This window comes from Anolis sagrei, chromosome 1 (genome assembly GCF_037176765.1).
Source record: "Anolis sagrei isolate rAnoSag1 chromosome 1, rAnoSag1.mat, whole genome shotgun sequence".
NCBI lineage: Eukaryota > Metazoa > Chordata > Lepidosauria > Squamata > Dactyloidae > Anolis > Anolis sagrei.
Window position 1 is genome coordinate 333,229,071 of NC_090021.1, and position 121,896 is coordinate 333,350,966.

A 121,896-nucleotide genomic window follows, 5' to 3' on the forward strand; every position below is an offset into this window, starting at 1 on the left:
TAATCAATGTGGTCAGTTGAAACATTCACATCTGGCTCCAACAGACAAGAGTTCTTTGTCCCACCCTGGACATTCCACGGATATATAAACCCATTGTCCTAGTTCCAACAGACCTCACTACCTCTGAGGATGCTTGCCATAGATGCAGGCGAAACGTCAGGCGAAAATGCCTCTAGAACATGGCCATATAGCCCGAAAAAACCTACAACAACCCAGTTACCTGGAAGCATAAAATCTTCATGGCAGTAGTTAATACTCCCAGCTACTCCAATATTTTGAAGCAATATAAGCTATAGGTCCTGTCTTGGTCCACTAAATAGAGCTTCGGCGGGAGAAAATCTTTAACTCCCAACACTCATCATCCCAAGTCAAGTATATTAGTAGTAGTAACAGTAATAGTAATAGTAATAATAATAATAATAATCTTTATTTATACCCTGCCATCATCTCCCCAAAGGGGACTCGGGGCGGCTAACATGAGGCCAAACCCAAAGATACAATACAGCAAAATAAAATACAGAATGCAGACAACGTAATATTACATCAAAATAAAATACGTACAGTAGCAAAATAAGATAAATAAAACAAATTAACACAATATAAAATCAAACAGAATGGGCAGGCCAAATGGAGGAGGTAAAACGATAAAACCCTGGATGAGGTAGGAAAGAAAATATGTAATTGAGGGGAACCCAAAAAGAATAAACAGTGGGGTAGGCATTCAATTTAGGATGGGGGAAAGAGCATCATAGGGGCAACACTATAGATGGAACAAGCAGAAATGGGAAAAATTGTCACTCTCCATTTTATGGGAACTATATTACAAATATGGTATTCCCTGTAGTCACCTACGGATGTGAGAGCTGGACCTTAGGGAAGGCTGAGCGAAGGGAGAGAGATGCTTTTGAGCTGTGGTGTTGGAAGAAAGTTCTGAGAGTGCCTTGGACTGCGAGAAGATCCAACCAGTCCATCCTCCAGGAAAGAAAGCCCGACTTCTCACTGGAGGGAAGGAGACTAGAGACAAAGTTGAAGTACTTTGGCCACATCATGAGGAGACAGCAAAGCCTAGAGAAGACAATGATGCTGGGGAAAGTGGAAGGTAAAAGGAAGAGGTGCCGACCAAGGGCAAGATGGATGGATGGCATCCTTGAAGTGACTGGCTGGACCTTGAAGGAGCTGGGGGTGGTGACGGCCGACAGAGAGCTCTGGCGTGGGCTGGTCCATGAGGTCACGAAGAGTCGGAGACGACTGAACGAATGAACAACAACAAATATTTATGGGAACTATAATACAAAAATGTAATTTCCCCCAGTTTCTCTTGTAACTGGGGTGTGGCTGTCCTATTAGCAGCAATGAAATACGATTGAGCCAATGAAATACGGAATTATCTTGCAATCAGATGAAGGGAGTTCTGCTTTGTCCTTTGCCTCAGGTGGCAAATTTCTTGGGTCAGCAAAGCCTCAGGCAAAGCCTCAGAGGGAATGACTGGATAAGTCTTTAATGAAGCCCTTCGTTAGACAGCATTCCATTATGTGGCTTTTAAATAATGGCTCACCATATGTTCCCAACTACCTAGACACAAAGAACGGGTTACCTTAATCCAGCTACTGCACTCCAATTTTGCTCGCTGGCGTATTTCCTACATTTCCCATCTCAAACTGTAAGAATATACAAGATATGGCAAGAAAACCTAGAAAAAATGATGTTTTTAAAAGAAATCATCAATCATTCATATGTTTTATTTGTTTTAAATAAAAGCTCAAAGGTAGTAACAGAACAAAAATGGGAAGAATGACGGAGAGTGATGTCTTAACAGTCCAATTATGGGCCACATCACAGCTCAGAGCCGTCCGACGGAATTATCTTGCAATCAGGTTGCCCGCAAAGACCCCCAAGAAGATGAGAGGTTTTATTTTATTTTATTCTCCCCTTAAATCTCCTTAGATTTAAGAAGGGTCTTTGGGCAACCAAATTAATTGTTTTGGGGGAAATCCTTCTTTACGGATCACGGAGGGGATCACGGAGGAGAAAACAGGCCTTCGGCAGACGTGAGTCAGATGTTCTTTTGGAGTTACGACGATCTTCGCTTTTAATTCCTCGTCTTGACGACATCCACGTTAAAAGAATAATGAGCTCCACGTCCCTCTTGTGTTCTCCCCTCCCTCCTTGTGTTGTTTATGGAATTTGTGCATTAAGCCCATTGAAAAGGGCTCATTCCTTATGTCAGGTGGGCTTTGAGAAAACGAAAACAGAGTGTAAGCAAGCGGAAGGGAGCCCAGACTCAGCCCATTATCCACCACACAAATGGAAACAATGGTCAAGATGTATTGTCGAAGGCTTTCATGGCTGGAATCACTAGGTTCTTGTGGGTTTTTTCGGGCTATAGAGCCATGTTCTAGAGGCATTTCTCCTGACGTTTCGCCTGCATCTATGGCAAGCTTCCTCAGAGGTTGTGAGGTCACCTCACAACCTCTGAGGAAGCTTGCCATAGATGCAGGCGAAACGTCAGGAGAAATGCCTCTAGAACATGGCTCTATAGCCCGAAAAAACCCACAAGAACCTAATGGTCAAGATGTTCTATAGGAGGTTTAATAATAATAATTTATTTATTCATTTACTTTGCTTGTATACTGCAGTTTCTCAGCCCATAGGCGGTTCACAACAAGAGCAAAAAGACAGTCATAACAATATAACAATAAACAATTTAAAAACCATTAAGAGCATAATATACAAAGTAATGGCACATCAATAACAACACATTAACGTCTCGTAACTAGAATCGTGATCCAATTCATCGTCTATAATTCCGTTCCTATATTCATCGTATTCATTGCACTGTTTATCCGAATGCCTGTTCAAACAGCCAGGTTTTTAGTTTTCTTCGAAGCACCATTAACATAGGAGCTGATCTACTGTCCATGGGAAGGACGTTCCACAGTTGAGGGGCCACCACAGAGAAGGCCCTGTCCCTTGTACCCGCCAGCCGTGCTTGTGATGCAGGCGGGATCGAGAGCAGGGCCTCCCCAGAGTCCTGGTGGGTTCATAGGCAGAGATACGTTCGGGTAGGTAGCTTGGGCCCAAACCGTTTAGGGCTTTATGGGCCAATGCCAGGACTTTGAATTGAGCCCGGTAGCAAATCGGCAGCCAGTGGAGCTGGTGCAGCAGAGGAGTTGTATGCTCCCTGCGCTCCGCTCCTGTTAGTATCATGGCTGCCGAGCGTTGGACTAGCTGGAGCTTCCGAGCCGTCTTCAAAGGCAACCCCACGTAGAGAGCGTTACAGTAGTCTAGACGGGATATAACCAGAGCGTGGACTACCGTGGCCAAGTCAGACTTCCCAAGGTACTTCCCAAGGTATAATAATAACAACAATAATAATAACAATAAAACTTTATTTATATTTATTTATTATTATTTCGCGCATTTCTATCCCGCCCTTCTCAACCCCCGAGGGCGGCTTACAAAAGGCACAATTCGATGCCAACATAAACATAACAATGGATAAAACATGTAAACAGCAATTATAACAATTAAGACACTCAGTCCCTACATTAAAATCAATAAAAACAATCTAATGCTCAGCGTTCGCCATCTCATAGTCCGTAAATTCATTCCACATTGTCAAGTACTCTCGATTCTGGTCATCATCGTCCTTATCTAACCGCCAGATTGCCCGAAAGCCTGGTCCCATAACCATGTTTTTAACTTCCTTCTGAAAGAGAGGAGGGATGTCGATGACCTAATTTTCCCGGGGAGTGAATTCCACAGGTGAGGGGCCACCACCAAGAAGGCCCTGCTCCTCGTCCCCACCAATCTCGCTTGTGATAGAGGTGGGATCGAGAGCAGGGCCTCCTCAAAAGAACTCAAACTCCGAGGTGGGACGTAGAGGGAGATGCGTTCAGACAGGTACGCTGGGCTGGAGCCGTATAGGGTTTTGTAGGTCAAAACCAGCACTTTGAATTGTGCTCAGAACTGGATCGGCAGCCAGTGGAGCTGACATAACAGAGGGGTGGTACGCTCCCTGTATGACGCTCCGGTGACTAATCTGGCTGCCGCCTGCTGGACTAATGGAAGTTTCCATACAGTCTTCAAAGGCAACCCCACGTAGAGTGTGTTGCAGTAATCTATTCGGGATGTAAGAAGAGCATGGACCACTGTGGCCAGATCTGACTTCCCAAGGTACGGGCGCAGAGGCGGCCCTAGGTAATTTTCAATGGTAAGCAAAGAGTATTTTGGCGGCCCCCCCAAACCAATCATTGATATATATTTTCTGTTTGTCGTGTGAGTTCTGTGTGCCATATTTGGTTCAATTCCATCATTGGTGGAGTTCAGAATGCTCTTTGATTGTAGGTGAACTATACATCCCAGTAACTACACTTGCCGCACTTGCTCCCTTGCCTGGCCCACTTTGGGTCCGGAGGCGTGCCTGAAGACCCCGGCGTGTGCACCAAAAGTCACCTCTTCTCCTGACTTTCTCCTCAGCCATTGGGACCAAGAGAGAGAGAGAGAGAGAGGTGAAGATGCCCACCTTTCCTGAAGGTAGGCGCAAAAACAAAGGAGGGAGCGGAGGTGGGAGATACCTCCAGCCGGAGGGTCTCTCTCTCTCTCTCTCTCTCTCTTGGTCCCAATGGCTGAAGAGAAAGTCAGGAGAAGATGCGACTTTTGGTGTGCACTCTGGGGTCTTCAGACATGCCTCCTGACCCAAAGCGGGCCAGGCGCGGTGGCTCCGCCCCTGGGTCCACCCGCAGATTGGGGAGAGGAGAGGAGGCGGGTGGAGCGCCGGGGGATCGGGAAAGGGAGCCGGTCATGGGGAAGGGATCGAACGCGGAGAACGATTGAGCGCCGGCTCTGCTTGCACACCTGGTGGCCGGGTGGAGCAGGAACGAGAGGGGCTAGGTGAGGCTCAAGGGCCCGGCCCCTTTGGGAAGAGGATCGCCCGGCAGTGAGGCAAGAAAGCCGAGGCTCCCCAACGGACTGCTAGGGCTGCTGTGAGCTGAGGGGGCGCTCCTCAAGTGGCGGTTGAGGGGCATTTACAGAGGTGAACTATACATCCCAGTAACTACACTTGCCACATTTGCTCCCTTGCCTGGCCTGCTTTGAGTCTGGAGGCATGTGCACCAAAAGTCACCTAGCAGTCCGTGGGGAGCCTCGGCGTCCTTTTTTTCCCGAGGGGGCGCTCCTCAAGTGGCAGTCGAGGGGCATTTACAGAGGCGCCTCTGCGCCCCTAGCAAAAGAAAAGTGTTCTGCGACCGCTTACTTCGCATAATGGATGAGCCGCCCCTGTACGGGCGCAACTGGTGCACAAGTTTTAATTGTGCAAAAGCTCTCCTGGCCACTGCTACCATCTCCCCAAGGGACTCGGTACGGCTTACATGAGGCTGAGCCCAAAGTACATCAACAGTAAAAGCAATAAGAAAACAATCAATACAACAGTTAAAATAAATCTCATAAACAAAAGTAAACAATAGACAGTAACAATAACAACGAGCATTTAAAACCTATGGCTGGGCCAAATGTAATAATTTAAAATTTAAAAAATAATGCTGGACATGGACAAGTTAGGATATAACTTTCAGGTAGAGATGGGGCGCGCAGACAGTCCTAAATCAGTGGTTTAGTTTGCATTTATTTATTGTTTTTATCCCCTCGTTAGCTAGGTCACTAGTGATCAGAAATTTCTCTTTAGTTGAGGCTTTGTTATTGTTTTCTGTCAAAGCCTGGCAGAGCACCGAAGCCATTGCTCAGCTGTTTTAACTTATCTGTTCTCATCTATCTCTTGGCTCGGTATCTACTTGCTCATTCATTTTTGCAGCTGGGCCAGGTGCCGAGCTGTTTTCATGTTCTCTCTCATGAGAACTCTCTGGTAACCATTCAGAAAGCACACCATCATCCCCACACTCCTCAGGGACTTTCTTATGGGAAACTACAGGGATCTCCTGGTCATTCTCTGCATCAGTATCATTGCATCTTGAAACTCATCTTGAACCTCATTAAAATCATTCCCCATATCCAAAGCACCCTGATCCTGAAACACAACCACAGGCTGAACTCCAACACAGCTAGCTTCCCAGGTGTGGTCCAGCCAATCAACTTTGTGCTTTGCATTGTCAGTTAACACACTCACCAACTGATTTTTACATGCCCTAACATGACTTACCTAACGTCTCTCAGTGGGTTTCCATGCCCGGTGGCCAAGTGAACCCTGGTGGGATCTGGAGCCGGAGTCTAACGCTCAAACCAATGCACCGGGACTGTGGCGCAGCTGTCTGAGTGTCAGCTGCATTAAGATCACTTCTGACCAAAAGGTCATGAGTTCAAAACCATCCCGGGTCGGAGTGAGCTTCCAACCAATTGTGTAGCTCGTTGTCGACCTTTGCAACCCGAAAGACAGTTGCATCTGTCAAGTAGGAGAATTAGGTACCACCTATGTGTGGGGAGGCTAATTTAACCAATTTACGAGGCCAAAAAAAAAAAAAAAAAAGACTCCAGCAAAGCACTCCAGCAAAAGCACGTGGGGAATGTGGATGTACTTCATCAGTGTCGCAGATGGACGGCGAAAGCGACAGCTCCCCTGGCGGCCAGAAAAAGTTAAATAGCCTCTGACTGTCTGTCTATATCTGTTGTGTGTCTTTGGCTTTGAATGTTTGCCATGTATATGTACATTGTAATCTGCCCTGAGTCCCTTGCAGGGTGAGAAGGGCGGAATATAAATACTGCAAATAAATAAATAAATATTGTATTCTCGAAGGCTTTCATGGCCGGAATCACTGGGTTGTTGTAGGTTTTTTTTCGGGCTATATGGACATGTTCTAGAGACATTTTTCTCCTGACGTTTCGCCTGCATCTATGGCAAGCATCCTCAGAAGTAGTGAGGTTTGTTGGAACTAGGAAAATGGATTTATATATCTCTGGAATGACCAGGGTGGGAAAAAGAACTCTTGTCTGTTGGAGCTAGGTGTGAATGTAGCAACTGACTAGCTTGATTAGCATTTGTTTATTTATTTATTTATTTATTTATTTATTTATTATTCAAACTTATATGCCACCACTCCCCTAGGGCTCGGAGTGGCTTATAAGAAAAGACTAAAATCTAAAACAATTTAAAAAAACAGCAATATCAATGATCAAAAGCCTGTCGAAACAAATATGTCTTACATGCCCTGCAGAACGCTGATAAGTCCCGCAAGGCACGGACTTCAGGTGGCAGAGTGTTCCAGAGTAATGGTGCCACTGCTGTAAAGGCTCTGTGTCTGGTTTGATGGCCTGGCAGTTGTTTCGGTGTGGCTTGTTGGTGCCTGGGGCAATCTTTTGTTGAGAGGTGATTAGCTGTGCCTGATTGTTTCCTCTCTGTTGTTTTGCTGTTGTAATTTTAGAGTTTTTCTAATACTGGTAGCCAGATTTTGTTCATTTTCATGGTTTCCTCCTTTTTGTTGAAATTGTCCACACACTTGTGGATTTCGATGGCTTCTCTGTGTAATCGGATGTGCCGTCATGCCTGGGGGCTATAGCTCTTAGTGAAAGAGGCATGGACGTGACATCTTTCCCCAGGGGATTGCTTCTTGCCTTGGAAGAGTTGGAAGAGACCTCATGGGCCATCCAGTCCAACCCCCTGCCAAGAAGCAGGAATATTGCATTCAAATCACCCCTGACAGATGGCCATCCAGCCTCTGTTTAAAAGCTTCCAAAGAAGGGGCCTCCATCACACTCCAGGGCAGAGAGTTCCACTGCTGAATGGCTCTCACAGTCAGGAAGTTCTTCCTCATGTTCAGATGGAATCTCCCTTCTTGTAGTTTGAAGCCATTGCTCCGCATCCTAGTCTCCAGGGAAGCAGAAAACAAGCTTGCTCCTTCCTTCCTGTGGCGTCCTCTCACATATTTATACATGGCTATCATATCTCCTCTCATCCTTCTCTTCTTCAGGCTAAGCATGCCCAGCTCCTTAAGCCGCTCCTCATAGGGCTTGTTCTCCAGACCCTTGATCATTTTAGTCGCCCTCCTCTGGACACATTCCAGCTTGTCAATATCTCTCTTAAATTGTGGTGCCCAGAATTGCACACAATATTCCAGGTGTGGTCTAACCAAAGCACAATAGAGGGGTAGCATGACTTCCTTAGATCTAGACACTATGCTCCTACTGATGCAGGCCAAAATCCCATTGGCTTTTTTTGCCGCCACATCACATTGTTGGCTCATGTTTAACTTGTTGTCTACAAGGACTCCAAGATCTTTTTCACACGTCCTGCTCTCGAGCCAGGCATCATCCCCCTTTCTGTATCTTTGCATTTCGTTTTTTCTGCCTAAGTGGAGTATCTTGCATTTGTCACTGTTGAACTTCATTTTGTTAGTTTTGGCCAATCATCTCTCTAATCTGTCAAGATCGTTTTGAATTCTGCTCCTGTCCTCTGGAGTATTAGCTATCCCTCCCAATTTGGTGTTGTCTGCATACTTGATGATCATGCCTTCTAGCCCTTCATCTAAGTCAGTGGTTCTCAACCCTACCTAATGTTGCGACCCCTTAATACAGTTCCTCATGTTGTGGGACCCCCAACCATAACATTGTTTTTGTTGCTACTACATAACTGTAATTTCGCTACTGTTATGAATCGTAATGTAAATATTTGATATGCAGGATGTATTTTCATTCACTGGACCAAATTTGGAACAAATACCCGATACACCCAAATCTGAATACTAGTGGGGTTGGAGTAGATTAATGTTGTCATTTGGGAGTTGTTGGGATTTATAGTTCGCCTACCATCAAAGAGCTTTCAGAACTCCACCAACGATGGAATTGAATAAGACCTGGCCACACAGAAATCCCATGACCAACAGAAAATGCTTGAACAGCTTGGTGGGCATTGACCTTGAATTTGGGAGTTGTAGTTCACCTACATCCAGAGAGCACAGTGGACTCAAACAATGATCAATCTGGACCAAACTTGGCCCGAACACTCAATATGTCCACATGTGGACTCTGGTGGAGTTTGGGGAAAATAGACCTTGACATTTGGGAGTTGTAGTTGCTGGGATTTATAGTTCACCTACAATCAAAGAGCATTCTGAACCCCCATGACCAACAGAAAATATTGTATATTCTGATGGTCTTCGGGGACCCCTCTGATACCCCCTCGTGACCCCCCCAGGGGTCCTGACCCCCAGGTTTAGATTAATAAAGATGTTGAACAGGACCAATTCTGGGCACCACAATTCAAGAGAGATATTGACAAGCTGGAATGTGTCCAGAGGAGGGCGACTAAAATGATCAAGGGTCTGGAGAACAAGCCCTATGAGGAGCGGCTTAAGGAGCTGGGCATGTTTAGCCTGAAGAAGAGAAGGCTGAGAGGAGATAGGATAGCCATGTATAAATATGTGAGAGGAAGCCACAGGGAGGAGGGAGCAAGCTTGTTTTCTGCTTCCTTGGAGACTAGGACGCGGAACAATGGCTTCAAACTACAAGAGAGGAGATTCCATCTGAACACGAGGAAGAACTTCCTGACTGTGAGAGCCGTTCAGCAGTGGAACTCTCTGCCCCAGAGTGTGGTGGAGGCTCCTTCTTTGGAAGCTTTTAAGCAGAGGCTGGATGGCCATTTGTCAGGGGTGATTTGAATGCAATATTCCTGCTTCTTGGCAGAATGGGGTTGGACTGGATGGCCCATGAGGTCTCTTCCAACTCTTTGATTCTATGATTCTATGACTGGGCCCAGGATGGAACCGTGCTGATGGCACTCCACTCGTCACTTCTTTCCAGGATGAAGAGGAAGCCTTGGGGAGAATCACCCTCTGGCTTCGTCCATTTAAATAGCTCCAAACTAGTTCCATCTTTTTCCTGCCCCAGTGGGTCACTCTCTTTCACAAACCATACGCAATCCAACGTGAGCTTGTATTGGAGCCCTTCTTGCCAGATCCTCTCCTTTCACCCCTTTCATACTCAACGTCATTATCAATTCCAAATACACGTCCTCATCCAAAAAGATTGCAGAAGAAGAAAGAGGAGGAAGAGGAGGAGGAAGAAGGAGAGCACAACATTGCCTAATAATTCTGGGGTTTTCAAAGCGCCCCAGGAGGAAATGGGAGCATTAAAAATTGGGTGATTTATTCCCCCGAAGGGATAAAGGGAGCCATTCCAAATAATGCCTGAGCATCCTTTTTTTGGAGGGGAGCGGGCCAAAGGAGACAATGCCTTCCGAGGCGCATTAAATGGCAAAATATGCCAATTTTGATTTCTAGCCCAGTCAACTACCCGGCATTCATTTGCTTCCCGCTTGAAGGCCTTTCCATTCTGGTGTTCTTAAAGCGCTTTTGTAGACGCCGGGCTTCCTTTTCACCTTCCTCCGCACAGTTTAACACAGATGTCTAGGCCCGGACTATTGTTCCAATTGTCTGTAGTTGAAAAAGCCTCTGCAGTGTTTTACTCCTGCCATTGTATCCCAGCTTTCCTGAGTGCTCCCTTTGCGGCATATTGCTTGCCTTGGCTCCCTTTTCTAAACCCATTTATGTACTACGTGGCTCTCCTCCTCCATCCATCCATCCATCCACATTGCCGCCTCGCTCCCCCTCTTTTTCCCCCCTTCCTTTCTTTCTTTCTGCAGACACTTGTTCATCAGGGAGCGCAAATTGACTTCTCTCCCATTCTGTTTCCTTAACTAAAAATGCACCATTAAGGTTGATTGAAGTCTTTTGAAAACAGTTCATGAAAAATGAAAGGACACAAGAAATGAGGCGACCCATGTTTGCAAATACCTGGCTTGTTTTTTTCTTCCTCTTCTAGACAAATTGGTGGGAAGGAATCGGAAAGAACCGGGGAACTTAACAACACAATTGATAGGTGTTTATATGTTTCCCTATTTTTTTTTTTCAAAAACCCACAAATTGGAAAAGTGCACATAAAAAAAAACATGGGAGCATTTGACATGTTGATTTAGATGGAAATGCACGAGCCAAGAAAAGCTAAACAAATACTTCTATTGCTTCTAAACACATTGGTCTTTGATTTGTTCTTTCTCTTGCTTTTCAAAACATGCTTTCGCTTTGGATTTTTGATGCTGATTTTTCCCCCTTTTTCATGTTTCTATCTCTTTTTATCTTTACATGGTTCCATTTCCTCTCTTTTTGTCTCTTTTTATCTTTATATGTTTCCATTTCCTCTCTTTTTGTCTCTTTTTGTCTTTATATGTTTCCATTTCCTCTCTTTTTGTCTCTTTTTGTCTTTATATGTTTCCATTTCCTCTCTTTTTGTCTCTTTTTATCTTTACATGTTTCCATTTCCTACTTTTCCTTAATTACATTGTTCTCCAACTCGCCTTGTTCACTTTCATTGTATATCTTTTTTATTATTTTAGATGTAAAACAATAAAAATTATCCCCCCAAAAAACAACAACAGGCTTTCTTTAATTATATTGTTCTCCAACTCGCCTTGTACACTTTCATTATATGTCTTTTTATTATTTTAGATGTAAAACAATAAAAAATACCCACCCCCCAAAAAACCCCAACAACATGTTTTCGCTTTGGATTTTTGATGCTGATTTTCCCCCCTCTTCATGTTTGTATCTCTTTTTAACTTTACATGTTTCCATTTCCTACTTTTCCTTAATTACATTGTTCTCCAACTCTCCTTGTACACTTTCATTGTATATCTTTATTATTATTTTAGATGTGAAACAATAAAAATTACCCCCCCCCAAAAAAAACCAACTACATGCTTTCCTTAATTATATTGTTCTCCAAATCTCCTTGTACACTTTCATTATATTTTTTATTATTTTAGGTGTAAAACAATAAAAAATTATCCCCCCAAAAAACCCAACAACATGCTTTCGCTTTGGATTTTTGATGCTGATTTTTCCCCTCTTCATGTTTGTATCTCTTTTTAACTTTACATGCTTCCATTTCCTACTTTTCCTTAATTACATTGTTCTCCAACTCTCCTTGTACACTTTAATTATATGTCTTTTTATTATTTTAGATGTAAAACAATAAAAATTACCCCCCCCCCAACAACAACATGCTTTCCTTAATTATATTGTTCTCCAACTCTCCTCGTACACTTCAATTATATATCTTTTTTTATTATTTTAGATGTAAAACAATAAAAAAATTACCCACCCACGCCCAAAAAACCCCCAACAACATGCTTTCGCTTTGGATTTTTGATGCTGATCTTTTCCTCTTTTCATGTTTCTATCTCCTTTTATCTTTATATGTTTCCATTTCCTACTTTTCCTTAATTATATTGTTGTCCAACTCTCCTTGTACACTTTCATTGTATATCTTTTTTATTATTTTAGATGTAAAACAATAAAAAATTAACCCCCCTCCCCCAAGTCAACAACATGCTTTTGCTTTGGATTTTTGATGCTGATTTTCCCCTCTTTTCATGTTTCTATCTCTTAATCTTACATGTTTCCATTTCCTTAATTACATTGTTCTCCAACTTTCCTTGTACACTTTCATTGTATATGATTTTTATTATTTTAGATGTATTTTATTTATTTATTTATTTATTTATTTAACTTGTATACCGCTACTCCCAATTTGGCTTGGAGTGATTTACAGCAGTAGATTAAAACAATACAATTCACTTTGAAATACAATAAAAACAAGAACAGACATAGTCCTGAGTTATTCACCCATCGAAAGCTTGTCGGAAGAGAAAGGTTTTTCAGCCTTTCCGAAAAGCCAGTAGGTCTCAGATAGAAAATAGAAAATAAAAAATCACACACACACCCCCCAAAAAAACACCCCAACAATATGCTTTCGCTGTTCGAAATGATGCTCGCTTCACTTTATCTTCAAGACTAGAGTTTGGGGGAAAAGGAATTTGGAGCACATTTTTAGTTAATTTAGTCTCCCTCAAAAAGAAAGGAAGAAAGAAAGAAAGAAAGAAAAGAAAAGAAAAGAAAAGAAAAGAAAAGAAAAGAAAAGAAAAGAAAAGAACAACTCCAGAATAGTTCATTCCATTTTTTTTTTTTTTTGCAATCTGGGTAAATTAACACAAAATGTGTGTGTTAAGGTATTATAATTTTAGCTTATGTTTGTATGGAGTTTTATGCACCCAGGCTGTATTCTATAGACACTAATTTATATTTATATTATGGTAAATGTCAGAAATATGGAGGACACTGATTTTTTTTCAGCTTACGCTGTTTGAAATGCTGCTAGCATCACTTTATCTGAGTTTGGAAAACAGTAAAATGTTTTACAAAGCAGATTTTGAAGCTCAGTTTTGGTTAATTTAATACCTCAAAAACAAAATAGTCCATTCCAATATTTTGTTGCTATCTGGGTAAATTAACACAAAATGTGTGCGTTAAGGTATTATAATTTTAGCTTATGTTTGTATAGAGTTTGATGCACTCAGGCTGTATTCTATAGACACTAATTTATATTTATATTATGGTAAATATCAGAAATATGGAGAACACTGATTTTTTTTCAACTTACACTGTTTGAAATGCTGCTAGCGTCACTTTATCGGAATCTGGAAAACATTGAAATGTTTTACAAAGCTGATTTTGAAGCTCAGTTTTGGTTAATTTAATATCTCAAAACCAAAATAGTCCATTCCAATTTTAGTTAATTCAATCTCTCTCTCAAAAAATAGTCTGTTCCATCTTTTTTTTACTATCTGGATAAATTAACACAAAATGTGTATGTTAAGGTATTATAATTCCAGCTTATGTTTGTATGGAGTTTGATGCACTCAGGCTGTATTCTATAGACACTAATTTATATTTATATTATGGTAAATGCCAGACATATGGAGAACACTGATTTTTCGGCTTCCGCTGTTTGAAATGCTGCTAGTTTCATTTTATCTGAGTTTGGAAAACAGTAAAATGTTTTACAAAGCAGATTTCGAAGCACGTTTTTAGTTAATTTAATCTCTCAAAAAAACAAAATAGTCTGTTTCATTTTGCGTGTGTGTGTGTGTTAAGGTATTATAGTTTTAGCTTAAGTTTGTATGCAGTTTGATAGACCCAGGCAGTATTCTATAGACACTAATTTATATTTATATTATGGTAAATGCCAGAAATATGGAGGACACTGATTTTTTTTCAGCTTACGCTGTTTGAAATGCTGCTAGCATCACTTTATCTGAGTTTGGAAAACAGTAAAATGTTTTACAAAGCAGATTTTGAAGCTCAGTTTTGGTTAATTTAATACCTCAAAAACAAAATAGTCCATTCCAATATTTTGTTGCTATCTAGTTGGTGGAGTTCAGAATGCTCTTTGATTGTAGGTAAACTATAAATCCCCCCAACCCCACCAGTATTCAAATTTGGGCATATTGGGTATTTGTGCCAAATTGGTCCAGTGAATGAAAATACATCCTGCATATCAGATATGTACATTGTGATTCATAACAGTAGCAAAATTACAATTAGGAGTAGCAATGGAAATAATGTTATTGTTGGGGGTCACTACAACATGAGGAACTGTATTAAGGGGTCGTGGCATTAGGGAGGTTCTAAAAGCATTCTCTCCTGACGTTTCGCCTGCATCTATGGCAGGCATCCTCAGAAACTATGAGGTCTGTTGGAAACTAGGAAAAGTGGGTTTATATATTTTCCTAGTTTCCAACAGACCTCACAACCTCTGAGGATGCCTGCCATAGATGCAGGCGAAACATCAGGAGAGAATGCTTCTCGAACATGGCCATACAGCCTGGAATACTCACAACAACCCAGTGATTCTGGCCGTGAAAGCCTTCGACAATACATTGACAGACCTCATTGGAATATACTTTCAAGCAGGCAGGCAGATAGGCAGACATCCAATTAGGCTGGAATTGCATTTTCCGCTTTCAATAAAGCAAGATCTTCCCACAGACTTACTACAAGAAAATACTATATTTGAAAGAGATTTTGGAACTATACATTACTTTTTAAAAATATATAGATTTTTGGAACTATACATTACTTTAAAAATATAAAGATTTTGGAACTATACATTACTTTTAAAAATATATAGATAGATTTGGGAATTATACATTACTATTTAAAAATATATAGATTTTTGGAACTATACATTACTTTTTTACAATATATAGATTTTGGAACTATACATTACTTTTTAAAAATATGTACATTTTTGAAACTATACATTACTTTTAAAAATATATAGATTTTTGGAACTATACATTACTTTTTTAAAATATATAGATTTTTGGAACTGTACATTACTTTTTTAAAATATATACATTTTTGGAACTATACATTACTTTTTTAAAATATATACATTTTTGAAACTATACATTACTTTTAAAAATATATAGATTTTTGGAACTATACATTACTTTTTTAAAATATATAGATTTTGGAACTATACATTGCTTTTTTAAAATATATAGATTTTGGAACTATACATTACTTTTTTTAAATATATAGATTTTTGAAACTATCCATTACTTTTTTAAAATATGGATTTTGAAACTATACATTATTTTTTAAAAATATATAGATTTTGGAACTATACATTACTTTTAAATATATATATGTTTTTGGAATTATACATTACTTTTTATATATAGATTTTTGGAACTATACATTACTTTTTAAAATATATAGATTTTGGAACTTGATTATCATTTAATGGCCCAGCAGTTTAAAGGTCTGGCTTCTTACTGCCTAGGAGAATCCTTTGTTGGGAGGTGATGCAGGCCCCTAGGGGAATCCTTTGTTGGGAGGTGATGCTGGCGAAACGTCAGGAGAGAATGCTTCTGGAGCATGGCCTTTAAAATATATATATATAGATTTTTGGAACTATACATTACTTTTTTAAAATATATAGATTTTGGAACTATACATTACTTTTCAAAAATATATAGATTCTGGAACTATACATTACTTTTTAAAAATATATAGATTTTGGAATGATACATTACTTTTTTAAAATATATAGATTTTTGGATCTATACATTACTTTTCAAAAATATATAGATTTTTGGAACTATACATTGCTTTTTAAAAATATATAGATTTTTGGAACAATACATTACCTTTTAAAAATATATAGATTTTTGGAACTATACATTACTTTTTAAAAATATATAGATTTTTGGAACAATACATTACCTTTTAAAAATATATAGATTTTTGGAACAATACATTACCTTTTAAAAATATATAGATTTTTGGAACTATACATTGCTTTTTAAAAATATATAGATTTTTGGAACAATACATTACCTTTTAAAAATATATAGATTTTTGGAACTATACATTACTTTTTAAAAATATATACATTTTGGAACTATACATTACTTTTTTGGAACTATATGTTACTTTATTAAGATATATAGATTTTGGAACTATACATTACTTTTTAAAAATATATAGATTTTGGAACTATACATTACTTTTTAAAAATATACAGATTTTGGAACTATACATTACCTTTTAAAAATATATACATTTTGGAACTATACATTACTTTTTTAAAATACATAGATTTTGGAACTATACATTACTTTTTAAAAATATATAGATTTTAAAAAATATATAGATTTGGAACTATACATTATTTTTTTAAAATATGGATTTTGAAACTATACATTATTTTTTTAAAATATATAGATTTTGGAACTATACATTACTTTTTAAAATATATAGATTTTTCAACTATACATTACTTTTAAAAATATATAGTTTTTGGAACTATTCATTACTTTTCAAAAATATATAGATTTTGACAGACACGACGGAGTTAGTGGAAGAAACTAGCAGAAGAGAGGAGATAAAATGCTAAGATCTTAAGAGCTTTTTTCTCCCTTTGTTAATATTTATGGCAAGAGAAATCTTCTCTCTTTTTTCGGTGCTCACTTTGGAAACACAGTCCTACAAAGAAGAAGAAGAAATTCCTTTGTAAACCTTCCGACATGCGAGCGGCGGCCGTGGCTAATTCTGACCGGTAAAGAGATTTGTAAAGAAAATCTGTACCAACATATGGAAAATGCCTCTTGTTGTAAAAGGAGGAAAATATCACCAGGGATTACACAGAGATTTAAAAGCAGGCAAAGTACTTCCAAAGGAGGAGTGATGATTAAATGGGGAATGGCAGCCAGCTCACAAAGAAAGCCAACACACACACACACACACACACGACTCCTTCTGCAAAAACAACAACAAGGGAGCTACCACGTTCTCTGGAGGACTCTGTATTTTAAGCATTATATGTGCGATGAGTAAATGTTTGCAACACAATTATGATGAACTACGGCCCTGCCCAGGAATTAAGATCTGTATCTCTGAGGTTAAAGGAATGAGAATATTTTCTGTGAATTGCTTTTGGGCAAAGGAGGTACTTTTACAGATGGAAAACAAGCCAAAAAATTCCCTTATTATCTCGGGACACTGAATTATTCTCAGATTATTGAGAAATGCTACTGCTATGTAGATAATATCCATCTTCTCAATTTAGATTTTCCCAACTCCTTTATTTTAGGGTAAACCTATTCTAGGTTCTTGTAGGTTTTTTTGGGCTATAGGGCCATGTTCCAGAGGCATTTCTCCTGACGTTTCGCCTGCGTCTATGGCAAGCATCCTCAGAGGTAGTGAGGTCTGTTGGAAATAGGAAAATGGGTTTATGTATCTGTGGAATGACTGGGGTGGGGCAAAGAGCTCTCTGCTGAAGCTAGGAGTCCTCGTGGACAACAAGTTAAACATGAGGCAACAATGTGATGTGGCGGCAAAAAAAGCCAATGGGATTTTGGCCTGCATCAATAGGAGCATAGTGTCTAGATCTAGGGAAGTCATGCTACCCATGCTCTATTCTGCTTTGGTTAGACCACATCTGGCATATTGTGTCCAATTCTGGACACCACAATTCAAGAGAGATATTGACAAGCTGGAATGTGTCCAGAGGAGGGCGACTAAAATGATCAAGGGTCTGGAGAACAAGCCCTATGAGGAGCGGCTTAGGGAACTGGGCATGTTTAGCCTGAAGAAGAGAAGGCTGAGAGGAGATATGATAGCCATGTATAAATATGTGAGAGGAAGCCACAGGGAGGAGGGAGCAAGCTTGTTTTCTGTTTCCTTGGAGACTAGGACACGGAACAATGGCTTCAAACTACAAGATAGGAGATTCCATCTGAACATTAGGAAGAACTTCCTGACTGTGAGAGCCGTTCAGCAGTGGAACTCTCTGCCCCGGAGTGCGGTGGAGGCTCCTTCTTTGGAAGCTTTTAAACAGAGGCTGGATGGCCATCTGTCAGGGGTGATTTGAATGCAATATTCCTGCTCCTTGGCAGGGGGTTGGACTGGATGGCCCATGAGGTCTCTTCCAACTCTTTGATTCTATGATTCTATGATTCTAGGTGTGAATGTTTCAGCTGACCACCTTCATTAGCATTTGAAGGCCTGGCTGAGCCTGGGAAATGTTCTGTTGAGAGGTGTTAAGATGTGCCTGGTTGTTTCCTCTCTGCTGTTTTGCTGTTGTAATTTTACAGTTTTTTAATACTGGTAGCCAGATTTTGTTCATTTTCATGGTCTCCTCCTTTCTGTTGAAATTGTCCACATGCTTGTGGATTTCAATGGCTTCTCTGTATAGTCTGACATGGTGGTTGTTGGAGTGGTCCAGCATTTCTGTGTTCTCAAATAATATGCTGTGTCCAGGCTGGTTCATCAGGTGCTCTGCTATGGCTGACTTCTCTGGTTGAAGTAGTCTGCAGTGCCTTTCATGTTCCTTGATTCATGTTTGGGCGCTGCGTTTCGTGGTCAACACCAAGGGGTGGTTCTGATCTCCACTGGGAGAGAGTTCCAGAGCCAAGGGGCCACCACCGAGAAGGCCCTGTCCCTCGTCCCCACCAGACACGCTTGCGAGGCCGGTGGGACCGAGAGCAGGTCCTCTCCTGACGATCTTAATAATCTTGATGGTTCATAGGGGAGAATACATTCGGAGAGGTAAACAGGGCCAGAGTCGTTTAGGGCTTTATAGGTTAACACCAGCACTTTGAATTGTGCTCGAAAGCTAATTGGCAGCCAGTGAAGCTGGTGTAACAGCGGAGTGGTGTGCTCCCTGTACCCAGCACCCGTTAGTAGTCTGGCTGCCGAGCGTTGGACTAACTGCAGCTTCCGGGCAGTCTTCAGAGGCAACCCCACGTAGAGAGCGTTGCAGTAGTCTAAACGGGATGTAACCAAAGCGTGGACCACTGTGGCCAAGTCAGACTTCCCAAGGTACGGGCGCAGCTGGCGTATAAGTTTTAATTGTACAAAAGTTCCCCTGACCACCGCCGAGACCTGGGGCTCCAGGCTCAGCGATGAATCTAGGAGAACTCCCAAACTGCGAACCTGCGCCTTCAGGGGGAGTGTGACCCCGTCCAGCACAGGCTGTAACCCTATACCCTATTCAGCGTGTGAATGTTTCCGTTGGCCACCTTGATTTATATTTAATGGCCTAGCAGTTTCAAGGTCTGGCTTCTTACTGCCTGGGGGAATCCTTAGTTGAAAGGTGGTTAGCTGTCCCTGATTGTTTCTTGTCTGTAGTTCCCCTGTTTTTGAAAGTTGTTTTTTTATTTACTGTTATGATGGCCTAGCAGTTTCAAGGTCTGGCTTCTTACTGCCTAGGGGAATCCTTTGTTAGGAGGTGATGCAGGCAAAACGTCAGGAGAGAATGCTTTTGGAACATGGCCATATAGCCTGGAAAACTCACAACAACTCAGTGATTTTGGCCATGAAAGCCTTCAACAATACATCTTGCAGATCTATTGTTTTATCCATTACTTGATTTTGTTGTGTATTTACTTCTATTTGCTAAAATATTTATATCAAATTATGTCAGGGGCCTTGATTATCATTTAATAACCCAGCAGTTTCAAGGTCTGGCTTCTTACTGCCTAGGGGAATCCTTTGTTGGGAAGTGATGCAGGCCCCTAGGGGAATCCTTTGTTGGGAGGTGATGCAGGCAAAACGTCAGGAGAGAATGCTTCTGGAACATGGCCATACAGCTTGGAAAACTCACAACAACCCAGGGATTCTGGCCACGAATGCCTTCAAAAATACATCTTGTTTTATCCATTACTTGATTTTGTTGTGTATTTACTTCTATTTGCTAAAATATTTATATCAAATTATGTCAGGGGCTGTTGACAACAAAACAATATTTTAAGCCCATTGAAAATGATTTCAAACAGTGCAGATAATCGCACAGCCAAGGTTTTATTATTTTCATGCAAGCCGCTACATGTATAGTTTCATCATAAAATTAAGCATGAAATGTTTTACATCATAAAATTTAATTACCTGCTGATCCAGAAGTCATATTGGTACAATGCTTATGAAAGCCACCTTGGCTATATGACACCAACACCTTTGAAAGAGACTTAATAATTAGGAATCCTTAGATTATTTATTTATTTACTTACTTCATTTCTACCCTGCCTTTCTCGATCCCGGAGGGGACTCAAGGCAGCCTACAAATCCGGCAAACATTTAATGCCGCACAGAAACGCAATAAAAGACATCTCATCAGAATATAAAACAATCTAAACATATATGCAGTTAAGATACATATCAATCAATCAAACAGATAAAATCCCATGGGGTTTTGGCCTGCATAAATAGGAGCATAGTGTCTAGATCCAGGGAAGTCATGCTACCTCTCTATGCTGCTTTGGTCTGCCAGAGATGCTTTGAATGCAATTTTCCTGCTTCTTGGCACAGGGTTGGACTAGATGGCCCAGGTGGTCTCTAGGAGTTTATTATTCTATTCCAGTAATCTTGTGTGCCAGTTGCGCCCGTACATTGGGAAGTCAGACTTGGCCACGGTGGCCAATGCTCTTTTTACATTTCATCTGAGGATTACCTGGGAAGGAATCCCACTGGAGCATTGCAGCACACCCAAATACCTGGGAGTCACTCTGGACCGTGCTCAGACCTACAAGAAGCACTGCCTGAACATCAAGCAAAAAGTGGGTGCTAGAAATAATATCATATGAAAGCTGACTGGCACAACCTGGGGATCACAACCAGACACAATGAAGACATCTGCCCTTGTGCTATGCTACTCTGCTGCTGAGTATGCATGCCCAGTGTGGAACGCATCTCACCATGCTAAAGAACGGCCTGCCTCAGGGGAGCGTGCTTGTCCATCCATGTTCAACATCTACACAAAGGACCAGCCACTGCCAGAAAGGACAGAGAGTTTCATCTATGCTGATGATTGTGCCATTACTGCTCAAGCAGGGAGCTTTGAGATGGTAGAACAGAAGCTTTCCGAAGCTCTAGGTGCTCTCACTGCCTATTACAGGGAAAACCAGCTGATCCCTAATCCATCTAAAACACAGACATGTGCCTTTCATCTCAAGAACAGACAAGCATCCCGAGCTCTGAAGATCACCTGGGAAGGAATCCCACAGGAGCAGTGGTTCTCAACCTGGGGTCCCCAGATGTTTTTGGCCTACAACTCCCAGAACTCCTAACAGCTGGTAAACTAGCTGGGATTTCTGGGAGTTGTAGACCAAAAACATCTGGGGACCCCAGGTTGAGAACCACTGCACTGGAGCATTGCAGCGCACCCAAATACCTGGGAGTCACTCTGGACCATGCTCTTACCTACAAGAAGCACTGCCTGAACATCAAGCAAAAAGTGGGCGCTAGAAACAATATCATACGAACTGGCACAACCTGGGGATCACAACCAGGTACAGTGAAGACATCTGCCCTTGCGCTGTGCTATTCTGCTGCTGAGTATGCATGACCAGTGTGGAACACATCTCACCACACTAAAACAGTGGATGTGGCTCTTAATGAGACATGCCACATTATCACAGGGTGCCTGCGCCCTACACCAGTGGAGAAATTACACTGCTTAGCCGGTATTGCACCACCTGACATCCGCCGGGAAGTAGCAGCCAATAGTGAAAGGACCAAGGCGGTGACATCTCCAGCTCATCCCTTGTTGGGTATCAGGCAGCACGTCAACGACTTAAATCAAGAAATAGTTTTCTAAGATCTACAGTGACACTGGAACACCCCAGCAAGCGAGAATCCAAAAGTGGCAGGCCCAAACCCAGAACCTCAATCAATGGCTGATACCAAAAAACCTACAACAACCCAAGATGATTTATCTTTTTTTTTTTGGCACACACTGTATTTTACATTCTGCAAATTTCCCAATTTGAATAAGCATCAACAGCTCTACTGCAGACCCATTGATTCAAACAGAACTTGTATGGATTTACCTTTGTGAGAAATGTTCTTTAAGGAATTTTGTTTTCTTTTTCCCATAGCTATCTGAAAAAGCAACTTGGTCAATAGGATTGCAAAGCTGAAATATGCCTTTCATATTTTTAGTGTCTGAAAAGGAAGAGAAAAACCGCCCTATAGAGCACGATTAGGGGAAACTCTATATATGTACAAAACAAAAAGCCAGTCCTTGGATTTTGCAAACAGAAGCATTCCAACTCTAATATAAAGCACATTTATTCTTACTGCAAAAAAAAAAAATGTATTCCAAGCTCTAAAATGCCCATTATTAGATGGCATGGAGAGAAGTGCCTGTTTTCCTTTAGGAAGCCTCCAGTTAATGGAAGGAAAAGAGCAGCGAGATCAACAAGAAAAGTAGCTAAGTACACGGAGGTCATTTGAAAGCGATGAGTTCTATAGCAGCCGAACAAGAAAAACCTGTCAGCTTCCATCCCATTAAACAAGCCGTGAGCCGTGTGCGAGACGCGGCGTGATTATGGGCAAATCTCAACCCGGCTACATGCAAGTGCCAGCTTCGCCATCCATTATTCATTTCCTTTTATGCAAATCGTGTTTCAAGAAAGCAATGGGGATCCATAACTGGGGGAGAAGAACATCCATTTAGAAGGATTAAAGGCCAGGTGGAAATGTACGACGTTTCCAGGCACAAAGCCTCTGGAAAGTGCACAGAATTGGTACGTAGTGTACCTTCAAAAGGCCTTCCATTTCTCATATGGACACATAGCATCACGTTTTAGGTCTCATTGCCGTTTCCCCCCTTGGTCATATTCTAAACAAAGAACTGACGTAAGAAGAGAGTTTTTTGTATTCCAAAAAGTGCACTGTGTTGTTGTTCATTCGTTCAGTCGTCTCCGACTCTTCGTGACCTCATGGACCAGCCCACGCCAGAGCTCCCTGTCGGCCGTCACCACCCCCAGCTCCTTCAAGGTCAGTCCAGACACTTCAAGGATGCCATCCATCCATCTTGCCCTTGGTCGGCCCCTCTTCCTTTTGCCTTCCACTTTCCCCAGCATCATTGTCTTCTCTAGGCTTTGCTGTCTCCTCATGATGTGGCCAAAGTACTTCAGCTTTGTCTCTAGTATCTTTCCCTCCAATGAGCAGCCGGGCTTTATTTCCTGGAGGATGGACTGGTTGGATCTTCTCGCAGTCCAAGGCACTCTCAGCACTTTCCTCCAACACCACAGCTCAAAAGCATCTCTCTTCCTTCGCTCAGCCTTCCCTAAGGTCCAGCTCTCACATCCGTAGGTGACTACAGGGAATCCCATGGCTTTGACTAGGCGGATCTTCGTTGCCAGTCTGATGTCTCTACTCTTTACTATTTTATCGAGACTGGACATTGCTCTCTTCCCAAGAAGGAAGCGTCTTCTGATTTCCTGGCCACAGTCTGCATCTGCAGTAATCTTTGCGCCTAGAAATACAAAGTCTGTCACGGCCTCCACATTTTCTCCCTCTATTTTCCAGTTGTCAATCATTCTTGTTGCCATAATCTTGGTTTTTTTGACGTTTAGCTGCAACCCGGCTTTTGCGCTTTCTTCTTTCACCTTGATTAGAAGGCTCCTCAGCTCCTCCTTGCTTTCGGCCATCAGAGTGGTGTCATCTGCATATCTGAGGTTGTTAATGTTTCTTCCAGCAATTTTCACCCCAGCCTTGCATTCATCCAGCCCCGCACATCCTCGCACGATGTGTTCTGCATACAAGTTAAAAAGGTTGGGTGAGAGTATGCAGCCTTGCCGTACGCCTTTCCCAATCTTGAACCAGTCTGTTGTTCCGTGGTCAGTTCTGACTGTTGCTCCTTGGTCCTTGTACAGATTCCTCAGGAGAGAGACAAGGTGGCTTGGGATGCCCATCCCACCAAGAACTTGCCACAATTTATTATGATCCACACAGTCAAAGGCTTTAGAATAGTCAATGAAGCAGAAATAGATGTTTTTTTGAAATGAGAGTTTTTTGTATTCCAAAAAGTGCACAGTATATCTGTATCTGTATATATAATAAAAGAGAGTGTTTGTAGTGGAAGGGCAGAAGTGTGGAGGGCAGACGTGTTTGTGGCAGCTTTCCGATTGGCTAGCCTGAAAGTTCCAAGATTCTGATTGGCTGCCGCTGTGGAGCTATTTGCATATGGTCTCTGATTGGCCAGCTTCAATAGGAGCCCCTGGTGGAGAAGAGGGCTCATGGCAGAAAAGGGGCATGACAGAAGGAAATTTGCATATGGTCTCTGATTGGCCAGCCTCAAATCCAAGATTCCGAGATGAGAAAGAGAGGAAAGGAAAGGCCAAAGGGGGCTGGGTCAGAACACTCCCAATACAGACCGAAATAGGCACACAGAGCCCCCATCACCCACTCTACATCCTACTGCAGTTTGGAGGACTATGAACCATGGATGATGGGACTTGCAGTACCATCACTCACATTCTGAGACAGCTGCTAACCTCATCCAATGACTGATCAGGACCAAACTTGGCACATAGACCTCTCATGACCCACTTTACGTCCTGGTGTGGTTTGGTCGGGGATGGACCATGGATTATGGGACTTGCAGTACCATTGCTCAATTCTTGAGACCACTGCAACCCTCATCCAATTACCGATAAAGACCAAACTTGGCACACTGAGTCTCCATGACCCACTCTACATCCTGGTGCGGCTTGGAGGAGGATGCACCATGGACGATGGGACTTGCAATACCTGCACTCCCTTCCTAAAACCATTATAACTACCAACAATGATGGATCAGGACCACAATTTACACAGAGAGCCCGCATAATCCACTCTACATCCTGGTGCGGTTTGGAAGAATTTGAAAATGGATGATGGGACTTGCAGTCACTTCACTCACTTCCTGAGACCACTGAGATCCTTGCCAATGACTGATCAAGACCAAACTTGACACACAGAGTCCCCATGACCCACTCTACATCCTGGTGCACTTTTGAGGAGGACAGACCATGGATGATGGGACTTGAAGTACCACCACTCCCTTCCCAAGACAGCTGCAACCCTCATCTAATGTCTGATCAAGATCAAACTTGGCACACAGAGCCCCCATGACCCACTCTGCATCCTGCTGCAGTTTGAAGGAGGATCGACTTTGGATGATGGGACTTACAGTACCATCACTCACATTCTGAGACCGCTGTTAACCTCATCCAATGTCTGATCAGGACCAAACTTGCCACATAGACCTCTCATGACCCACTTTACCTCCTGGTGTGTGTTTGGCTGGGGATAGACCATGGATTATGGGACTTGCACTACTTTTGCGCAATTCCTGAGACCACTGCAACGCTCATCCAATTACCGATAAAGACCAAACTTGGCACACTGAGTCTCCATGACGCACTCTACATCCAGGTGAAGTTTGAAGGAGGGTGCACCATGGACGATGGGACTTGCAATACCTGCACTCCCTTCCTAAGACCATTACAACTGCCAACAATGATAGATCAGGACCACAATTTACACAGAGACCCAGCATGACCCACTCTACATCCTGGTGCGGTTTGGAAGAATTTGACAATGGATGATGGGACTTGCAGTACCTTCACTCACTTACTGACACCACTGCCACCCTCATCTAATGACTGATAAACACAAAACTTGGCACACAGAGTCCCCGTGACCCACTCTATATCCTGCTGCTGTTTGGAGGAGGATGGGCCATGGATGATGGGACTTCAAGTACCTTCACTCACTTCCTGAAAATAATGCAGCCATTATCCAAAGACCAATAAAGACCAAACTTGGCATACAGAACCGCCATTACCCACTTTCTCTAATAACCCGGGCAACGCCGGGTCCCCAAGCTAGTAAATAAATAAATAAACTTTTAAAATTTAATTAGTGCAATGATTGGTTAATGAACATGGAATGGAACAATGGATGACTAATCTGGAACATGTTTTTGATGACGAGACGACAGTGAATGGGTATTGTAGTAACTGTTTATTAATTGTGTAATGTGTTAGGTTGTTAACTGTTTCTATACTGTAGCACTGAATTTTTGCTGTTCGTATTTGTTGTGAACCGCTGTGAGTCACCTTCGGGCTGAGAACAGCGGTATATAAGTAAGGTAAATAAATATTTCTTCAAATTTTTGGCCAGTTGCTTGAGTTCTGGAAAGATGGAAAAAATAAAATCACAAAGCTGTTTTTATTTTTATTTTTTTATCATATCATAGTGAACTAAGAGTATATTTGTATTGTATTTTTAAAAAACAAAAAACACAAAGTTTGAAAACTTGGCATTATATTAAATGTTCTTTGACCAGTAGCTGGCCACTTGGAGTGCCTCTGGCATTGCTGTGAGAAGGTTCCCCATTGTGCATGTGGCAGGGCTCAAACTGCATTGTAATAGGTGGTCTGTGGTTTGGTCTTCTCACATGTTGTGAACTCCACTTTGTGGCCTCCTTTCTTAAGATTGGCTCTGCATCTCATGGTGCCAGAGCACAGCCTGTTCAGCTCCTTCCAGGTCGCCCAGGCTTCTGTGTGCCCAGGGAGAGTCTCTCATTATGTATCAGCCATAGCTTGATGTTCCGGGTTTTAGCCTGCCACTTTTGAACTCTTGCTTGCTGAGGTGTTCCTGCGAGTATCTCTGTAGATCTTAGAAAACTATTTATTGATTTAAGGCAATAGTGTGCTGGCTGATATCCAAACAAGAGGATTGGCCGGAGATGTCACTGCCTTGGTCCTGTCATTATTGGTTTCTACTTCTCGGCGGATGTCAGGTGGTACAATACCGGCTAAACAGTATAATTTTGCCAGTGGTGTAGGGCATAGGCATTCTGTGATAATATCTACACTGGGCATGTATGCATTCAGCAGCAGAGTTGTTCTGTCATGTGCTGGGCCTGTAAAGAATTTCCTTTAGGACAGGACATGCAACCTTTGCCCAGTGGGAAGCCAGGGGGCCCAAGGAGAAGTTCTCAGAGGTTTTCCACCACAAATAGTCTTTAGATGGCTTGTGAAGTATAACAAAGTCTTTTATTAATGAACAATCAAACAGAAACTTCTCTTGTCTTCAGAAAGTTAAACAAATGAATCCAGGCTTTTATGCAACTGGTAGCTTCCTAAACTTGCCCAGGAAGGACAGGCAACTGTCTTCAATAACTTCTTCTTTATTTTAAATGGAAAATCCCCCTTTTAACTTCTTCCAGGCTGACTGTAATCTAACCCTTACTGACGTGGGCTCCGCTAGCGGGTCGAACTGCTTCTCGAACGCCGAGTGGACCTACCAGTAAAGACTTAGATGTTCTCCAGCTGGAGCTCTTTGGTCTTTAGGACTGTTTCCCTGGAAAGTCTTTGGAGACTCTTAAAACTGTTTCCCCCCAGAAATTCTTAAGGGTTGAAGCTTTTGTACAGGGGAAGCTTGCACACATCCTGTACATTAGCTTTCTTTGCTGAGACTAACTAAAAAATGCCTCCCTTCCCTTCCCAATTGCCCTGAGCAAGGAGCAGAACCAAACTTAACGATGATGGACAGGTGACTAGCCCTATCACTGCAACCAAAGGAAGCCACCTATCTGCAGAATCCCAGGAACCTTGGACTGCAAGCAAACATTTAATACAAAGAAAATAAATTTGGAGCTCCTGGTACAGCCGTACCAGCACAAAAGCAGTAAAGCACAAGGACAGATGGTTTCACTGTGTCTAGTTGCAAATATTTTAAAAGACAGATACTGTTGCACTCCAGGACAGGAAAAAACCCTCTGACTGTAAACACCACACCGTTGATTGGAAAACAATCCTTTTATTGAAGGTAATTAAAAAGCAACAAGTAAAAAGCACTTTAAAGAAATAGGTAAATCCAATCAGGTAAGAAGATAAGCAGGAGCAAAAATAGTCCAGGGTAAAGTTAAGACAAAGTCCACACTTCTCTAATGTAATTCAAGAAAACAGGAAACATTAATCCAAGGCATGAGTAGGCATTCATACAATCCAAGAATTCAAACAACAAGTTAAACATGAGCCAACAATGTGATGTGGTGGCAAAAAAAAAGCCAATGGGATTTTGGCCTGCATCAATAGGAGCATAGTGTCTAGATCTAGGGAAGTAATGCTACCCATGCTCTGTTCTGCTCTGGTTAGACCACACCTGGAATATTGTGTCCAATTCTGGGCACCACAATTCAAGAGAGATATTAACAAACTGGAATATGTCCAGAGGAGGGCGACTAAAATGATCAAGGGTCTGGAGAACAAGCCCTATGAGGAGCGGCTTAAGGAGCTGGGCATGTTTAGCCTGAAGAAGAGAAGACTGAGAGGAGATATGATAGCCATGTATAAATATGTGAGAGGAAGCCACAGGGAGGAGGGAGCAAGCTTGTTTTCTGCTTCCTTGGAGACTAGGACGCGGAACAATGGCTTCAAACTACAAGAGAGGAGACTCCATCTGAACATGAGGAAGAACTTCCTGACTGTGAGAGCCATTCAGCAGTGGAACTCTCTGCTCCTGAGTATGGTGGAGGCTCCTTCTTTGGAAGCTTTTAAACAGGGGCTGGATGGCCATCTGTCAGGGGTGATTTGAATGCAATATTCCTGCTTCTTGGCAGGGGGTTGGATTGGATGGCCCATGAGGTCTCTTCCAACTCTTTGATTCTATGATTCTATGATAATCCAAGAATCCAAACCATGAAACAAGAAATACTTAGACAAGAATCTTTCAAGCTAGGCTTCCATGAAAACAAGGATGAGAACTACACTTGATTCCAATGATGCTTCATCTGACTACATTTCCCACACTTGGAACTTGTATCCCCTCGTTAAACTATTCCATGCACTCAGGAATTCGTTTCGCTTTACTTGAGATCCCCTTATCTTTTTCTGTTGGAGCCTGGCAGAACGCTGAAGGCACTGTTCAGCCTGTCTGTTTAGACTAATTTCCTCTCGTCTATCTATTTGCTTGTTAAGTTTTGCAGCTGTGCCAGGTGCCCAGTTGTTTTCAAGCCCCAAATGCTGGGAACTCTCTGGTAGCAATTCAGGGAGTACACTATCATCCCCACACCCTTCAGGGACATTCTTATGGGAAACTACTCTTTGCACAGGGGTCTCCTGGTCCTTCTCTGCATCAGTATCATTGACCAAACCATTGCCATCTTGAAATTCATTGGCATCACTTCCCACATCTAAAGCACCCTGATCCTGAAACACAATCACAGGCTGAACAACAGATATCATACATACATTGGCATTTGTTTCCGCAAACACTGGTGGAATAAGTCATTTTTGAATCTGCTTTGAACCACAGCATATGTTGCCCGTACTCTTTACTGAAATGAAATGTAATTTAAATTATTGTTCCTGTAGCAGGAGCAATATGTTTCTGTTGTTAGAAAACAGGATCATAGAATTGGAAGCTAGAACTCCCAAAGGCCACCTAGGATACATCTACTTTGTAGATCTAATGCACAGCTGATAAATCACCAGCAACTAGATCTGTCAACCGAAAGGTTGCAAGTTCGAAACCCCGAGTCAACATGAGCGGTCGACTGTCAGCCCTGCTCACTGTTTACCTAAGCAGTTTGAAAAACAGCTTTAGCTGTAATTAGAGAAATTAGGTACCGCTAAAAGCGGAGGAGGTCTTTTACGATGCCATAAAGAAAGAAGATCAGAAAATGCTGGGCGACCAAAAAGGAAGGAGGAAATCCTGATGGCTCTTTGTCATAGAGAATGGAGCAACAGTACCCCGTGGCTGGACTCACCTTCCTTGGCACCAAAAAAACTGGTAGACACTGAGTCAATAACATCTCCTTTCTGTTCTGTCTGTGTATTGTCTATACAAAAGTGGCATTGAATGTTTGTTGTGTATATGTGCTGTGATCCGCCCTGAATGTTATTATTATTACTATCAACAACACCACATAACTGCCATGGCTCAATGCTATAGAGTCCTGGGAGCTGCAGTTTAGTAAAACACTAGGATTCCTTGGTAGAAAAGGCTAAAGACCTTGTGAAACTATAACTCCCAAAATTGCATAGTAGTGAGCCATGGCAGCTCAAGTGGTATCAAGTTGCATTCATTCTACAGTGTAGACCACTTATTCTCAAACTTCCTAATGCCGTGACCCCTTAATGCAGTTCATGTTGTGGTGACCCCCAACCATAAAATTATTTTCGTTGCTACTTCATTACTGTAATTTTAATAGTTATGAATTATAATATAAATATCTGATATGCAGGATGTGTTTTCATTCAATACATGACCAGATTTGGCACAAATACCCAATACGCCCAAAATTGAAGACTGGTGGGGTTGGAGGCGGGATTGATTTTGTCATTTGGGTGTTGTAGTTGCTGGGATTTATGGTACACATATAAACAAAGAGCATTCTGAACTTCACCAACAATGGAATTGAAGCAAACTTGGCACACAGAATTCCCATCACCAACAGAAAATACTGGAAGGGTTTGCTGGGCATTGACCTTGAGTTTTGGAATTGTAGTTCACCTTCCCCCAGAGAGCACTGTGGACTTCTTGAGCAATGATGGATTTGGACCAAACTTGGCATGGATACTCAATATGCTCAAATGTGAACACTGGTGGAGTTTGGGGAAAATAGACCTTGATATTTGGGAGTTGTAGTTGCTGGGATTTATAGCATTCTGAACCCTACCAACGATTGAATTGGGCCAAACTTCCCACACAGAACCTCCATGACCAACAAAAAATACTGTGTTTTCTGATGGTGTTTGACTTATTTTGACTTGTGGGGTCATATCACAACCACATCTATGGCCCCATTTTGCTTCCATGCTCTGTTCTTCTCTATGGCTTCATCCATCTTCTTTCACCTTCACTAACACAAATACAAGTCCATTAACAGTTGGATGACAATGGCATCCATTCCCAATTTCTGTACTTTGGCTCATGTCCACATTTGAGGATGCAAAACCTGGAAAAGAAGACAGCGATGCTCCCACTTGCATTACAAATTCCCAACAAGACATTTACTCAGAATGGATGACAACATCTTTTTATTCCTTGTAGTCCTCATTGTTCAAAAGCTCCCCATATCAAATAAAAACCAACTAATTGTTATATGATTAACCCCTTAACTGGCCTAAAATGTTACATCTCGAAGTCAATGAACACAATGTAAAATTCTCCCAAATCCATTTTTTGACTTGTCTACTCCAATGTAGGATTCCACAACACTCCACCTTTAATTCTCTGAATTCAAGAAAAGTAACACAATTGTGAGGCAGCCTCCTTGAACCTGGGACCCCTCAGATATGTAGGACTGACATTGCCATCAGTCATAAATGGCATGATCAATAACCAGGAATAATGGGACTTGTGGTCCAAAACATACAAAGGACACCAGGCTGAGGAAGGCTGGCATAAGGCAACACGGTGTACAATGTGTTGTCGAAGGCTTTCATGGCTGAAATTACTGGGTTGTTGGGAGTTTTCTGGAAGCATTCTCTCCTGACGTTTCACCCATATCTATGGCAGGCATCCTCAGAGGTTGAGGGGTCTGTTGGAAACCAAGCAAGAGATGTTTTTCTATCTGTAGAATATCCAGGGAGAAAGAACTCTTGTCCGTTGGAGGCAAATGTGAATGTTCCAATTGGCCACCTTGATTAGCATTGAATGCCCTTGCAGCTTCAAAACCTGGCTGGTTGCTGCTGGGGAATCCTTTGTTTGGAGGTGTTAGTTGGCCCTGGTTGATTCTTGTCTGGAATTCCCGTTATTTGAAAGTTGATTTTTATTTACTGTCTTGATTTTTGAGTTTTTTCAAACTGGCAGCCATATTTTGTTCATTTTCTTGATTTCCTCCTTTCTGTTTGAATTGTCCACATGACAGACCTACTAAGGAAGTCCAACAAATGCTACGTTCAGCAAAAGACAAGAGGGATCCTCTCACCTCTGCAGGAGTCTACCGTATACCATGCAGCTGTGGACAAGTCTACATAGGGACCACCAAATGCAGCAATGCCCAAACACAAATCAAGGAACATGAAAGACACTGCAAACTAATTCAAGCAGAGAAGTCAGCCATAGCAGAGCACCTGATGAACCAGCCTGGACACAGCATATTATTTGAGAACACAGAAATGCTGGACCACACCAACAACCACCACATCAGACTACACAGAGAAACCATTGAAATCCACAAGCATGTAGACAATTTCAACAGAAAGGAATAAACCATGAAAATGAACAAAATCTGGCTACTAGTATTAAAAAAACCCTAAAATCAGTACAGTACATAAAGAAAAACACTCAAAAGACAATGGAATTCCAGACAAAAATTAATCAGGGTCAGCTAACACCTCCCAACAAAGGATTCCCCACGCAGCAATCAGCCAGGCTTTGAAGCTGCAAGGCCGTTAAATGCTAATCAAGGTGGCCAATTGCAACATTCAAACTTGCCTCCAACAAACAAGAGTTCTTTCTCCCTCCCTGGAAAATAGGCAACCCCACTTACCTAGTTTCCAACAGACCCCTCAACCACTGAGGATGCCTGCCATAGATGTGGGCGAAACATCAGGAGAGAATGCTTCTAGAACATGGTCATACAGCCCGGAAAATTCACAGCAACCCAGCATTGCATGCATTTGGGACAAGGGGATGCTAAGTATAATGACAATTGAATATCCTATCAACAGCTTTACATTTCAAGCACAATTGGAATTTCGTGGAATCTTTTTTCTATTGATGAGGAAACCCCTGGCCAATTAATAGACAGTGCAAGGCGCAAAGCATCAATGAGGATCAGGTATGTATATGTAATTCTTTTCATTTCCACCAGCTTTCCCAAATCCTCTGACCTCCGAATGTGTTGGACTACAACAACTCTAGTGAAGTGTGTGCCTGTGTGTTGTATTCCACAAACATGGAAGACAGGAGGTTCAAGCAAGGCTACTTGAGGACAATTCCCAAAATAGGCAGCCATATCTGTCTGTTCCAGCAGAAAGAACTGAGTGTCCTGTGGATCTTTTCGGACAACGCATAATCGCAAGATGCAGGAGCACTGAACAGGAAGGTCAGAGGGGGAAAAAAGGAACCAGAACCTGCAGACTGAGCTCCACATTTCCTTTCTCTGTGATCTCCACTTGCAACTGGACACTGCCATATAATCCATTTTAAAGCAGATAATCTGGATTTTATTTGGCAGTGTGGAAGGGACCTCTAGAGTCAACTTCCAGCAAAAAAGTTACACACTGGAGGATATAAAGCAGTGGTTCTCAACCTGTGGGTCCCCAGATGTTTTGGCCTTCAACTCCCAAAAATCCTAACAGCTGGTAAACTGGCTGGGATTTCTGGGAGTTGTAGGCCAAAATACCTGGGGACCCAAAGGTTAAGAACCACTGATCTAAAGATTCCTTGAGAGACTATGGCCCTTTTACACTGCCATATAAAATCCAGATTATCTGCTTTGAACTGTGTTATACTGCAGTGTAGACTCATATAATCCAGTTCAAAACAGATAATGTGGATTATCGACTTTGATAATCTGGATTATAGGAGCCGCAGTGGCTCAATGGGTTAAACCCTTGTGCTGACTGAACTGCTGAGTTGAAAACCTGAAGGTCAGCAGTTCGAATCCCCAAGATGGGGTGAGCTGCTATCTGCCAGCCCCAGCTTCCCATGAGAGAAGCCTCCCACAGGAGCCTCCCACATCCTTGCAGGCAGCCAATTCTCTCACACCCCAAACGACTTGCAGTATATTCTCAGTTTGTGGGTTGTTGTAGGTTTTTTCGGGCTTTACGGCCATGTTCTAGAGGCATTCTCTCTTGACGTTTCACCTGCATCTGTGGCAAGCATCCTCAGAGGTAGTGAGATGAGGTATTCTCAGTTTGCTTCTGACAGAATAAAAAAAAATCTGGATTATATGGTAATGTAGAAGGGGCATTTCTTAACCAAATCCCTAAATAATAAAATTCAAAAAACTTAAACTCACAAATCTGAAAGGCCAACTGTCTAATCATAGTTACATCATTATGAGTGGAAGGTTAATCAATACTTTTTTATGTGTGTGTCAGGAATAATTTGAGAAACTGCAAGTCACTTCTGTTGTGAGAGAATTGGCCATCTGCAAGGATGTTTCCCAGGGGACGTCTAGATTGTTGTAGGTTTTTTCGGGCTATATGGCCATGTTCTAGAGGCATTCTCTCCTGACGTTTCGCCTGCATCTATGGCAAGCATCCTCAGAGGCAGTGAGGATGTCTGGATGTTTTGATGTTTTACCATCCTTTTGAGAGGCTTCTCCTATGTCCCCATATGGGGAGTTGGAGCTGACAGAGGGAGCTCAACCCGCTCTCCCCGGATTTGAACCGCTGACCTATCAGTCAGCAGTCCTGCCAGCACAATTATACTTCCATCACATCACATTATACTTCCATCAAGACTGTAATGAGGTGACTTTGCAAAAGTAATGTGCTGAATGAGAACAACATAATAAATGAGGAGCACCTTGGTGGAGAGCGACTAATTAAGAGATAAAGTGATGATGATGATGATGATGATGGTCACTCCCCCTTGTTACTCTCAGAGGCCAGTTTTTAGACATTGTGAGTGGATTTATTTTATGTATTGTCGAAGGCTTTTATGGCTGGAATCACTGGGTTGTTGTAGGTTTTTTCGGGCTATATGGCCATGGTCTAGAGGCATTCTCTCCTAGAGAGAATGCCTCTAGACCATGGCCATATAGCCCGAAAAAACCTACAACAACCCAGTGATTCCAGCCATAAAAGCCTTCGACAATAGGAGAGAATGCCTCTAGACCATGGCCATATAGCCCGAAAAAACCTACAACAACCCACAGATTCATTTTATGTTTTTTCCTTGGATATTCCTTGTCAATCCTAAAATGGAAAAGTGGCAAGTAAGAAAGAAGTAATTTCTGTTGCCACTGCCATTAATTACTTTTCTAAAGAAGTAATGGGAACTAATTGCTGTTTAGAAATAAAATCCAAATTGTTGTCGCCCCAAGATGTCCTCCTCTGGATGGATGGGAAGGCAGACTGGGAAATGAAGCATTTTTGAAGCCCTCAAATGACATCTTTTCTGCTCTCCACAGCTTCCTCCAAGAGTATTGTGCATTTTTTAAAAACTGGGAACAGGAATCATCCTACAGATGCTAATACATAGACTAGTTTTCCATTCAAAATACTTTGTTCAGTTGTAGATCGACAGGGAAGAAAACATATTTCATCAACTTAATGATCTTTTTAGTTTGTTAATTTAAGCATGAGATCTAAAATATGAATATATACACATGTCAAATTACAGAATTAATTCTTCTCTGGTTTAGGTCAAGCTGGCAGAGTCAAAGCCTGCACAAGCATTTAGATCAGGGTTAAAACTAGCGTCCGTTTGCTCTTTCCAGTTCTTTGCACTTCATTCTTTTAGCAGATGCTACTGTTTTCTGAAAGAAAGGAAGAAAAAGGAAGAAAGTCCAATGAGAAAAGTAAAATTCAGAAAGGTTAATGCTGATTTTTTATTGTATACATGTTGAACAGAAGATGAATTTATTTTTGCACATTTTTAACCGCAAGGATCTTTCTTCCATCACGCAACTCAAGGTGGAATATAAGAAGGATACTGTTATGTACAATTTTATTTTATTTTTTAAATATCATCTTTATTGCTTTTTGTAAAGAGTTAAAAAAAACATCAATATACAAACATACTAAGACGAACTTAGACATCACAATACTTACATACTAAACATCTAACATCCAACAGATACTATACATCTAACATCCAACAGATTTAAAAAAGACTTCCATTTTGTATTCCGTCGGGTATACTATTTGTTCCCTATCAGTATGACCCATCTACTTTTTGTTGTTAGATGGGGTCATAGCGACTTTTTGACCTTAATTTTGTTACCATTTCTTTTTGTCTACTCCTTTATAATCCTTAGGCAGTTCTTTCTTCCATTTTGCTTTTCACATACTCCTCCACCAATTTCCAGTCTGTTTGTCTCATTGAGATCCCATTGCTTTTCTTCAAGTAAAAGGTAAGCTTATCCATATCCTTAATGTCCAGTAACTTTTCGAGCCATTGCTCGATTGTGGGCGTCTGGTCTTCTTTCCACCGTTTTGCAAACGTGATTCTCGCCGCTGTGGTTATGTATGTTACTATAATATCCTCGTCTCTCTCCAATTGTAACTCTTCTTCTGTTAAACCTAGCAGAAAGATTTCTGGTTTAAGGGGGACCTTTTTTTAAAGAATCTTTTGGGTTTCTTCTTTTATTTCTTTCCAAAATTTAGCTGAAATGGGACAGGTCCACCACATGTGGAAATAGCTGCCCACTTGCTCTTTACATTTCCAGCATGTATTTTTGTAACACTTGTACATCCGGCTTAGCTTCTGCGGGGTCATATACCACCGATGGAAGTTCTTGAGCCAATTTTCTTTAAGTGAGGTTGAATATGTATATTTTAGCTTTTTCTGCCATATGTGTTGCCATTCTCTAAGTTTTATCTCCCTGCCGATATTTTTGGCCCATAATACCATGCAGTTCTTGATGCCCTCTGTTTCCACTTCCCAAACTAGCAGCTGGCTGTATATTTTTGTAATACTCTTTTTTTCCAATTTTAATATTTTGTCCCATATTGTGTCTTTGTCCTCGAAACCTTTCTTTTGATCTTGTTTATATGTTTCTTTTATTTGTAGATATTGCAGCCATGTTATCTGTCCTAGGCTATTTGTCAGGTCCTCTTGGGATTTCAGAGTATATGTTTTATTGATGTTATTATAATCTAGTAGCTCTTTGTAAGTTGGCCACCTGTGCCATCCCTGTAGTCTTCTTTGCTTAGCCTCTACCGGTGAAATCCAGAGAGGGGTCTTAGTATAGAAGTATTTTTTATATTTGTCCCAGACCTTGATTAGCGCCGACCGTACAAAGTGGTTTCCAAAGCTCTTTTCACTGCTAGTTTTACCGTACCACATGTACGCGTGCCATCCTACAGTCAGATTGAATCCCTCCAGGTTTAATATTTTTTGGTTTCTGAGCAGGGCCCACTCCTTTAGCCAAACGAGAGCGCAGGCCTCAAAGTAGATTTTAAAATTTGGTAAACCGAAGCCTCCCCTCTCTTTTTTATCAACCATGATTTTATACTTGATTCTTGGCCTCTTACCATTCCAAATAAATTTCCCTATTTCTTTATTCCATTGTTCGAAAATTTTAGCATTTCTTATAATGGGGAGATTTTGGAATAAGTACAGAAGCCTTGGCAGGACATTCATCTTAATTAGGGAGATTTTTCCTGACAGTGAGAGGTTCAAAAATCTCCAGTTTGCTAAGTCTTTTTTCACTTTGGCCCAAGTTGCCTCGTAATTATTTTTGAACAGCTGGGCATTTTTTGCTGTTAGCCAGATTCCTAGGTATTTGATTTTTGTACATATTTTAAATCCAGTCATTTTAATTAGTTCTTCTTGTTTTCTTTTTGAAATGTTTTTCGTTAAGATCATTGTTTTGTGTTTGTTCAGTTTAAATCCTGCTATCTCCCCGAATTCTTCTATTTTATTCATCCACCTTCTTATATTTTTGATGGGATCTTCCACTATACAAATAACGTTGTCAGCAAACGCTCTGGTTTTATATTCTTGTTTTGCTAGCTTTAACCCAATGACGTTTTTGTCCTCTTTGATCAATCTGAGTAGTGTTTCTAGGGCTAAAATAAATAACAGGGGGGATAAAGGACACCCTTGTCTGGTGCCCTTCGTGATTGATATTTTCCCTGTTCTCTGTTTATTGATTTGTATTCTGGCATGTTGGTCTGAATATATTGCCTGTATTGCATTTTTAAAGGAGAAGCCTATGTCTAACTCGTCTAGCAATAGCTTAAAATATGCCCAGCTCAGATTATCGAAGGCTTTCTCCGCGTCGAGAGAAAGCCAAGCAACTTCCTTCTGGATGTTTATATCGTAATATTCGATGGAATTTATTATTGTTCTTATATTTTCCTTAACTCCTCTGTTCGGCAAAAAGCCTGCCTGCTCCTCCCCTATCCAGTTCTTTAGGAAATTTTTTAATCTTCTTGCTAGAATATTTGCGTAGATCTTATAATCGGAATTAAGTAATGAAATAGGTCTGAAATTTTGTATTTCGGGGGTTTCCGACTTTTCTTTTCTTAATAGGACTATCTCGGCTTCTCTCCAGGAGTCCGGGATCACACTGGTTTGCATGGCTATATTCATTATTTTTTTAAGGTATGGTGTCACTTCTTCATTCATAGTTTTATAGAATAAAGCCGTGAACCCATCCGGCCCTGGGGCTTTATTGGAGTCGAGCTCTTTGATAGCTTCTTCTATTTCTTTGATTGTAATTTCCCTGTTTAGTCCTTCCCTTTGTTCATCCGTTAGTTTGTCTAGCTTTAGCCTGGCAAGATAGCTGTTTATCTTTTCTTCCTGTATATCCTCCTTATTATATAGGTTTGCAAAGTAATTTTGAAATTCTTCTTTTATTTCCTTATCTGTATTAAGTATTTTGTCACCTTTTTTAATTTTTGTGATGTAGATAGATTGTGTTTTTTTCCTTATTCTTCTGGCCAGCCATTTGCCGGGTTTCCCGGCATTCTCAAATTCCTGTTGTTTGATGTACCTGTATTTTTTAGCCAGCTCTTCCATTTCCATATGGTGTTTTTTCTTTATCAATATATTTAACTTCCCCGTGATGGCACTCTTTCTTGGGTCCTTCTTTAGTTTCATTTCGTATTCTTCTATTTGCTTCTCAATTTCTTTTAATTCCTTTTGCCTCATTTTGTTCCTTATGGTGTTTTGTTGTATTAAATTGCCCCTCATCACAGCCTTTAAGGTGTCCCAGACTGTCTGGGGGGTTACATCTGATGTGTCATTAATACTAAAGAATTCCTTAATTAATTTCTTATTCTTAAGAATATCCTCTTCTTTTTTCAACAGGTTTCCGTTGAGGCGCCATGTTCTGTTCTCTGATTTTTTAAATAGATCTAATTTTATCGGGCAGTGATCCGATAATTCTCTGGCCTGAATTTTAATGTTGTGAATTTTGGTTACCAATGAACTTGTTAACCAAATCATGTCTATTCTTGTCCAAGTGTTATGGCGCGCTGAGTAGAATGTATAATCCTTCCCTTCTGGATATCTGTGTCTCCATGAATCGTGTAAATCGAATTCCTCTTTAAAATCTATAAATTTTTTGGGTAGGGAGGTCTTATCCACTTTTCTTGTTTTTTGTTCAGCTGTTCTTTTGTCTAATTTCCTGTCTAGAATTCCATTAAAATCACCCATTATTATTAGGCTATCGTAATCAATTTTCTGGATGTTTTCTCTTAGAAAGTCAATAAATTTACTTTTAGGCCCGTTTGGGGCATATATATTGCATACCAGTGTTTTCTTTCTTTCCAAAGTTATCATTATAGCCACTACTCTTCCCTCTTGGTCTTTGAACATGAGTTGTGATGGTATTTCCCTCTTAACGTACAGTACTACCCCCCCTTTTTTTTCTCGCATGCTGAGTAATATTTTTTACCTAATTTATTATGAGCTAGGTATGCTACATGTCTATGACAAATATGAGTCTCTTGCAGCGCTGATATTTGAAAATTTCCTTTATTAATTTGGTGAAAAACTTTATTCCTTTTGCTCGGGGAGTTAATACCGTTAACGTTCCAAGAAAGTATTTTTATCTGCTGTTCATTCATCATTTGCATTGTTTTTTCCTTCTAACACCTCATCCTCTGGCTCTTCCTCGTTTACCTCTCCCACTGGTATTGTAGCCTGATCAAGTTTTAGTTCTTCTTCTTCTTCTGATGATGGTCTGAATCTTTTGTTCATCCTGCCTGTTTTTTGGTACATTTCTCGATCCTCTTTAGGGTGTTCTTTCTTTAACATTTTGTAAAATTCTTGTGCTTTCTCTTCATTTTTGATCCAGAATTTTCTTTCCTTATATGTGGCCATCAGACCCTCCACTTTTTCCCATCTGAACCTAATTTTCAGTCTATTGAGTTCTTGTGTTAGGAATAGATATTTCTTCCTTCGATTCAGTGTTGTTTGTGGTATTTCCTTTAGTACTGCTATCTTTTTCCCTTGCCAGATTATTGGATTCTTGTTGGATTTACTCAGAACATCATCCCTGGTGCATTTTCTGGTGAAACAGACTATGGTATCCTTTGTCAAATTATTCTGTTTAGCATAATTTGTTTGGATTCGAAATGTCCGGTCAATTTCTTTTTCCACGCGTTCTTCTTGTTCGTTTAGAAGTGTCGCTATGATACTGATTATTTTAGGCCTCAGGTTTTCTTCAGCTTCTTCCTGTATATTTCTAAATCTTAAAATATATTCTAATTCCTTTTGTTGCATTTTCTCCAGTTCCTTTTCTAGTTTTTCATTCTTGTTAGCTAATTCCTCCATATTATTTTGTATTTTTTTTTTTGCGTTCTCGCTATTGTCTTATTCTCTAACTTTACATTTTTTATCTCACTATTCGCCTCCGATAGTTCTTTTTTTATTTGACCTATATCTTCTTTAAGTTCTTTCCTAATTAAGTCCAATTGTGTTTGATGTTTAATTTGTCTTTCTGTTATTGTCTTAAGTTCTTTCTGATTTGCTTCTTGGTTTTCTGTGATTTTCTCCGTTATTTTTTGGAGTTCTTTCCAGATGTCTTTCATTATGCTTTCCTCCTGTCCTGAACCTTTTCTCCCTATTTGTTTAGGATCTTTCATCTCTTTTTCCATCTTTGTTTTTTGAGCTATTATTTTATTGGAATTTGCTTTGTAAAGTTAGGAGATGGGGTTGGTGGTAAATATTTCCTTTCAACTATACTCTCCACCTCTTGGAGTTTTTGTTTCTTTGCTACTTCCTCTTTTCTCCCTTTGTATGTTTGTTTGCTTTTATTGTTTATGTTAATTACATGTTATGTACAATTTTATAAATGTTCACATACCTGACTCTCTTCACGTTGTTCGGGAAGGACCAGCTTGGGACGACGCGTGGCTTGGAGGGTTAGCTGATGCACCTCTGGCTTGTCTGGTGGCCATTTCTGCATGGATGCTCCGAGGAATACAGGATCCCACAGCGGCATTCTTTGATTTCTTGCCTGAAAGTCAAACTCTAAAATTGGCACACTGCAAAACTTAGTCACCGGGTGAAAGAAGTCAAGCATGTGGGAAAGTATATAGCTGAGAGCTAACTCACTGCAGATTCAGGCTCAATCTTGACTTATTTCTACCAAACTGGAAAATTGAAAAATAGACTACATGAGGCAAAGATCATATTTACATGCAGATCTCAGGGCCGCACTTCAGTATGTGTATATGATATTGCTAGCATCTTATTGCCCATTTGAGTCCCCTTTGGGGGAGATAAAGCAAGGTATAAACCAGGGGTCCCCAAACTACGGCCCGCGGGCCACTTCCAGCCCGCCAAGAGCCCTTATCCGGCTCGCGGAGGAGGAGCGCTCACCCCCCCCCCACACAGTGCCCCTCCGTTGGCTGGTTTACGCTATCCGTCAGGCCCGATGGACAGCGTGAGCCAGCCAAGGGAGGCTGCTCCGCGTGGTCTACTCGCGTGTTAAGCACCTCACGAGGTGCTTTACTCGCAAGTAGGCCGTGCGGGCCTGCTCCCCCCCGGCAGGCTCACGCTATCCGTCAGGCCCGATGGACAGCGTGAGCCAGCCAAGGGAGGCTGCTCCGCGTGATCTACTTGCATGTAAATGCAGTGCCTAAAGACCTTGGCCTGCACTTAAACACAATCAGTGCTGACAAAATTACTTTCTGCCAGCTGCAAAAGGCCACCTTACTGGGATCTGCATGCATTAGAATCATAGAATCATAGAGTTGGGAGAGACCTCATGGGCCATCCAGTCCAACCCCCTGCCAAGAAGCAGGAATATTGCATTCAAATCACCCCTGACAGATGGCCATCCAGCCTCTGTTTAAAAGCTTCCAAAGAAGGAGCCTCTACCACACTCCGGAGCAGAGAGTTCCACTGCTGAACGGCTCTCACAGTCAGGAAGTTCTTCCTAATGTTCAGATGGAATCTCCTCTCTTGTAGTTTGAAGCCATTGTTCTGCGTCCTAGTCTCCAAGGAAGCAGAAAACAAGCTTGCTCCCTCCTCCCTATGACTTCCTCTCACGTATTTATACATGACTACCATGTCTCCTCTCAGCCTTCTCTTCTTCAGGCTAAACATGCCCAACTCCTTAAGCCGCTCCTCATAGGGCTTGTTCTCCAGACCCTTGATCATTTTAGTCGCCCTCCTCTGGACACATTCCAGCTTGTCAACATGACTCCTCAATTGTGGTGCCCAGAACTGGACACAATATTCCAGGTGTGGTCTAACCATCTTGGGAGAATGTCAATCTATATATATAAAACTGCTCTGTGTGTAATGAGTACACTAAAAACAAAAGAACCAATGAATGAAATCACACCAAATTTGGCAACAAAACATCTCACAACCCAAGGAGTGACCATCACTCAAAATATTAAGCTTTTTGGGAGTTGTAGTTGCTGGGATTTATAGATCATCTACAATCAAAGAGCATTCTGGACTCCACCAATGATGAAATTGAACCAAACTTTGCTCACAGGACTCCCCTGACCAACAGAAAACACTAGAAGGGTTTAGTGGGCATTGACCTTGAGTTTTGGAGTTGTGGTTCACTTACATCTAGAGAGCACTGTGGACTCAAACAATGATGGGTCTGGACCAAACTTGGCACGAATACTCAATATGCCCAAATATAAACACAGATGGAGTTTGGGGGAAACAGACTTTGACATTAGGGAGTTGTAGTTACTGGGATTTCTAGTTCCCCTACAATCAAGGAGCATTCTGAACCCCACCAATGACAGAATTGGGGCAAACTTCCCACACAGAACCCTCATGACCACCTCCTTGCAACCCCCCCCCCCCCCAGGGGTCCCAAACCCCCGGTTGAGAAATGCTGCCTTAAAGCCATCCAGTCCAACTCCCTTCATCAGGGCAAGAAAACATAACCAAATCCTGACAAAGGGCCATCCAGCCATTCACACACAGACACACACACACATATGTATATGACAGATCCAGTATCAAAGATTTGAAAGGGACCCCTAAAGAAGGACAATGATATGTTGCATGTCCCAGAGTAGGCAAACCAGACATCAACACTGGCAAAGGAACAGGAAGAAAAACTGTTTACCCACAAGTAGAAAGACATTACATATATTAGAAACCAATACATTATCACTACTTTATTTTCCAGATCACTAGACTGGGCCACAGCAACGCGTGGCAGGGGACCGCTAGTAATTTATAACTATATGGACCAGACTTTCAATTCAGTTTGGTTCTGATGAAAGTAGACCAACTTCTCCAAGGAAAGTATGGAACTTCCACTTTTATTGAAATTTCTGTGACCCATTTGATTCCACTTTGGGGAAAGTGAATAAACAACAATAATGAAATCTGCATTAAAGCACTTGAGTGCAGGAGCCCATAACTGATTGATTCATCTACCCAGGCCTTGATTGCTTTGCATTCGTTATGCAGTCAAACATGTTAATGATGAACTGAGATCCCCCCTCCCCACCATCCTCATCACAACTGGAAAACTTTTGCTTTGCTTTTTGATGTTACACAGTATGAGGTCATCCAAATGTGTCACAATGCATTGCTCACCACCATCATGAGAAATGACCAGATGCAGTGTGAGATCAAGAGCGTGGTGGTCCATTGGCACTCACTTTTGTTGGTCTCGGTTCCAACTGTTTCGTCAGCAGAATGAGGAAAGATGAAATCAGTACCGCACAGGTGGCCGACGCCTCCCGGTAGGCTTACACTGGCAATGTTGGCGATCTTCATGGGGCAAGGTTTGGAGAAACTGAGTTGCAATCCGGGGAATCCAGAGTCCATTGGAGAGTTAGTTGAAGGAAAGATCTATATGATAAGAAGCAAAATTAGTCTTGGAAACCATAAAGGAAAAAATGCTACTTACCTAGAGATCAGTTATTATAAAACTAGGCTGGGATAATAGCTATGTTTTCACCTGAGAAAACATTTTTCTAGGAATTTCCAGGTCTTCCAAAACAACTGTATGGTCAACTTTCACGAACTATCCAGAATGCTAAGATCTTCTGGGGAGGCCTTGCTCTCGCTCCCGCCTTCTTCATAGATGCGTTTGGCGGGGATGAAAGACAGGGCCTTCTCAGCGGTGGCACCTCGACTGTGGAACACCCTGCCTAGAGAGATAAGATCAACCCCTCCCTCCTGTCCTTTCGAAGAATGGTGAAAACCTGGCTTTTTGAACAGGCCTTCCCAAATATGGCATAGATATATGATATTATGGATAACTGACGACGCAACTGGACAACGATTTGAGATGGAGATGCTTTGACAATGTTTTTAAATGCTGTGTATGGTTTTTATGTTTTTATATTGCTGTTAGTATTTTAAAGTATTTATGACTGTTTTAATTTGTTGTAACTGCTCTGGCATTGAATTGTTGCCTATTGTTAACTGCTCCGAGTCGCCCTTGGGCTGAGAGGGGCGGTATATAAATGTAGTAAGTAAGTAAATAAATAAATATGGAGGATATAGTGTAAGAGCCAGGAAATAGATTTTTCTCATGGAAGAATATGGGATACTTTCAGGAAATGTTTGTACGGGAAAAGAGAAGTAGTAGTCATTCCATAGAATCATAGAGTTGGAAGAGAACTCGTGGGCCAAGAAGCAGGAAAATCGCATTCAAAGCACCCCCGACAGATGGCCATCTAGCCTCTGCTTAAAAGCCTCCAAAGGAACCTTCACTGCACTCCGGAGCAGAGCGTTCCACGGCTGAACAGCTTTCACAGTCAGGAAATTCTTCCTAATGTTCAGGTGGAATCTCCTTTCTTGTAGTTTGAATTTATTGTTCTGCATCCTAGTCTTTAGGGCAACAGAAAACAGACTTGCTCCCTCCTCCGTATGACTTCCCATCACATCTTGATCAATGGTCCTCATCATGTCTCCTTTCGGGCTTCTCTTCTGCAGCCTAAACATGCCCAGCTCTTTCAGCTGCTCCTCATAGGGCTTGTTCTCCAGACCCTTGATCATTTTAGTTGCCTTCCTCTGGACACATTCCAGCTTGCCAACATTGGACACAGTATTCCAGATGTGGTCTGACCAAGATAGAATAGAGGAGTAGCATGACTTCCCTGGATCTAGACACCTTACTTCTATTTATGCAGGCGATACTTATACTAAAATGCTTTGGTCTCTTTTTGTTTCAAGCTCTCTCTGCCAGTGGATTACAAATCTGTCTAAAAGATCTGTGGAGGATATCAAGATGGGATGGAGAATTATAAGAGGAGAAGGAAGTTCCCTACCTCCCCTCACTAGATAGCAAATGATGTTTACAAGTCATCCATTCCCATGGCCCTTAATGTCACAGGGTGTGCAGCTTAAGAAACAGGTTTACCATTTAGTCCCATGGATGGAGAACAGGCTTTTCTGTTCCTCTTTCCCTTTTTCCAAGGCTGGAGCTTCACTGATATAAGTTCAACATCTTTTATCCAGAAATTTGAATTCTGACATTTTCCAAAATCCAAAACTGTCCATATGTCTGGCTGAGACAATGACAGCGTTGTTTTCTGATGGTTCAATGTACACAAACTTTGTTTCGTGCATTAAATTCATAAAAAACATTGTGCTATCTGCAAACTGTATATCAAACACAAAGGAATTCTGTCTTTTGACTTGGGTCCCATCTCCAAGATAGCTCATTATATCCATACTAGCCATCCCCTGCCACGGGTTGCTGTGGCCCAGTCTGGTGAGCTGGAAAATAAAGCAATTAGGAAGTGTTGTTTTCTAATATATGTCATTTCTTCATCGTTGTGTGGGTAAACAGAATTTCTTGCTGTTTCTTTGTCAGTGTTGATGTGGAGACTGTCTGGTTTCCCTGCTCTGGAACATGCAACATATAATTGTCCTTCTTTAGGGGCCCTTTCAAATCTATGATACTATATCTCTCATGTGAAGTATCTATCTATATCTATGGCTGGATGGCTCTTTGTCAGGAGAGCTTTGATTACGTTTTCTTGCCCTGGTGAAGGGAGTTGGACTGGATGGCCTTAAGTATTTTCGGTTGGTCATGGGGGTTCTGTGTAGGAAGTTTGCCCCAATTCCCTCATTTGTGGGGTTCGGGATGCTCTTTGATTGTAGCTGAACTATAAATTCCAGTAACTACAACTCCCAAATGTCTATTTTCCCCAATCTCCATCTGTGTTCATATTTGGTCATATAGAGTATTCATGCCAAGTTTGGTCCAGATCCATCATTGTTTGAGTCCACAGTGCTCTCTGGATATAGGTGAACTACAATTCCCAAACTCAAGGTTCACCAAACCCTTCTAGTGTTTTCTTTTGGTCATGGGAGTTTTGTGTGCCACATTTGGTTCAATTCCATCACTGGTGGAGTTTGATTGTAGGTGAACCATAAATCTCAGCAACTACAACTCCCAAATGACAAAATCAATTTTTTTGAGTGATGGTCACTCATTGGATTGTTAGGCGTATGCTGTCCAAATTTGGTGTCAATTCCCCCAGTGGTTTTTGAGTTCTGTTAATCCCACAAATGAACGTTACATTTTTATTTATATAGATATGCCAATATAGATATTCTATTTTTTAAGCATTTAAAACACGAGATACTCAACCTAAACTTAGAAATGTTGACTGAGAGCTGAGAACTTCAGCTTTCATGCTTTTTCTTCTCCCAAGGTAGAGGGACATGAAGTGAAATTTCTCAGTTGCCATCTACAAAAGTCTGCTGAGCTTACAGGATGCAGAGCTTTGAGGAATGAGCCCCTGTGGGTGATATTCAGTGGGCCATATTAGATTTCTGGAATTTCCCCTTGTCATGTTCTAGAGAGTTCCTTTGTTTTTGTGATATCCTAGAAAAATCTGTTATGCCTTGTAATCACCCTGGCCAAGCTGAGCGCATATCCTTGAATACTTTTCCGTGGCTGTATATAAGAGCTGACAAGGTGGCATTCAGAAAGGGCAACCATTCAGTGTTACTTCAATTACGCAGCATTACAAACCCATGACAAAAGCTTCTAAGGAACCCAGAGGTGATAGAGAATGTTACTCTAGGTCACATATGTCAAACTCAAGGCTGAGGGCCAAATCTGGCCCTCTATGGCATTTTATGTGGCTCTCCAGATGTTGGACTACAACTCCTGAATTGCTCATCATTAGACACCATGACTACAGCTGGTGGGAGTTGGAACACAGTAGCATCTGGAAGGTTGCAGCTTGTTCTCTTTAGCCAGGAGAGTGAGGTTTGAATTTAGATACAAGTCTTGTAGATATGACATCTGACATCAAAATTTCTATTAACCTTTCCCCAACCTCAGAGCACAAGTGCTGTTGGATTGCAGTTCCCATTATCCTCAGTCCACATGGCAGAGAATCAAAGGTGATGGGAGTTGTTCTTCAATAACATCTGGGTACCCCAATTGGGTAAATACTAAAATTATAATTGGCCCTTTGTATACAGGGATTCTCCATCCATGGTTTCAATGACCCTTTGAAGGCAACCATAAAGCTGATGTGCTCCTCGATGACCCCCCTGCTCTAGGTCATGGATGGAAATAACATTGACAAAGCTGCTATGGTTCCAACACCAGTATAACTTCAGAAGTGGATCTGAGAATCTCTTCAGGACAACATCCTTGTCACCAGGACAAACAATGCATGAGATGAAGGGAAGGAATGAGGTCTATATGTCCTTCCCCTTCCATTTTCCTATCCTTTGTTTTCCAGGGCAGGGCACCAACTTGGGTGAAGCTCCATCTCCACCCAAGTTGAGGCCCAGACAAAATTCTGGATACATGCTATGTAAATTTGATACCAAAAGGTGGGCTTTAGGGTTTGTTATGCACCACAGGCAGTGGGAAACTGGATCACTTCAGGTCAGGATTTTTGGAAACCATGAGAATAGAGGAGGTGGGTATACAATCTGTGGATCATTTGGTGTACTGTGTTGTTATCCTTTCAGAGGGGAAGCTACGTTTTGACTCTTCATCTCATTTTCAAACATCTCTGGGCTTTCTCTGACAAGCACTGGTAGAAAATAAGATGCTAATTAAGTTAGTTCCTTCTGTGTGAATTTTCTTGTGCATTTAACACCCAGAGTATTTTTGTTCTTTAAAAAAAAAAGAACAGTAAGATCTTGCTTCTGAACTTTCTAACAAGCACTTAGGGAAGAACACACTGGATGTCATGAAGAGAATGGGAAGAAATTGTGTGTTGTTCCACTTCGGTTGCCTAATGAGATAATGCCTCTTTTCTGTTCCAGCTAAGGAGGTTGAACATCTTCACTGAAGCTTTCTGGAAAACAGGAGATTCCTCTAAAGAGCAGAGAGCGTTATCACTTTCCCCCCAGCTGCACTAATATTGCCATGTTTTTTATTTTTAAGTGATGTCCGACGTACAAAAGCACAGGTCAGTTTGGAAATAAAGCGTTTACATCGTGCAGCGATTCAGTCCACAACCACTTAGAAGCCTTGTATACAAAGCACCAGCGAGTGGCAAAAACACGCTCATTTTTGCACAGCAACCCACAGAGGAATTGGCGCTACAGACAGACATACTGCCTCAGTTGCTATGGATATGGCAGGGAATTCGCGTGCTGTTTGTTGGAAAGATTGGAAATTTAAGTACCAGAAATTAAGGTTGAGGGTGGAGTCTACCCTGGGAGACACCTACAAATTGAAAAAAGAGGTTGAAATTCTCAGTTCTTCTCCAGTGCAGACTGTACTTTGCTTTCTTGCTGTCTCATCTGCTTATTTTGCCTATTTGGTTTTGTTTAGTCCAATCATACATGAGACAGCCAATCGCTCATTGGATTTTTCTCCCCCTCCTGACAGTTAGATATTTTAATAAGCCTAATTTGGCCGCTGAGATTTCACCAGGCATCTGAACAACCTTTTAAACCATCTCTGAAGACATAAGGATTAGCAACCTGAATCCTGGAAAGAAGAGGGGCGAGGATGCTCTCTCTCTCTCTATATATATATATATCTGACTTCTATACTTGACATCAGATCTCATTATTGCACAGAACTATATGCAATTCTGTGTCATGACTTTATTTATTCAACTTATAACCTACTTTTTTTAAATGATCGCACTCAGGAGAACAAACATGGGATTCTCACGCAATTTTCAACAGTGGCTTGTTTTGACCATGCTCCAACTTCAAAAGGGAATCGAGCTTAACTGATCTACCTCAACAAACTACTAATAGCAACTTCTATCTCCAGCAGAAACAGGTCTTTGGGTTCAGCTAACAGTTGTTAGGTGTTCATTTCAGACCAAGCAACCCCAAAATACAGAACCATTCACAGTAGATATTGCTACTTGTTGTAATCCAGCCTTTGATTGTGCCAGCACCTGAGTTTTGGGGGGATTCTGGACTTGTTAGTCAACCTGATGACACTAGGGATTCTGTGTCTGCAAGCGAACCAGCAAGAGATTTTAAGCCCTGAAAATGAATGGTCTCTGTATGAAGGCCACATTTCAGAAAGGCAGTTTGCTAAGGTAGAAAGGTCAGAAAAAGAACTGAGCTCAGAGGATGAAAATGAAAGTCCAGGTGGACAGACTAATGAGCAGTTAGATAGGAGATTTACATTCTGTCAACACAGAATTTCTCAGGTTTATGAAGGTCAAGACACCTATTAGCCAAGAAGTCCTTATCAGTTTCCCAGTGGAGAAGGCATGATTTTCTGTCTATATTAGCAAGAACAGGAAACTGTTTCACCAGTCGAGGCAATGTTGGTGACTGAGTACAGAACTTCTGTCACGTCAAGGGATTTCTAGTTCTATGTTCCAAGCTCCCTTAATCTCATGTTTTGGATTTATTCTGCTTTTGTATTCCTGTTTTTTTATGCTATCCATGTATTTTGAATTCTGTGGATTATTCCTGATATTTGGTTTTTGGCTTTTTATAATATTCTGGCAGAATTGTTTTTCATATATATTCTTCAATAAAGTGCTTTGCTATTTTACCTTGGACTGGAGTGTGTGTTAAGTACAGAGGCGATTCCCAGTCTTGGAGTACAACACTACTGTTCGTCCCCACATTTCCCAGCAACTGTAAGGACTGCACATAATAGCCAAGAAAATAGGGAAGTCTAAAGAGAGGGTCAGATGGCTTTATCACCCCAGTCAATCAAAAATGTGGAGCACTTTGATTTGTTGAGCTCAGATTCCACTACACCTCTTCTACTTGGAATCAAAGAGTTGGAAGAGATCTCATGGGCCATTCAGTCCAACCCCCTGCCAAGAAGCAGGAAAATTGCATCCAAAGCACCCCTGACAGATGACCATCCAGTCTCTGCTTAAGCTTCCAAAGAAGAAGCCTCCACCACACACCGGGGCAGAGAGTTCCACTGCTGAACAGCTCTCACAGTTAGGAAGTTCTTCCTAATGTTCAGATGGAATCTCCTTTCTTGTAGTTTGAAGCCATTGTTCCATGTCCTAGTCTCTAGGGCAGCAGAAAACAAGCTTGCTCCCTCCTCCCTATGACTTCCTCTCACATAATTATACATGGCTATCATGTCTCCTCTCAGCCTTCTCTTCTTCAGGCTAAACATGCCCAACTCTTTAAGCTGCTCCTCATAGGGCTTGTTCTCTAGACCCTTGATCATTTGAGTCATCCTCCTCTGGACACATTCCAGCTTGTCAATCTCTCTCTTCAATTGTGGTGCCCAGAAATAGACACAGTATTCCAGGTGTGGTCTAACCAAGGGAGAATAGAGCATGGGTAGCATGACTTCACGGCGTCTAGACACTATACTCCTATTGATGCAGGCCAAAATCCCACTGGCTTTTTTTGCTGCCGCATCACGTTGTTGGCTCATGTTTAACTTGTTATCCACAAGGACCCCAAGATCTTCCACTATATTGCAGATTCCTTTAGATTCAGCAAGGCCTTGAAGAAATGGGCCACTCTAACCGAGTGACCATTTCTATTTACGAGGAGATGGACACAAATGGATGGCTGGGAGAGGCTAGCTAATACATACACAACCCCCTTCTGCATGTACATATGTGATCCTCATACATGCATTGCAGTTCAAGCAGAGCTCTAAGCTGGAAAGTCCCTGTGCATGTAAAGACAATAATAATTATGGAGAAGGTCATGTCTCTGTTACGCAGTACTCCTGTTCTCAAAGACAAGTGTGGGCCTGCAGGTACAATGTGAGAATTTGATCTAATGTTAAACGTGACAAGGACAGGCTGGCGTTCTCTCTTGCTTCCTCTCGCCTCTTTGACTTTGAAAGCCTCCCCATTCCTTTTGTATGAACCAACTCAATGAACACCTGCTTCCTAATTCCAGCTCATGCCAAGCAGCATAAATGCATCCCCCTCCCCTCAATTACCTTCCGGAAATCCCTCCTCTGTTCCTCCCCTTCAAGGTAAGTTCAGGAGGAAGAGGTACCTTGAGAAGTAAAAGCAAGCCCTCTGCACACACTCAAGGTCAGTTGGTGCTGCAGGAAAGGTGTGTTTTTTTATTAGCTCACCTTGCTAGTTCTATCAGAAAATGTTACTTTGGCGCACAGAGATAATTATTTTGAACAGATTGCAGATCCCTAGGAGGCATATGCCATCTTTGGGACCTTGGATAGCTTGAGATAGTGGCACCACTGACTGGAACTAAACAGGGCTCATTATTGAGCTGTCATGTGAGAAAACATGGCTACCCCCAAATGCCAGCTGAATGTAAAAAAGAAAGGAAAAGAACACACCAATGGCAACATCTGAGCATGAAGAATCATGTCTGTCTTGGGTCCTTCCCCAAAGGGGAAGAGGGATAAACAACCTAATTGCAGTAAAGGTATTTTACTTGCTGTTCCAGCAAATGGATTTCGGCTCTGGCCCTCTCTTCCGGGCTGACGGTTATTCCATCCAACACCTGAAGATTCGGCAAGCGAAATATAAGAAGTGGACGATGGCAGATCTTACGGGATACCTGAGAGGCAGAGAGAAAGAGAAAGAGACTGGGAGTTAAGCTGAGCAATACACCCCCAGATTGATTGGGTTTGCATCCCTTCCTGGGGGTTGAAATCCAAGCTCTAGCATTAGGCAAAGGTGAGGACAGATGCCCTGTGCAGCACTCCTGAATGTAGAAGGGAGGTATATTTTGCATGTACAGGCTCTGGATCAATGCTGAGCCATTGCACTCTCTAAATTGCAGGAAAAGATTCCACCTAAAAATGAGAAGACCTTCCTGGCGGTAAGAGCTATTTAGCACTGGAATATGCTGCCTTGGAGTGAGGGAGAATTTGTCTCTGGAGGTTTTTAAGCAGAGGCTGGATGGCCATCTGTCAGGGATGCTTTGATTGCCATCTGTCAGGGATGCTTAATCAGTTTGAATCCATGAGAAAGGGTGAGTTCCCACCATTCAGCTCCAGCTTCCCATACAGGGACATGAGAAAAGCTTCCCACAGGATGGTAACACATCAGGGCGTCCCCTGGGCAACGTCTCTGTAGATGGCCAATTCTCTCACACCAGAAGCGACTTGCAGTTTCTCAAGTCACTTCTGACATGATTAAAAAGTTACTTCATTCATTAAACGAGACATCATTTTTTCCAGCTTTCTTGTATTTCCTAAAAAATGTCCTCCCAGTTTTCTCGTATTTGCCCTTCACAAAAGTTGATGAAAAAAATCTGATGGTTGAACTAAATATTTCCACAGCTTTCTTTGGAAAGTTATATAGGTTCCCATCACTGTGGAGGAAAAAGGTTCCCAGGTCTTGACCTTACTGGACTGTTTTTTACTAATAACTCTTGGGAATGGTAAAATATAGTCATGTTTGAAATCCCAACAGTGCATTTGCAACTCTCCTCAATCCCATGCCAAACACTGAAAGCCATCTTTGTGACAGTGTTAGTAATTAGATAGAAAAACCCTGAAATATAAGGTATGTAATCTTGCAGAAAAAAATTACTCACAGGATTTCCATATATTGAGAGCTCCTTAATGCAAGGAAGACAATCGAGTTTTTCAAGTTCCGTCAACTCCTGTCCCAAGATAAAAACAAAGTTATAGTCAAGTGACTCCTAAAACAATTCAACTAAAGCAGGCATGGGCAAACTTTGGCCCTCCAGGTGTTTTGGACTCCAACTCCCACAACTGTGGGAGCTGAAGTCCAAAACACCTTTGCCCATGCCTGCACTAAAGGCACAGAGAAGGCATGGATAGACGTACTTTATGTAAGAATTCATATGTAATCAATCAACCATCTGTTTATTGGCTGGAAGAGATAAGAAATGTGTCGATGAATTTGCCTGAATCTACTAGGTAGCATGTAAGGGGAGATACTAATTCCAGAGGCTACTTTCAAACTGAGAGCAGCCTTTTCCAGTTTTACAACAGTTTTACAACTCAAATGCTAGTTCCCAACAGGATTAGGACCACAGGCAAATTGTGATGGGGACCAGAAGCAGTATATGGAAATGAGAGCCCACATCCTACTTAACGTGATCATTTTCCCCAAAAGAAATCTTTATTGGGTTGTTGTGAGTTTTCTGGACTGTGTGGCCATGTTCCAGAAGCATTCTTTTTTTTTTTTTGCTTTAGACTTCAGTAGGAACTGTATGCTTTAGACTTCAGTAGAAACAGAACAACAACAACAACAACAACAACAACTTTATTCTTGTATCCCACCACCAGGATGCGGCACTAATTTTTTAAAAAATATTTGTCAAAGGCTTTCATGGCCGGAATCACTGGGTCACTGTGAGTTTTCTAGGTTGTATGGCCATGTTGCAGAAGCATTCTTTCCTGATGTTTGGCCCACATCTATGCCAGGCATCCTCAGAGGTTGATGGGTCTGTTGGGAACTAGGCACAAGGGGTTTATATATCTGTGGAATAATGTCCAGATGTGAGAAAGAACTCTTTTCTGCTTGAGGCAAGTGTCAATGTTGCAATTAATCACACTGATTAGCAATGAACGGCCTCAGAGCTTCAAAGCCTGGCTGATTGCTGTCTGTCAGACTACACAGCGAAGCAATCCACAAGCATGTGGACAATTTCAACAGAAAGGAGAAAACCATGAAAATGAATAAAATCTGGTTACTGGTATTAACAAACTTTAAAATCAGGACATTAAATAAAGAGTGACACTCAAAAAGCAGAGGAATTCCAGACAGGAAACAACCAGGGCCAATAATCCCTGACCAAACTGCATAAAATGCCCTCGGTAGCACTTTATTTTACCTGTTAGTGCAATCAAATCCTACCTTATCCTCTGGATCCCCTATCCTGATACATTACATTGCCCTCTCACCCAGTGTTTTAAATTTTAATTTTTGCTATTGGCCCTGCCCACTGTGATCAATTTTCAGTGTTTTTATGCTCTGATTTTATATTGTTGTTCTGTTTATTTATATTGGTTTTGTATCTTATGTTATTTTTATTTTCTTATTTTCTGTTGTGTTCTTGTGTCATATTGTTTTACTGTATTGCTGGGCATGGCCTCATGTAAGCCGCCCCGAGTCCCCTTGAGGAGATGGTGGTGGGGTATAAATAAAGTTGTTGTTGTTGCTGCTGTTGTTGTTGTTGTTATAGCTAACTCCTCCAAACAAAGGATCTCCCCAGGCAGCAATCAGCCAGGCTTTGAAGCTGCAAGGCCATTCAATGCTAATCAAGGTGGCTAGCTGCAACATCCACACTTGCCTCAAGCAGACAAAAGTTCTTTTTCCTGGATATTATTCCACAGAAATATAAACCCCACTTTTTACTTTTCAACAGACCTCACAACCTCTGAGGATGCCTGCCATAGATGTGGGCAAAACGTCAAGGGAGAATGCTTTTGGAACATGACCATACAGCCCAGAAAACTCACAGCAACCCAGTGATTCTGGCCATGAAAGCCTTCGACAACACAGGAAACCTTTATTCCCCACAAATGGCTCTGAAGCAGATGGGGATAATTTTTGTCACATTTTGGTACTTTTTTAAAAAAGGAAGTGAACATGAAGTGACTCTGGGTCATCCCTAGTTGTGAAAAAGGCATCTTGCGGTCTCAAAGCAGCCTGGAAGGCCCAAATGGCTCTGAAGCAGATGGGGATCATCTGCATTTTCACCATGTGTGGTGAAAATGCCCCCATGTACCCCAGAAATTATTTGGGGGCTTTTTCGGTTAGGAAGGTAGCCGTCCAGGATTTCCCGTGGCTGTTAACGTGGTCCTATACCCTCCACCCCATTTTAACCCCACAGCTGCAATCTTGTGGCTTTACAAACGTTATTAGATTACAACTTCCCTCAGCCTTCACAAGCACAGTCAATGGTGAAGGATGAATGGGGTTGCAATCAAACATTTATCTGGAGAGCCATTACACTCTCATTCTCGTCCATTCCAACTCTATAATTTTGTAACCTCTGCAATCAAATAGAACTTAACTGCTAGTTTGGAGTTGACTGTTTGATGGCTGAATTGCTCCTCACGCAAAGAAAGAGCAACACGAGGATCACATTGAACAAGAATGGAGCACGGGAAGCTTATTTTTCAACACGATCACATCTGTTGTACCTGAATTCTATTAAGGCCGAGGAAAAGCTTCTGCAGTTTGCTCAAAGGGTTCAAATGGTTCAGTTCCCGCAGCCGGTTCTCCTCCAAATGAAGAGCCACCAGAGAGCTGAGTTTGGAGAATGAACTCTCATGGATTGTTTTCACTTTGTTATGGTCTAGCACCAACTCCTGAAGAAGTTGCAGACCATCGAGTCCCTCAATCTGGCTGATCTCATTGCCTGGTTAAAAACAAGATGACAGTTTGGCACACAAAGATCTGGACAAAGTCTCACTGGCAAATCACACCAAATTAAAACAAATATTGACAGTCCCTGAGTTACAAACAAGATAGGTTTTGTAGGTTTGTTCTTAAGTAGAATTTGTTTTTTTCTTGTCTGAGTCCCTTTGCCTCATTGTCACCTCCCTTTCAGATTTCACCTCATTTTCTGTCCCTGTGATACCGTATATACTCGAGTATAAGCCGACCTGAATATAAGCCGAGGCACCTAATTTTAACACAAAAAAACAACCCAAAACAAAAACAAAAAAACTGGGAAAACGTATCGACTCGAATATAAGCTGAGAGTGGGAAATGCAGCAGCTACTGGTAAATGTCAAAATAAAAATAGATACCAATAAAATTACATTAATTGATGCATCAGTAAGTTAAATGTTTTTGAATATTTACTATACTAGCCATCCCCTGCCATGTGTTGCTGTGACCCAGTCTGTATATATGTGTTTTGGGTGTATGTGTGTATGTATGTATGTATGTATATATATATATGTGTGTGTGTGTGTATTTGCATATGTTTTGCACATGCGTTGTAATGTATTTTTATTTTATTTTTTACTTTTTAAGTCTCTTCTGCTGTGTTTTTCAGTGTTTTTATGAGTGACGGTCACTCGTTGGTCTGATACGTGTATTGTGTCCAAATTTGGTGTCAATTCGTCCAGTGGTTTTTGAGTTATGTTAATCCCACAAACGAACAATACATTTTTATTTATATAGATTTCAAAGAAAAGCAGTAAACTCGCTCTGTAAGTGGAAAAGTAAGATCGACAAAAACAATATGATGGTATCAAAAAAACTTTGTAATAATAATAATAACAATAATAAACTTCATTTGTATCCTGCCCTATCTCCCCATAGAGACTCAGGCCAGCTTCCAACATAGATGGTGTTTCGGAAGAGACTGAAGACATGGATGTTTAAACAAGCATTCGGTTAATCCGTTGCAACGAATTTTGATGACTAAAGGCTGGTAATCATGGACGACGAATTTTGGATTGTGATTTTAGTTACGAGATGCATGGGATTATTATTGGTGGCCCAATAATTTGTATTGTATATGTGTTTCATGTTTTAAATTGAATACTGTTTTTAATTGTTTTTAACTTTTTAGTTGTTGTAAACCGCAATGAGTCGCCGACTTAGGCTGAGATATTAGCGGTATACAAGCGCATAAATAAATAAATAAATAGTAACAGGCAAACATTCAATGCCGATATAAACAATGAAGAGCTAGATATAGATTTATAATTATATATACTAATTTCACATATGTATTTCCCCTTGAATTTTTTGCAAATCCCTTCTCTCTATATGTGCCTTTCCGCTCCAATATTTGCAAGCCCTATATATCTATATTCATATCTATCTAGGCTTGTCTATAAGTATTTGTTTGTGCATTTCCCCCTGTAAAAGTTGCAAGCCCTATATATCTATATTCATATATATGTATCTAGACATCTCTCTCTCTATATATAATTATATCTATATAGGATTTGCAAAGACTTGCAAACATGTGAGGGGAAAATTCATATATAAAATTATGTTTATATATACACATATACATACACACAGAGAGAGATAAAGATATATAGGTACCTCTATATATTTATTGATGTCTATATCTATATAGGATTTGCAGAGACTTGAAAACATGTGAGGGGAAAATTCATATATAAAATTATGTTTTTATATATACACATATACACAAACACAGAGAGAGATAAAGATATATAGGTACCTCTATATATTTATCGATATCTATATCTACATAGGATTTGCAAAGACTTGCAAACATGCGAGGGGAAAAACTCATATATAAAATTATTTATATATATACACATATACATAAACACACACACACAGATAAAGATATATAGGTACCTCTATATATTTATCGATATCTATATAGGATTTGCAGACTTGCAAACATGTGAGGGGAAAATTAATATATAAAATTATTTATATATATATATACACATATATGTACACACACACAGAGATCTACAGATATATAGGTACCGCTATATATTTATAGATATCTATATCTATATAGGATTTAAAGAGACTTGCAAACATGTGAGGGGGAAATTCATTGACCATGTTGTAGTAAAATTGTATCCCTTATATAAAGTGGCAAAATCACTGCCATTTTTGAATCCTTTTTGGATTTTTTGCTGTCATTGGGGGGAATGCTTTCAAGTCATTGATTTCTGAATCCACAGACACAGAATCTGTGGATATATAGGGCCTGCAGCACATGGTACACATTGAAGGTCTTTCCTCCAAGTACTAACCACAGCTAAGATACCTTAACTTCAATGATCAGATGGGATCGAATGCCTATAGTATCCTTTTTTACAGCACAAGCTTTTGTAGACACAGGACAATTCTATCAGATATACAAAATGAAGCTGATGTGTCTTCCTTACCTTGTAAAAACAGAAACCTCAGGTTTTTTAGCCTACCGAGCTGAAGCGTTGCCAAATTGGTAATTCCATTGTAGCCCAAGTGGAGAACTTCTAGACTTTCCATTAATGGAGACAAACTTTCGCTCAATCCCGCATCCCTAAAATGAAAACAGGAATATTATAATAGTGGGTTGTTGTAGGTTTTTTTCGGGCTATATGGCCATGGTCTAGAGGCATTCTCTCCTGACGTTTTGCCTGCATCTATGGCAAGCATCCTCAGAGATAGTGAGGTCTGTTGGAACTAGGAAAAAGGGGTTTATATATCTGTGGAATGACCAGGGTGAGACAAAGGACTCTTGTCTGCTGGAGCTAGGTGTGAATGTTTCAACTGATCACCTTGATTAGCATACAATGGGCTGACTGTGCCTGGAGCAATCTTTTGTTGAGAGGTGATTAGATGTCATTGTTTGTTTCCTCTTTGTTGTTGTGCTGTTGCAATTTTAGAGTTTTTTTAATACTGGTAGCCAGATTTTGTTCATTTTCATGGTTCCCTCCTTTCTGTTGAAATTGTCCACATGCTTGTGTATTTCAATGGCTTCTCTGTGTAGTCTGACATGGTGGTTGTGAGAGTGGTCCAGCATTTCTAATCAAGGTGGTAGCTCCAGCAGACAAGAGTCCTTTGTCTCACCCTGGTCATTCCACAGATATATAAACCCCTTTTCCTAGTTCTAACAGACCTCACTACCTCTGAGGATGCTTGCCATAGATGCAGGCGAAACGTCAGGAGAGAATGCCTCTAGATCATGGCCATATAGCCTGAAAAAACCTACAACAACCCAGTGATTCCAGCCATGAAAGCCTTCGACAATACATTATGATAGTGGGCATGTCTTAGAAACAAATAACCGGCTTGATGTATTGTCGAAGGCTTTCATGGCTGGAATCACTAGGTTCTTGTAGGTTTTTTCGGGCTATAGGGCCATGTTCTAGAGGCATTTCTCCTGACGTTTCGCCTGCATCTATGGCAAGCATCCTCAGAGGTAGTGAGGTCTGTTGGAAATAGGAAAATGGGTTTATATATCTGTGGAATGACCAGGGTGAGACAAAGGACTCTTGTCTGCTGGAGCTAGGTGTGAATGTTTCAACTGACCACCTTGATTAGAAATGCTGGACCACTCTCGCAACCACCATGTCAGACTACACAGAGAAGCCATTGAAATACACAAGCATGTGGACAATTTCAACAGAAAGGAGGAAACCATGAAAATGAACAAAATCTGGCTACCAGTATTTAAAAAACTGTGGAATGACTGGGGTGGGGCAAAGAGCTCTCTGCTGAAGCTAGGTGTGAATGTTTCAGCTAACCACCTTCATTAGCATTTGAAGGCCTGGCTGAGCCTGGGAAAATGTTCTGTTGAGAGGTATTAAGATGTGCCTGGTTTCTTCCTCTCTGTTGTTTAGCTGTTGTAATTTTAGAGTTTTTTAATACTGGTAGCCAGATTTTGTTCATTTTCATTGTCTCCTCCTCTCTGTTGAAATTGTCCACATGCTTGTGGATTTCAATGGCTGCTAGGAATTGTGGGATTTGCAGTCCAAAACACCCGGAGGGCTGAAGTTTGCCCATGCCTGCTTTATTATCTCTGGCTGGTGACATTTATTTATTTTTTGAAATGTATATTGCTCCATTAAGTAGAAACAATTAGAACAGAAAGAGGATGAATGTTGCACTATCGACAGCTCTTCAAAGAATCACCTGCCTGTAGCTTTAATTGCAATGCAATCTATATGAAGTGCAGAGACATTTACGGTGGCGGCTTGTGAAAATTGTTATACACAGAAGAAGCCTGAGATTATATCTTAAGAAGGCTCAGAGGGAGTTCTTAATTGCCTTAGGAGAAGAAAAGAAAAGATCATACTGATACTCTGCGTATCAGACAGGGGAATTAAGCAGTTTTTAATTAATTAAAGGGCTCAAGAACTTAATACCCCAACTGATAAGCCTGATTAGAGCTCGACAAAAGGTATCAGCCGTCCACAACCACATGCCGTCTTTGCCAGATGTGTGGGGTGGAAGCACAAAAGCCCCACTGTACACCTGGACCCCCTGACCGGGAAGAAGAAAGCTGAGCAAATCGGTCTGAGTTGCAAAGACTAAGATGCTCTCAGCAGTCTGGACAAAAAGGCCGGGAAGGAACCGAGACTTTGTTTTCCCATTTAGATTTCTGCTAGGAATTTGCGTCGGAATTCTTTTTATCTCAATCTAGGTCAGGGGTATTTCCAGAAAATTCAAAGATTGACAACCTACATGACACAAATCTGTATAAACTCAGCATATGCTCAATCTATATAAATAAACATGTAATGTTCGTTTGTGGGATTAACATAATTCAAAAACCACTGGACGAATTGACACCAAATTTGGACACAAGACACCTAACAACCCAATGTATGTCCTTCACTCAAAAAAAAAATCAATTTTGTCATTTGGGAGTTGTAGTTGTTGGGATTTATAGTTCACCTACAATCAAAGAGCATTCTGAACCCCACCAATGATGGAATTGAACCAAACTTGGCACACCGTTCTCCCATGACCAACAGAAAATACCGGAAGGGTTTGGTGGGCAGTGTCCTTTGGTTTTGGAGTTGTAGTTCACCTACATCCAGAGATCACTGTGGACTCAAACAATGATGGATCTGGACCAAACTCTACACAAATACTCAATATGCCCAAATGTGAACACTGGTGGAGTTTGGGGAAAACAGAATCTTGACATTTGGGAGTTGTAGCTGCTGGGATTTATAGTTCACCTACAATCACAGAGCATTCTGAACCCCACCAATGATGGAATTGGGTCAAATCTCCCACACAGAATGGCCATGTGGGCCAAAGCAACACGTGGCAGGGGACGGCTAGTAATATCTAAAAGGTAAAGGTTTCCCCTTGACATTAAGTCCAGTCATGTCTGACTCTGGAGGTAGGTGCTCATCTCAATTTCTAAGCCGAAGAGCTGGCGTTGTCCATAGACACCTCTAAGGTCATGTGGCCAGCATGACTGCATGGAGTGCTGTTACCTTCCCACAGAAGTGGTAACTATTGATCTACTCACATCTGCATGTTTTTGAAGTGCTAGGTTGGCAGAAGCTGGGGCTAACTGTGGGAGCTCACCCTGCTCCCTGGATTCCAACCAGCAACGTTTCAGTCAGCAAGTTCAGCAGCTTAGCAGTTTAACCCACTGTGCCACTGGGGGTTCCTGATATCTAGTCTGTTTTTATTTATTTATTATTTACAGTATTTATATTCCACTCTTCTTACCCGCAGGGGACTCAGGGAGGATTATGTACATAAACACGGCAAACATTCAATGCCATAGACACACAACAGACCAGGGGTCCTCAAACTAAGGCCCAGGGGCCGGATGCAGCCCTCCAAGGTCATTTACCCGACCCTAGCTTAGGGTCAACCTAAGTCTGAAACGACTTGAAGGCACACAATAGCAACAATCCTATCTCATCAGTCAAAAGTAGGCCCACACTTCCCTTCTGATATAAATAATTTTATATTTGTTGAAATTGTTCTTCATTTTATTGTATTGTTTTTAAGTGTTTTTTGCACACTCCAGGTGTTTTGGACTTCAACTCCCACAATTCCAGACAGCCGGCTGTTAAGCAAGTTTGCCTATGCCTGGTGTAGGGGTCAGAGCACCAGGCCATGACTCTGAGACCGGGATTTGACCCCTGCTCAGCCTCAGAAAACCACTGAGCTGACCTTAGCCAAGCCAATCTCTCACGGCCTCTGAGGAAGGTGATGACACCCTACCACCACCCAGAACATATCCTGCCATGATGCCATAAGAAGGGCACAATAAGAAGGAAACACAACTTGAAGGTACACAACAACAAACAATGGAAAACCAGAGCAGACAAGCAGCTTCCGGGACTTTTTAGGGAGCCCTTGAGAAACAACATCCCTAGAAGTTGGAGCCCTGTTGTTACTTGGTGCAGGGGCAAACCAAACCCCAAGACTGATTTGGGACACCAGCTTCTATATACATAAAAAGCAGATTTTTTTTTTTAGTTTTCAAGGTTCATCATCTACATATTTGTTGGGTTGTTGTAGGTTCTTTCGGGCTATATGGCCATGATCTAGAGGCATTCTCTCCTAACATTTCTCCTGCATCTATGGCAAGCATCCTCACTACCTCTGAGGATGCTTGCCATAGATGCAGGCAAAATGTCAGGAAGGAATGCCTCTAGAACATGGCCATATAGCCCGAAAAAACCTACAACAACCCAGTGATTCCAGCCATGAAAGCCATTGACAATACATACTTGTTGCTTTTGGAAGCCCCTTGCTGCCCATAGCCACTGGACGACACTTTCTGATACAGTAGTTGCCTGTTTGTTAAGTGGCTGGAAGGTTTCTGTCTAGGAAGGATAGATTCAATGTGATTGTAGTTTAGGCAAAGAACCTGCATTTTAAAAGGAGAGAAGTGAAATTAATAGAGGTCACAACATCAACTTCACCCTTTTTATGTATTAGCAAAAGGAGTAGCAAATGTGTTAGAGACTTAAATTGAGGAATTAAAGCCAGATTCACCTTTTTGGCCACTTACCTTTCCCACCAGGGAAGAACATCTCTGCTTGTAGTTTTGGAATAAATTGCTATTTTCTTATCATAAATACTGTAGTATCAGGGGATTCTATGGTGTGTGAAAATTGTGACTATTGGAGGTTTTCACAAGAGGTGGTCATCCTTTTGGTCAGTAAATGAACAGTCTTGAGGGATTCGGGGAAGAAAATGAATGGAAGGCACACAACAGAGGCAATCTTACTTAGTCTACAGTATATTCTGAGTAGTTCCTTTTGACACACAAACACACAATATAGTTAGGAGATTCTGTGGAAAATAGTATTTCCAAGTACTGTTTTAAATATGCTCACAATGCACAATAGGAAAAAAAGAAAGAAAAGGAACAAGTAACACACCTTGACATTTGGAAGGAAGACCAAACCACTGAAAGATGTGAGATTGTTGTTCTGCAAATTCACACTGGTGATATTTTTAAACTCCTCTGCTGGAACAAGGTCCACCATTCTGTAACATATTTTGAAAAGTAAAATATTTTAGAGGAGGAATATAGTTTAGTAGGTAGTATTGTTGGCCCTTCATATATGCAGGAGTTTGATTCCAGAACCTTGCACAGATACAAAAAACGCGGCGGTGGCCCAGATGGCTGCCCTCCTGGGGCATCATCAACATTTTCTCAGCTCACTTGCATCTGCTTGCTTCCCTCACCCATTGCACAGACACAGGCATGTAGCCGGGGGGGGGGGGGGGGAGGGGGGCTTGAGGGGCTTCACCCCCCCCCCCCGAAATTCTCATGGTGGTTCGTGAAAAGGCCTTACTGGTGCATTATTTAAACTGTTATGTTATTCATATCATGATCTGATCACCATACTCAATATATCCCATATGCATGGGGATATTGGGGTAACGATACAAAAGGTTTGCTAGGTTAGACCATCTTTCACTCAGACCCAGCCCCCCCCCCCCAAAACAAACTCACCCCCCCCTGAATCGAAATCCTGCCTACAGGCCTGCACAGACACCATTTCCCATAGTTCTCTCCTTATTCATCTAGCATTCATGGCGAACATACAGTTCTACCTATCAGAATTTTTAAAGTTATTTGACATTGTTTTCCTCTGCTTCATATCTTACATCTTTTGTTACATGGCCCTAAAGCAGGGGTCTTCAAACATTTTAAAGAGGGCCAGGCCACAGTCCCTCAAACTGTTGGAGGGATGGATTATAATTTAAAAATATATATGATTGAATTCCTATGCACACTGCACATATCTTATCTGTAGTGCAAAAACACTTAAAAGCAAAACAATAATTAAAATGAGGAACAATTTTAACAAATATAAACTTATTAGTATTTCAATGGGAAGTGTGGGCCTGCTTTAGGTTGATGAGATAGGGTTGTTGTTGTTGTTGTTGTGTGCTTTCAGGTCATTTCAGACTTAGGTTGACCCTGAGTGAGGGCCAGATAAATGACCTTGGAAGGCCGTATTCAGCCCTCAGGCCTTAGTTTGAGGATCCCTGCCCTAAAGCTTACCCTTGACATTTCTATGCATCCTATCAAAATCCATATTTTTGGCCCCAATTGACATACACGTATATACAGTGTGTGTGTGTGTATGTATGTATGTGTATGTATGTGTGTATATATATATTGTGCCGTCACACCCAGACACTATAAATTTAAAACTAAGATCCACTTCTTTCTTTATCAGGGTGAACCGCGGGTGCCTTTCTTAGAAGCTCAAGATTCTCAGCAATTGAGGCCAGTCCAGATTTGAACATCAACAGAAGATTTATTTTTCAAAGTCCTCAACAGATTTGGCACAGCTTAATGGAGTTACAAACATAAACAGTCAATTTGGGAAACCATATAGATGTTATTTTTTCCCTTTTTCCTTCAGTTACTGAGTTAATTTTTCCCCAATGGTAGAAAAATCCTGGGATCTTTTACCCTAACCCTGAGCTGTTTTCTTTCAGAAAGAGCAGGTCTTCCCCTATCTAAGCTCAAGATTAGTTTTGGAGATGAAGTAATGGAGCCTCTCTCAATGGCAGAGAAATCCTGAGATATTCCCTGCCCCAGCGCTGAGCTACTATCCTTTAGAAAGAGCAGGTCTTTCTCTATCTGAGCTCAGCACCAGTTTCAAAGGCGAAAGGGTAACCTAAACCTTAACCGTACTCACAATGGCTTGTCCGAGCTGCCTAGCTTGGCCACCAGCACATCTGAGGCTTTTTCTATACTGAAGAAGGCAGGAGAGCTTTTCCAAAATGGAGATCTCATCCCCAGGAAAAAGGGCGGTCTCTAGACCAAAACGATACTTTTTTAAACCAATAACTGCAAAAGGCTTGCAGGTTGGCTTCCAGCCTCTGTTAATGTTTGACTATTAGGGTGCTGCTAAGACTGTAGCAACCCTGGGGGAAATGCAAAGGGATGCTATTTCAAGCAACTAAGGAGCAATGCAAACCAAGCTCCTGGAAGACGGAACACACACACACACACACACACACACACACAGAGAGAGCAAAACCAACCCATGATGGGTTGAATCTATGATGCATAGCCTGCAGGCTTCTGCATTTTGGCTGAACCTCGATCTGTTTCCACTGGCCGGATTCCGGGAGACCCCCACCCAGCCATTTTTGCACACCTCCCGAAAACGGGTGGGTAGTCGGATATCTGTTTGCGTTTCACAGCCGAAAAATACGGCTAGATCCGGCCCATTGGTGGCAATGGGGAACTTACAGTTCCTGAGATTCTTTCCTTTCTTCCCTTCACAAAAGCAACAAGAACCCTTCATGGGACCCTTTCCTTTTTTCCCTTCAAGGGATTGGGGTTTCAGCAGTGTGGTTAAGGAAGCATACACAGCTTACGTAAGACACATCACAGCTTTCTTCTATTCCAACTGGCCCAACAAGCAGGGCTCACAGGGAAACCCCATGCAAGGAAGAGTATGCGGCAGCCTCTTTGCCCGTTGCGTGCTTCTGAAAAGTGGAGAAGGATCCGTGATTGGCTGCCACGTGGTCCCGTTATGGATGGGAAACTGTGATGGCTGGGCCCTTGCCATTACGGCCATCCGAAGAAGCCGGATTGGCCTAAGGAAAACAGCTAACACAGATCTGCACACAAGCCTAATAGCCTGTAGATATGGTGGACCAAATGTAAAAGAAATGGGGCACACACACACCTTTTTCCTTCAAGTTCAAGAAAAGTAATGACACAAAACAAAATCTTATTCATCCTTTTATTTTTATGAAACATAGAGCTTTAGATCAGAGTGGGAAGGTGCCTTTTGTCAATGTCACAGTATTTATCCAATGACGTTCCACAACAACAACAACAACGACAACGACAACGACAACAACAAACTTTATTTATACTCTGCTCCATCTCCCCCAGGGGGACTCGGTGCGGCTTACACGCCCATCAATACAATACAACAAAATAACACAAAAACATAATAGAACCAAGCAAAATACGCAAGATGCAAAATTAAAATAATATACAACACAACAATATAAAATCAAACATTAAAACCACAGAAATTTTCACTAGGCAGGGCCAGATTCACGGATAAAAATTTTAATTTTTTTTTAAAACACTGGGAGATAGGACATTGTAAATTATCCGGAGGCGGCTCCAGGAATGAGGAAGGATTTCATTGCACAAACCATAAAATAAAGTGCTTCTAAGGACATTTTGTGCAAAAAGTGGTCAGGGAAAAACTTACATTAAATTACTGAAAGGCACATTGGAATAACCAGGTTTTCCAATTCCTCCTGAAGATTAGGGAAGGAAAGAATATTTACAGTTTTTCTCACCTTCATTGAGAAAACACACGATGAAAACACTGATACCTTGTTGGAAAAATGGTCAACTGCCATGAGATTTTCCATTTTTCTCATAATATTTTTTTTTGCAAAGCTTTATTTTCGTGCAGTGAAAGCAAAAAGAGGGAAAGAGGACATTGTATGAAGGTAATAAACACGTCCTTCCACAACGACCACTGAAGAACGTGTGAAGTTTGACCTTATACTCCTGTATGTCCCAAAGGAGATTCCAGCCATATTTTTTGAGCCATGGAAAATGTTTTCCTGGGAAATACTAGGTTTTCTTGCTGTGGAAACTTTTCAGAGATTTCAGGATATATAGTGGGAAAGGCTGAAATAGTTTTAGAATTCCTGTTATCACAAAAGAGCTGGGCTGAAAATTACTGACCTGATCATAGAGGCGGTCCAGTTTAATTCTTGCATTTTGCTGAAGTTTGAATGTCCCAGCCTTTCTGCAACCATGTCAGCATTAAGTTTGCCACCAAATAAATCTTTAGCACTTTCAGTTTCAGCTGGTTCCTATTTGGGAGACATTTCAAAGATGATAAGAAACAACCTGTAACTTTTATTAAATATGTAGTCCCATTCTCAGACAGATAGCAAGCTATTTAACCTCAGCAGGCTGAAAGCCAAAACCAAGGTTACAACAACATCTGTTATTGAACTCCAATATGCTGATGACAATGTCGTCTGTGCGCAATCAGAAGAAGACCTACAAGGCACTCTAAACACTTTTGCAGAAGCATACAAGAAGCTCGGCCTGTCATTAAACATTGAGAAAACCAAAGTGCTCTTCCAGCAGTCACCAGCCAATCCCTCTCCAATGCCAGAAATACAGCTTAATGGTGTAACACTAGAAAATGATGATAATTTCCGCTCCCTTGACAGTCACCTCTCCACAAAAGTCAACATTGGCACTGAAATACAACACTGCCTGAGCTCTGCGAGTGCAGCATTCTTCCAAATAAAGCAGAGAGTGCTTGAGAACTGGGACATCCGTAGAGATACCAAGGTGCTTGTTTATAAAGCTATTGTCCTCCCAACCTTGCTATAAGCTTGCAAGACGTGGACTATCTACAGACATCACATGCAAATCCTAGAATGATTCCATCAGCGTTGCCTCCGAAAAATCCTGCAAATCTCTTGGGAAGACAAGTGGGCAAACGTCAGCGTGCTCGAAGAAGTAAAGACCATCAGCATTGACGCGATGGTCCTCCACCATCAACTCCGTTGGAATGGCCATGTTGTCTAGATGCCCGACCACCGTCTCCCAAAGCAGTTGCTCTACTCCAAACTCAAGAATGGAAAACAGAATGCTCAAAGTCTACCTTAAAAACTCTGGCATAGACACTGAGAACTGGGAAGCCCTGGCCCTTGAGTGCTCCAGCTGGAGGTCAGCTGTCACCAGCAGTGCTGTAGAATTCGAACTGGCACTAATGGAGGGTGAAAGAGAGAAATGTCCCAGGAAGAAGGTGCGTCAAGCCAACCCCAACCGGGACCACCTTCTATTTGGAAACCAATGCCCTCACTGTGGGAGAACATGCAGGTCAAGAATAGGACTCCACAGTCACCTATGGACACACCGCCAGTACACCAATCTTGGAAGACAATCCTACTTAGACAACGAGGGATTGCCTAAGTAAGTATCTGCCATGCTTTCAGAGGCCTGTACACACTTGCCAAACTCTGGGGTGCCCTTCTAAGCAGATCTACTTTGAGTAAATATTCTATCCTGCCACTGGGGATTGCAGGTTGTGACACTGACTCAAATATTGTTTATCAGATGCTTTTTGCAAGTTTTGCTTTTTGCAATGCACAGGTGGGGAAATACAAGCATTTACTAAGAGTGATAGTGTAATCGCAAGATTTGCTCTGGCTAAAAATTTCTGAACATGAATCTGGCTCTCTATCTGAACTTTGCTTAGAAAGTTTGGTCTTAGGAAAAAACAGAGCTTTTATTTCTGCCATTTGAACAATGTGTAATAAGTAACTTACCACAGCAATACCATCCAAGGCTTTCAGGGATGGGATATGGAAAATAACAAAGAGGCGGTAGTTTTCCTGCTTCCAAACAATCAGATTTCCATACATGTCCAGGATGACCAGGTTGTTTAGCCCCTAGGAAACAACAGGCCAGCTGTCAACAGTCTTAATTAACTTGACAATTAACACCCACACACACTCACACAATAATCCTAAAATAATAGGATTCCTGTAGAGAGATAAAAATTCTTTCCAAAATTTAATTAATTTCCTTAGGAAAGGGCAAGTGGACAGTGGAGGAAAGGAAACCTAAATTATCTATTTGTAACCACCTAAGCAGCCAAAATGGGGAGAATGCTGGAATAATCTTTTGAATTTCAGGAATTAAGCAACTGTTGTGAGCACAGGTTTATTGTTATCAAGCATTACTGTACTGAAGGTCATGGTATCCTATACTGCTCTGCCCAAAGGGTTATATCCCTACATTTTAAACAAAGGATGTTTTGTCAAAGGCTTTCATGGCCAGAACCAATTGGTTGCTGTGAGCTTTCTGGGCTGTATAAACAATCAGGGCCTTCTCCGTGGTGGCCCCCCGACTCTGGAACTCTCTCCCTAAGGACATCAGACAAGCCCCAACATTGGCAGTCTTTAGGAAGAGCTTGAAGATGTGGTTGTTCCAGTGTGCCTTCCCAGAATAGGAAAGTCCAAGCATCATGTCCCAAATTCACTTTGCTAGAGATTTAAGATTGTCTGCATACTGCACCTATCGCCAAAAACCTATCCATTTCACCTGTCATGCCCAGCATTTTAAATTTTTTAATTATTACATTGGCCTGGCCTTAGTTTTAAATGTGTCATGGTGTTATTGTCTAATGTTAATTGCTATTGTTTTAATGTTTATTGCCTGTTTTATGAGTTTATTTATTGTTGTATTTGTTATGCTGTTGTTTTTTGTTGTGTTGGGCCTCGGCCTCTTGTAAGCCACACCAAGTCCTTCAGGAGATGTTAGCGGGGTATAAATAAAGGATTATTATTATTATTATTATTATATTTCAGAAGCATTCTCTCCTGACATTTCACCCACATCTGTGGCAGGCATCCTCAGAGGTTGTGAGGTGTATTGGAAACTAGGCAAGTGGGGTTTATATATTTGTGGAATGTCCAGGGTGGGAGAAAGAACTGTTTGAAGAAAGTGTGAATTTACTGCCTTGATTAGTATTTAATGGCCTAGCAGTTTTCAAGGTCTGGCTTCTTACTGCCTCGGGGAAGAAGGTGTTAGCTGGCCCTGACTGATTCTTGTAAATAAAGAGCAAGACTCAAAAATCAGGGGAATTCCAGACAATAAACAACCAGGGCCAGCTAATACCTTCCAACAAAGGATTACCCGAGGCAGCAACCAGCCAGGTCTTGAAACTGCAGGTCATTAAATGCTAATAATAGTGGCCAATTGAAACATTCACACATATCTTCAACAGACAAGAGTTCTTTCTCCCACCCTGGACATTACGCAGATATATAAACCTCACTTGCCTAGTTTCCAACAGACCTCACAACCTCTGAGGATGCCTGCCATAGATATGGGTGAAACGTTAGGAGAGAATGCTTTTGGAACATGGCCATACAGCCTGGAAAACTCACAGCAATCCAAAGGATGTTTTCTTGTTCAGGACAGTTTCAATGCCCTATCACACTATGCTATTATACAGGTTGAGTATCCCTTGTCTGAAAAGCTTGGTGCAAGAAGTGTTTTAGGTGATACAAATAATGAGATATCTTTAAGAAAGACTAAACATGAAAGTCATTTCAGTTTCATATATACCTTAAACACATAGCCTGAAAGTAATTTTATGCAAAAGATTTTTAAACATTTTGGAACAAAGTTTGTGTACATTGAATCACCAGAAAACAAATGTTTCACTATCTCAGCCACCTAATGTGGACACATTTTGGATTCCCAGTAAGGAATGCTCGATTTATTGATCTTCACAAGTTCACAATACTAAATGAAAGTATTGATTTCAGATCTAGCCACACAATACTCTGTATAATTAACATACTGCTAACATTAATAAATTGTACAAAACACAAATTTCATTCCTATGGAGGGATTACATACACAAATATTGGAATTTGTTTTTACATTCCATTCAAACTATTATTAGTGTTGGCCTACCATATCCATACATACTCTATACTGATTCAATCATCCACAGCTTGAAAACATTTGTAAAAATGTTTGTGTACATTAAATCATAAGAAAGCACAGGTGTTACTATCTCTGTCACAACAACATCTGTTATAGAACTCCAATATGCTGATGATAATGTAGTCTGTGCACATTCAGTAGAAGACTTAGAAGCCACTCTAAACATCTTTACAAAAGTATATGAAAAGCTCAGTCTTTTATTGAACATAGAGAAAACCAAAGTTGACTTCCAGCAGTCACCAGCCAATCCCTCTGCAATGCCAAAACTACAGCTTAATGGTGTAACATTAGAAAATGTTGTCCATTTCCACTACCTTGGCAGAACCACCTCTCCACAAAAGCCAACACTGACACTGAAATACAACAACGCCTGAGCTCTGCGAGTGCAGCATTTTTTCCGAATGAAGCAGAAAGTGTTTGAGGACCGGGACATCTATAGTGAAACCAAGCTGCTTGTTTATAAAGCTATTGGCCTCCCAACCCTGCTATATGCCTGCAAAACGTGGACAGTCTACAAACGTCACACTCCTGCAACAATTCCATTAGTGTTGCCTCCAAATTCTCCAAATCTCTTGGGAAAACAAGAGGACAAATGTCAGAGCATGCTGGAAGAAGCAAAGACCACCAGCACTGAAGCATTGCTCCTATGCCATCAAGTTGTCCAAATGCCCAATCACCGTCTCCCAAAGCAGTTACTCTACTCCCAACTCAAGAACGGAAAACGGTAATGTTGGTGGACAGGAAAAGAGATTTAAAGATGGGCTGGAAGCCAACCTTAAAAACTGTGGCATAGATACCAAGAAATGGGAAGCCTTGGCCCTTGAGTGCTTTAACTAGAGGTCAGCTGTGACCAGCAGTGGTGCAGAATTCGAAGAGGCACGAATGAAGGGTAAAAGGGAGAAATGTTTCAAGAGGAAGGTGCATCAGGCCAACCCTGACTGGGACCACCTTCCACTTGGAAACCACCACCACCTATGGAGTGACATGCCAAGACACTACACTTGGAGGGCCATCATTCTCGGACTATGAGGGATCTATCTCTGTCACGCACAAGGGTGATTTTGGAAGTATTTTACATTTCAGAATTTCAGATACCCAACCTGCATTGCTGTATTCCACATTAATTGCCACGGCAACTTCTTTTGAAATTTAGGGAGGAACTTTTAGACTTCTCTAAACTATAGTGCAGCGAGGTAAGAATCTTCAACAGCTACCACTTACCTTCAGCTGATATATTTCTTGGTTGGAAGACACATAGTTGTTGCTTATGTAGACTTCAATCAGGGCATAGGCCTTCTGCAAACCCACCAGCGATGTGATCCGGTTGTTCTCAAGAGAGAGATAATGGAGATGCGACAGGTTACTGAACACATTCCTGTCCAAGCTGGTGAGATGATTGTTGTTGGCACTGAGTCGAATAAGTTTAGAGAGTTTTGAAATGCCTGGGGAAAGTGAAAGGAAGAAAACGTTTGAAAAGTGGGCAGGGTATAACTACTAGGAGAGAGAAGGTAAATATGGGGTGGTGGGTTAGCAGCTTTCTGTTTACCTACATACAATAGCACAAATATTTTATTATTTACTAGCCGTCCCCTGCCACGTGTTGCTGTGGCCCACATGGGGGTTCTGAGTGGGAGGTTTGGCCCAATTCTATCATTGGTGGGGTTCAGAATGCTCTGTGATTGTAGGTGAACTATAAATCCCAGCAACTACAACTCCCAAATGTCAGGATTCTATTTTCCCCAAACTCCACCAGTGTTCACATATGGGCATACTGAGTATTTGTGTAGAGTTTGGTCCAGATCCATCATTGTTTGAGTGCACTGTGATCTCTGGATGTAGGTGAACTACAACTCCAAAACCAAAGGACACTGCCCACCAAACCCTTCCAGTATTTCCTGTTGGTCATGGGAGAACGGTGTGCCAAGTTTGGTTCAATTCCATCATTGGTGGGGTTCGGAATGCTCTTTGATTGTAGGTGAACTTTAAATCCCAGCAACTACAACTCACAAATGACAAAATCAATTTTTTTGAGTGAAGGACATGCATTGGGTTGTTAGGTGTCTTGTGTCCAAATTTGGTGTCAATTCGTCCAGTGGTTTTTGAGTTCTGTTAATCCCACAAACGAACATTACATTTTTATTTATATAGACTAGCTGTATTCGCCACGCGCTGCTGTGGCCAACCTTCCCTCTTTCTCTCCTTCTTTCTTTCTTTCTTTCTTTCTTTCTTTCTTTCTCTCCTTCCTTCCTTCTCTTCCTCTTCCCTTCCTTCCCCCCCCCCCCTTTCCCCATCCTCTTTCCCCCCTTTCTTCCTTCTCTACCTATTCTTGGACTAAAACTCCCACCAGTCCCCCTGATCAATATATCTACCTACCTATCTCTATCTAATCTATCTATCTGGAGGATTGCTGGGAGTTGCAGTCCAGGAATAGGAAAGCGGAAATATGCAGGGATTGGGATGCTCTCAAAGAAATCCAAGGAGGAGAAAGCTTGCATCTTGGAAGTAGTGCATTTGGATCATCCTCCTTTTCCTAAAAGGCCTGGTCTAGGGGATGCTGGGAGCTGTAGTCCAGAAGACAGTGTGGATATGCTATTGCTTGTTTTGTGTGCCGGGGGAGTCATTTTTGCGCATGCGCCGTAGCGTCTTTTTTGGCTTTTTATGTCCTTTCTGCTGTGTTTTTCAATGTTTTTATGAATGACGGTCACTCATTGGCCTAATAGGTATATTGTGTCCGAATTTGGTGTCAATTCGTCCAGTGGTTTTTTTTAGTTATGTTAGTCCCACAAACGAACATTACATTTTTATTTATATAGATAAAATAAATAAAATTTTATTAAATAAATAAATAAATATTTTGTTATTTACTTACTATCAATTCATCGGACCATTTACTTACTATCCATAACATCAGGACCAAGAACATCCCCCCACCCTCAATATTGATATGCATGGAACCAATGCACAAATACATTACCTTCTAAGCTGGTGATGCAGTTCCCGTCTAATGTGAGTTCCTCCAGATTATGGCAGCAATCCAGTCCTTCTGTTCTGGTGAGATTATTGTTGCTAAATGATGCCCACCGTAAATTCTCTAATTTTTCTATACCACTAATTTTATAAAGATGTTGTCCGTCTAGGTCTAACACAGTTATCTGGTTGAAAGGAAGGAAAAAAATTGCTTGGTATTTATTTATTTAAGTGAACTGAGGGTACAGCTATAACGTATTGAAAAACACAACACAAATTTGGCATTATGCTGAATGTCCTTTGAGCAGAAACTGGCCACTTGGAGTGCCTCTGTTGTTGCTAAGAAGGTCCTCCATTGTGTATGTGGCAGGGCTCAGGTTGCATTGTAGTAGGTGGCCTGTGGTTTGCTCTTCTCCACACTCGCATGTCATGGACTCCACTTTGTGGCCCCATTTCTTAAGGTTGGCTCTGCATCTCATGGTGCCAGAGCGCAGTCTGTTTAGCGCCTTCCAAGCCACCCAGTCTTATGTGTGCCCAGAAGGGATTTTGCTGTTTATTGCTTGCATTTTTGATTTGCATTCGGTTTCTCTTTACTGTAATTGTTGTTTGGGTTTGGCCTCATGTAAGCCGCTCTGAGTCCCCATTAGGGAGATGGTGGCGGGGTATAAATAAAGTTGATTATTATTATTATTATTATTATTAGGTAGTCTCTCATTTGGTATCAGCCATAGATTGAGGTTCCGGGTTTTAGCCTGCCACTTTTGGACTCTTGCTTACTGAGGTGTTCCTGTGAGTATCTCTGTAGATCTTAGAAAACCATTTCTTGATTTAAGGTGTTGGTGTGCTGGCTGATATACAGAGGATGGTCAGAGATGTCACTGCCTTGGTCCTACTACTTCCCAGCGGATGTCAGGTGGTGCAATACCAGCTAAACAATATAATTTCTCCAGTGGTGTAAGGTGACTTGCAGCATTGCTTGGTTATTAACACTGTTATTCAGAGATATTAAATGTGGAAAGCCAGTGTGATGTAATAAGCATTGAACTAAGACTCCGTAAGACCAAGGTTTGAATTCTTGCCATGGAAACCCATTGGATTGCCTCAGGCAAATCAGACTTGAACCTACAAACGGGCAGCCTAAGTGAAAAGCAATATCAAATGTCTTCTGAAGAAACTTTGCCAAGAAAACCTGATTATAGCATTGCCATAGAGTTAAATCAAATTGAAAGCACATTAAAAAAAAAACAAAGAGGGAAGGAAAGATGAATAACAGGGGTTTAAGGTAAAGGTTTTCCCCTGACATGAAGTCCAGTCATGTCTGACTCTGGGGTGTTTTGCTCATCTCCATTTCAAAGCCAAAGAGCCGGCGTTGACCGTAGACACCTCCAAGGTCATGTGGCTGGCATGACTGCATGGAGAGCAGTAACCTTACCACCAGAGTGGTACCTATTGATCTACTCACATTTGCATGTTTTCGGACTGCTAGGTTGGCAGAAGCTGGGGCTGACAGAGGATGCTCACCCCCCTCCCCAGATTCGAACCTGCGACCTTTTGGTAAACAAGCTCAGCAGCTCAGCATTTTAACTCACTGCGCCACCCGGGGCTCCAACAGTGGTTTGCTTCCTGCTAATAAAAATGTCTGGAAGGGCTTCCCATCTGTAACCTGGACAGCCAAATGCAATCCACCAATGACACCTGGAAACCCAACAAAAGCTCAAAACTCCTCCTGCCTTTGGGGAAAAGGAATAGTCACTTTTATGCTGGGACTGCCAGAACAAAGGAGAGATAAGAGGCTGATAGGCTATGCCTGATGAGGAGAAAGTGATGGGCAAATAATGATACAGGTCTGGTTTAAAGCATGCTGAGACTGCGAACCAATGTGCAGTCACCCAGATTGATAGTTATTGCTTGCAAATTTCACAAAGCATGTGCTTTGGCATTCAGAAGGTCAAAGGATATGTTTCTGTCATCTCTATTTAAAAGGATTAGATAGCAGTGAATGGGAAAGTCATGCCTAAACCATTGAATAATTGCTAGTAAATCAGATAAGACATCAACTGTGGGAATTGTGACCCCTGCTGAACTATAGGCTGAGTTTCCCTTATCATCGGACCATTATGTGTGGTGGAGGCTCCTTTGGAAGCTTTTAAACAGAGGCTGGATGGCCATCTGTCAGGGGTGATTTAAATGCAGTGTTCCTGCTTCTTGGCAGGGGGTTGGACTGGATGGCCCATGAGGTCTCTTCCAACTCTTTGATTCTATGATTCAATGATTCTATCCAGAAATCTATAATAATAATAATAATAATAATAATAATAATGGAAGTTTTTGCTACCAACTGCTCAAGTCCATCTTTGGGGAAACATTCAGAACATACTGAGTTTTCCCTCAAGAATCCCTGACAGGGGAAATAAAAAAAGGAGTGACTACACTGATACAAGGTCCTACAAAAAACAGATGTCCCAGATGATTCTGTGCTTGCCTTCTACTCATCCAATTGTGGCATACACTAGGGCAGACATCTACAAATGGTTGTGAGGGGTTGCGTAGAGTGACCTTATTAGCTGCTGCATTTCCATTTTTAAGTGTAACATAGAATAATAATAATAATAATAATAATAATAATAATAATAAGGTTGCTGTGAGTTTTCTGGGCTGTATGGCCATATTCCAGAAGCATTCTCTCCTGATGTTTTACCTGCATTTATGGCAGGCATCCTCAGAGGTTGTGAGGCCTGTTGGAAACTAGGAAAATGGGATTTGTATCTCTGTGGAATGTCCAGGGTGGGAGAAAGAACTACGGTCTGAGGTAGGTGTGAATGCTGCAATTGGCCAGCATTTAATGGCCTAGCAGTTTCAAGGTCTGGCTTCTTACTGCCGGGGAAAACCTTTGTTGGGAGATGATTAGCTGGCCCTGATAATTTCTTGTCTGGAATTCCCCTGTTTTTGAGTGTTGCTCTTTATTTACTACTATGATTTTGGAGTTTTTAAATCCTGGTAGCAAGATTTTGTTTATTTTCATGGTTTCCTCCTTTCTGTTGAAATTGTCCACATGTTTCTTGTGGATTTCAATGGCTTCTCTGTGTAGTCTGATATGGTAGTTGTTAGAGTGGTCCAGCATTTCTGTGTTCTCAAATAATATGGCCCAGTGATTCCGGCCATGAAAGCCTTCGACAATACATAATAATAATAACAACAACAACAACAACAACAACAACAATACTTTTTAATTATCCTGCCCTATTTCCCCGTGAGGACTTGGGGCGGTTATAGCACTGTAATGCTAATTTCTATTTCTTTGGCTGCTTTCCATATTTTTCTAATATTTATTTATTTATTTAAAACTTTTATATCCCGATCCTCTCAACCTCTGTAGAGGGACTATTTTAAAATTGACCCTTTTTACACAAAAAGCACTGGCCATCCACGAGAAGATAGAAGCAGAGAGAGGTGACCTTGCTGCCATCAACAAAATTCAAACTTAAAAACTTAATATAGACATGCCACTTGTTTTACCTACCCGCACCCCTGCCCAAACCCTACTTTAAGGAATTAATCAATTTTTAATCTTTTAATTTTTTTATCTTGTAGTTGCACAATCATTTAGGAGTGGGTTGACAGGCCAGTAGGCCGGGATGCCTTGTATTTATATATGGTTTTACTATATGTATGGGCAAGTGTGTATGTTTTGCATGTTTTGATATGGTCAAAATTGACTAATCAATAAAGAATTGTTGTTGCTGTTGACTTAGACTGGCTTACAGCAAGGATTCAATGCTAATAGTACAATCTAAAAACATCATATAGTAACGAGTTAAAATACATATTGATTAAAATTACAAATAAGCCAAATCGCCAAGATAAAATCATGTCCAACTCAGTCCGTATGTGTGGTCGATAATTTTGTTCTGTAGCCGGTTTCAACCATTACTCTGGGAATGCTTCCTTCCATAGCCAGGATTTCACCAGCTTCCTGAAGGACAGGAGGGAGGGGGCAGATCTAATCTCAATTGGGAGAGAGTTCCATAGCTGAGGGGCCACCACAGAAAAGGCCCTGTCTTTTGTTCCCACCAGACGCGATTGAGAAAGTGGCGAGACCAAGAGCAGGACCCCACCAGAAGATCTTAATTGTCTTGATGGTTCATAGGAGAGAATACATTCGGACAGGTAAACCGGACAAAATAATACTGGCAAAAACATTCTCCTCCCCGGGATTTCCATTTTGCAGATGTGGAAAACAATAAGAGAGAGAGGGACTAGCAAAAGACTATCCAGTACATAACTGACAGGCTATAGATCTTTATCCATCTCTGAAGCCTTTCTCTAAATCACAAAGAACTGCCTTTTTCTTCTGTCTCTTGCTGTGGGGAAGCTTTGTTTTTCCAGAAATATGTCCTACCTCAATAGGAATCACCTTTGGCATCGATGTCACACAGCATAACACCGACACCATTGGCTGAAACGTTTGCTCCTCTTGGCAGTTTCTGCAAATGAGCTCTCCCTTAATGTAGGAAGATCAGAACGCTATGCTCCTCTGTGCAAACGTGTCTTCCTCTAGCAATGCTATGCACCGCAAAACAAATCAAACTGACAGAGGGGCTTTTAACCTTTTCTTCTTGGCAGATTAACATGATTCAGGATGATGGGTCACAACACCACAGATCATGACAGCGTGGGGTGCCTGAGGATCTCCCGATTGCCTTGTTCAGTGGGTTTATCTGATGGAATGCAGGAGAAATCGTGGCTGGTCATCATTCCTGATGATGGCAAGGAATAATTTCCAAGTGCATGACACTGAAATGAGCTGGACTAGCATTATTGCTTTCAAAATGGCATCCCATTTTTAGGATCAAGGGACAATGGATCATACAGAGTGTAAGGAAAATACAGTGCACCCTTCACATTTTCACTGTTTCACTTTTGCAGATTCCATTATACATGGATTTGAAGAATATTTTCACTACTGGAAGTTGACTAGAGAGTTGAGCTGGAGGACCTGGTGATTTCCAAGGAGAACAACTCTCTTATGATAAAGTTCTTTTCTGATCACAGTTTTCCACTTCTCAGGGGTTCTGTGTTCCAAACTCCACAAAAGTGGAGGGCTTACTCTATTTCACAACCTCAGAGCACTCATTCTGAAGTCAAATGATGTTGACTGAAATATCAAAGACAGTCATTGAAAAGTTTTGCTATTATTTTTAGCATTTTCCATTTTTACTAAACAGTTTCCATGTAGAATCATAGAATCAAAGAGTTGGAAGAGACCTCATGGGCCATCTAGTCCAACCCCCTGCCAAGAAGCAGGAATATTGCATTCAAATCACCCCTGACAGATGGCCATCCAGCCTCTGTTTAAAAGCTTCCAAAGAAGGAGCCTCCACCACACTCCGGGGCAGAGAGTTTCACTGCTGAACGGCTCTCACAGTCAGGAAGTTCTTCCTCATGTTCAGATGGAATCTCCTCTCTTATAGTTTGAAGCCATTGTTTTGCGTCCCAGTCTCCAGGGAAGCAGAAAACAAGCTTGCTCCCTCCTCCCTGTGGCTTCCTCTCACATATTTATACATGGCTATCATATCTCCTCTCAACCTTCTCTTCTTCAGGCTAAACATGCCCAGCTCCTTAAGCCCCTCATCATAGGGCTTGTTCTCCAGACCCTTGATCATTTTAGTCGCTCTCCTCTGGACACATTCCAGCTTGTCAATATCTCTCTTGAATTGTGGTGCCCAGAATTGGACACAATATTTCAGGTGTGGTCTAACCAGAGCAGAATAGAGGGGTAGCATTACTTCCCTAGATCTAGACACTGTGCTCCTATGTAATTTATAATACTGTGTTTTATGAATTTCAGAATTTGTATTCACGTATTAGTTTTGCAAACTTACTCCCTTAGTATTATGTTTACATTTTGTAAACTTCAATACAGAAACTAGGACAGCTTATTCTTTAACATTTTATCTCATGTATTTGGCCCACCCTTTCTGTTTGATATTATTATGCTATTTTGCATTGTTTATTTTATTTTATTTTGTTACTTTATGTATTTTGTTGTGATGTAATTTTTCTGTTGTTTTGTGTCTAGCTTTGCTGTATTATTTTTGGGCTTGGCCTCATGTTAGCCGCCCCGAGTCCCCTTTGGGGAGATGGTGGCGGGGTATAAATAAAGATAATAATAATAATAATAATAATAATAATAATTCTTTGAAGAGTCTTTCAGTGACAGGTGAAGACCCTTCTTTTCCAACAAGCCTTTGGAAATTATTTTTAATATGAAAAGTGCTTTTTAAGTTGCCATGCTGCTTTTAAGATTTTAAATGTAAGATTTTAAATGGTTTTGATTCATTTCCAGCCTATGCTAATATTAAGGCATTTTGGGGGAAAATGCATTCATAACCTTTTGGAAAAGAGAGTGCCTTGGACCGCCAGAAGATCCAACCAGTCCATACTTCAGGAAATAAAGCCTGACTGCTCATTGGAGGGAAGAATAGTAGAGGCCAAGATGAAGTACTTTGGCCACATCATGAGAAGACAGGAAAGCTTAGAGAAGACAATTATGCTGGGGAAAATTGAAGGAAAAAGGAAGAGGGGCCGACCAAGGGCAAGATGGACGGATGATATCCTTGAAGTGACTGAATTGACCTTGAAGGAGCTGGGGGTGGTGACGACCGACAGAGAGCTCTGGTGTGGACTGGTCCATGAAGTCACGAAGAGTCGGAAACGACTGAACGAATGAACAACAAACAACATGTACCCTATAGCTAGCTCCAGTTAGTAATCTGGCAGCTGACTTTTGCACTAACTGCAATTTCTGAACAGTCTTCAAAGGCAGCTCCACATAGAGTGCATTACAATAGTCCATTCTAGATGTAACTAAGTTTTGGCCTTCAACTCCAAGAAATCCTAACATCTGATAAACTGGCTGGGATTTCTGGGAGTTGTAGGCCAAAACACCATACGTTGAGAGCCACTGCTCTGAATGAAACTCAAAAATAAAACCTTCTAACTTAATAACAAGTCCCTCTTCACCTTAGAAAACCAGTTGTTCTCAAACAGGTCCACTCTGTTCTTGCTAATCTGGCTCAAGATTTTGGCATAAGGAAGGATGCTGAGCACATGCAGCTTTTCTTGGTCTGTCCGTGAATGCTCCACCAGAGACTCCTAGAAAAAGAAAACCAGAAGATCCAAGGGCTCAAAACATTGCAATTGATGTCATACATACCTTGTACAGTCAAATTCTTCATGTAGGTCACATGCCTGGGAAGACAGGAAACCATTTCTTTTCCTCATCTGAACAGGGCCTAATAAGTTGAGATGACTCTTGAGCATAATTGATTTTCAGTAAAGGTCCCCTGATGGACTATAAAACCAAAATGTTCCCTGGCTGGTCATTAAATAGTAACTTGGTTAATTAATCTTTCTCATACATGATGTTTAAAGATGTAAGCAATGTTGCTGAAGGATAGACAGCATTATAAATGATGAGATGCAGGTCAATTATTCGAAAAAATACTGACAAAGACAAGTAGGACATAGAACTACTACTACTCAAGTTGTCATTCAGAGCACAAGAAGAGGCTATAAGGGAGAAAGCCTTCATCATAATCACTATTAATTATTATAATCAATATTATAGAAGCAACATCAGTAGCAGTGGAAGTAACAGTGATAGGCACAACAGTAGATTTCAGGTACACAGGTAAAACGATTGTCACAGGAAGCAAAACAAAACAAACCAGACCAAACCTGAGTGATTTTTGACTTCGCTACAAACTGAGCTGCAGCCGCTGCCTCCTCCTCTGTAATCAGAACTCCATCCAGGTGTGTTAGAGCCTTCAGCTGGCCAATCACGCTCAACCGCACGGAGGCTGGCTTGAGGAGAAGACAAAGCAAAAACAAAATGGGATGTTGGGAAATGCCGAAAGCTTACCTTTGCAGATTACAAATCCCATTATCCCCTAGCCTCATGGAACCAAGGCATGCCAGTTGGGAATTTTTGAAATTTTGGGTTAAAAAAGGTCATTCAGGTTTTGGCAAACTCTCTTCCAACACTGCCAATTTATCCCTTTCCTTGTTTGCCTCTACTATGAAGCTAAAGTGTTTTAACTTGCCAAATAATGGGGGGAAATGAACATATGTTGAACATTCAGCTAGTATAGCCTCAGCTTGAAGGAAAAGAACACCCTTCTCCAAGAAATGACATTTTCTTGGTCATGAGAAGTCAAGCACCATTTTTCTCCTCCATCCTTTTCTTTCTTCTACCTTATTCAGTGGCTATAAAGTGTCTTTACATTCCTTTGTTAGCATATATGCAACATGTTACTCATGAGAAGGCTTAGAGGTCTTAGTATTGACAAGCTGGAATGTGTCCAGAGGAGGGTGACTAAAATGATCAAAGGTCTGGAGAACAAGCCCTATGAGGAGCAGCTTCAAGAGCTGGGCATGTTTAGCCTGCAGAAGAGAAGGCTGAGAGGAGACATAATGAGGGCCATGGATCAAGATGTGAGGGGAAGTCATAGGGAAGAAGGAGCAGCTTGTTTTCTGCTGCCTTGGAGACTAGGACGTGGAACAATGGCTTCAAACTACAAGAAAGGAGATTCCACTTGAACATTAGGAAGAACTTTCTCACTGTGAGAGCTGTTCAGCAGTGGAACTCTCTGCCCTGGAGTGTGGTGGAGACGCCTTCTTTGGAGGCTTTTAAACAGGTTGAATGGCCACTTGTCGGGGGTACTTTACATGTGATTTTCCTGCTTCTTGGCAAGGGGTTGGACTTGATGGCCCATGAGATCTTTTCCAATTCTATGATTCAAAGGTGAAGAAGATAATTTTGGACAGAAGCATAGTCCATTTCAATATAGCTATTGAGAAGGCCAATAGATTTTTAATTAATTATGTGCTTGTGTTTTGTGTTTTGTGTGTTTGCCTCAAGCCAAGGGGAGAGGCAGGTAACAAATCATCATCATCATTGTTGTTATTATTATTGTTATTATTATTATTGATCTCTAACTTTATAATTGATTGGGTTAGCTCAATGTTGTTTTAACTTGTACTTTAAATTACCATGGGTCCTGTAATCAGTAGAAGTGTGACATTTAATATTGGTTAATTCTCACTTATAAAAAAAATCAGAGATGTGAAATGCACGAAAAAAGAAACTTTTGCCACCAAAAGCCCAATTCTGCCTTCGAAACGATGGGTTTGGAACTCCAGCTCAAGGCAGTAGTAGGAAGTTGCAGGAGAGACCGAAGAGAGAAACACAAGGATATGTGCAAGAATAAGAGGCCATCCATTTCACAAATCTTCAGTCTCTCTCAAGTCTCATGTCTCTTTGTTTGCTACTTGTGTTGTGCATGTGATGTGAGGTGGGATGAAGACTAAGGGCCGGTGAAATGATAAATTCAAACACAGAGTTTGGTGTGAATCCACACTTCTGCAGCCTCTCTCTTTCAGTCTCACAAAAACAGTATGTAAATATGCTACCTGTATTCCAAAATTATTATGATTATTTTAAAATCTGAAATGTAAAACTGATAAGCATTTCAGAAAGGGGGGATGGACATCTGAACTAAAACTTGCAAAATCAGAAGTGGGAATGTGATGCAAGAAGTGGTACAGTGGGTAATTCCGGCAAGTAACTGTTGTGTAATGAAGTGATGGCAGTAATAATGAATTGATTTAGTAGTATCAGTATCCTGACCTGAAAACTAACTCTACAGGGTTTTTTTTTTTTTAAAAATCTTCTTTTGGTTATATGTTCAGAGAGACAAGTACCTTATGCCATGGGTTATGCCTGATAGCCAAACTGAGGACTGCTGGTGTATGTTTCCGCAAGACACTGATTTCTTCCCCTGATCTTTTCAGCTGGTTCCAGCTCAAGTCCAAATGCTTCAACTTGTTCAGGCCCCGAATGCCTTCAAGGGTGATGACATGGTTGTGACTGGCATCAAAATATTCCAGGTTTGGCTGCAATGCAGTATCTAACGTGAGAATCATGGCGAAGGCACTATCAACAAAGAAGAACACTGCACAAAAAGGATTATTTTTAAAGCCCTGCCAACAGTTGGAAATGAATCTTCGGGTCGGAATAATGTGTTAGGAGTAGAAGAACTATGTAAAAAGGGATGAGGAATTTACTAAGGACAAGGGAAAATAAGGCTACTTGCTAGCATTACTACAGTGATTATTGTAATACTATAATTATGGTATTTGTATCCCATTTTCTTCCCAAAATTGGAACTCAAGGTAGCTTACAGTATAAAAGAGCAATGCAGTTAAAAATACACAAAAAGGGAATATTAAAATAGAATTAATGACAATATTAGACATTTTTAATTTTTAGTTAAAATTATATGCAATTGGGACAATTAAACAACTAAAAAAACTCAACTAAAACAGTGGAGTTTAATAATAATAAATAATAAACTTTATTTATATTCCGCCCTATCTCTCTGAGGGGATTTAAGGTGGAGTTTAAAACTCAACAGCATCCTCAAGCTTCTTTTAAAACTTTCTGTATTAAAAGCTTGCTGGAAGACAACAAGAAAAGGGCCATTCTGCTCCCAGGAAGAAAGTTACCAAGTCTAGGGGCAGCTGCTGAAAAGGCTATCTCTCATGTCCATATCAATTGTAGCATTTTGCTTCACTTCACTGCAATCCTCTCTCCTTTTGTTTGCTATGTATGAATGGGGGAAAACATTTGAACACGTCATTATGTCTCTTTCCCATGAGCATTCTCCCCTGAAAATGCAGAACAAAAGACACTTTTCACTTACCAAGTGATAAACATCATCTAAGCAAGTGAACTCATTAAAACTGACAACAAGCTTGCGAAGTCCAGTTAGCTTGGAGATGTCTCGGAGTTTGCTCAGCCTATTCCCATGCAGGTCCAGAACCTATATTTAAAAAGAAGCAGAGTTTGTTTATGCATTCATAATATGTATGACACAAAGTCTGGATGGCCAAAGTCTGGATGACCATCTGTCAGGAGTGCTTTGAATAGTTGCCATATGTAAAGCCGCCTTAGCGTAGAGAAAGGCAGGATGCAAATAGAGTAAATAAACTAAGTCTTTCTGCATAGCAAAATGAGGATGGACTGGATGGCCTTTGGGGTCTCTTCCAAGCTTAGAATTCTATGAAAGACTTTTGACAGAGTGCTACTTTGCCCATGCTTTAATGTATTTTAATGGATATGCTTTTTTAAACATTTCATTTAATTCTGTTGGTAGTTAAATTACATTTAAACTTGTGCGTATCTTCAACAATGTCAACTTTGATTTTGATCAATGTTCTAAGTCATCATGAGTTTTAAGCTGGGAAAAGGAAGACTTTATAAGTAAGCAAGATTATTGCTGATATTTATTAATTTATTATTTATTTATCGCATTTATATTCTGCCCTTCTAACCACAAAGGGGACTCAGGGCAGATCACAGAACATATATACAGCAAATATTCAATGCCGTTAAAGAGACAGGACCAGACAACAGACAGAGGTATATGTCAACGTTTTTCCTAACTCCAGCGTCCTGGAGGTTGTGCTCAATTCCAGCCACAGAGGGTGCTGTCGCTCCATCCTCTGTGATGAAGAGCCCATGATCACAGACTTTCTTTTTTAAAATGATTTTTATTAAGGGTTTTAAGGGGTACATCTGTATGTTGATTAATCATCAGCATAACAAATAATAAAAAGATAGAAGGATATCCATGGATGAGGGGAAAGATGGGAAAAGGGGCGGGGGAGAAACAAAGGGGAGGGAATATATATACAGGGTTAGTCAAAATGCATAGGCCAATAAGCCATTCAATTGAATGGCTTATTGGCCTATGCATTTTGACTAACCCTGTATATATATATATATATATATATATATATATATATATATATATATAAAAATTATTTTATCAGACTTTCCTCCTGTCTTTCATTGACGACATTTTCTGATACTTCATTTTTTATGGTCCCGTAAAATACCTTCCTGCTTAAGTGGTACCTAATTTCTCTACTCATAGCACAGCTGTTTTCGAATTGCTTAGATGGGCAGTAAGCTGGGCTGAAGGTTGGGTGTTCACCTTGACCCAGGCTTCGAACTGCCAACCTTTCAATTGGTGTGATCTCTTGCTGCTGGTAATTAGCCAGCTGTACTAAAGCCTGGTTCATAGGATATCATGGGATATTGAATGTTATCCTATGAACACATCTCTGTCTCAACAGATGAAGCACTTCAGATATTGCATCTCAAAACCCAGAACCTCAATCAATGGCTAATACCAAATGAGAGACTCCCTCTTGGGCACACAGAAAACTGGGCAACTTGGAAGGTGCTGAACAGACTGCGCTCTGGCACCACGAGATGCAGAGCCAACCTTAAGAAATGAGGCTACAAAGTGGAATCCACGACATGAGAGTGTGGAGAAGAGCAAACCACTGACCACCTGCTGCAATGCAACCTGAGCCCTGCCACATGCACAATGGAGGACCTTCTTGTGGCAACACTACTGGTCAAAGGACATTTAATCAACCACCAAGCTTGCAAACTTTGTGTTTTGTCTGTTTGTTTGTTTTGTTAAAAATGTAATACAACTGTCTGGTTCCTCCTGACACGATAAATAAATCTCAAAACCCTTTACAGATAAGTTAAACAACCACTTCCTTGCCTCACAAATTCATCATTTCAGTGTTCTGCCTCTCTCTCCAGACACAAGATCTGGGCCACCAAAGCCTTAGCAGCAAATGGCTACCAACTCATGTAAGGACTGGGGTTAACTGCCTTTCCTTCCCAGCAACCCTTAAAATAATCTCTTCGGGTATACAAATGCCACAGAGAATACAGAAAGAACAGTTGCAGTGAGCCTCTCTACTGCTTCTTCAAGCCATGAAGAGAATTAACTCATTTGAAACATGGAGAAGAATTCAATGGCTAACATAGACAGATAAAAAGACAAATTAATGGGCCTTAAAACAAAACAAGACTGAACTTTGACCAGAAGCCAAAATGACTACAATGGGATTATTCTATTTTGTCATGAGATGTTATAATTTAGTGGCAAAGACAAAATAGAAATAGAAGACAAAAGGAAAAGAAGAAAGCCATAGTACTCTTAAATTGATTTTTAATCAAGGAAGCCACAGCCCCGAGACTGCAAAATGTGAGTAAGGCTGTTAATATTAAGACTCTCATTAATTGGAAGCTGGCTGAGTGGCACCTGACAAGGCTATTACTGGGCATTCAAGTCTGCATCAGTTGTGGTAGACACAAAGGGAGATTGACTTAAACTAACTGTATCTGACCCAAATTTTAAAGAAAGACCATTAGCACTTTGTACTTTTACAGCACTGGTAAAGAGATTTATAATTTAGTCAAAGGGGAGTTTGACATCTTGCAGCGAGAGACAACAAGCGTGCGATTGGAAGAATAAATCCATCATTATTTTATTTCCTCTTCTGGGAGATAAGGACATTTAATCCTTAGTTCTTCCTCCCACCTTGGAAGATGCAGTTAGAAAAGCCAAAGTGGGGTGTGGATAATGGTGATGAACCCTCCTAACTCATTCCCATGGATATCCATCCTTAAACATGTTTTTATTACACTCTCAGCCAAATACTTTGAACCTCAGTTGCAAGAAAAATATGCACAGAGACAATAGCTTAAGAGGTGAAAAAGTGGGTCACAATGAGGGTTATCAGGTTTCCAAAACAGCAAGAAAGGACAGTCAAAATTCATGATATGTAAGGCTGACCATTACAGAGGAGCTAGGAATATGTAGGTGCTTTGCCTAAAAATCAATCAGTGACCCTCCCCAGAAATGTAAAGCAGAATAACTGATTAGCAGCAGCGTGACCCAACACCAGTAGCCCAAAGTGATAAAAATAACACAAACACAGACCGATGTTATCTATTCCATAGGAGGGTTTTCTTTGTAGTAAAATAATATTGACAGTATTTACAGTAAGAGGGTATCCATAACACAAATAAAGTTCTTTATACTTCCTTCTTTGCTTCCACACTGGGCTTTTTTCTTATGCAGATAAACTGCTTCTAGCTTCACTCTCAAACCAAACTTACATAGGAGCTACACACAGTAGCTTTACACACAGCTTTACACACAAGGCCTTCAACCTGGGGCTTCTTTCACTGAAGCTTCTCACACCAGGCCTTCCCACACTCTGAGGCCTTCTCACAGACTAAGGCCTACCTCACACAAAGGCTTCTCTCACAGACTAAGGCTTACCTCACACAGAGGCTTCTCTCACAGACTAAGGCCTACCTTGCACAGAGGCTTCTCTCACAGACTAAGGCTTACCTCACACAGAGGCTTCTCTCACAGACTAAGGCCTACCTCGCACAGAGGCTTCTCTCACAGACTAAGGCCTACCTCACACAGAGGCTTCTCTCACAGACTAAGGCTTACCTCACACAGAGGCTTCTCTCACAGACTAAAGCCTACCTCACACAGAGGCTTCTCTCACAGACTAAGGCCTACCTCGCACAAAGGCTTCTATCACAGACTAAGGCCTACCTCACACAGAGGCTTCTCTCACAGACTAAGGCCTACCTTGCACAGAGGCTTCTCTCACAGACTAAGGCCTACCTCACACTCTGAGGCCTTCTCCCAGACTGAGAACTTTCTCCCACTGAGGTTTACACCTCAGACTGATGGGTACTAAGCTACAGGCACACCTGCTGATATAGAAATTGTTTTCTACTTCCCTGGAAACTAGGACACGAAACAATGGCTTCAAACTACAAGAAAGGAGATTCCATCTGAACATGAGGAAGAACTTCCTGACTGTGAGAGCAATTCAGCAGTGGAACTCTCTACCCCGGAGTATGGTGGAGGCTCCTTCTTTGGAAGCTTTTAAACAGAGGCTCATGTTCAGATGGAATCTCCTTTCTTGAAGTTTGAAGCCATTGTTCCATGTCCTAGTCTCCAGGGCAGCAGAAAACAAGCTTGCTCCCTCCTCCCTATGACTTCCTCTCACATATTTATATATGGCCATCATGTCTCCTCTCAGCCTTCTCTTCTTCAGTTTAAACATGCCCAGCTCTTTAAGCCGCTCCTCATAGGACTTGTTCTCCGGACCTTTGATCATTTTAGTCACCCTCCTCTGGACACATTCCAGCTTGTGGAATTCTGGAGTTTATAGTTTATTGAGGTCCAAGAGCTCTTTGGCTGAGAATTTCTCGATGCCATGGGCAGATTTGCTCCTTAACCAAGACCGCTAATTATTGCATGCATTTTAACACCAAATATTGTCATTTGGAAATAACCTCTCTGTTCCCTGCATCTCTTCAATGTGATCCCTCACCATCTTCTCAACTGTCAATCTCTGACCTGCGTTGACAAGGAGAAGGGGACTATAATGGGCAAGGTCAAAAAAGGGGGGGAAAGCCAGTTCTCTGAACTCCAATACATTCCAAGTATACGGCACTGCTTTTCCTTTTATCATCCTACTGATGAGAAACTCCTCACTTACCGTTATCTGACTGCAAATGTTGGCTTTTGCAACAGCTAACACGGTTTTTTCATCCAAGCAAACTATTTTGGGCCTGGGCTTAATGACAGGCTCCATGCTTAAAACCTCCTCATCGCGCTGCAGATCTCGGGAGAGCACAAAGCCTGCTCCATGTTTCCTTCCTTCTTCCCCAATCACATTGTTGAGTGAAGAGAACAGAGCTTCTACTTTGACCTACACAAAAGACCAGGGATTAATAAAAAGTGTGTTAAAACAGAAATGTGGGGAGATGTTCAAAAAGATAGGCAAATGCAACACGCAATTGCATCAACATTCCCAAGATTCACTCTTGTTTTGACTTTTCTTTATAAAAATAGTGTGGGCCAGTGGTCCCCAACCTGGAGGTTCATCTTGTTAAACCGAAACTAAGGGGCCCCCGGTGGTGCAGTGGGTTAAACCCCTGTGCTGGCAGGACTGAAGACCGACAGGTCACAGGTTCAAATCCGGGGAGAGGCGGCTGAGCTCCCTCTATCAGCTCCAACTCCTCATGTGGGGACATGAGAGAAGCCTCCCACAAGGATGATAAAAACATCAAATCATCCGGGCGTCCCCTGGGCAATGTCCTTACAGACGGCTAATTCTCTCATAACAGAAGTGACTTGCAGTTTCTCAAGTCACTCCTGATACGACCAAAAAAACCCCCCGAAACTCCCCAAAGCCCTTATCACTGGCCATGCTGGTTGGAGATTCTTGGAGCTGTAATCTCACAACAACATCAAGGAAAGCTAGATTAGGGTCTATCCACCAAAACTGCATTTTGTATTCAATTATGCTTATGTTGGTAATATGAAGGAAAAAATCTAAGACAATGTGTCATTGAAGACTTTCATGGCCAGAATCACTGAGTTGATGTGAGTTTTCCTGGCTGTATGGCCATGAAGCATTCTCTCCTGACGTTTCACCCACATCTATGGCAGGCATCCTCAGAGGTTGTGATGTCTGTTGGAAACTAGGCAAGTGGGATATATATATATATATATCTGCGACGTGTCCAGAGTGGAATAAAGAACTTGTCTACTCGAGGCAAGTGTGAATGTCACAACTGGCCACCTTGATCAGCATTGAATAGCCTTGCAGCTTCCTGCCTGAGAAAATCCTTTGTTGGGAAATGTTAGCTGGCCCTGACTTTTGACAGGAAACCATCAGGACAAGTTAACACCTCCCTACAAAGGATTCCCCCTGGCAGGAAGCAGCCAGGCTTTGAAGCTGCAAGGCTACTCAATGGTATTAGCTGGCCCTGATCGTTTCTTGTCTGGAATTCCTTTGCTTTTTGAGTGTTGCTCTTACTTTACTGTCCTGATTTTAGAGTTTTTAAAATACTGGTAGCCAGATTTTGTTCATTTTCATGGTTTCCTCCTTTCTGATGAAATTGTCCACATGCTTATGGATTTCAATGGCTTCTCTGTGTAGTCTGACATGGTGGTCCAGCATTTGTGGGTGAAACGTCAGGATAGAATCGTTCTGGAACATGGCCATACAACCTGGAAAACTCACAGCAATTCAAATTTAAGACAGTGGCTTTCTCTCCTATTCAGTTTTTTCCACTCTCCCAAGATATCTATTACATTTGGCCCAGCCATTGGTTTTTAACATGTTGTATGTCATTGTTGATTGCTTATTGCTTATTTTTGTTTATGTGATTTACTTGAATTGTATTGTATTGACTGTTTTATTTAATGTTTTGTTTATTGATGTATTGTGGGCTTGGCCTCATGTAATTCGCACCGAGTCCCTTGGGGAGATGGTAGCGAGGTACAAATATATTATTATTATTATTATTATTATTATTATTATTATTATTATTTTATGACACCATCAGAGAGGGGTACAACTGAAAGAATAAAATCTTCAGTGTCTTGGCAGAAATTAATTACTCTTTATGAAAAATATCTTACAGGTATGATATCAATATACCTACAATCCCACAACTCTATGCTGTCACTACTATCCCATTATAATCATGCTCTATATCACTACAAGTCTGTGAGGTTATTTTCTTGTGGCCTTTTTTTTAGTAGTAACTGATTACAGCATTGGTATTGTCTGCTATGGGAGGGGATCCATGGGGGTGACACTGTGAGTTACCACAGTGGGTGCCACTGACCATGCCAGACCACCATGCTACAACTGCAAGACTGACGCCAACATCATAGCAACCTTACAAGTGAAGTTATCTTTAGTACTATCAAAAAATAAACATCTACATGAGCTATAAGCATTGAACACACTGTGAGCAAAGCAAACAGGAATCCCATACCAATGTGATGTACTCAAACTCAACGATGTACTCTGGCAAAACCAGCTCGTGATCAAACAGAAACCACTCACACTGTCGGAGGCTGCAGTCACAGTCCCTGAACTCCGCGGAAGAGCAAATCTCTGAAACCACAGAAAAGGACAAGAATGTTGATGCATCTCTGGCAGATTGTTGTTGTTGTTGTTGTTGTTGTTGTTATTATTATTATTATTATTATTATTATTGATATCCTGCTTTTTCTTGCCACAAGGATAACAATAAAAGCATTGCAATACAATTTAAATATACATTTTTTTTTTGTCGTGTCAGGAGCAAGTCGCTTCTGGTGTGAGAGAATTGGCCATCTGCAAGGACGTTGCCCAGGGGACACCTGGATGATTTGATGTTTTTATCATCCTTCTGGGAGGCTTCTCTCATGTCCCCGCATGAGGAGCTGGAGCTGATAGAGGGAGCTCATCCGCCTCTCCCCCCATTCGAACCTGCGACCTGTCGGTCTTCAGTCCTGCCGGCACAGGGGTTTAACCCACTGCGCCACCAGGGGCTCCAATATACAAATGTTAACACAGTATTAAATATAATTATCATATATACTCGACTATAAGCCGAGTTTTTCATCCCTTTTTAAAGGCCGAAATAGCCCCCATGGCTTATATTCGAGTCAAAGTTATTTATTATTTTACTTTATTATTATTATTATTATTATTATTATTATTACATTTCTTATTTTACTCTATTATTTTTATTACATTCCTTATTTTCCTCTATTTATTATTATTATTATTACATTGACATTATTTTACTCTATTATTACTATTATTACATTTATCATTTTACTCTATTTATTATTATATTTATTATTTTACTTTACTCTATTACTCTTATTACATTTCTTTTACATTTATTATTTTACTTTATTTATTTATTATTGTATTTTTTATTTTACTCTATTATTACATTTCAATTATTTTACTCTATTATTATTATTATTTTAATTACATTTCTTATTTTACTTTATTATTAATGGAAGGATAGGTAAGCACATTTACATTGAAGGTTAGAAAAATGGTTTAATCAGAGATGGACAGTCTTATCTTAAATTACAGTTTTATGCAAATATTCACAAACATTTAACCTACTGATGCCTCAATTAATGTCATTTTATTGGCATCTATTTTTATTTTGCTTCTGCATTTCCCACCCTCGAATTATACACGGGTCAATATTTTTCCTCAGTTTTTTGTGGGAAAGTTAGGTGTCTCAGCTTATATTCAGGTCAGCTTATATTCGAGTATATATGGCAGTATTAAAACCATTCAGATTAAATCCATAAAAACATATAAAAATTATGTTTTTATGTAGGCAATTTCATATAGAAAAGGGGTGGGTGGATTTCACATTAGCTAGATCTATTGTCAATGTCCTTCTCCCTTTTTTTACTACAACCTTGAGGTCCATCAGGTGAAAAATGGTGCCTTAATGGAGTGGGAGAGGAAGCTATACCATTCAGAAGTATTGAATCTCTAAGTATTTGTTCAGCCTAGCAATTTATCTAAACCTTTCAATCACTTCTATTTCTTGTCCCATCAACCGCTCCCCCAAACAACCTAGGATTCACCCTGGTAGAAATGAAAAGCCTACTTTTTCTAAGAAGCACATCGATATGTTTACAGGCATTCTATTATTATAAGGGCAACACACAAAACACCAAGGAGTAGCAATAGGTTATGGAGTTGGCAGTAGACCTTCTGCAGAAGCGTGTTTCCATAGCAGATGCCAGGTGATGTGGTATTCATTTTCTATCCTTCCACTTTGGGGACCATGGGGATAGAAATACAGGCAGCACAGAAAAAGAGAAACAGTGGCGTTGAGAGTAAATTAGTTTGACTGTCATATATGAGTTTGGAGCTCCCTCTCGTGGTTTCTCAACCTTGTTAATCTCCTTTTGAGCACTAAAGGGAATTACTTGCATCATCCACTATCCATTGTAAAAGGACTGTTCTGACTCCAAGCTAACATACTTATAGTAATAAAGGTAAAGGTTTTCCCCTGACATTAAGTCCAGTTGTGTCCGTCTCTGGGGGTTGGTTCTCATCTCCATTTCTAAGCCAAAGAGCCGGCATTGTCCATAGACATCTCCAAGGCCATGTGGCCGGCATGACTGCATAGAGCGCCGTTACCTTCCCACTGGATCGGTACCAGTTGATCTACTCACATTTACTTAATACCCCCATATTATTGGGATGATATGACTTTTAGCTACAGAGTGTAGAAAGTGGCAAAGAACATCCAGAATTATGTGTAATAATTACTACAATAGGAATACCTACACACATAAAACAAATTATTGGTTTTTTTCCCCCCTCTAAAATTTAATTGTCAAACAATGTCTATACGAAAAGATGAATTACAAACCCAAATGGACAGGTTTCTGATTATCCCTGGATTGGTGGAATGAGCAAAAAATGTAACAGTTGATTTCCCATTTTAGAAAACAAAAAAATCTATTTGTATTTGTATTCGTTAGCTGAAGTTCCAATTACCATTTATTTATTTATGATATTTATATGCTGCCTTCCCACCCTGAAGGGGACTCAGAGCAACTTACAAGATATATATATATATATATATATATATATACACACACACACACACATATATAGATACATACAATATATTATATTATTAGCATAGTACAATAACAGTATTATATATTACTATATTGTACTATACCATTATATTGTAATATTATTAGTAATATTAATTGTAATATAAAATATATCATTATAATATTGTATTATTATTATATTGTATTACATTATAATATAATATTACAAATATATGTATATACAATATATTATATTATATTATTAGTAAAGCACAGGAGACGAGATGGAACATTTGAAGAATTAGCCACTGACAGAGGAATTCAGCAGGTCTTATATTACGTCAAGGCTTATGGTGATAGAAATGGGCCAAATTGTAAGGATTTGGGAAAGTTACTTTCTTGGAACAAAGCTAGAATTCCCCAGCTATTGGCTACACTGCAGCCGGCATGCTGACTATATCTAAGAAATGTACCCCCACCCCACCCCACCTGAAACACACAAACAACTTTTCCAAGTAATGCAAACAACTATTAGAATAATTGCACAATAAAAAACATACAGTTATTTAGAGAGAGATGAACTGGCAATTATTTTTAGTTTCTAGCAACAATATTCTGTGATAAAGCACAGTAATGACTTATGTATGACTCTCATAGTGTTGCTCCATTAAGGGAAAGGTTTCCCCTTGACATTAAGTCTAGTCAAGTCCGAAAAGCCGGAGTTGTCCATAGATGCCTCCAAGGTCATGTGGCCTGCATGACTGCATGGAGCAGTGTTACCTTCCTGCTGAAGTGGCACCTATTGATCTACTCACATTTGCATGTTTTCAAACTGCTAGGTTGGCAGAAACTGGAGCTAACCGCAGGAGCTCACCCCACTCCCCGGATTTGAACTGCCAACCTTTTAGTCAGCAAGTTCAGCAGCTCAGTGGTTTAACCCATGTGCCTCCGGGGGCTTCCACTGTTGCTCCATTACAACTCCCATAATCCCTAATCTCTGTCTAGACTACTTTAAGCAGATAGTTACTCCAGTCCAGCAGCAGCAAGCAGACCATATATTTCTTCTTCTTGACTACATGTGTGGAAGAACGAACTTCATTTAGAACAATTAACTAACCTTTTGGTTTCTCTTGCTGATCCAGAATCCCACCGCAAGATGTACGGGTGCCATTTTGGGAGGGCTTGCGAGGTCTGAACACAGAATTAGCTCTGGCATAGTTGACCCGAGTGATTGGGTCCATGTCACGAGCTTGAGTCCTATGCCCAAGGAAGACTTTTGCAATTATGAGTTTCCCTGAGAAAGGAAAAGACAGAAGAGGGTCTTGTTTGCAAGAACAACCCATTGACATCCCAGATGCTTCAAGCTAACCGAGCCCCACATTAAACAGGCGTTGAAAGGACTACTTGCTCATTTATGCATCTGACCATGTGTTAGTTATCATGAGGCCTTGTCTTAAAACCCCAGACTAGGGGTGAGAAAAGTGGTATATAAATGCTGTAAATAAATAAATAAATATACTTACTGAGCCCCCGGTGGTGCAATGGGTGCCAGCAGGATTCTGACCAATAGGTCAGGGAGAGCAGGTTGAGCTCCCTCTGTCAACTCCAGCTCCCCATGTGGGAACATGAGAGAAGCCTCCCACAAGAATGGTAAAACATCAAAACATCTGGGCTTCCGCTAGGCAATGTCCTTGCAGATAGCCAATTCTCTCACACCAGAAGCGACTTGCAGTTTCTCAAGTCATTCCTGACATGAAAAAAATCCCTGCTAACAGGATCATACCAGATGTTAAGGGGGAAATTCCCTGCAATTCAAATGTCTTTCCCAATGCAGCATAATTGTTGAGACACATGACTCAGGAATGAGACTTGCCAATGAAATCTTTGCATCATTTCCAAAGGTTAGGCAAAAAGCAAACCACACAAAATGCAAAATGTGCAGGGCACTGGAAAGCCCATGCTATCACAAACAGACATTTCTCAGTCCTTGAGGTAGAACAACTTCTAAAGTACATGCTAAGCATATTATGTTGACTTCATGTAGCTGGCAATTTTGGAAGGATAGAAGATCGAAATGAGGGAAGGCTGAGAAGGTGACGTTAGTTAAGCGGCAGCTACAAACTCAGCAATAATCAAATCTGCAAATGAGAAATCTGTGAATGCGGAAGGGCATGAAAACCTACACTCTCAGCCCCAGAAAACCCTGTGATAAGTTTGTCATAAGTCAGAAATAATGGGAAGGTACAGAACAATAATAAAACAGGATCTCTAACATTACCATGCCTGGGCAGATCTTCCGGTTCCCCTCTACTTCTGGCTTGTTTTTGCAAATACTCAATTCTTGGACATTCGCAGATACTTAGGCTGTTTGTGAGCAGAACGGTTTCTTCACATTCAGACATCTAAAAAAACATGGAGGGCGAAGCATATCTGAACATGGAAACTACTCCCTACTCCAAAAGCCTTCCTGTAAACCAGAGGCGGGCAAAGTGTGCTCCACGGGCAACATAAAACATTCAAATTTCGTGGTGTCCAACCTTGCCCTCTCCATTGGAAAGGGGGCTTCTGACTTTTTTGGGAAATATTTTGGTTTCTTTGCCCCAACATCATGGATCACTGTTAAATAGGAAGTTCTAAATATGAGGCTCATAATTCAGAAAAAAGACTTTAAGATGTAATGAGGGAGGAGAGAGCAAGCTTGTTTTCTGCTGCCTTGGAGACTAGGATGCAGAACAATGGCTTCAAACTACAAGAGAGGAGATTCCATCTGAACATGAGGAAGAACTTCCAGACTGTGAGAGCCGTTCAGCAGTGGAACTCTCTGCCCCGGAGTGTGGTGGAGGCTCCTTCTTTGGAAGCTTTTAAACAGAGGCTGGATGGCCACCTGTCAGGGGTGATTTGAATGCAATATTCCTGCTTCTTGGCAGGGGGTTGGACTGGATGGCCCATGAGGTCTCTTCCAACTCTTTGATTCTATGATTCTATGTGGTCAAGAGGCCATCAGTGGGAAAAGGAGAATGGAATTCGTCTTGTCTCTTTTCAATTTATAGTTACCTTTTTTGTTTCTTGGAACCCTTCCTCTAAGATTTGGATCAGTTGCTTTTTCTTCAAGGGCGTTTCAGGGGGATATATATAGAAGAGATATTCCAGCATCTTCCTGTAGTTCCTGGAAAGAGAAAATAACATAGCAACAATAAGGAAAAAGAGGAGCCACTGCTGGAAAAAAATATTCAAAGGATGATGTAAATATATCATGGGACTTTAAGCCTCTAGTTGATGCACAGAATGGAATATGTCTGCCTATTTGGATTCAATTCATAGTCTTGTTGTCACTCCTTCCTTTTGGAGAATTCCCTTTAAAATGTGCTCACTTACATGGACTCATTTAAATCTTCTCTGTCCAAAAATTGCTGGAACTTATCCTCAAATCTCAGCCGCAGCATCCGATTGTGCACCCTAATGACACGGTTTACTTTCACTCCTGTGATGCCGTATGGTTTGAAGTCCCAGGCACAAAATCGTGAGAGAATTAACTCATAGCAGGAATTAAACCTAGACCAAGAAGAACAGAGGGATTTGTGTCAATTGAACCACCAAAAGAATTATGGATGAAAACTTTGGGTTGCTGTGAGTTTTGTGGGCTGTCTGGCCAAGTTCCAGAAGCATTCTCTCCTGATGTTTTGCCCACATCTATAGCAGGCATCCTCAGAGGTTGTGAGATCTGTTGGAAACTAACTAGTGGAGTTTATATATCTGTGGAATGTCCAGGGTGGGACATTCCACTCTTATCTGCTTGTGGGAAGTGTGAATGTTACTAGTGGCCACAGATACATGGTATACGGTAGACTCCTGCAGAGATGATACCTCTTATCCTTTGCTGAATGTAGCATTAGTTGGATTTTCAGGATTTTTTGCAGAAGTCTATCATATACCATGGAGCTGTGGACAATTCTACATAGGGATAACCAAACACGGTATTTCCAAACACGAATCAAGGAACTAATTCAACCAGAGAAGTCAGCCGTAGCAGAGCACTTGATGAACCAACCTGGACACAGCATATTATTTGAGAACACAAAAATGCTGGACCGCTCCAACAATAACACAGAGAAGCCATTGAAATCCACAAGCATGTGGACAATTTCAACAGAAAAGAGGAAACCATGAAAATGAACAAAATCTGGCTACTGGTATTAAAAAACTTTAAAATCAGGACAGTAAATAAAGAGCAACACTCAAGAAACAGGGGAGTTCCTGACAAGAATAAATCAAGGCCAGCTAACACCTCCCAACAAAGGATTCCCCCAGGCATCAACCAGCCAGGTTTTGAAGCTGCAAGGCCATTCAATGCTAATTAAAGTGGCCATTTGCAACATCCACACTTGCTTCAAGCAGACAGGAGTTCTTTCTCTCACCCTGAACATTCCACAGATATATAAACCTCACTTGCCAAGTTTCCAACAGACCCCTCAACTTCTGAGGATGCCTGACAGAGATGCGGGTGAGATGTCAGGAGAGAATATTTCTGGAACATGGCCATACAACCTGGAAAACTCACAGCACCCCAGTGATTCCGGCCATGAAAGCATTCAACAAATATAACATTTTTGTTTAGTGCTGCCTTGAGTCCCTTCAAGAAGATGGTGATGGGATACAAGAATAATGTTGTTGTTGTTGTTGTTGTTATTCCATTTCTACTGAAGTCTAAAGCATACAGTTCCTGCTGAAGTCTAAAGCAAAAAGTTTCTACTGGCATCTGAAAGTAAATTGTTCCTAATATGGAGTCTTGAGTCCTGAACCATCCCAGCTCTGATCACATGGTCATCCCCCCTCACATCAAAGAGTTAAGGTAAATTTACATACCAATACACACATATATAATACCGTAAGCAATCTGAATCACATGCATAATAAACAAGCCTAGTGGAGGCTTGAGAAGGCTGCCATTTCCAACAACAGAGACCACCAAGGAGCACATGTTCATTTGTAGGTTTTCAGTAAGAATATTTGTTTATGCTGGAATACACATTGGCTGCATTCAACTATTACATTTGGAAAGATCTGGAATGGCGAATGAGCATGAACACTTCAAGTCCTTTCCTCTTTCATATGCAATAAAGAATATTTCCTGTATTCCTCAAACTACAGATCATCATATTATTCACAAGGACTGGATCAAGAGACTACATTGACTAGCCCCATCACATAATAAAACAGAACAGAAATAACGAAGTGGGCAGCTGAATTCTATTGTGGCATCGACGATGGACTATGATCTTCTATGATCTGTCTACCTCAAGTGCTTAGTGGCTGCTCATTGCTCCTTGGCCTATCACTGAGTTAGGACTCAAATGGGACTACTAAAGATAGGCAATGTTTTCTGTTTTTTGAGTTTGATTTTATCATGGCTCTCACTGTCCTTATTAGATTCACAATTTTAAATTTGGTGAATGTTTATCCTAAGGGGCTTCTTATACATTGTTCTGTCACTGCTGGGCCTGTAGTTGGTTGATGTAACCTTTGCCCAGCGGGAAGCCAGGGGCCTAAGGAGAAGTTCTCAGAGGTTTCCACTACAAAAGAATCTTCAGATGGCTAGAGAAGTACAACAAAGTCTTTTATTAGTGAAATCAAACAGGAACTTCAAGGCTTTCTGGATAAAGTATTGGTTCTCTCAATCTTGTCCACAGGGGACAGGCACTGTCTTCAATAACGTTTTCTTTAAAGGAAAATTCCCCTTTTTAACTTCTTCCAGGCTGACTAAAATCCAACCCTCGCTGATGCGTGTTCCGCTACCGGGCCGAACTGCTTCTCGGACGCCGAGTGGACCTACCAGCGAGGCAATGGATATTCTCCAGCTGGAGTTCTTTAGTCTTTAAGGCTGTTTTCCTGGAAATTCCCAAAGCTGTGGGAATGCTTCCCTGGAGTTCTTAGGAGACTCTTAAAGCTGTTCTCCTCTGGATTTCTTTCCTTTCTGTTTCTGTTGGAATTTCTGTAACCCTGGAAATTCTTAAAGCTTGAAGCCTTTGTACAGGGGAAGTTACACACATCCTATACAAAAGTTAACCTGGCTGAGACTAACTAACAAAATGGCTCACTTCCCTTCCAAAGCCCAAAAGGGGGGCGGGACCAGGGAACCTAATGATAATTGAAAAGCAATTGACCCAATAACTGCAAAGTAAGGAAAGCCATCTAACTGCAAAGGCATAGAACTTTAAAATACATGCAGTAATCAACAAATAGCAAGATAAGCTGGAGCTCCTGGTGCGGCTGTACCAGAACATACATCTTTAAAATAATAATAAATGAACTAATAAATTAATAAGTGCATGTCAAATATTCACTAGTTCTATCTTGATATGTTGGAACATAAATACGGGATCACCTGCATGTGCTCTATCAATAAGTTGTAATGGTAGCTCACTGAACCTCTAAATTGCAGTTTATGCAATTACTCTAAAACAGGTTTGGATCATAACACAATCAAAGACATGCATAGCAAAAGTTTAAAAATTCATCTAGCAAAACAAAAAAGGGGAGGGAACACCAACACACTACATACTCAAGTTTTAAAACATCTGAAAACAGCTGTACCAGGCATCACTTGGTGAACCTTCTTCAAAGCGTATATTCCCCACTGATTCCAATTCAGTAAGTAAAAACTGCACTGCCAAATTACTGTTTTTCTTCTTCTTCTTGACTTCAACTTGATAAATGGCCTCAATTCTACAACAGGACAAACAGGAAACATTCAGTTTAGAAGGCTGAAAAACTGTCAAGCTGCATCGACACTGCCAAAATACACTGCTAGTTTCAGAATGCAAATTAACCGGATTATATGAGACTATACTGCTATATAATCCATATAACAGGGCCTCTGGTGGTGCAAAAAAGTACTAACAATGAAGATCATTTCTTAAAAATCAGCTTTTCATCTATCTAGGGGCAACTATGTAGGTAAAGGTCAATCAATTAATTAAGTCAACAACAATAACGTATTTTATTATGGTCCAAAGACCTTTAGTGCACCGCAGGTGTACACGGTATGCAGGTAATGAGATCAAGTCGGTTGACTAAATATTGTAGCAGTGTTTATATATTAGTATGGAATGGAATTCTAATAACTTGCAACTTTTAAAATTAGTTATATTCTACCTTCAAAAATTCCAAGGTGGCATATTTCTGCCCACTTTACCTATCTCGCCTTCCAGTCGCCCTGCCAGTTTGGGGAACTTGGAGAGTGAGTCACATCACCTACAACACCTCACCTTGCTTGTGAGTAATAGGTCTGTTAAAAAAACCACACTTAATGTTGAAATGTCCCACTCTACAACAGGAGTCCTCAAACTTTTTAAACAGAGGGCCAAGTCGCAGTCCCTCAAACTTGTTGGAGGGCTGGATTATAATTTGAAAAAACATGAATAAATTCCTATGCACATATTTTATTTGTAGTGCAAGAAACACTTAAAAACAATGCAATAATTAAAATAAAGGACATTTTTAATAAATATAAACTTATTAGTATTTCAATGGGAAGAGTGGACCTGCTTTTGAGATAGGATTGTTGTTGTTGTTGTTGTGTGCTTTCAAGTTGTTTCAGACTTTGGTTGACCCTGAGTATCCAGCTCCCAGGTCTTAGTTTGAGGAGCCCTTGCTCTACAACATTGTTTGCAACAATCCTTGTGGCAATATCTACACACTCTAAATCAGTGGTTCTCAACCTGTGGGTCTCCAGATGTTTTGGCCTTCAACTCCCAGAAATCCGAACAGTTGGTAAACTGGCTGGGATTTCTGGGAGTTGTAGGCCAAAACACCTGGGGACCCAAAGGTTGAAAACCACTGCTCTAAATTCTTCCAGGAAAAATGACATTTTATATAGATGTGGCTGGATATCTTTGCTGCCTCCTCTAGTAGAGAGGGTAGTTAGAGAAGCCCAAGACAGAAAGCACAGAGATACTTTGGACTACCAACTCTCAAAATTCCTGGTTGAGAAATTTTGGAGACATTCAATCCAAAAAGAAGAAGGAAATGAATCCATTCCTGGCTTCTTTGAGAGAACAACAAATATAAGGTCTACGAAGCCCTTTGCCCACTGAGCCCCAATAGCAACCAAAAAGATATACTTCACCCAAAGTACATACTCCTCTAATTTTTTGTTCCAGAAGTTTATTCTTCTTCGCAGGCACTCTAATTTATGCAAAAACTGCTGCTCAAGATTGTTTTCTTCCTGGCCCTCATCTGAACTCCCAGCTTCTTCATCTGACTTTTCACATTCAAAGTCTTGATTGGAAATAGATTTGCACGCTTGCATTTTGCCAGATGTTTGAAGTTCTGACAGTTCTTGTTCCAGCTGTTATAAAGAAAACAAAAAGCACTCCAGACTTCTGTTTGTAGCATACATCACATTACCTATTTTATAGAAATCTGAGGTGCAACTGTAGTAAATAAAACAAATCACAACATTGACAGGACCTCAAAAATTACACTATGTAACAAAATTTGAAAAAAATTCTGTTCCTGGTTTGTAAGTGTTGTTTCCTGTTTAATTGTGTGGAACTTAGTTTGACAGTAGCTGTTATAGTCCAGAAACTTCGTTTTGTGGATGCCACAAACTATGTTAAATTGATTGAGACTCTGTGAGATATTCATTGAAAAACTATAGCAAAATATGCTGTAGGACGTCCCACAAAAACAAAGTTTTTGCAGCTAAATACACTTTCCCCACATTTTTATGATAGAACCAAGTAGGAAATGGCATTTATGACCCAGGAACAAAAATCATATTACACAATAAAATCAAAACCAAAGGTTTTCACATTCACATTTCCTAATAAAAAATACTTGGGGGGATATATTCAGAGGAGTACCACAACCCAGGATGTGTGAAAAGTACCTTAGACATATCAGTGAAAAGGTTTGATAAAGGGGCATAAGTTGCTTCCTTATAAGCATTCTTGCACTAATGATCAGCCTCAGCCACCACTCACAAAAAGTTTTATATATGCTGATGACCTTGGCCTAACAACATAAGCAAAAGTCTTTGAAACAGTTGAAAACCAACTTACTAATCCCCTGAAATACCTCTGCAGCTACTACAAAGATAACCACCTGAAGTCTAACCCTGCCAAGACACAAGTATGTGCTTTCCACCTATGTAAATGTGAAGCCAACAGAAAATTGAAAGTTACCTGGGGAAGCCAAGAGCTCGAACACTGTTCCCATCCTAAATATCTTGGATTTAAAGTGGATTCATCCAGACCTCATCACACTAGTGAATAAATTCACTTTAAATACGGTTGCTGCCTCCTGGAGAATTCTGGGGTTTGTAGTTTAGGGCCTTTAACAGCCTCACTAAACTACAAACCCCAGAATTCTTCAGGAGAGAGAAACTGGATTTAAAGTAGATTCATTCTCTAGTGTGATAGAGGACTTGGTGTCACCTTAGATCGAATAATAACATGTAAGAAACAATGTTTGAAGACGAAGCACAAAGTAGCTGCACGCAATGACAGCCTGTGGAAACTTACTGGCAGCACATGGGGTTCAGACCCAAAATTAATAAGAGCATCAATTCTGAGTTTGGCACATGTCTGTCCATGTAAAGCAGGTGAACATAGCATTGAATGAAATATGGAGAATAATCACAGGATGTCTCAAGCCTACACCTGTTGATAGATTCTATAAGCTAGCTGGCATTGCCCCCCTCCCACCCACCCCGATGTGCAACAGGAAGTTGCTGCCAATGGCGAGAGAAATAAGGTTTAACAATGTGAAAACCATCCACTGCATGGCTACCAGCCTCCTCCCAGCAGACTCAAATCAAGGGAAATCTTCATTAGAACCACTATTTCTCTTAATGTTTTCCCCGCAATAGCAACCTGGCAGATCAAAAGGCAACCTGGCAAAATGGCACAATCTTGAAGACTCCTCCACCTTGTGCAACTGTGGAGCAGATCAAACAACTCTGCATCTGTATGCTTGCCCATAATGCCCTGCCTCATGCACAGAGGAAAAATGGTTTAAAGCTACAGACAATGCGGTCGCTGTTGCCCGTTTCTGGTCTAAAATTATTTAGTCACTTGTACTTCCTCTATTTTATAAGTTTTATAGTACCTATTTATGCAATGCTTTTGACATGAAATAAAAAGTGGCTTCCTTGAGGTGTAGAAAAATGTAAAAAATGTTTTCTAAGAAGCACAGAGATAAACTTTGGGAGGAGTGTTAGAAAGGTTATTGAGGGGGAAATGAATGTTCATAGGTAATGACAGAAATGCCCCCTAGAAATGCATTTTAATTAGAAAAAGTATGGTTAAGTGTCCAAGAAAGCAGATGAATTTAAAACGCAATATCTGACCCCATTGGAAACTATTTCACTTCTCCATATTATGTCCTAATGCTGGCTGAGTCCAGGTCACACATCAGAACAATCAAATGTTGTGGGACTCCCATTCCTTTAAGAATAATTCATAGTTTTTGGATTATACAGTCAAATGCTTTGTTATAAATGTTTCCTCTGAAACATCTGCAGGATCAGGATCAGAATCAAATCGGAGACCTGTGTAAGAAACCCTATCTATCCCCCAATATAGTTACTGAGCCAGAATGTACTGTTCTGATGTTGTGACCTCCTTTGCTTACGTTCTTGACATTACAGGTGAAAAGTTTAATACGATCTTCTGGCAACTTCTGTAACTTGGACTTCCTTTCTTTCAGCTTCTCAAGTTCTTCGTTCAGCTGCCTGTGGGTGCACTTGATACGCATGTTGTAATACATCACCTTTTTCAACACTGTGGTCTTCCAAAGAGACAGAGAGAAAAAGAACAGCAAAAGAGACGGGTCAAAGGAGAGAAATCTTATTTTTTATCCAATAAAACCACAGCAGTTCAAAACCACTGGTTTATCAGGTGCATGGATGACAAATCATAGATATGTGTTGTCAAAGGCTTTGATGGCTGGAATCACTGGGTTGGTGAGTTTTCTGGGCTGTGCAGCCATGTTCCAGAAGCATTCTCTCCTGACATTTCACCCACATCTATGGTAGGTACCCTCAGAGGTTGTGAGGTCTGTTGGAAACTAGGTAAGAGAGGTCTATATATGTGGAAAGTCCAGGGTGGGAGACAGAACTCTTGTCTTGAAAGAACTCTAGGAACAATTTGCTTTCAGATGCCAGTAGAAGTTTTTTGCTTTAGACTTCAGCAGGAACTGTATGCTTTAGACTTCAGTAGAAACAGAATAACAACAACAATAACAACAACTTTATTCTTGTATCCCACCACCATCATCCCGAAGGGGCTCAGGGCGGCACTAAACAAAAATTTTATATTTGACAGAGGCTTTCATGGCTGGAATCATTGGGTTGCTGCAAGTTTTCCATATTGTATTGCCATGTTCCAGAAGCATTATTTCCTGACATTTCACCTGCATCTATGGCAGGCATCCTAAGAAGTTGAGGGGTCTCTTGGAAACTAGGCATGTGAGGTTTTTATATATCTGTGGAATGTTCAGGGTGGGAGAAGGAGCTCTTGTCTGCTTGAGGCAAATGTGAATGTTGCAATTGGCCACCTTGATTAGCCTTGAATGGCCTTGCAGCTTCAAAGCCTGGATGGTTGCTGCTCGGGAATCCTTTGTTGGGAAGTGTTAGATGGCCCTGATTGTTTCCTGTCTAGAATTCCCCTGTTTTCTGAATGTTTTGGACTGCAACTCCAACAATTCCAAACAGCCTACTGGCTGTTAGGAATTGTGGGCATTGCAGTCCAAAACACCTGGAGGGCTGAAGTTTGCTCATGCTTGCTCTAAAGCATCCTAGTTCTTGCCTGTATGACTCCTCTGCCCCAGCAATGGCTTATATACAAATTTAGTCAGGCCGTTCAGGTCTACGGTTCCTCAGTCTGCACTCACCTCTGCCAGGTCCTTGATCTGTTTGGGGGAAACCTCGTAAGTGTCGAGCCTTTGAAGCTGAGGGAGATGATACAGCACATGCGTCGCATAATTGCAAAGAAAACAGACAGGGTTGGGGTCATACTGGGGATCATTCAGGCACAGGTCTGTTAAATGAGGTAGTCTGGCCAGGTTGGTGATTTCCTTTCAAGAAAATCAGAAACAAACAGAATTAAACATCAAATGCATTTCAATTTCTAGAGAAACAATGCCATGCCTGTATGCAAGGAACCAATCCATATTTCATTTATCCTGGTTTCACTTATTCATTTAGACATGTAAGTGTATGTATAAGTTATACACCCTTCTCGGTACCTCCATCATTCATTTTATTGAAAATGACAGCGTTTGCTATGGTCTCACAGATTCATATGACATTCGGGAATGTATCCTCTGTGGACATGAGAGTCAATCAGAGGTCAACAGAAGTGACGGCAAAGAACCCAATTCTGCTAGTATCCACAAGAAGGATGACTCAAGACTTACTTTGAAAGAACATATTTGATTTCCAGACAGGTTTAATTTTTCTATTTTTCCACTTGGATCCAAGCAATATCCTAAAATGCAATAAAAGCAAAAGAGGAACAATATGCATTGTTTGTTTACTGTACGTGTAACTGGTTTACAGTCAGTTACAATATAAGACTATACAAAAATCAATCCAAACCCAATCCAAACCCAACAAGTTAACACCTCTGGAAGGCAATTATATGAATGCAAGATATCCAATGTTTCATAATAATAATAATAAACCTTTATTTATACCCCGCTACCATCTCCCGAAGGACTCGGTGCGGCTTACAAGAGGCCGAGACCAAATACATCAACAAAACAACAACAACAACAATAAAGCAAAATAAATGAACTCATAAAACAAAGCAATAAACATTAACAAAACATCACGACGCATTAAAATCTGCATGGATCTTCCATGAAAAATCTATAATAAAAAAGTTCTGCTGGATCATACAAAGATCCATCTAATATTCAGGATAACATTCATATATATATATTTTAAAAACAGGGCACCTCAATGATCACAATCTAGCCTTTCAAAACATCTAATAAGAACATTGGAACATCTAATAAAAGTGAGGATATTCCATATGCAATAAAAAAGAACAATCACTCAAAGTCTGAAGCCCCATTTACAGAGTCATATAATGCAGTTTAACTGCATCGAATTGCATTATGTGGCAGTGTAGATAAGGACTGGGGCAGGGGAGAAAGCAAAATAGTTCTTCTTGATCCTATCTCTTTATTATTACAGAACCTGATGGACAGATGCTTCTGTGAGCACACAGATATATGCAGATATATATCTCTATCTATCTATCTATCTATCTACACACACACTCACACACACACTTATCCTTAATGTGAGCACCAAACATGTGGGGCATGGGGGCATGGGATGCACCAAAAGGAGGCAGGCATTTTGACTCATTTCTTTATTTTGCTTCGCATATACTTGAGTATAAGCCAACCTGAATATAAGCTGAGGCATCTAACTTTATCACACCCCCCCCCCCAAAAAAACCCTGGGAAAATGTATTGACTCGTGTATAACCAAGGGTAGGAAATGCAGCAGCTACTGCTAAATTTCAAAATAAAAATAGATATCAATACAATTGCATTAATTGAGGCATACATAGGTTAAGTATTTTTGAATATTTACATAAAATTGTTATTTAAGATAAGACTGTCCAACTCTGCTTAAACCATTATTCTAACCTTCTTCAACGTAAATGTATTATTATTTATTTTGGACATTTGTATCCCGTCCTATCTCAACCTCCGCAGAGGGACTCAGGGCGGCTAACAAACCGGCACCCCACGTATAATAATAATTTTTATTTAATACCCACCACCATCTCCCCAATGGGGACTCGGGGCGGCTTACTTGAGGCCAAGCCAAACAGAATATTACAATAAAATAAAACCAAAACACAATAACAACACAGTAAAATACATACAACATATGAGTATCAACCCCCCCCCCCCAAAAAAAAACGATAAAGCAAACTCATACACAATAAAATAACAATGAGCGGGCCGCATGTATAAGATAAAAAACTAAAATACTAAAAATACTAAAATCAGGATGAGACAGGGATGGAGCAGATTGTTTGTGAGGGAGAAAACATGTATCCTTTCAATAATAGGAGAGTAAAATAATGGAAATGTAATAATAACAGTAATGATAGAGTAAAATAATAAATGTAATAAAAATAATAATAGAGTAAAATAATGTAAATTTAATAATAATAATAATAATTAGACGCAATTGGCACTGACAAAATCGGTACTGACAAAATTACCATTTGTCAGCTGCAAAAGGCCACCCTACTGGGATCTGCAAGAATTATTCGCCGATACATCACATAGTCTTAGACACTTGGGAAGTGTCCAATGTGTGATCCAATACAACAGCCAAGATAGTGATCTTGTTTGTTGTGTACTAATTTTGTTATGTTTCAAATAATAATAAATAGACTAAAATAATAAATTTAATAAAAGTAATAATAATAATAATAACAAAATAAAATAATAAATAACCTTAAATTAAGTATAAGCTGAGAGGGCGTTTTCAGCCTAAAAAAAGGGCTGAAAATTTCAACGTATACTCGCATATATACAGTAATTCCTCCTTGTTCACCAGCTTTCTCATGTCTTCAGTGTATTTTTTAAAAAAATCATACATAGACCTTATGAATTGTATACAGGAAAGCATACCATCTTAACCCTGAGCAATTAAAGCCAGTGCAACACCTTTAGATAATGCTCAGGTCAGGACTCTGGAAAGTTCCAATATCTTGCTTTTGCTTCAATGGACTTCAATTGTCACTTTTTCAAGTTCAAAAATAACAATTCATTTTATAATAATTTCTAAAAGTTTGCACAGAAGGGGCATGACATACTGTAATATCACTTACCTAGTTTATTAATGAGATTCCCAGCCAAATTGAGGTCTTTCAGTTTCTGCAGTGCATTCAGGCCCTGGAAACATGATTTTTTTTTTAAAAAAATGGCTCTGTGATCAGAAATACTGTAAATCTTTTTTTAAAGACAAACTTATTAATGCAGGATGACATACATCTGTGTTGCGCAAAACAAATAGGTAATCAATACTGCCTCAGTTGTGAAATGCCTTCTCAAGATAGTTCTGCCTCATTTTGACAACACAATAAAGCTTCCTCTTCAAGAATTATTCAATTCTTAATGTCTTACAGCTGATATTTTTTCCTTGTATGGTAAAAACTTGGGAATATGTGTTCATGATAAAAGTTGTCTTTACTATAAATTTGGTTGTCTTATTCCTTATTTGTGGCGTTATATTTGCAACTGTCAAGGACATTGCTTGTTGGGCAGGATATAAGTACCATAAAGTTATTTATTTATTTATTTATCGTGTCAGGAGCAACCAGATATTTGTACTTGTATCAGTGGATGTGGCTCTTAATGAGACATGCCGCATTATCACGAGGTGTCTGCGCCCTACACCACTGGAGAAATTACACTGCCTAGCCGGTATTGCACCACCTGACATCTGCTGGGAAGTATATTTACTTTGGTCACTTAATCAAAGTGTCCAGAATAGTGAGTCACTGCTCATCAGAGACATTGAGAGAATTTGGTAGCTGCTCAAATAGGAGTGTGATGTGCTCCCTACAGTTAGCCCCAGTTAGCAACCTAAGAACTTTCTGTTCTTGGTCTGCTCCCCTGAACTGTGCCATAATTTTAAAAATAAAAGCAAATTAAAAGCCAGGTGTCAGAAGCTTGTCTAAATAAAAGAAGTCCTACCCTCAATTTATTCAAAGGAGAATTAAAACAACAGTAATCAATATGCAACCAAAACACCGACCATACCTCTATTTCTTTAATCTGGTTCCCATTCAGCCAAAGAACCTCCAGCCTTGTTAGTGTCTCCAGATTTTCAATAACTGGAATCATATTGCAGTAGAGGCACAGCTTTTGCAAAAGAACACATTTTTCTAAACCAGCAATTTTCTGCAAAAAAGGAAACATATCTCAATTAAAGTAAAACAACAAGAAAAGTCAACTGAAGGCCCAGGCTGGGTCTACGTTGCCATATAATCCAGTATCTGATCCCAGATTATCTGATTTGAACTGGATTACATGAGTCTACACTGCCATTTAATCCAGTTCAAAGCAGATAATCTGGGATCAGAAACTGGATTATACGGCAGTGTAGAAGGGGTCCCAGAAACAACTGCTTAACTTCCTCTGTAGAGCGCAATTGAATATCTTTGCTGTGGAACACATTTATTCAATTCAAGGTTATAGAAGAGGAAGGCCTCACGTGGTGTCATTGTGCAAGGATGCACTTTGGACACTGCACACAAGGTCAGGAACAGGAGCACATTAAGAAGCCTTTTGCAGGCCAATACACACCACACAATCCTGCATGTACAATGTCACACTTTACTAATGAGGTTGTGTTGTAAGACCACTGTGTAACTCCATGCTCCAACTTTTTGATTTTGGCCATTTCTCTTTGAGGAGAAGTGGATACGTTTACAGAAAAATGACTTTTACTTTGGGGAAAAAATGTTCACACTTGCAAGGCAGGGTTAGGCAATTGTGGCCTCCCAGATGTTTTTGGTATGTAATTATGGGAGATGCTGTCGAAAAACATTTTTTTTAAATGGCAGTTTCTCATCCCCGCTTTAAAACTTTTATTTAAGTATGTCCATAAATTGCTCTTTAGCAGATTACTGGAATAGCCATTTTCCAGCATCTCAGCACAGCTGTGACTTTGTTGTTGTTTATTTGTTCAGTCGCTTCTAACACTTCGTGACTTTATGGAAGAGCCCACACCAGAGCTCCCTGTCGGCTGTCGCCACCCCCAGCTCTATCAAGGTCAAGCCAGTCACTTCAAGGATCCCATCCATCCATCTTGCCCTTGGTCATCCCCTCTTTCTTTTTCCTTCCATTTTCCCCAGCATCATTGTCTTCTACAAGCTTTCCTGCCTTCTCATGATGTGGCCAAAGTACTTCATCTTTGCCTCTAATATCCTTCCCTCCAATGAGCAGCCAGGCATTATTTTCTGGAGTATGGACTGTTTTGATCTTCTTGCAGTCCAAGGCACTCTCAGAATTTTTCTCCATCACAGTTCAAAAGCATCTCTCTTCCTTTGCTCAGCCTTCCTTATGGTCGAGCTCTCATATCCATAGGCTACTACGGGGAATAATATGTTTTAACTATGCGGACCTTTGTGGACATTGTGATGTCTCTACTCTTCACTATTTTAACGAGCTTGGTCATTGCTCTCCTCCCAAGAAGGAAACGTCTCCTGATTTCCTGGCTGCAGTCTGTGTCTGCGGTAATCTTCACGCCTAGAAATACAAGGTCTGTCACTGCCTCCACGTTTTCTCCCTCTATTTGCCAGTTATCAATCAGTCTGATTGCTATCATCTTGGGTTTTTTTTAATGTTTAACTGCAACCCAGCTTTTGCACTTTCTTCTTTCACCTTGGCTATAAGGCTCCTCAGCTCCTCCTCACTTTCAGCCATCAAAGAGGTATCATCTATATATCTAAGTTTTCCAATGTTTCTTCCAGCAATTTTAACTCCAACCTTGGATTCATCAAGCCCCGAAAGTCACATGATGTGTTCTCCATACAGCTGTGACTAGAATCCAGATTTTCAAAATGCTTGTTAATCCTGCCTGATGAAGCAAAAAGTTTGGAATCCCCTCAGGGATTGATAAAATTATTGTAGCCTGACATTTATTTATTTATTTACGACATTTATATGCCGCCCTTCTCACCCTGAAGGGGACTCAGAGTGGCTTACAAGATATATATACATACAATATACTATATTACTAGCATAGTACAATATCAATATTAAGTATTACTATATTGTATTATACCATTATATTGTAATATTATTAGTAATATTACATGTAATATAAATATATAAATATTGTTGTTGTTCATTCATTCAGTCGTCTCCGACTCTTCGTGACCTCATAGACCAGCCCACACCAGAGCTCCCTGTCGGCCGTCACCACCCCCAGCTCCTTCAATGTCAGTCCAGTCACTTCAAGGATGCCATCCATCCATCTTGCCCTTGGTCGGCCCCTCTTCCTTTTGCCTTCCACTTTCCCCAGCATAATTGTCTTCTCCAGGCTTTGCTGTCTCCTCATGATGTGGCCAAAGTACTTCAACTTTGTCTCTAGTATCCTTCCCTCCAATGAGCAGTCGGGCTTGATTTCCTGGAGGATGGACTGGTTGGATCTTCTCGCAGTCCAAGGCACTCTCAGAACTTTCCTCCAACACCACAGCTCAAAAGCATCTATCTTCCTTTGCTCAGCCTTCCCTAAGGTCCAGCTCTCACATCCGTAGGTTACTACAGGGAATACCATGGCTCTGATTATGCGGATCTTTGTTGCCAGTGTGATAAATATAATATCATACTATTATTATTAGTAGTAGTAGTAGTATTACATTGCATTACATTACAGTACACTACTTTAGAGGGAGTGCCTTTCATAAGGCCCATGAACTGCAACTATACCCGTTACTATACTACAGCAATTCCCTTTCAATTCAGCCAGGCATATGTAGGAACTTTTCCCAGCATCTACATTTGCAGGATTGCTAGTTTTTATATGTGACCACCTTTCAAACTAGATAATATACTTAGCATGGATTTAGACATTGTGTTCTTCTAAACGGTGAAACACTACATAGGAGTGACTGTCCTTGCAGATGTATTCTACATTTAGCACGTTTTGTCACTGGACTGAGAGGATCATGGCTCCCCAGTCCAAAAATACCTGAAGATTTACATAATTCTGCCTTGAACATATGGCATTAAGAAAGAACAATTTATGCCACCCTGCTTTATTCTGTGACCAGAACAAAAGAAAAGATAATACACTGACTTACTGTCAAGCAGCACTCTGCCACCCACAGCTCTTTCAATAATGGGCAGTTCTCTAGGTCAGAGATGTTTTGGATGTTCTGCCTAACAAGAGTTAGCCTTGTCAAATTGGGGAAATATGACAAGCCTACTATTTTTGGGTAGCCGGAGAAAAACATCTCTAGGCTTGTGACTGAAGTTCCCTCCTGCTCAACTCTCTCATAAGACAGTCCATTAGAAGTGCACTGGAAGAAAAGAAAACATAAGCATACAATTATTTCTGCCCTCCCCAAAAAACACCTCTCAAACAACTAACTCTTCTATTTTGGGTATGTTTGTGTATGTGGTGGTATTATTAATATGAAAAGCACACACTTTCTATGAATCCTGAAAGGCCCTGGCTGCAGGATGTTGGCTTGTTTTTGAAGAAAGAAGAGCGCAGGGGTTTTGCTGCAAAAATGAAAAAGTTATTAGGAGGGACTGCTTACCCGCAGTACCCTAAGGGCCTCTCCCTAAATCAGTGGTTCCCAACCTTTTGTTTTCACCAGGGACCACTTGACCAGGGACCACTCAATCTCACACCCTCACTAACCCACACTTTTACCCCTGCATACAGAAAACATAAAACAAACACACTAAAGGGGAGGTTATTAGTAGTCTGCAGATGGAACAAACACAAAATCTTCCTGTCTCATGCACAAGCTGTGGCATGTTCAGCTTCTTCATGCAACAATTACTCAATTACATCTGCTCCAAGTGTAAACAGATCACTCACATGGAACTGAGGATCCAACAACTTGAGGAAGCAAAGGGAGCAAAGATGGCTTCTTGCTTCCTCAACTTCTGTGGGAAGTCAGCTGCCACTTGAGCTCGGGCCCTGGCTTATATAGGTTAAACACTCACTCCCAGAGAGCTTCAAAGAACAGGAAACAATGAGTCACTAATTGCTTCCCTGAAACTGTCAATCACTGCCTTGCCTCCCAAACAACACAACACTCAGAGTAGCTAGTCTCAAATACACACTCAGATTTCTAATGTACTCCAAGACAAGACTGCCTCCACATCCATTCTATTTAGAGGATATTGGAGCAATTTCTTGTATCTTCCACAGAGTTCTTCCAAAGGTTTTTCAAAAACAACCTGGTTGACCCATGGTTTGAAGGGCAAACTGTCTCCTCTCTGATTTTAAAAAAGAAATTGGGAGTCATAATGCTATAGAGTAAAAGGGCTATTTTATTGCTCAATTATAGCTGCAAACATATAATAAACAATGGAGTGAAGGATAGCTTTTTGTTTTAATATGTATCAGAAAAAGCAAATAAAATATGCCAGGTGAAGCCAGCCATTGCTAGAAAAAAAACTGGGACCACTATAAAAAAACCAACAACAAAACCCCTAAGACATTCAGGAACAAAATCCGCAATCTCCTGACACATTTGCTCCATACAATAGCCAGCCAGTTTGCCTCTCTTCCCCACATTAGTTTACTCTCTTTTCGAGTGAACAGAAAAAACTCCTACCGTAGAAGTGGCAACAGCCAGCAAAAACCAAGGTGTTATATCTCAGGCCCCTTCTACACTGCCATGTAATCCAGATTATCAAAGCAGCTAATCCACATTATCTGCTTTGAACTGGATTATATGAGTCTACACTGCCATATAATCTAGTTCAAAGCAAATAATCTGGAATATATAGGGCAGTGTAGAACTGTATAATATAATCATATAATCAATTTCAAAGCACTGGGTTGTTGTAGGTTTTTTCGGGCTATATGGCCATGTTCTAGAGGCATTCTCTCCTGACGTTTCGCCTGCATCCATGGCAAGCATCCTCAGAGGCTTGCCATAGATGCAGGTGAAACGTCAGGAGAGAATGCCTCTAGAACAAGGCCATATAGCCCAAAAAAACCCTACAACAACCCAGTGATTCCAGCCATGAAAACCTTCAACAATACAATTTCAAAGCAATTAACTGCATTATATGAGTCTACACCAATAACAGAATGCAGTTCAATGGCGGTGTAGATGGGGTCTACCGGTAAGTTACGACAGAATTTTCAAAGTAAAAGCTGGATATTTCTTATCCAGAAATTCAAAATACTCAAAAATAGTACAAAATAGGTAGCTAATAACACCTTTGCTTTCTGATGGCTCAGTGGACTAAAACTTTGTTTCATGCACAAAATTATTATAATTATTGTGCTGTCGAAGGCTTTCGTGGCCAGAATCAAATATTACAAAGATTGTTTCAAAAATTACCTCCAGACTATGCATATAAAGTGCATACAAAACATAAATGAATTTCATTTGGGTCTCACCTCCCAAACATCTCATTATGTAAATGCAAAACTTCCAAAATAAACTGTGCTTTCACTTTGGATAAGGGATATTTCACCTGTATGCTCAAGTTATGGGCCTGTACTGCCACCTACTGGGTTTCTAAATGTCAAAGATTAAAAAGCCCAAGATCCTTGGAATGAATCGGGCTTTGCTTTTACCCTTGACAAATTCATGGAGACTGATTCTTAAAAGCACCAAATCCCATCTGATATTGGAGGCTAAACAGGATCAGCTCTGGTTAGAACCTGGACTACGACCCAAAACCTAGTTGGTGACCTATTATTTCCAGGTTCCTGCGAGTTCAGCAAAGCTTGTCTGGAATTTGCAATATTCTTTTATTCAACATTTCTAAATATGTGTCCCTTTGTAAATACACCTGCTACCAGATATTTGGGCTATTTAATAATAATAATAATAATAATAATAATAACAACAACACTTTATTTGTACCCCGCTACCATCTCCCCAAGGGACTCGGTGCGGCTTAGAGGTCGAGCCCAAACACACAATACAAGCAATAATCACAACAATACAAGCAATTAAAATAAAACATAAACATATAACATTATCAATAAGGCAACATACAATTAAAACTATGGGAAGGCCAAATGTAAAATTAAAATTGGAAATCGTGTTGAACATGGACAAACCAGTGATAGTGGATGTTTTCATGAATACGATAAAAACCTACCAGCTCCTTAATGATTTCATCAGAAGCCACGTGGTTCTGGGTATCAATTTGGATCATTTTCTGAGCATTTCAGCTTAACAGACATAGCCTAGGACCTAGAAAGGAAAATGGAAACAGAATTATTTGTTAGAAAAATAAGACATGAAATTTGAATGCCGCTGGGATCAACAGAGAATGTGAGTTTAAGCACTAACACCTGAAGATATTACCGGTATCCTGATAAGAATAATATTCTGGCTATTCTGCCTTCGTTAGACTACATCTGGAATACTGTGTCCAATTCTGGGCACCACAATTGAAGAGAGATGTTGACAAGCTGGAATGTGTGCAGAGGAGGGCAACTAAAATGATCAAGGGTCTGGAGAACAAACCCTATGAGGAGCGGCTTCAAGAGCTGGGCATGTTTATCCTGAGGAAGAAAAGGCTGAGAGGAGACATGATAGCCATGTATAAATCTGTAAGGGGAAGTCATAGGGAGGAGGGAGCAAGCTTGTTTTCTGTTGCCCTGGAGACTAGGATGTGGAACAATGGCTTTAAACTAAAGGAAAGGAGATTCCACCTGAACATGAAGAAGAGCTTCCTAACTGTGTGAGCTGTTCAGCAGTGGAACTCTCTGCCCCGGAGTGTGATGGAGGCTCCTTTCAAGGCTTTTAAGCAGAAGCTGAATGGCCATCTGTTGGGGGTGCTTTCAATACAATTTTCCTGTTTCTTGGCAGGATGGAGTTGGACTGGATGGCCCACGAGGTCTTTTCCAACTCTGTGATTCTATGGTGAAGAGAATAATTTTGGACAGAAGCATAGTCTATTTCAATATAGCTATTGAGAAGGCCTAACACAGATTTTTTAAAAAAGATTTTAATTAATTATGTTTGGGTTTTGTATTTTTGTGTTTGACTGTGCTATGACCTGCCTCAAGCCATGGAAAGAAGGAGGTAAGAAATTATTATTATTATTATTATTACACAACCGTTCAATGATAAGGCTTCCCACCAAAATGGAACTGTAGAGGAGAATCTACTGAACAAGCCAGTACCTGCCACATACAAATAGTGCCATCTGTTGAGGAGTTACAAAGGTGGAGGCATTACTTTTCATTCAACCCTTGTAGCATGCAATGTTGTCCACCGTTCCTAGCTCATGCTAGCCCGTGCGGAGATAGGGTTTTACTCCTCTTTTCAGCCCAAATCAGCCATCTGTTTACATATCAGTACATTATAGATATCTTGGATTACAGTATTCTGTTTGTCCTGTTATACAAGGATGGTCTGCTATAACAGTGTCCCTAGCAGCACTCTTCTGTATAGTATGGTGGCTGACAAAGAAATACAAATAGTACAACATCTATTTACACATGGTGGAGCTTTAGGTCTCAATGAAGTGGGATAAAAATAATAGAATAGAAGTAGAGTAGCAGTAGTAGTAGTGGAAGACAATAGGAAAAGCAGAAGGAAGTATTATGGCTGGATTGATTTAATCAAGAAAATTCCAGCCCTGACTTTACAAACAGAGGTAATAACAGGGTTTCTTACACAAGATTACCGTAAATTGAATTCAACTTGATGGCAATTAATACCACCAACAATAGGTTAAGACAGTGTTTCTCAACCTGGGGATCGGGACCCCTGGGGGGGAGGTCGCGAGACGGTGTCAGAGGGGTCGCCAAAGACCATCAGAAAACACAGTATTTTCTGTTGGTCATCAAGGTTCTGTGTGGAAAGTTTAGGTCCAATTTTATTGTTGATGGGGTTCAGAATGCTCTTTGATTGTAGGTGAACCATAAATCCCAGCAATTACAACTCCTAAATATCAAGGTGTATTTTCCCCAAACTCCACCAGTGTTCACGTTTAGGCATATTGAGTATTTGTTCCAAGTTTGGTCCAGATCCATCATTGTTTGAGTCCACAGTGCTCTCTGGAGGTATGTGAACTACAACTCCCAAACTCAAGTCAATGCTTACCAAACCCTTCCAGTATTTTCTGGTGGTCACGGGAGTTCTGTGTGCCAAGTTTGGTTCAATTCCATAATTGGTGGAATTCAGAATGCTCTTTGATTGTAGATGAACTATAAATCCCAGCAATTACAACTCTCAAACGACAAAACCAATCCCTCTCCCCCAACCCCACCAGTATTCAAATTTGGGCATATTGGGGATTTGTGCGAATTTGGTCCAGTGAATGAAAATACATCCTGCATATCAGATAGTTACATTACGATTCATAACAGTAGCAAAATCAGAGTTATGAAGTAACAATGAAAATAATTTTATAGTTGGGGGTCAACACAACACGAGGAACTGTATTAAGGGGTCGTGGCATTAGGAAGGTTGAGGACCATTGGGTTAAGAGCTTACCTGATGTGAGCAAAGTTATTTTTCTGGGCTATAACTTCAAGAACTTGCAGCTAGAAAAGTCACAGGCCACGTTGGTTGATTCAGGGAATTTCAGGTCAGAAAGGTACCTTTCCGCAGCACTGTTTTGAAATACATAAACAATGTTATTGAAGATCACCACCATCACAGCAATAGTGTTTGCTATGTAGGAGACTGGCAAGAACTTCTATCCATGAGCATTCCAGTAAGAACACCTAATCCCAAACAAAGCAGCCTAATCCCAAACAAAGCAGCTCCTCTCAGCCTTTTCTTCTTCAGGCTAAACATGCCCAGCTCTTTAAGTCGCTCCTCATAGGGTTTGTTCTCCAGACCCTTGATCATTTTAGTTTCCCTTCTCTGGACACTTTATTATTCTCTGGACATATTATTATTATTATTATTATTATTATTATTATTATGCAGTTCACTGCATTAAAATGTAATTTAAAATCTATAACATATAAATATTAAAACAAAAATATTTTATTATTTATTTTAAATGGCTTATTATACTATATTTTTATTATTATTATTATTATCATTAAGCTCACTGTATTAAAAAATGCAATTTAAAATTATTTGCAAAAAATGTTATCTCTAGTCCTTCAGTGTGACTCTATAGTCAACTTTCTACAGTAGATGACTATAGAACTATGCTGAAGCAGAGATTTCTCAAGATAACACATTTCTTTAAAAAAAAAAACCAACAAAAACAATGCAATTTAAAATCTACAACCTATAAATATTAAAATAGATATAATAATTAATTCGTGGATTGCTGTGAAATTTCCAGGCTATAGTATGACCATGTTCCAGAAGCATTCTCTCCTGAAGTTTCACCCACATCTATGGCAGGCATCCTCAGAGGTTGTGAGGTCTGTTGGAAACTGGGCACGTGAACTGTATGTCGTGTGAATGTTGCAATTGGCCATCTTGATTAGCATTAAATGGCCTTGCAGTTTGTTTATTTATTTTTATTATTCATTTCAGATATTTGTACCCCGCCCTTCTCAGGGTGGCCTCCAGTTGGCAACAATTTGATGCTTTTAAAATGTACTCATAATAAAATACAAAATATAATCTAATAATTTCATATATTTAAAACATTAAATCACATTAATTAATTAATTAACAGCCTGGTAGCTTTATCTGAGCCGAATTCTGTAGTTAGAGACTCCATCAAAGCCTGGCTGCTCCCTGCCTGGGGGATCCTTTGTTGGGAGGTATTAGCTGGCCCTGATTGTTGACAGGAAACAATTGGGGCCAGTTAACACCGCCTAACAAAGGATTCAGCCAGGCTTTGAAGCTGCAAGACCATTTAATGCAAATATATACATTTAAAACATTAAATCACATTAATTAATTAAAATTGGCTTCTGTTTCAATAACAGCCTGGTAGCTTTATCTGAGCTGAATTCTGTATTTAAGAGACTCCATCAAGCATGCTTCAGAGCCTGGCTGCTCCCTGCCTGGGAGATCCTTTGTTGAGAGCTGTTAACTGGCCCTGATTGTTGACAGGAAACAATCAGGGCCAGCTAGCACCACCTCATAAAGCAATCAGCTAGGCTTTGAAGCTGCAATGCCATTTAATGCAAATACATACATTTAAAACATTAAATCTCATTAATTAATTAATTAATTAACAGCCTGATAGCTTTATCTGAGCCGAATTCTGTAGTTAGAGACTCCATCAAACATGCTTCAAAGCCTGGCTGCTCCCTGCCTGGGGGATCCTTTGTTGGGAGGTGTTAGCTGGCCCTGATTGTTGACAGGAAACAATCGGGGCCAGCTAACACTGCCTAACAAAGGATTCAGCCAAGCTTTGAAGCTGCAAGGCCATTTAATGCAAATACATACATTTAAAACATTAAATCACATTAATTAATTAATTAACTAACTAACTAACTAACAGCCTGGTAGCTTTATCTGAGTCAAATTCTGTAGTTAGAGACTCCATCAAGCATGCTTCAAAGCCTGGCTGCTCCCTGCCTGGGGGGATCCTCTGTTGGGAGGTTTTAGCTGGCCCTGATTGTTGACAGGAAACAATCAGGGCCAGCTAACACCACCTAACAAAGCAATCAGCCAGGCTTTGAAGCTGCAAGGCCATTTAATGCAAATACATACATTTAAAACATTAAATCACATTAATTAATTAATTAATTAATTAACAGCCTGGTAGCTTTATCTGAGCTGAATTCTGTAGTTAGAGACTCCGTCAAGGCTGGCTGCTCCCTGCCTGGGGGATCCTCTGTTGGGAGGTGTTAGCTGGCCCTGATTGTTGACAGGAAACAATCGGGGCCAGCTAACACCACCTAACAAAGCAATCAGCCAGGCTTTGAAGCTGCAAGGCCATTTAATGCAAATCACAGTGTTCAATTGCAACATTCATACTTTCCTCAAGCAGACAAAGAGTTCTTTCTCCTAACCTGAATATTCCACAGATGTATACACAGTCCACTTGCCTAGTTTCCAATAGACCTCAAATCTTTTGAGGATGCCTGCCATAGACAACACAACAATTACTTTACATGGCTTTGCATGTCCATTTCCTTCCCTTTTCCTCTATTTGAGAGGGAAACCTTTCCTTTTCCATTGCTGTTGAGGCTCTAAAAACACCCTCCCTTCCTACAAGCCATGCATTTACCTGCAACCTAAACACTTGGGCCTACCTTTAAGTGGCAGCAGCCTCTTGCGTCTCCTAGGAAACCACTTCGCCAAGCCCTCAGCCAATCAGCGTGGACGGCGAGGCAAAGGGGTGGAGCAATAAGGGAGAACGGAGGCGTGGTCGCCGCTTTCATTCAGTCTCCCCGGTGGGTTTTTGGCCAATCAGAGCAGTCAGAATGTGATGACGTAACAGAGGTCCTTTGTTTTCCCAGGACTGTCATCATTATTACCCAGTGCATCTACACAGTGTGGAATTAGTGCAGTTTGACACCGCTTTAACTTCATGTGGGTTCAATTCTATTTAATCATGGGAGTTTTAGTTTTGCAAGCCTTCTCTAGCAAAGAATGCTGGTGCCTCAACAAATTACAACTCCCAGGATTGAGCCATGCTGATTAAAATCATAGAATCAAAGAGTTGAAAGAGACCTCAAGGGCCATCCAGTCCAACCCCATTCTGCCAAGAAGAAGGAATATTGCATTCAAATCACCCCTGACAGATGGCCATCCAGCCTCTGTTTAAAAGCCTCCAAAGAAGGAGCCTCCACCACACTCCGGGGCAGAGAGTTCCACTGCTGAACGGCTCTCACAGTCAGGAAGTTCTTCCTCATGTTCAGATGGAATCTCCTCTCTTGTAGTTTGAAGCCATTGTTCCGCGTCCTAGTCTCCAGGGAAGCAGAAAAC

The 121,896-nt window shown here is 40.8% G+C and overlaps 1 protein-coding gene across 1 annotated transcript; it reads right to left on the bottom strand.

The window, feature by feature from the left end:
• Window positions 1-34,847: 34,847 nt before the first annotated feature.
• On the bottom strand, window positions 34,848-121,279 carry LRRC9 (leucine rich repeat containing 9). The gene is made up of 33 exons (XM_067463057.1): window positions 121,221-121,279; window positions 118,534-118,652; window positions 116,183-116,277; window positions 113,179-113,397; window positions 110,129-110,269; window positions 109,195-109,258; window positions 106,745-106,815; window positions 106,220-106,402; window positions 104,960-105,115; window positions 102,463-102,671; window positions 100,916-101,047; window positions 97,700-97,876; window positions 97,379-97,490; window positions 96,603-96,726; window positions 95,442-95,618; window positions 91,720-91,841; window positions 89,424-89,636; window positions 84,722-84,841; window positions 83,721-83,912; window positions 81,696-81,821; window positions 80,979-81,110; window positions 73,963-74,140; window positions 72,210-72,430; window positions 68,795-68,917; window positions 67,188-67,318; window positions 63,373-63,481; window positions 62,716-62,855; window positions 58,408-58,544; window positions 55,705-55,922; window positions 53,121-53,189; window positions 52,011-52,136; window positions 41,077-41,229; window positions 34,848-35,571 (listed from the first exon to the last, which is right to left on the bottom strand). Exons 3-33 carry the CDS (start codon window positions 116,237-116,239, stop codon window positions 35,509-35,511), a joined length of 4,395 nt encoding a protein of 1,464 aa, XP_067319158.1. The 5' UTR covers window positions 116,240-116,277; window positions 118,534-118,652; window positions 121,221-121,279; the 3' UTR covers window positions 34,848-35,508.
• Window positions 121,280-121,896: the final 617 nt, after the last annotated feature.

Bases quoted from the DNA above. Each gene is read 5' to 3' on its own strand.
- LRRC9 (XM_067463057.1), bottom strand. From the start codon at position 116,239: ATGATCCAAATTGATACCCAGAACCACGTGGCTTCTGATGAAATCATT. The intron at 113,398-116,182 runs GTAGGTTTTTAT...CTTTTCTTCCAG, and splicing joins ATGAAATCATTAAGGAGCTG to TGCACTTCTAATGGACTGTC. The intron at 55,923-58,407 runs GTAAGGAAGACA...GTTTTTAACCAG, and splicing joins GAGGTTTCTGTTTTTACAAG to GCAATGAGATCAGCCAGATT.